The sequence below is a fragment of the Echeneis naucrates genome, chromosome 15 (genome assembly GCF_900963305.1).
Source record: "Echeneis naucrates chromosome 15, fEcheNa1.1, whole genome shotgun sequence".
Taxonomy (NCBI): domain Eukaryota; kingdom Metazoa; phylum Chordata; class Actinopteri; order Carangiformes; family Echeneidae; genus Echeneis; species Echeneis naucrates.
In genome coordinates this window covers 4,093,220-4,233,995 of record NC_042525.1, presented here as the reverse complement: position 1 = coordinate 4,233,995, position 140,776 = coordinate 4,093,220, and the positions used below count along the sequence as shown (strand labels likewise).

At 42.7% G+C, this 140,776-nt stretch overlaps 7 protein-coding genes and 1 long non-coding RNA gene across 18 annotated transcripts; 3 read left to right on the top strand and 5 right to left on the bottom strand.

Moving 5' to 3' along the window:
- The first annotated feature begins 12,617 nt into the window (after positions 1–12,617).
- LOC115055317 (uncharacterized) lies at positions 12,618–54,787 on the top strand. Its single transcript, XR_003841676.1, has 3 exons — positions 12,618–12,746; positions 26,171–26,221; positions 54,143–54,787. It is a non-coding gene; the product is annotated as an uncharacterized LOC115055317 (long non-coding RNA).
- Positions 54,788–57,932: 3,145 nt separating this feature from the next.
- On the bottom strand, positions 57,933–64,184 carry LOC115055313 (interferon-induced, double-stranded RNA-activated protein kinase-like). Its single transcript, XM_029521028.1, has 16 exons — positions 64,044–64,184; positions 63,033–63,165; positions 62,796–62,899; positions 62,631–62,685; positions 62,451–62,518; positions 62,301–62,367; positions 62,017–62,048; positions 61,878–61,920; positions 61,708–61,775; positions 61,457–61,582; positions 61,203–61,337; positions 60,555–60,765; positions 60,341–60,484; positions 59,969–60,067; positions 59,815–59,880; positions 57,933–58,883 (listed from the first exon to the last, which is right to left on the bottom strand). Exons 1-16 carry the CDS (start codon positions 64,139–64,141, stop codon positions 58,767–58,769), a joined length of 1,566 nt encoding a protein of 521 aa, XP_029376888.1. The 5' UTR covers positions 64,142–64,184; the 3' UTR covers positions 57,933–58,766.
- Positions 64,185–64,724: 540 nt separating this feature from the next.
- Positions 64,725–71,142, bottom strand: LOC115055312 (interferon-induced, double-stranded RNA-activated protein kinase-like). Its single transcript, XM_029521027.1, has 20 exons — positions 70,974–71,142; positions 70,483–70,614; positions 69,809–69,947; positions 69,569–69,723; positions 69,373–69,484; positions 69,209–69,273; positions 68,989–69,117; positions 68,772–68,904; positions 68,578–68,633; positions 68,397–68,469; positions 68,048–68,103; positions 67,877–67,928; positions 67,394–67,407; positions 67,146–67,265; positions 66,920–67,039; positions 66,628–66,832; positions 66,209–66,346; positions 65,670–65,771; positions 65,359–65,421; positions 64,725–65,183 (listed from the first exon to the last, which is right to left on the bottom strand). The coding sequence occupies exons 1-20, from the start codon at positions 71,012–71,014 to the stop codon at positions 65,061–65,063; spliced, it is 2,028 nt and encodes a 675-aa protein (XP_029376887.1). The 5' UTR covers positions 71,015–71,142; the 3' UTR covers positions 64,725–65,060.
- Positions 71,143–71,159: 17 nt separating this feature from the next.
- eif2ak2 (eukaryotic translation initiation factor 2-alpha kinase 2) lies at positions 71,160–77,491 on the bottom strand. Of its 2 annotated transcripts, none has more exons than XM_029521026.1 (19): positions 77,238–77,491; positions 76,632–76,758; positions 76,373–76,521; positions 76,165–76,288; positions 75,984–76,057; positions 75,755–75,904; positions 75,531–75,663; positions 74,800–74,870; positions 74,640–74,703; positions 74,306–74,337; positions 74,184–74,226; positions 74,019–74,095; positions 73,783–73,902; positions 73,544–73,672; positions 73,218–73,434; positions 72,985–73,128; positions 72,769–72,864; positions 72,128–72,190; positions 71,160–71,923 (listed from the first exon to the last, which is right to left on the bottom strand). In XM_029521026.1, the coding sequence occupies exons 1-19, from the start codon at positions 77,342–77,344 to the stop codon at positions 71,786–71,788; spliced, it is 2,058 nt and encodes a 685-aa protein (XP_029376886.1). In that variant the 5' UTR covers positions 77,345–77,491; the 3' UTR covers positions 71,160–71,785. The 2 variants fall into 2 exon arrangements, 1 of the variants encoding a protein (XP_029376886.1); XR_003841674.1 differs by having other exon boundaries at positions 71,838–71,923; positions 72,128–72,672.
- A 496-nt stretch (positions 77,492–77,987) lies between these two features.
- On the bottom strand, positions 77,988–80,177 carry gpatch11 (G patch domain containing 11). 4 transcript variants are annotated; one of them, XM_029521545.1, is made up of 8 exons: positions 80,042–80,177; positions 79,668–79,904; positions 79,551–79,582; positions 79,330–79,450; positions 79,158–79,248; positions 78,893–79,009; positions 78,550–78,631; positions 77,988–78,445 (listed from the first exon to the last, which is right to left on the bottom strand). In XM_029521545.1, exons 1-8 carry the CDS (start codon positions 80,089–80,091, stop codon positions 78,390–78,392), a joined length of 786 nt encoding a protein of 261 aa, XP_029377405.1. In that variant the 5' UTR covers positions 80,092–80,177; the 3' UTR covers positions 77,988–78,389. The 4 variants fall into 4 exon arrangements, with proteins under 4 accessions (XP_029377405.1, XP_029377407.1, XP_029377406.1 ...); XM_029521546.1 differs by having other exon boundaries at positions 77,989–78,445; positions 79,551–79,592; positions 79,678–79,899; positions 80,042–80,174; XM_029521544.1 differs by having other exon boundaries at positions 77,994–78,445; positions 79,551–79,592; positions 79,678–79,904.
- Positions 80,178–80,408: 231 nt separating this feature from the next.
- Positions 80,409–97,207, top strand: heatr5b (HEAT repeat containing 5B). Of its 2 annotated transcripts, none has more exons than XM_029521245.1 (36): positions 80,409–80,443; positions 80,910–81,081; positions 81,165–81,376; positions 81,769–81,877; positions 81,983–82,132; positions 82,631–82,802; positions 82,891–83,048; positions 83,147–83,396; positions 85,354–85,509; positions 85,928–86,178; positions 86,302–86,413; positions 86,498–86,650; positions 86,741–86,840; positions 86,982–87,091; positions 87,174–87,337; positions 87,485–87,660; positions 87,833–87,938; positions 88,023–88,213; positions 88,417–88,576; positions 88,815–89,004; positions 89,214–89,383; positions 89,475–89,616; positions 89,727–89,906; positions 90,044–90,298; positions 91,078–91,259; positions 91,342–91,410; positions 92,213–92,392; positions 92,481–92,721; positions 93,000–93,236; positions 93,410–93,537; positions 93,816–93,960; positions 94,165–94,437; positions 94,803–95,027; positions 95,138–95,289; positions 95,400–95,613; positions 96,076–97,207. In XM_029521245.1, exons 2-36 carry the CDS (start codon positions 80,956–80,958, stop codon positions 96,381–96,383), a joined length of 6,147 nt encoding a protein of 2,048 aa, XP_029377105.1. In that variant the 5' UTR covers positions 80,409–80,443; positions 80,910–80,955; the 3' UTR covers positions 96,384–97,207. The 2 variants fall into 2 exon arrangements, with proteins under 2 accessions (XP_029377105.1, XP_029377104.1); XM_029521244.1 differs by having other exon boundaries at positions 83,147–83,441.
- Positions 97,208–98,828: 1,621 nt separating this feature from the next.
- On the top strand, positions 98,829–122,037 carry LOC115055736 (striatin). Its single transcript, XM_029521744.1, has 17 exons — positions 98,829–99,104; positions 108,920–109,023; positions 111,288–111,361; positions 113,472–113,550; positions 114,260–114,424; positions 114,616–114,751; positions 114,849–115,014; positions 115,839–115,949; positions 117,214–117,351; positions 117,460–117,596; positions 118,231–118,406; positions 118,944–118,991; positions 119,090–119,211; positions 119,300–119,467; positions 119,560–119,700; positions 119,893–120,081; positions 120,458–122,037. The coding sequence occupies exons 1-17, from the start codon at positions 98,892–98,894 to the stop codon at positions 120,625–120,627; spliced, it is 2,337 nt and encodes a 778-aa protein (XP_029377604.1). The 5' UTR covers positions 98,829–98,891; the 3' UTR covers positions 120,628–122,037.
- A 1,133-nt stretch (positions 122,038–123,170) lies between these two features.
- vit (vitrin) lies at positions 123,171–139,991 on the bottom strand. 6 transcript variants are annotated; one of them, XM_029521738.1, is made up of 24 exons: positions 139,769–139,990; positions 137,627–137,701; positions 135,581–135,663; positions 135,284–135,349; positions 134,640–134,796; positions 134,422–134,555; positions 134,256–134,333; positions 133,688–133,897; positions 133,008–133,046; positions 132,544–132,582; positions 132,408–132,458; positions 131,965–132,027; positions 131,402–131,464; positions 129,405–129,479; positions 129,003–129,068; positions 128,595–128,657; positions 127,138–127,200; positions 126,798–126,845; positions 126,313–126,378; positions 125,861–126,008; positions 125,682–125,785; positions 124,728–124,954; positions 124,124–124,637; positions 123,171–123,992 (listed from the first exon to the last, which is right to left on the bottom strand). In XM_029521738.1, exons 3-24 carry the CDS (start codon positions 135,612–135,614, stop codon positions 123,814–123,816), a joined length of 2,487 nt encoding a protein of 828 aa, XP_029377598.1. In that variant the 5' UTR covers positions 135,615–135,663; positions 137,627–137,701; positions 139,769–139,990; the 3' UTR covers positions 123,171–123,813. The 6 variants fall into 6 exon arrangements, with proteins under 6 accessions (XP_029377598.1, XP_029377601.1, XP_029377600.1 ...); XM_029521741.1 differs by having other exon boundaries at positions 123,814–123,992; positions 137,642–137,701; positions 139,769–139,991; XM_029521740.1 differs by lacking the exon at positions 139,769–139,990 and adding an exon at positions 139,652–139,698 and having other exon boundaries at positions 123,814–123,992.
- Between the last annotated feature and the right edge of the window lie 785 nt (positions 139,992–140,776).

The window sequence follows — 140,776 nt, the reverse complement described above, 5'->3', positions numbered from 1 at the left end:
TCACCACTTGCAACATGAGTGATGTGAAGTCTGTGGAGCCACAGGCAACACGGCAAAGTCTGTCTAGATGTGACCTTGATTACAGCCGTTGTAGACTTAGCAACGTTTCTGTAGTTAAAGTTAAAAATATACAGCACGTGCTTTTGTTTGTGCTGTACTATAATCTGTCATTCCTGAAATGCTCCTGTATTCGACTAAAGCAAATACTTTGCAACGCAAGCTGAGCAAAGTGGCACAAGCAAGACATTTCCAGACTCTTATCGTCTCTATCTCTCCTATCTGCTGGCTCTCAGCTCTATCTGTATTTTTGCTCTTTGTCGGTAGGTCATGATTTACAGATGAATGAATGCAAAATTACGATTTAATAACGGTGTGGGCATGTACAAATGTAAACATGCTTATCTGTTAAACAGAGCTACACAATCCCAACAGCGCCACAATACTCTGTCTTTTTCATCATCACAGTGAGTGCCTCTGTGTAGCAGAAGGACAACTAAAGGACAACTGTCAGCCACACCTAGGCTGGCACTCTGATCCAAGTCTGGCTCCGCCTGTGCTCGTATCACTGGAGGGGAAAAGGGGGTGTGCCAACTATAGCACCTTAGTGCTTTTCAGAGCTCTATCTGTGGCTGTGAGTGGCCTAACAGCTGCTGCTGCAGTGTCTGAGCTTGCTTGGGGATGCAGATGAAAGTGCTGATGTGTCCTGTTATTTTGGGCTGCGTGGTGCCCCGGGGGCCAGGGAATGTTCGGAGGGGACTGGGCACGATATTTTTTTTTTTTTTTGGAGATGGGGGTGGGGCCATGCCCAGAGGGGATCTTAGCTGAGAGTTTCTCCCAGAATGCAATGTGACCCTCATTGCCACATGGCGCTGTGAGAATCCGGGGGGGGTGGAATTGCTGACAGTACCAGGCTGAGTGATGGGACAGACATGAGCACAAAGATTGGACGTGCTCGCTCTCTCTGATGATATTTCTGGCCATCTTTTGTACTTGATGGGATTGGCTGCTGACGGCTGTCCATGCTTGGAGAATATGTTTTACCCATAATTTGATCCCAGCTACATCTTCTCTTGAGTTTAAGAATGCATTCTTCACTTTGAAAACAAAAGTGGAGTACCTCAATGTGAATTTAGTGATCCATTTAGGACATTAACTTTAACAGAACACGGAGCAGCAATAGAATATTTTACAGCCTTCTAAAGGTTTAAAAGCAGTTTCAATATTACTGCAATATCAGTGCTGCACTTGAATAAATATGACTGTTATTATGATTACCAGATTCAAGCTTAAAAAGATTTAGAGTTACTCAGAAATGTGAAAATAACAACATATCAGGACCAAAATGTGCAAAACATCATACAAATATCTGATGTACAATCTACCTAATTGTAATATTACCAACATAAATTAAACCTAATTAGAAGTTGAGTAAGAAACTTAGAGGCCTTTTTGCGCCTCTCACTGGAATTACTTTAGACACAACTGATCTGACGCTTCAGTGACTCACCATCCGAAAGTGAAGCAGGTAAGGGCTGGGTGGTTAGCACACTAACTTCAGTAGAAATAATGAAGAAATGGAAACGAAAACAAACTCTGGTCAAGTAAAGGAACAAAGTTTGATAAAACTGAACTCAGTAGACTGGTAAATGAAATGCTAATGTTGGCTACATAGCAATTGCAGAGGCAATAAATAGCTCATTTAAAGTTGGTTTAGCAGTTTATACATTTATTTACTGAACTGAACAGAGTATTTCAGAGTATTTCTTCAGGTAAGTTTCGGTGGATAGTCTGGACCTGAGCCATTTTTAAACTAAAGTCTGTGCCCCTCAGTGCTCCACTGTCCCCTCAACCTGTTGCCATCAATAAAAGTCACACTTTTCAAAAAAATCACCTCTGGTGTGCTCATTACATTTGTCAGTGACTGATGATACGTAAATATCTTGGGAACAAAGAAATTCTTTCTTACACTGGAGCCAGCACTTTTACTGTCACAGTCTGATGTATTGACTTGTAATGTTGGCGATACACGAATTTTAACTCATTCTGCTCAATCTAATTTACTCTACTTCTGTTGGAAGCAGCTGCTGCATGCCTGAAATGGTAATGTCAAACATCATACCACCATTAACACTCTCTGCTGCCGGTAAATGTTATCATAGATCTTTGCACAGACATTTTACTCCCCATTTCCATTCACCTCACACGTGGGAGTAATCTTGCAGCCCGTTTGGCTTGGCATGTGAGAGAAAGATGCCATGTCATTTACTTAATTACACATTCCCTGTGGCTCGCACCTTGAAACTACTTGATTTATTTGGTTGCCAATTACTGGAAATTGTCCAGGATTCCCGATGTCTTTTCATTCTGTACTTAATCAGGAAAGCCTCATCCATGTACCACATGACACTATATTAATTAAGAGGGATACTCACAGATTGCTCCATAAATCATTTTCCCTCACATTTTCATGCTCGGTCTAACATTGCAATTTGCATCTTGTTCCCCTCATAATAGTGAAAACGAAGTGGACTTGTGAAGGCAACAGCTTCATTGTCACGTTAGTCTAAAAAAGGAGTTTTGCAATAACCTTCGAAGGATGGATAACAGTGCTGACTCACTGATGTTGCTCTCCTTGACATCTGGGATATTAAAGAGGCAGTTAGTCAAAACGAAAGTCATGATGCCGATGTGTACCTCCAGCTACATCCCAAAGGGTCAGTTAATGTTACAGCAGTCCTTATTTGGATTGAAAATTGTACAGAAAATTAAATGTTTGCTCCAATAAAATACATAAATCAGGAGTATATCATATGTTTGCTGGAAGGGCTCCTCTTATTCATATATATGGTGCAATATGTGCCTCCATTTGAGTGTGCATTAAGCTTGTTAGGCCCTGAGATTTCAGGACTGGCACATAAAGGTTCATTTTCTCCTTCAATCAGATGACAAAGCTTTAGTTATAATATTGCTTATTATTCTATGTGTCAACATTGATTCAGCTTGCTGGATGTCCGAATCACGTGGCTGTATGTACACAAAGGCCCGAATCAGAACACTTTGTTATTTTAGTCGCTCATGTGATAAGCTCTCCCAACACCAAAGGGCCACTCTCGATGTCGACCCCCCCTCCCCTCAACTCCTCTGCAGACCGGCACAGAGAGAGTCTGTTACCAGAGAAACAAAGGTCAGTGTAGTGTGTCGTCACATTTTTGACTCACAGGACAAGTCCTGAAAGAGTTGGTGGGGGCGGAGGGCTGCAAACAAACATCCCTTGTCTTCACCAAAATAAGACATTGTTTGTTGTTCCGCTCCGGGCTATGATGACATCATCATGGTTCATCCTCTCCGTGACCTCTGGGCCGATGAATCCCAAACAGCCTTATCACAACGCACAAACACAAACATGGATGTGTTCACCTAATATCAGAAAGTTCTCTCAATCTGGGCTTTAATTAATTTATTTATTTAGTTTTTGTACCCCAAATGGGAAGCTCTGCTACATCGACTCTCTGCTTGTTGGAGCTGCACACAACTCTATGATCTGTGCGGTATTGTCTGAGTACCCTCATTAACTGAAGCGGATGAGAAGCGGAGAGACATAAAACTGATAATATTGCAAGAAAGTACTTTGACATTTTGCAGTTAACTCTTTAAATTGCAGCGTGCCTGAGGGCTGCAACACCTCTTTCACACTCGAAACTTCTGATGCAGTCGACCTTTCATGATGTAAGAGATGTAATCCTCATGATAGATGCATTAGGCTCCGGCTTTGGGCTGCTCTGAATGTTCTACTCCCCGAAGGCGTAGCAGGCTAAACGGGCCAAAGCAGACCCCATCAATACACAACCGGTATGCTCTGGATCATAACAAACGCGGCAATTAATCTTGACCTTGTTAGAAGTTGAAAGGCCTTTATCTGAACAACAAACAAAACAAGCACTTTACCGGCTGATGACGATGACAGGCCAGATGTTAATTTGGCTAAAGAGCTGAAGTTGTTATCCTAATAAATGAGGTTGAACGCCGCCTTTACCTGAGATTAAAAAATTCAAATGCAGTGTGATCAAAGTGGGGATTACTCTGCTAAGCTCGGTGTAACAAAAGAGGAGGAGGAATATGATGTTAGAAAAATATTTATATTCATCCTCTTCTTCAAAGCATTAATGTAATTTATATAGAAAAAGATGTTTCCCCATCATTTTTTGGAGTAGACCATATTATCATGCTAATCGGTTTAATTTCACACTGAAACAGAGAAACACAATTCACTTTGTTTATTTTTTCTGACAGAAAATATGTGCCAGCAACAAAACCGACAAATAAATAAATAAAACAAATAATAAAGGTGAATTTTCCAAAATGTCAAACTATTGTGTTAAGTCTTTAAATTCATCATATCAATTTTCAAATTGCTCTTGAGTCAGACTGCAACAGCTTCAATTCATTATGTTAGAAAGAAATTTCAAGCGCTAAGTTTGCTAACAGTCACGTAGATATTAGTGAAAAATGTACTTTTGTTGCCAGAAAGGATTATCTCAATTTAGCCTAAAGACTGAAAGCTTTGTAAAACACACCAGAAAGTCGCTGCTGACATCAGACATATACATCCACAGTCCCCGTCACCTGAACTCACAGCCCCGCCCACCTCACCTGGACTGGTCACCTGCTGCACACAGCTGCTGCTGATCACCAAGCCTCTCCTGCTCCCTCGTTCACCTTTTGCCAGTTTGTTCTTAGCCCTCATGTGGGACTTTCCAACATTTTTCCCCGGACTGACTCACTGATTCTGATCTGTCTGTGCAGCCGTTTGATCCTGACCTCACCTATTCTCTGCTCCAGGTCAGTGGCATCCAGTTTTTGGGTCCAAACCCAGAACCTTCACATCCACAGTGAAAACACCAAATAAGTTAACATTTTGAGGTGTGTGTGTGTATTTTTAGCTTTAAAGGGAGCTAATTTTCATCAGTGTGCTAAGCTATGCAAACAATCTTCTATTTATTTCTTACCAACACAGACTTTTGTTTTTCTCTGCCCAAACCACGGCATTTTTACTTATTTCCTTGAAACGTAGCCATCAAACTTCGCTGCTACCAAACTTCCAGGTTTCAAGGAAATAAGGAAATAATATTATTTGGTAAAAATATACTCGGCACATTGTTTGTGGATGATGGCAGCAGCTTCCTCTGACATTTCCTGAAAAATATATATTTTACCAGCTTCATGGAAAAGTTGAGTCACGTCAGCTGAAGTATTGCATGACTTTGAAAAGTCACATTTATTGAAGTAGGCTATTCCATTTAAAGCAACCCTTCCAGTTTTATGTAAATCAGATTTCTAAATTAGCTCCCACAATGAGCTGCCATCAAAGTGGAGGACGGCCCATGACCCGTGCTGAATGTAGCACAATGCAATACATCGGGGCTTAATTGTGCATTGTTTCCTTGATTCATACTATGCTTTGAACTCATTAAAATGTGATTTGCTGTAATGGGTGCCACGTCTACAGTCTAATCAGCTGAGTACACCATGATTCAAGAGATTGCGTAACCTCTGCATTTCATGAGAAGTCTTTGGTGTTGCCTCATACTTGACAGGAGTGTATGAGGAATGCAGCTGTGAGTCAGCACAGAGGAACGGCAGACAAAGTCAGGATGAGACAGAGGCTGAATTACACAAGGTGAAAGAGTTAATGTCATCTTTTCAGTATGTTCTGATGAATTCCCAGCACATAAGTCAGTCTGTTGGTTCCTGTGAATGTTGCCCTGTTGGTTTTCTCAAATAGCATGTGTGCTTTTAATGAATTGAATACCGGTAAGAAATAAAAGCTCTCATATTAAAGGAAGCGCCTGATAAAATCTCCGCCAGCAGTCTGATGGCCTTCATTATGCACCCTTAAATGGGTTTTGTGCCTTGTAATGCTAATCTTGAGCTATGCAGCATTAATTTGATCTCTCTTGGATGGGGACAATCAAAATCAAAAGAGGACCAAATAAGAGCAGCAGTGGTCAGCAGAATAACAATCCAGTCATGGTTGTGTTATTGCGGGGGGCGGGGGGGGTAACATGAGCAACACATAAAGTTGACATGGACGTCTTATTTCATTATTCCCCTCAAACCTAATGCACTGTTGAGTCTCTCCAACTGGAAATTGAGACTTGTGTCATTCTGACATATGAATACAAACCAGCTCTGCTTTCCTGAATTTGCATCCCAAAACATTCATATCAGTGTATTTTTCCAGCTTTCTGATATTATGTAAGTTATAGTTATCTTTGCTTTTATTTTACTTTGCAGCATAACTCCTACTCTTAGGAATTTGCAGGCACTTGTCAGCCCACCTTCAACAGTATATGTTTGCTGTCATTAAAATTCATGATCAACATGGGGATTCAGCAGTTGCATAATCATCTTTAAATATACATGCAAACATATTTTTTCTTTCCTCTCTCATTGATTTAGTCTCTTTTGTTATACAGTTCTGTTGAAATGGGATAAACTATAAACAGTGAAAAGCCACGTATTATACGGTGTGTGTGTGCAAACGCCCGAGAAAGTGACAACGGACGCATAGATGAAATGAAAAGAATTTGTCCTTTTGAGATTGTGTCCACAAGGCTAGTACAGCCACATCAAGCACAAACACCAAAAAAAACTACCTTCACCTTGCTGCCCTGAACATGACAAAATAGTGTTATGTCAGCGCTCAGAGAAATAGCAGTAAATTGGGAGGCAGAGAGGTACAAAGAGGTGTGGAAGGAGGGTTGAAGCAAGGTGAGGGGGGGGGGCGCTCTGAGATTCAGGCTGTACCTGAGGCATGGAGGGGTACATCATTATTCAGAGCAGCGCTTTGATGTTGAGGCAGGGTGGATCTCAGGGAGCATGGCAAGAAGCAGTTCTAATTAAAACAGTAACAATGCAGCCCGAGTCGCCCTGAAGAAACGAGGTCTTTGAAGAGTCATTGAATGCCCCATTTAGTGCCGGCTGCCCATAGATAACAGCAGATATTATGCTGACGGACTCTTAGGCCTCTATTGCAAAATGTCTTCTTTTTTTTGCCACATTTCATAAAGAATTGTTGGTGTGTGTGTGTGCGCGCGCAATGAGCTCTTGGTGTCCTACTTTCCGGTTTCTTTGGTGGCGGTGTGGGCTTGACAGCAGTGACAGATTGAGATGGGCTGCATGTACTCAGAGGCCAGGCGAAGACAGGAAAGCCTGGGGGATCTTGGTATGACAGGTAGACAGAGGAGAGACAGAACTTCATTATAACTGCAGCAAAGGGAAGAGGTTGAATACCAAATTAGTGTCTCTAATCAACACGAGAAAAAGGTTTCTGCGTTCAAAGTTTTTAACTCTCATCAATTCCCCTCACAAGCAGCCCAAAACTCGGACTCCACAAAGCACGATAAGCCAAAATTTCCCTCGTCGTGTTGATACTGCTGTTCCCCGGCTTGTATAACTCAGATTTTCCCCTTGTCCGCCAAGCATGTTTATGCCTCTCCTCATATCTACCGAGGCATATTGCAGTGAAAGGCACAAGTGGGCTGTAGAGAGAGCTGAGATGCTCTGAGACAGCAGCAGTTCAAAGAGACTGTCTGCATAGAGAGAAGGGTCTAATTTTAACTTGGAGACAGAGGGGCTCATGAAACAGCTCTTCGTCTGACTACAGCTCAATTATTCATCAACACAAGAAGTCTCTCACCTAAAAAGCCTGACACGTTATTCACCCCCCCCGCCCCTTCCATGCTGCTTCATTCAGTCCCAGTACCAGCCACCCACACACAGACAAAAGCTACCCACCCTACCCTTGTCTTGAACCACACAGTGCCCTCGAGGATGAGTCAAAAACGCACATGAGTTGTGTGCGGTGCAATTGTGCAAATCCACTTTTCCAAAATCCAAAGGTGGTGGTGAATAAAGGGGAGCTTTTATTTTGAAAGGCAGCACGCCATAAACCTCAACTGCAACAGTATTTATAATTTTTCCGTATTCACCCAACCTTATTTACTGTGGTTCATTGTGAGCTATTCTGTTGACTAAATAATGTGTTGATGGTGGCTATAACCTTGAAAGTATCGGGGTCATCCAGCATCAACACGACCGGTCCTTTTTTTTTTTTTTTTTTTTTTTTTTATATATATTCATAATTCCAAATTCAGCATTATTGTTCTCATGAGTGTAACCAAAGTTAGAGTTTTGAAAGTGTTGTAGGTGTGGGTGCTCAGACTGATGACTCACTTTCTGTTTTGAACATTCAGCAGCAGACGTCATCTGTGACAGATAAACCAGTAATGTGACACTGAGTTGACTCCGCCATATCTAGTCATATAACACATTACATAATGAAGAAAAGTTCCCAATCACTCAGTTGTTTTTTGTTTTGTTTGTTTTTTTTTGTTTTTTTTTCCCCCCTCAGACTGCCGAGTATGAAAGCTTGTGCTGCCATAAATTGTCTGTTGCTGCTGGAGTAGTGACGCTCTGGAGGATACAGCTGAGCTCTATTTTCTTATCTCTGTAACAGCAAATCAAAGAGGCAATAAATCATTTCACTATTATAAATTTTGTCTTCTGTGCTAAGCTGCAACTTTAAAAATCCCACCAGGCTTTAGAGCAGATTCCCTCCAGTTATATTTGCTGAGTTCTCAAAAGTTAGAGGAAACATCAGAGACCTAATTCAGATTTTTTTTTTCAGCATGGAGGTTAAAAGCATCAACTGTGGCAGATTCTACAACTGCAGCAGCACATAAGTGCTGTGAGTGGGCCGTGACCAATTGGGGGAAATAACTTGTTGACCTTCGCTCTTAAAAAAAAAAAAAAAAAAAAAAAAAACAACCCTTCAGATTCCCGGTCAGCACAAGGAACAGTTCATCCCTAAGCCCTCTCACTGATGTGCGGATGCAGCAGTCTGAACCTGTTGAATGTTTGTTATAAGTTTCTGGCTTTGGAAGTCTCTGGGTGGCCTTAGGTAAGGCAATCTGGGGGGGGGGGGGGGGATTTGTGCCTGCTGTGATAATGACACCATTTTAAGACCCATCCAGACAAGCTGACAAATTAATGCTGCAACTGCACGTTCACGTGGATGAACGACTCCAAAGCAAACAAGAACAAACACATGACGATGTCGCTGTAATGGACAGTGACAGAAAGCTGATGTGTCATTTCAAAAGCTAATATCAAACTAAGGGACTAAAGAGGCTTTGTGCAAATATCTCACTAACTATGCAAGACATATTTTATTTGTTTTCAGCAACAGACAACAAATCCCAGTGCAGATGCATAAATCTGCAGGATCAATAGAAAAAAATACAATAACCCATCCTCACCATCATTGCTCGGCATTAAGTACTTCCCTGAACATTTTTCATCATGAAAACAGGTTTAGCATCAATTTTCCTGCCTCTGTAATAAATACTGCTGCTGAACCTTGTGGCGTGGAAGTGTTTAATGTGGACAGGCCGGCTGGATTTAGGATGACCTAAGTCTATCTGTGACAGGCAGCAGGTGCTGTATATCATGTAGTCGGGGAGATAGCGTCCGCTGAAGACATTCAGGTGTGGTGCTGTTTGTAGATAAGGCCACAGAGACTAACATTAGCATCTGACATAAGTAAATAAAAGCTGTGATCTCTGTTGGTCTGGAACATTAACGGCAGAGATTTAGGCCATTTCCAAAACCTACCTGCTATGAACATATACATCAACTTTAATAGAGATGGTCAAAAAGTAATAAAATTAAATCAGACTATTTGATAAAGTCCTCCCTTTAGGAAAACGTGAAGGCTACAATGCTTTTCCAAAATACAATCATGGGCTGGAGAGTTTAGCATATTCAGCCAATGAGCCTTCCATGTCCCCTGAATGTTGTTTTTCCACCTTCTAAATGGTGATACATGAAACAAAAAAAACAAACCAACCCAACATTATACTGAATAAATGGATACCAAATAACTTAAGTAAATATTGAAGATTAAAATCTTGTGTTGTTTCTAGTGATGTCTGAGCTAAGTGGTGGTATATTAAAATGACTCCCACATAACACTCAGTCTAATTAGCTCTACGTGGCGACACAGGAGCTGTATCTTTGTCCTTTAAAGTGACATTTTATGTTTTCTCTCTTCTTCTTTTTTTTTTTGACATTTTTTTTTTTTTAGCTGGAAATGGTTAAAAAGTCATCTGCAAGCATAATTTCTAAACCAATTAGTTGAGGTAATGTTAATATTGACAATTTATCAATGGCATCAGTTGTTGAGTAGAAATTAGTAGTTGGTTTTTAAATTGAGGCCCTGTTGAAACACGGTTGATTGATTTCATGTTTTTGAATGACTCCATAGCTGCACAAAAGGCTTGTCAACCAGGGGTGAGAGGGTTTAGCTAAATGGTCAAATGTGAGATCTCAATCATCCGGGAAGCTGAGGTCATGAATAACGTTCTTATCTTGCCACTCTGAGATGGTGTGGGTGAATAAGTGTTATTTTTTTTCCCAAAGAGGAAGCGGATAGACTGTGGGACATTGTGACAGGGACGGACCGCAGAACCCTCCGAAGTTTCCTGGTAGCGTGGAAAAAGCACGGCAACCCCCGCGCTTCTCATCTCCGAGTCGCTATCTGCTGTTCGTCTCTCTGGCGGCCTGGATAAACATGTCGTGGCACTGAAGACTCTGCCAACACCCTGCAACCTCACAGGCCACCTCCACCTACTAAATTATGTGTTCTCCTGACAGCAATATGTCATCTCACATGCTGATGACACGATTTAGCCTTTCAAATTTTAAGGCTTGTGATAAAGTGACTTTGTCCCCCCCAGCCCTCCTCCACTTGCAGCATGACAGCAGTTCTTCCCAAGTTGTTTTTTTATCTGTTTTTTGTGTGCACAAGTTTGTCTTTCCTGTGTCAAATCCTATATGATGGTTCTGAAAAAAGAAAAAAAAAACAAACAAACTTGAAGCTATGCATCATCCCTTTTAGAAACTGAATGCAGTGCCAGGCAAGCTAAGTATTTGGCTGTAGGCAAGAAACTTTTTTCTTTTTTTTTTTTTTTTTTTGCTTGGCGAAATAAGCAAACTCAAAAGGCATTGCATTAATTATTCACCCTCCCTACCAGTCTGGCATTCTGATTATGACTGGAGGTGGTTACAGGGTATCAGTAAGGTTGCAGAATAGTATTTTTATATAGCTGTTGCTATAATATCTTTCCTGCCAAGAAATATGGGCCTGTATGATGTGTAAACCGCCTGCAGGGCATCAAAATGAATGGTAATAATTCTTGTGAAGAGAATGCCGCCTGTTTCATGAGCCACTCCCCTGGAAGAAAAGACAAGGAAATTACCAGTCTCATTATTTTATGAATGACATTGATGGTCATTTTGTTTCTCTGCTTGAATTAGACAGTGCAGGACTGATTACTGGGTAAAGCTAGAGATGGTTTGCACTTTCCTGTCACTTATTTAACTGACAGACGGGGATACAGAGACTGATACTCCGATGCTTGAGAGAAGGGTGTTGGCCTCCTGTTTTGATTACAGGTGAGCAGGTGTGTTAGCGTTTGCCTCTCTGCCAAAACAAGCAGCTTTGAAATACCGGGGGCTGAGCTTGGAAAGCTACCAGCGACTGATCACACTTTGTGTGGTTTGTTGGGTGTTTCTGAGCCAGCCCGATACAGTCATCATTGTTGTGTTGGTGCACAACACAAAGGAACCATTGTATGCTAGTCATATTATTGCTACTGCTGTGGTGTTTGCAAAACATACAAATGCAATCTGGTGCACCTTGACAGAGTTTGTAGAGGGCTGATGCCCACATCCGCCAAGGTGGACTTGGTTGAATTATAAAAGCCTAACCCACTTCCAGTCTTCAACAGCAGCAACAACCTAAGGCAAACAATGAGCTTATCTGCCATACCACCACTCATGCAAAGAGAGTTTCATTTTTTTATTTAATTTTTAATTTTTTTTTTTTTTTTAAGAAAGTGCAAAATGTTGCAGGAGCACTTCCAGCATAATCAGTTCAAGACTTTCCTTGCAGTGTGGAGGTGTCGGTAGTCTTGGCAGGCCTGCACAGAGAAGGGGGCGCGCTGTGAAAACTGGCATGTTGACGCTTTCATGCCACTGTCACGCTGTTCACAAGGTGCCCAGGAGGAGTGTCACAACGCATTCTTCTCACTTAGCAGAGCATGTCCCGTCACACTCCGGGTTGCCGTACTCAGACGGCATTCCCCTCCTGCCATCTGTCGCTGGTATTGTAGTCGCAAGCAATAGTTATTCGAGTCACCTAGGTTAAAGCTTTTCCCAGAGGTGGCTACGTGCTTTGCTAGGTTATGCTGATGCCTCAAAAACAACAGTAATCTTCTCTCAGATATTAAATGGGTATGACCAGATTATTATGTGGGGCGGAGGTCGTGGACACGTGTACAAAATATCTTTGGTTTTAACTCGAGCCACTGAAGATCCTGGATGTGGTTATGATGGAAAAATGTCAGCTGGAAGTCATAACAAAGAAACAGAGACAAGCTCCAGCACTTCATAATAATTTCCATGAGACCAGTCCATATCTGCCAGTCTTTAAAAAATACTGTTGTGTTTTATTAACAGGTTACTCATCATACAGTCCGATTGAAGCATTGCCAGGAACAAAGAGGACATCCTGGTGTGGTAGTTAATGTGTCAGCCCACAGTGACTGAGTGCTGCCTCACACAACAACCTTTGACGTGTTGTGGCGACCACGACTATGGGAGTCAGAGGAAGTCGGTAAAAGGTGAGATTTAACATGAGAATAGTGACAGAATTGTTTTTTGAGTGCAAGATATCTGGGTGATACCTGCAAGCTGAAACTGAATATTAAATTCATCACACACAAGCTACTTTAAGTCGACATAATTACATTTCAAATATACGCTATAAACAACGGTGCACACGGGACCAATTAGCATAAGGCTTAATTTTATTCTTCTTGCAAGGAAACAAGCTATTTTCTTTTTGAGTTGCCATCCCTCGGCGTCGAAATGAAGCAACCGGTTTGTGGCTCCGTCACATCAGTCGCAGCAGAACATCAGTTAGCTACACACACCAGACATGAAAGCCAAGCATATACAGAGCCTAATTGCAGAGAGGACTTAAAAGGCTGCTGCTCTGTAGAGATGGCAGAATATATGATGTGATGGGTGCATAAATCAGAGATGGAGAAAATGCATTATGCCCAGTCCAGATAGGATGGACATCATTTGTCTCCTTTCATTTGGAGTCCAGACACTCAAGGCAATTTGACTGTAGTGTTTCTCTTCAGAGAGAATCCATTAGTTATTGGCAGAATAGCTCAGGGCTAATAAAACACATCGACTTCCGCCTTTGCATCCTATTTCCTTTCCTGTCCAAACCTTTTTGATGGTTCGTGCTCTCCGATAACATTTCATTTCATTTAGCATGAAGCCGTAAAGGAGTAGCGGGGGTTCTTCTGTACAGTATTTATTTATTTTGGTTTAAAAGCAAACACATCTGAGATTGCTGGTTAAGTGTTCATGAGTGACTTTTTGATGCCACCAAAAGGAAAAAAAAAAAAAACAAAAAGAATAATTTGATGTCACCTTGAAGATGGCAGTTGACAGCTGTTCCACACACGAGCAGGGCTTAATTGGTGGGGAAATTAGCCTGACCTTGACTGCGGCGGTGCGGCCAACGAGTCCGCCTGCCACTTGAAATGACATTGTTGTAATTTTCGACAGCAGCGAGCAAACACTCTGAGCATTAATTATATGGTGGAATGCGCGGTGGTGCAACGGATGCACACCGTGAATACTTATGTAAGCTGTCGCTCCAGTCTCCATAGTAACCCGCAGCATTCTTGCACATGCCTCCTCCGATCAACCTCCCCTGTAGTGGGCTGTTTCCATAGAAACCAGGCAGCTGCCTTTGATGATGGCTCTCTTGAAATGACACTGGCTGATAGCGCCGGCTCCTCCGAGTCTCTGAGAGGGAGACTGAGACGGATGGATGGTTGGATGGATGGCGGTGATGTTGGGGTTGCAGAGAGACATTATAGCCAAAAAGAAAGTGAAAGACGATTATTTCTGGGGGAGGAAAAACTGAGTCACATAACCAGAGTTCCACAGCGCCCAGCTGGAGCAATTCACCTGGCAGCAGAGCAGACAGCGGACCAGTTGAGGCATGGCTGAGATGGCCCTCAGCCACATCAGGGCTTGACATGAAGCTCTGCATGCCCCATGTTGATTCATGTGCCATTAAAAAGAAAGGTGTCATCAAATTTCTTTGCTTTGGCTGCGAGGGAAAAGGAAATAATTCAAAAGCAGTTCATGCGCTGCCGTCTTTTTTTTTTTTTTTTATCTACTTCTTCAAACAGATAAGTGTCTAAGTGTCAGCAGACTTTCCTCTTTTTTCTTGGCACATGCTCTGCAGGCACAGTTGCATTATCCACACCGACTCTCTGTATCAGCTCCTTGACCCTCCTCTCGTACATGCGTGTACAGATCATGTGAGGGATCCTGTTGCATCAGGCGCAAACAGTTTGTGGTTAGAAGTGACTGTTATTCATTGCTGTTTTGCAACATCCTTGAAAAACCAGATGCCGTTCGTAGCAATCCTAACTGAAATTGGCCCTGAATCAACTCCTCCTCCTCCTGTTGTTTGCTGTAAACCTTGCAGTGTGAGTTTAGTCGGTACAGTCTGGGTGTCAGTGGGCAGATGCAATTCTAACCTGAATGTGTGTCTCCTTGCCTGTGAGCTAATGCAGCCTGCACGCTGCTCGCTGGGTGGAGAAAATAGCTTTGGCACCAACGAGCAGATCAAAGTAATCAGACAAGTAATCCCCCATGAGTCAGATGGGAACCAGCTTGGGGGAGGGGGTGTGTATATATATATATATGTGTGTGTGTGTGTGTGTGTGTGTGTGTGTGTGTGTGTGTGTGTGTGTGTGTGTGTGTGTGCCAGTGCAGCGTTGTTTCTTATTTCATCACTCTTCCTTATTCAGATAGACAGATAAATGCCTGTGTGTATTTTTGTTTGTAAGTGCTGAGACTGATTGAGTCCTCCTCCAGTATTTCCTGTAAGGTAGCTTTGAAGTTAAAGGGTAAATTTCACTTTGACTGGGTCAAAAAATCACCCACCGAACACTGTAATTTCCCCTTTTCTGGGGAGAGCCAGCTGTGTCACTACATGTCTTGCTCTGAGGCCAGGGCATATTCATCAAACGCAAGTCTAAAGGGGTGATTATTGTATGATTCTGAAACCGAGATGTATCACTCTCACAAGACGTATGATCTAACCGCAGTGACACAGACGTTACTAGTTTGTGGTAATGCATCATGATGGAGTTCAAATGTACAGCCCAGCATGAAAACATATCTGAGCATGTATGTCTCACTTAGACAAAAATGTGATTTAGATTTAAACCTCACCGCACACTACGTTCGATCCGCTCTCATTAATCCGTCTAAAAGAAGGCAGCACTCAATGCTGCCCTGTGGGTTGATGTCTAGCTTCTCTCTTCTTCTGCTCTGAGACGATTGTGCACTTCTGAAGTTTTAATAGTAAAACTGAGACACTTTCTTAAAAAAAGTAAATAAAAATAAAGGGGACTTCTGGCAATCTTCCATTGTGCCTTTTGTGCCTGGATTTAGCTGATAATGAAGAAATGTCACCAGCCCAGTCGTCTTCGTTGGGAATTTCACAGTGTGTGTGTGACAGATAGAGTGAGAGTGAGTGAGTTTGTATGACTTCAGGTCTCAGGGTTGAAGGAAGTGTTTTGATGCTTGCTATGACTCACATTTCCCTCAATATATCGCATTCAGTGGGTGTAGTTGCTTTCCCTCAACAATAACTAAGTCAGACATTGAGGGCGGTTTGAAGCACAGGTGCAAGTGAAAGTATCATCCACACAGCAGCAGAGCCAGTCAGGGTAGGATGATGTTTGTTGGGGCTTTGTGCCAAAGAGGAAGTTATTCTGCTCTCGAAGGCATGGTTGTGAAAAATACAGTACACTTTACACAGATGGCCGTGATGAGTCATGTCACGAGGCTTCCTCCTTTTCTGCTAGATAATCCTCATCAATTAGCTCTATTGTCAACCAGCTTTCCATGCTGCTGAAATTGATGCCTGAGCAGCGGCGAATCTGGGCCTCTCTCTCTTTTCTCTCTCTCTCTCTCTCTCCTCCCCCCCTTTGAACGGTGAGTCGCCCGTCGGGGAAGAAAAATCTTTGATTGTTGGAGCTTTTCTCTTCAGCGAGTTTAGATGATTTATTTACGAGGCCGCAGGCGTTCGCAGCTAAACCCTCCCACCGTGTGCTGTCATGAATAGAGACGTGGTTGCATCACAGTGGTTTTCATCAGTTAAAAGGCACGCCCAAAGGGGCATAAAAACTGTGGGGAAAGCCGGCGAACGGGCTCCTACCTGCCCTTGTCCTGTTTTTAGTGTTGGAATCAGCTTTTTGCTTTAATGGTATCAGTGACAGGAAGTGGATCCAGCCAAAGACTGTCTGAGGCAGATGGGCTACTGGAGACACTCTCCCTGTCTCTCTCTCTCTCTCTCTCTCTCTCTCTCTCTCTCTCTCTCTCTCTCTCTCTCTCTCTCTCTCTCTCTCTCTCTCTCTCTCTCTCTCTCTCTCTCTCTCTCTCTCTCTCTCTCTCTCTCACACACACACACACATAAAAGGGAGCTGAATGAAAAGAGACTCAACAGTCAGATGGTATGTCACTTACTGTGCTCTGCTTGACATTTTAACCACAACACGTAGCGATATGTCCGACTGGTGCGGTAGCAAAAGGCAGCATGAAAACACTTGTGACACCATTTCACACTGCGACAGGTTTTAACAACATTTCTGCCACATGACCTCGTTGTCGCACTCTGTTAAAGCGTTACTAAATGTTTGACGTCACAAGTCTTTCTGTTCTATTTCATGATTGTGTTTATCGCACATTTTACTTCAAGCACAACAGTTTTTAAAAGCAGCACTAATGGACATTTTTATGAAAACCCATGAATTCCAAGTGCTTGATGCAGAAAGTGTTGTTTGGAGGGATGAATTGTTGTGTGTTTAACGTGTTTTGGGGTTTTGTTTATGCTCATTGTGTTGCTTTTCTTTTCCTAAAGCCTGCAACTTTTAAGATAAACAACAAACTAACTATTAGTTAGAAGCCAAGATCAACAAGTGGTCTTCCTCATGTTGCTGTCTGCTGAATGATAAAGTGCTGCAATTGTTGCCATAACAATGAGATATACCATTTTTAAATTAAAAACAAAAATGGCAAAAGTTCAAATAAATGAGGCTTTAGATTTGGCTGTTAGTAGAAGTTGGAAAAATGTTGAATAAAATAACTAAAATACAAATTCTTCCCCTTTTCATGAAAATGGGGAGGTATTGGACGGCAAGGCCAAATCTCAAAAGGAGCAGACTTCGGCAGTCTTCTTGGTTGTTAGTCATAATTACAGCATACAGTATTTGTAAATTTTCATGCAGGAGTAGGTGTGTAATTCAGTGTGACTTATAGTCTTCTCGGTGAGGTGCTGTAATAGAATCTGTGAATGGTACAAATGGATGTGTTGTTGTGGTGCAAACAACACTTACATCATGATGTAGGTGTGTGACAGAGAAGAGCTTCACTGCACAAGAAATGAGGACACTGCATCAGCTCCCCGCCAGAAGTGGGACAACTTCAATAACTTTGTGATATCAGGCTGAGCCTTTCTCCTCGGGCGGTACAATTTTTTTCTTTTTCTTTTTTTTAAATTTTGTTTCTGAGCATGTGTTAACTTCTTCAAATGTACAGAAGCCTTGAAAATAATCAGCTGGCCGAGGGCTCGAATTTCCATGAATTTCTGAGGGTTATTTCTGTTGATTCAGGGGAAAATCCATTTTACAGCATGTGCAGCCAGCCAAGTGTCCAATTAGTGCTATAAGATTTCTTTTTTTTTTTTTTTTTCCTATTTCATCGAAGCAGACTTGCAATTGCATTCGGTGAATTCTGAGTCGTCCTTGCCAAGTTCTGACAGGAGGGCATCAATGACTTCCCTGAAATATCAAACTGTGTCATAAATTATTGTGTTTTATTGCCTACAACCTTGATCGGGCAGAGTGAGGCAATTTCACCATCTTTGCTGTTGAAGATGAGCGGCGGCACTCAGCTGCACTCCCGCGGATATTCAAATAATTGCCCTCAGCTCGGTGTGAGAGAGAGGGAACGAATTTGAATAATGTGTTGCAATGGGGCTGAGGCCACAAGGCCTCTGAGGTCGTAAATTCTGCTGCTACATCAGCTCAGCCCACGGGAATGGGAGGCACACAGGGTTGTTTATAAAATGCCCTTGGAAAAATGAGTCTAATCCCCAGCCAAACCGTAAGCCATGGGGAGAGCATTAGATAACCCACAAGCTGCAGAGTAATGAGAGTAATGAGGGAGATGGAGAAGCAGAGCCAGGACAGAGAGAATGCATCCATTTATTGGCTGTATGCTCTGATTGCCCAGACCATTTGAGACAAACTGGAGCCTGACACAGTGCTGGAGTCCATTTCGTCTGATCAGCAGCAATAAGCGCTTTCCTCAGCCAGTGAGTGCTCCAGGCCCGCCACAGCCATACATCATCCACATTGTCTAACCACTCAAATTATGTCTGTTTATGTGGTATCAACATCACTGATCCATTGTGACTGCAAGCATACACATGTTGAGTTTCAGACATGACAGTCTTGACCCACAAATATCAATTTCTACCAGGAAATGTAACACAATCTTTTTGGAAACGTGCTTTCCCAACCAAAGAAATTGGAAAAAAACATTTTTTTTTTCCCCCCGGTTGCCCAGAGTATGCCGCCTCTCCACCCCACTCTGTTTGGTAGTTGTTTTTTTTTTCTTTGTTTGTTTGTTTGCTTGTTTGTTGGTTGGCTCTTCATAGTTTTTTGTCTAACAGTTCTCGTCCCGTGCCAGGCGAGCGTTAGCTGCAATGCAAATGATGTAGCCGTGATCCTTACACATCTCACAGTGTGAGAGCGTGATCGGGTGCCGAGGCCGATGACGCACGGAAGCCCGACTGCATCCAACATTTCTGTTCTACCACTTTTCTTTTTTTTTTTTTTTTTGAAAAGATAAATGTATTTTCAGTATATTATTTCATAGCTTGCGGCGTAAACGATAGTACTACTCTGTCAGAAAAGCAAACAGAACCCTCTTACACTCACTCGATCACACACACGTCAGACTAGTCTACCAGACTGAGAGCCTGAATTCCCCAGCTCCCCTTGAAGTCTCATTAGAAGGAAAAGCAAGCTTCCTTCGATGTAGCCAAAAATGAGAGGAGCTGGTTTTGTGTGTGTGTGTGTGTGTTGGATAGGCTGTTCCTAAAGGGTACTTTTGCAGAGTGCAACTGAGCTGTGGGGTTGGCTGGCTGGCTGCAGTGTTATTGTCTCCAGAAGGGTTCCTGTAAATGAGGGCTGCCTGCCGCTGTACAGCCGCCCCCCCCCCACCCCCCCCCCACCCTCACCCTCACCCAACCCTCCTTCTGGCAGCCCTCCCTATAAAGCTGGGGTGACGGAGCAGGTAATAAAGGGCTTGAACGCAATGAGTCAGCACTTTAGCCTCCATTTAATTTCATCTGAATGCAGTGGTGACCCCCCCTCCCCTTCCACCCACCAAAACCCCCATGCACTCCTCTCCCCTCTCTCTCTCTCTCTCTCTCTCTCTCTCTCTGCAGTAGACTTAACCCATTCCTGCCTCCCGTGTCGGACCTCATTTATATAGCACCCCGCAGAGCAAACACTGCCTCATGGCCATGTGTGTTTTGTTATGTTTTGTTTTGTTGTTTGTTTTTTGTTTTTGTTCTTTAGAAACTGCATCCCCCGTCACCTCGAAAGAAAATGCCAGTAAACGCAGACTGTGTGCTGTGAGTGCTTCCATACTTTGTTGTTCTTGGTATGTAGCCTCTTAAGCCTCACCGTGCTGACAGTGAGTGTCGGTGTTGAGGAAGCAGAGGCGGGGTCTAGCAAGGGAATGTAGGCTACACATTCCTTTCCTAGGAGCTGTCTGAGCACAAGCAAAACACTGCTGCACAATCAGACCAGGATTTCCGCCATTCCACAGTGTGCTCCAGACTCTGAGTTTTCCTCTCACTTCGCACGAACCTCCGGCTCTGATCCCCCGTTGACGCTCGCAGCTCCCAGTCTTGCATGACGTGTGACTTTCCATCCCTAAAAGTGATCCATCTCCTTCCATTAAAGAGATTGCCTGGCTGTTGCTCTTTGTTCTGCATCTGCATGATAAATCTTTCCAGGCCGGATGCTCTTCAGAATGTGAGTCACGGCTGAATATGCACACTCAGTCAAACTCGAGGCGTTTGTTTTTGCCTCCAACATCCTGCACCTACAGTCTGCAGATACTTTCACAACGTGGGTGTGTTCTAGTTCCAGATTCTACTCTGTGCAACAATTACATAGATCCATCGTCATTAAATGTCTAATTATGGTTTGTCCCTGTGCTGTTCCCTCCTATGCTCCACTGGGTTATCTCATTTCTACTTATTGTTTGTACTGTTTCCTGGGAAGGAGGGATGACATTTTCCAGACCTCCTCTCTCTCTCATTCCTCTCTTCCTGCTTCTCTGCCTTCCACCACAACTCTCCTCTCCTCATCCTCCTCCCTATTTCCAGCTTTCTCCCTTTGTGTCTCATGCAGCTGCAGTACAATAACAGTGTTTGAGTGCAACAGTCCAGACAGGACTTTAGTTTAAATAAGCACCCCTGGGGCAAAGTAATAACCCAACAACCCCTTGTCCCGATCTCCCAGTCAGTCCCTCAGCACTGAAGCCTGTTTTACAATACATTCCTCCTCGTGCACCCTGCCAGCCACTCAGCCAGCCAGCCAGCCGGCCAACCAGGCAGCCAAACCACCAAAGGAAAAATACAGTGCATGGAACTGTGATTCACAGCCCTGATATAGAATATCACCTCCTCCCTTCTCCTCAGTCCAACAGCTGGTTTCCTGGAAGCAGACTCGTGTGGTGGGAGTTCGGGTCAGGGAGGGAAGATGGAGGGATCGAGGAGGCCCAGATTGAGCTCCATCAAAGGCTTCTCTTTCTCACATCTGCAGCTCCCTGCCCAAGCGTTGCAACATCCACACATGTTTACACGAAGGGCGGAAAATTGCATTGCGTTGCATTGTCCAAAAACATGGTTTGACGTAATGCAGGTTTAACTCATCACAACTTCAGTTATGGTCTTGGTTTTCACGTCCCCGCGTGTTTGGAGGTAAAAAGGTGAAATGGAAGTGGGAGAGTTTTGGTCTCCAGCTGTCAGCAATAGACGACTTATGCGCACAAGGTTGCTCATATTGTTGGTGATCTGGGAATTAATAGCTTACTGTTCAATAAAACCATCAGCTAAATGTCTAAATTGTCAATGTAATTGCTAGCATTTGACCATAACAATATATCCCACTGACAATAAACACTAATTCATCCAAACCCCCAAGGGACCTGTGCCATCCATAACAATAAAAGAATAATTTCCCTTAAGCAGGCCACCAAATCATTTTCCCTTTTATACACAGTTTAAATAGCGTTCCTATGCATTTAAAAAAGAAAAATAATAATTCAAGTAGAGCGCCCTTAACCTACTTTAGAGAGCATGTCAAGTCATAGGTCTCTGTGGCCTTTCCTGTCTGAACAATGACCCTGGAGTAGAGGAGAAGAATAGGAGCAAGGCTCACTTCCCTCCTGTGCATGAACAGCCTAATTTAGGAAAGCGTGTCAGTGTGAACCTTTGTCACATTGCCGGGCTCAGAATACCCATTGTTCCCTTGATAGAGTCATTCCACTTCCAAAAGGCTTTTAAGAGAGCAAAGAATATCTCGCATCCTGTGCCCGCACAGACACATCTGCATTTGTATTCATGCACAGAGCGAATTAGTGCACACAGACTGGCGGGACCACTCGCTTCCACCCGCGCACACATGCATGATATAGGGAGATTAAGAATGGAAGTAGGCTAGCATGAGATCATGCATGCTCTGGCTCATTAGGTACATTTAATATAGTCTGCCTGGAAAGCCATCTGTTCCAGGAGGATGGTGCCAGATATGATGTGATGCTGGCAGCCATAATTGTTCCTGTTTACCATTTTAAAAGATGGTGAAAACTCCTCAAAAGGTTCACTCGCGGATCCTATCCCCTGAATGAAGGAATGCTCTCCCACATGAAGGTTCAACGTCAGATTAGTGCAGAAGATAAAGACCACGTAGAAACTTTGCGAGCCTTGCTTTAACTTTCAAGTGTTTTCATTGGTAAAATAGTTGGAAGACAGATTCTTTCCTATTGCTTCTCTAGTTGCATCCTGTGGAAAGACGTATGTGGTCTGCCTTATGAAGGCCTCTGAAACAACCTCTTATGGAGGACTTTTGCGTTGCGTCAACAGCTATTCCTGTCGTTACTACTGCGTCCCAAAGCTCAGCTTGTATTGCTTAGAGAATATGATGTCATAACTTTTTTTTTTTTTTTTTTTTTTTTTTTTCACAAAAAGGTGAAGTTTAAAGGCCCTTGGCTATAACAGTTGTATCATTGCCAGTGAAATTAGCTAAAGCCTCTAAATAACCGATGCTGAAAGTTAACTGGATAATTCACCAACCAGCATGTGGTCATTTTTGTACAGTTGAACTGACTCCATAAAGGTGATTTTTTGTCTCAGTAATGCTGGCTGGCAAACACCAATGGTAGCTAAATAAAGCCATACTAGCCAGTCACCCAAGGCGGGCTTCCAAATGTTTTACTAATGTTAGATTTTTAATATCATAAAAAGTAATTCAAGTGAGATGTATTTGGTCAAATTGCTTTAAATAATGACTTGTGGACTATAAATACTGTGTAAACAAAGGCCTGGCTAAACATGCCCGCACAGTCCAGACACAAATGATGTGAGTTTGGTCAGTGCATCAGGAGGTGTTTCATATCTCTGCAAGTCTGAGTTTTGTCTGTATTTTTGCAGCTGTATTTGTGTGTGTGACTGCAGCAGAATACGTGTGTGTGCATGCGAATCCGCAGAGACAGAACCCCCCCCCCCACCCCCACCCTTGCCGTTTTGCAGTTGCCAGCAGCCCCCCGCCCCCCTTCTCATCTCTGGCTTGGAGGGTCTTGGGGATTAAGTTTCCACTTCTCTGATCCACTTTTCCACAGAGCCAATAGCTGTGCAGGTCTGGAAATGTGTTATGTGGCTGGGTGAGACAAAAATCAAGGCCAATTCCAAAATTATTTATGACCTCTGTCTCAAGGTTATATCTGTTCTTTTACCTTTGCTGCCTACTCTCTTTGATGACCTCATCTCCATTATGGAGTCTTGTTGTAAACAAGGACATAGTTTAAATTCAGAGGAGGTTTGTTATTATTATACAGATTACGTGACTTTGCTTCGCAAACACACTTGTCGGACATATTTCCGAGTTTCTCACTGTCTCTGGCATTAAAATTCATCTCATATTTATTACATAAGCATGTTTTGCATATTTCCATTAGGTTTTTGTTTTTCAAGATCCAATCCAAATCACAGTAATTGCTTCCTCCATTTGGCTTTTTGAGTCTGAAGAGATTATGCTCTGCAGCTGCAAATGATTTTGTTCTACAATTGGAAGGGGAATCCAAAATTAGGATGGATGAATGCATAGTGACAAAGCTGAAGTTTCATACTACAATTTCACCTCCAGCTACCACAGCACTTAATGCGCTGCAGTTTATTAGCACAGTATATCTCGGATTTCAGGGAGCACTGTAAGATTTCAGGAGAGCGTCATTCAGACCGCAGGGCAGGAATATAAAATGGTGAGTCCTGTAGGAAACAGGATTGAAAGCCTCCATCAAGGCAGCCAGAGAAGAGGGAGCTGAGGTATTCCTTTGAAGTGGGTGGCTCAGATATTAAATAATTGAGTTGTAGGAGATTAAAGTTTCAGAAGCTAATTTGGCCCCCTCCGCTGCCTGTCACTCAGGGGCTCGAAAAGTCTGCAGCCTGCAGACAACTGGTGAATAAGTGTGACTCACTTCCTGTGTGGGGCTGTGCTGGAGAAACCCTATATCTGTGGCAGACTGAAACAGGAAGTTCATCCAGGGCACACACAGTGTCTCTGACTCACAGCGAGGGTGACGCCATTTTTGCTGTCCGAGTTTTCAGGAATCCAATCCTCCATGTGCTCTAGCATCAAAAAGGCACAGAGAGGTTTCACTTCCTCTCGTGTTTTTTTTTTTTTTTTTTCTCCTCTCACAAACACTCACTGTAGTTGCTGACAGCTGAACAGTTATGTGGAAAGAAGTTCATTTGCTGATGCAAGAGGAACACGTTGCTTGTGTAAGCCTGGATTTCAGGGCTATTTAGATGCGAGGGTTTCGGTTTCAGTCATTGCATGCTGACGGGGAGGCTGAACAGCCCCGAGGTGAAAGCTCTGTTATTTTTGTCTGGAATGTGCCTCTCAGCTGACATTGAAACCTAATTTTCAAGCACCTTGAGGATGACACTGCCCAAGTGGTAAAGTAATTGATATGTATGAGGGCATATAAACACAAGCACATTGTCTTTGAGGACAAACAACTGACTGCTGAAGGAGGTGTGAGGACATGGTGGTGAATTACCTTTCCTGCTTTCTTTTATTTCAGACTCCATATGACTTAATGTCAGTGTAGTGGCGCCAGAGCGGGCCAGAAGCCCTCTACAGTGACTCAAACCCCTGCAGGGGTAATGAAAGAGAACAACTCCATCTTCTCGCACCTATAGATTGGCTGGATAATGCTCGGGTGTGAGGGGCTGTAGATTTGTTTTCCTGAGTCTTTAACCTTGCAAAGCTGTCAAAAGGAATCAGACTTACAGTGGATGTGGCCCAACTGAGGCCTGATGGGATTCTGTGGCTCTGAAATATGAGATTCTGGTTCTGGAGCTCCATCCGTGGCCCCGAGCTCACACTCCCAGCACTTTTGTTTATGTGCCCTCTTCAGAAAATTGTTTAACAAACCAAATATGCGGTATCTTACTCACCTTGTATATTCAAATCTCCGGTGACATCATGTTAGTTCAGCAACTGGTGTGAACACTCACAGCGTCCTACCCTTGGAGTATTTGGATTGCTCATGGTAGAGCTCCCGTCACCTGGGCCAATAATATGTTTTGACTGTCAAGGGTCAGAGTTAGCTCAGGGCGGTGTTGCTATGTTGCGGGGAAAAACAGGCCTCCCGTTGTCATGTGGGCCAGAGGGCTGCTGGGATGGAGCGCCAAAGCCCTGCGGTGAGATCAGTTTATGTAGGAGGACTATGTTTAAGAATGAGCCCCTGTGGGCTGTTTACGCCGTGCTGAACCAGCATTACTCTCATCTAGCTGCAGGAAAAACAAATAAAGCTTATAAACTGAAACAAAAAACACATTATTATGGCCGTCTCTCCATATTATTACTAGTTGCTGTCAGTTGCATCATAATCCAGACAAACTGCGTGTCATTTTCTATTTTGTAAGTGTGTTTACAATCTGACTGAACGAATATGCTGCAAAATAGAGATATTTTATTGTGTGTGCACATTTATTGGGATTTAAAGCCTTTGTTGAAATTGTGGAAATGTCTTGGCTTGTGTGTATATATAGATAAATCTATTGAAACAAAAAAAAAAAATCTACCTCAACAGCTCATGATCTCATATTCAGCCTTAAAAACTTTTTTCTTATATACTACTGCTATTATTACTAAAATACCAACTATTATATTTTTCTAACCACCTTCTTATTATTAATATTAAAGGTCCATGAGAAAATATATATATTTAAATGTTTTTATGAGAAATGTTATGGTCAATAAATACACAGAAACATAAAAGAAATGTGCAAAGATCTCCAGACATTTATTAATTTTCTGCAAAAAAAAAAAAAAAAAAAAAAGCTTCAGCAGAGGAAACAGTAAATGCAAACATGATTTCCAGATAAACACCAACAATTGTGACTAAAACAACAACAGTGACAATAAGCACAGTGGTAGCCTTCAGTAAGGAGCTGCGGCCCCTCGCCTGTACCCTCCGTCGGTTCATCTTGAAAACTTCAGTCTCACACACACAAAAAAAAAACAGCCAAGGGGCTCCTGTGTTGTTTTCAGTAAGACACTTAAATCTACCTCTGTCACTTTACCTCTCCCGTTTACTCCACTGAGATAATGTTTTTCTTTGCCTCCAGGGATGATCTCCAGGATGAACCCTACAGATGAAACAGAGCAGGTGACAACAGGTGAGAAAAGGGAGGGAAAAAAAAAACACACACACACACACACAAAAAGGAGATTGAACAGAACTTGTCGGCTGGGAGTTTTTAAGTGGTGGCAGCTAAACAAAAGGCCCAGAGCGACGTAGATCCCCTCCCTCCTCTGGTATAGTGATGAGGCATGCTGCAGCTCTGTCTGCGTCTGTGCTCCTGTGCAGGCAGAGCTCGGCTTTAGCTGCAGGCGAGGAGGGAAGCGATGGTGGACAGGGTGTGTCTGTTTACCACGGAGGAAGGTGGGCAGACTGCACTCAGAGGTGAAGGAGGGAGGGAGGGAGGTAGAGCAGGTGCTGCTGGTTTTCTCAAAGCAGCCGCAGAGCGCCGGGCCAAGGTGTTAGCTTAGCTTCCCACCTTTTCAGCTTGGGGGTCAAAGACATGACACATGACCAAATATGACCTTTCGGTAAGCATAAATCTGGACTGAGAGTACAGGTGGATGCACCTTAGCTTGAAAATTCAGTCCCATCAACGGTGGGAGAAGTATTGAGATCCAATGCTACGCTGTGAAATTGTTGAACTGTAGCTGCTTTTACTTCATAGACAGTCCAGCAGTTCCCATCCTAAACCTCAGGCCCTTTCTAATGAAAAGATAAAATCTGCTGGATCGAGAGCTAATTCGTGAGAAAGGAACTGAGAAAAACCACAGTTCTTTGTTTTAGTGAAGTTTTGCTGATCTGGTTATTGGTTAAAGCATTATCTTTTTCCCTCTGACACAAGAAGCAGAAAATGAAAATACTTATGCAGACTTCCAAGGACTTTATGATTGTATTTCATAGTGAAAGTATTTGGGGGCTTTTCACTACAAGTCTTTCAGATTTAAGGACACATTCTGTGTATCTTTTAAGGTGATGCTTCCCCTTTGGTCACTTTATGAGATATTTGGGGGTTTTCAGAGGTTGTCCCAGATATCTGGCAATGTTTGATCTAGGCCAGCTCCACAGCAGGGTAGCCGAGGGGAAACCGGGGAGCCAAGTTAACTAGTTCATGTCAGTCATCAACTAATTTTAACAGATATAGGTTGCATTTACTATGTGGAGGGGGAAAAAATAGGTAGCTACTTCCATGAAGACTTTCAAGTTCAAAAAAAAAACAAACAAAAAAAACACCACATGACCTGTTTCCAACGAGAGACTCTCAGATGGCAGAACGATTTTTCTGACATTAAGCAGCTTACTTTGCATACATTCATTTTTCCATGGCGTTTGCCAGGTCAAGAAGAAAAAAAGAAAAAGATAGCGAGGTTCAGGCTGGGGCTAAACAAAGCAGCCGCTGTCATAAGCCATCAAATTCTAATAAGGCATAACCTAGTCCTGGGTGGGCGAGGGAAGCCGCTGTTTTTCTGCTATTTCCATTTATAGACTGCACCAACAAGCCCCCTGGGAGATTGCTCGCCATGACTCATGTCTCCAGTGCTTCTGGGCCAGACTGTGTCCCCCCCCCACCACCACCACCATCATCATCATCATCATCATCATCATCCCTGAGCAGCACTGCACTCCTTTTCCTTTTTTTTTTTAACCCCTTCACTTGCTTCATTGCTTCTTCTTTTTTTTTTTATTCTTTGCTCCGTATTTTGCTGCCTTCACTTCCATTCATGTGAGATAAAGCCTGCACAGACAACCGGGGGGGGGGGGGGGTCAATGTAAGGAGCGTAGCATGAGGGTCAGACCAGCCTTGGTAGCTGATGATGAAAGCGATAAGTGGGTTACATCAGACCCATGTAAATAGTAGCTATACAGTGCAGACGGCGGCCATTTCCCAGAGCTGTTGTTGTGGTGAAACGGCAGCGTCAATATGGGGGGATGTCTCTGTCTGCCTTTCCCAGCACAGCAGAGCCTGCAGGCTTTTCACCATCACGTGGTGTGCTTGTTCTCCCTCCTCTCTTTGGTTATATTCCAGTCACGGCAACACCCCCACCCCCACCCCCACCATCATCCCTCTCTCCCTCCAGCCGCCCCGCCCCTTGTGTGCTCTGTCAGGTCACCCGCCTTGTTTGTTCAGATGGAACAGAAGAGGAAATGAAAGCTCTGAGTCCACTGTTAACCCTTTCCTGGGACTCTCTGCTCCACTGTTGTGTGCATTCCTTTTGCCCCCCCCCCCACCTTATTGTGTCTCTTCGCCGTGATGATAATTTTATGTTTATGTCAAGAGACAGTACTCGCATTTATTTGTCTTTAATATGGTATGGGAACTGTGGTGGTGCTGGTGGTGGTGGGGGGGGGACCTGCACAGCAGTTGCAGCTAAAAATACAAGCAAATCTCAGCTGCTCCAAATAGCACGGCACAGGGTAAGGGGAAAAAAAGCTGCACTACATTTGAAGATGATAACTACGTTCATCTTAATATGCAGCTTGAGATATTCGTGCATGTATGACTTCACTGGAAAAATGCTGCATCAGTGTCTAGCTGCAGACAGTCATATCCCTCCTTTGTTCTGGTTCGGTTAAGGCTCCCACTTCCTCAAATATGACCTGCCCTGTTTGCACAATGTAATAACACGTGTGCCAGGGATGCATATAGCGAGCCTCATGTTTATCCTCCAGGCTGCCACGTTCCTGCTTGGTTACTATGCAACCAGGTCAGAACAACATGGACACCACAGTAGCTGAATGGCCATTTTGGGTAAAAGCTCTCTGCAATAACTAACAGCTTCTGGCACTGGGAAGTTGTTTTCCAGCTGCTGATCGGTGCCAAAATACAGAATTAACTGCAATACCATTTACTGCTGTGGAAAAACATCAGCCGTCCAAACCCACATACCTTCAGAGGCTTTGAACAGCTTGTAATCCCTCAGCAGCTAGATGGCTCTCAGAAACAAGCCTGCTCACACTGCTGCCAAAGAAATTACTGCACAGTTATAGTGTTACCTTCCTATAAACTAAAATGTTCTCTTCTCACTCTGCTGGAGAGTTTTTTCTTCTTCTTTTTTTTTTTTTTTTTTTTTTGTGGACAGAAAAGTAATTGCGTGAGCTTAAATTTCTGCTTTTTATCTTAACTTGGCCACAGCTGGCTATTGTGTTCGCTCGGAGCCCGGAGATGTCTTTACATGGGGAAGATAAGCCTTTAGAAGCATAAAACAGCTGCCTTGGATTTTTACAATGCTGGGGCAGGAATGCTTCATGCTTATTTTGAAGTGGGTCCAAAGATATTTGGAGCGATTTGAGGCTAGATCAACTGAACTTTACCCTCTCTCAGAGGATGGGAAGAGAAACACAGACCGTGTTGGTGCCAGAATCTGTGAGGCTCAGATGAATTTAAAATTAGATGAAGTGAGGCTGTGTGGTCAAAAGTAAACGTCTTTGTGGGTCCCTTGTTTATTCACGTATTTCAACTTAATCCACCATGTTCTGCTGATCATCTCTTATGGGCTTGAGTCAGTGAAAGTATACATGAGCACGGCTTGTGCAAACTGTCATGGCTGTAGTTTGTGCTGAGCTGTGACTATAAGGGCCCTGCTGTGTTAGCCTTGCGCTGACATGTCATCATCATGGCCTCCGTGACCACTGTACCAGGTTTCTTGGAATCACTGGGAACACGGCTATTTTCCCTGGCTGCCAGCCACCATAAACAGATCAGTCACAGAGTGTGTGTTGTAATTGAATCAAATGAGCAGGATAAGTTCAGTCAGTGAATTGTGGAAGGAGGGCAGGGCGTTGCAGGAGATCTCACGCGTCTCGGGTGCCTGTTGCTGTCGAAGCAGAAAGTTTGCGCAGGTCAGCCATGCTGCTGTCCGTGGGCCCCGCACCCTGCCCCCCCGGCACACGTGTACTGCAGTGTACACAAGCTGAACAAGCAGCCTGGTGTTACACTTTCATGAAAGGCAAATACAAAAAATATGGTTGTATTTCATTTTAGATTCCGCAGTGTCATCACAGCTGTGATGATGAGGTTGCTTTTGAACAGTGTATGAGGTGTTACGAAGCACACACAACATGCTCATGTCAATCTTTAATGCAAAACAATTCCTGTGATAAAACAACCTTTAGTCGTTTAAACTTTACTCTACAGCTAGTTCGGCACTGACGCCATGTTAGCTGCTCGTTCCCAGATTCATGTGTACAGTTTGGAGGCAAAACTACTGAGGGTGTTCCTCTGCAGTTGTGCTAATTACAGTATATTTTGCTAAAAGGTCGTCAGGTCTGTGAAATGAATAGTGAGTATTTTGAACACAACCACTGCTTGTTACGGTCAAGTGTAGTCCCTCGAGAGGTCTAATTTAATAGCCTTTTATTGTTGTTTTCAACGGCCAATGTCTTATTTTGAAGTTACGTGAGAGATGTTGGGCAAGTGAAGTAAAACTCCTTGATCTTATTGGACTGAATGGACGGGGTCAGAGGTCACGATCCTGCCTGAGGGCACAGAGAAGGTCATCTTTGTGATTTGTGGATAAATGCATGATGCCATTGTGCCCTGGGCTGTATCCAGGCAGGACTTCAATCTGTAGCTGCTCAACCTTCACTCCCCTCAGCCCGCCCTCCCTTATCCAGCCTCTGGGATCAGTGGACCTGGGCTGTTGTGACTGGGCCAGTCTGACAGATAGATCATGATGAGAGTCAAGGCTGAAAGCCTGGCTCTGTGACTACGGGGCCAGGCCAGGCCAGGGATGATGCAGGCTTCGGGAAACAGAGAGCACTGTGGACAGCCTTGGCTCCGACCCTGGGCCCCCCCCCCCCCCTCCCATGAGCCCCTCCTGTCCCTTGAAGCACTTCCTGCCTCTGTCATTCTACCAGCAAATCCAATCCCTGATCAAAGGCCAAGGAGAAAAAAGGGGAAGAGAAGAGAGAGGAGACAGAAGTGAAAAGGGCGAGGGAGATTGACGTTCATGTTGAGGGGGGAAAAGGGAGAAAACAACAAGCCACTCTTTATCTGACAGGGGAGGCAGCTGCTCGGGCCGGGGCACCTGTGTGCCTGCTGCCTCCCGGGCTGACGCCAAGCTCCGCCCAAACGCCCACCGCTGCCAGATCCATGAAAAGTTGCCATAGCAACACCCCCAGCCCACAGTCTGAAATAAACAACCTTTCAACCTCATCTGAGGAGGGTAACCTTTAGATGATCTATGGGCAGGTTGAGGTTACATTGGCATCGCCAACATGACTAATTACGCCTCTGCCGTGTCCACATTGTACCTAGTTTATGTGTAAATATCTGTGTGGGGAAAATTAAAATGACAAGTGCTTAGTGTCTGAAGGCAAACAAGGGAACCCACCTGTTCCCGCGCCGTGCCTGCCCGAGGCAACACTGAAATCCTTCAGGACTCAGGCAGCACCTTTTGTTTCAAGGCAATTACCCAGACCAGATTAAAAATCAGCTATCATTGAGCAGATGTCTTGGCTCGCTCTTCCAGTCCTGGGTGGGCGGAGGGCGGGAGAGGGGGCATCTTATTACATCTCACCAGCCAGAGTATGGACAGTGGAACTCCTTCCTTAGGATTGGATATGTCCTCTCTGTTTAGGGTCTACACACGCGCGCACACACACACACACACACACATGCACATGCTCACCGATGTAGGGGGACAAGGCTTGTGGTTCTAAGCAGAAGTGACATCCCATTCATTTGAGCTGGTCAGTCTTATGTCCCCCATCTTATCTTACAAGGCTTAGCGCTGTGAAATGACATTGGCGCGGCTCCAGCAAAGACCAATGCTGAGGCTACACACACACACACACACGCACACACGCACGTGCACCTACAGTGCCACTTGCTTGTCTGTCTGCATGCTTGATACTGTGTTATAGTTAAATGCCGCCATTCAGTATCATTTCACAGCTGTTAATGTTCCGAAGCGGTCACTGTCTGTCACAGCCAAAAATAGCCCTGACAAGGGCTCACTTACCACAGAACTGAACTTGTTGAGGGATATGAGCTGATGGCTTCATTGATTGGTGAACAAGCACACTATCAATCTTAAACTTGAATATAAAACAGGTAGAAAAATATGTAAAATATGCCCTCTGGTTTGTTTCCTCCGCTTGAGTTGTTAGTGGTCAAACGCTGGCAATGATGCAGCAGGATGAGGGGCCAAAATCGTAAAAGCACCGACGGATCAGTTTGTGACGCAATTAAGGGTTGGCAGGATGTGCAAATGTGGACAAAAGAAGTAAAAGGATGCAGGCACAGTTACATTCACATTGTGTGTACAGTATATGAGCATCGACTGCCTGTAGGGAGGTCATGTATCCGCCTCCTGTGCGTGAATAGACTGGGTGTGCACACGAACAGTTGGCGAGGCAGGACACAAAACAAAGCAAGCAGCCACGGATCACATTTTAACAGTATGCTGTGTGTCTGGTCATCACCGGCATCGCACCATATTGAAATTTTGCCACCCTCCACAAAGGCGGCGGTGTCATTTGTCCGGTTTGTCCCTGTCTGTTCCTTTTAAGCTTTTGCTCTTTCATCCCCCCTCATTTAATCTCACCTGTCATGTGGGTTCACAGGGACGAAAGCGGTGGCGGAGAGGCGATGATTGATACCGCCGGGCTGGCAGCTCTTATACAACGTGGACGGGTGAGGGTGCGGCACCAGAAGATGATAGAGGTGGCATATGATAAACGAAAAGGTGATGAAATGAAGCCTTTGAAGGGAAACAGTTTCTCTTCCTTTTATTTTTTTGTGTTCCTGTGGAGGATTTTCTAACGGTATAGAGCGGTTTTTCTCGTTGTGTCCTTTAATTCTAACAAGAGAAAATGCAAAAAGCTGCTCATGGTATAAACACCAAACCCAGCATTACCAGTGTGGGCATCGCCAATAACACTCTTTAACTTTATTCACTCTCACTCTTTGCTTCATCACATCCTCTTGATTGCTGAATAAATCTGTCTGGGCATTGCTTGTGCTCTGCTCTGCGTAGTCCATTAATATTCCAATCATCTTCTATATCAGATAAAGGGGAGAGACAGACTCCTCTTCATCTCTCAAAACACCAGCTGTGCGAAAGCCGTGAGACGCCCACGCATGCACACAGAGCCGTAAACAGAGCGCTGCAGACACATTAATAGATTCATACATGCAGGCAAACTTATATAATTGAGGAGTTTGCAGGCAGCGGCATCAATTTTGCATGGCATTCATCCTGCATGATTTACAACGTGCACAGGCTCTTGTTTCTTTCCTTGGATGAATTCACAAATTTCAACTCGAGGCACCTGCGCATGATTGGAGAGGGGATGGGTGATAAAAACAAAAAAAAAAAAACAACCTAAAATTAGGAGGAAGTGAGGGCAGATATCAACTCCTCAACTCAGATGGGTGTTGATACGCTGCTGGCAACCCCAACAGTCCCCCCTTTCATTTCCCACTCACCAACCCCCCTCACATCTGCCAGCCAAGCCCTCATTTCTCAGAGCGTCTCTGTCACTCATGCTCTCCGCACTTTCCTTCAGCCCCCTCCCCTCAAATTCAAGTAACTGCAGTAAAGCAGTGGTTTTGCCCCGTGCCCCTGGGCTTTTCTGGTCCCCACTCCTCTAAAGCGATTAGTCACTCAGGCATCAAGTGGACGAAGAGTCTGGAAGCTTCTGATAGAGGACCGCTCGCAGCCCGAGCGACAATCTCAAGGACATTATGGCATTGTTGTTTCTGTGTGTTGCAGTTGTTTATGTGGAGGGCTGTGTGAAAGCGTCCAGCTCCTGGGGGTCGCCTCGAGGCGGCCAGCCACGGTAATTACATGCCACTCGTCACGGCGCTTCCTCCCTCTGCCTTGACCATCGCCAGCAAAAAGCTAACAGCTTGCCTGTTATCTTCGTAATGATTCACCCATCAGTTCAAACAGACACTGCGCTCCCCTGTCTCCCCGCACACCAAACGCTCACCCCATGCTCTCGCACGAGTTCACCCGCTGCACAAATCCACGGATGCATCCTCGTACGTGCAGCTCAGTGGCACAAATACTTGCTCCGTTTCCCTCCTAACTTTGGATTTTCTGCACTCCAGTGCCTCATTTAGTCGAATTCAAGATCAGCTCGACGGATCTGAAATGCACACCCATCAGACTGCACCTTAGCACACACAGGGATAAATTGGTAAGGTTGCTGAGCAATACAGTGGGTTACCTCGTTTCCCAGGAAACAACGAAATCCAATTAAAGGAGTCCATGAACCATAGCAACATGTGGTAAACACAGCATGGCACCGCCGCAAGGTTGTTATTCAATCATCATAAGTAAAACAAACAATTACTGCAGAGTGACCCAAATGCAAGAACAAATGAGAATTTATGCATGAGGAAGCGTGGGTTGGGATTGGAAGTGATTCATCCCTCATGCATATCGGCAAGAGACTGCTCGAGCTCCTGATTCAGAAGAATAATGATAATACTGATGAGACAAGCATTGTTGGGAATTTATTATTTTGCTGTCTAAATGTCTTTCATGTTCGGGACAAAGCGTTTCCAGTGGTTTTACATATCAAAGAGGATCCACTGTATTGTTGTTATTAGGATTGATAGAGGTATGTTACCCATGGTTAATTAACTGATGCTAATTGTGTGGATGAATAAATTATAATCAAAAGGGTGACATCTTAGGGATGATAAATTTTTCATGATACCTCATCTATTTCCTTTCTATGATATTATTTCTTTGAATGCTAAGGAGGCCGTAACATTCGGAGGGGGGTGGGGGGGGGTGTTGGTCGTACATAGATGGCAGATGCGGAGTGAAATATAAACACCTTGGGAATTAGCTGATAGGACGTGATACCTCCCTGCCTCATCCTCAGTGTATGACGACTTATACAGGCAGAGGTGTATTCTCATTGCAAGTCATGAGGAGTCCATAGGAATAGTAGGAATCACTGTATTTTTATGGAGGAATCACATTTCCAAACCAGCTCGCTCTCCCAGTTGCCGTGGCAACAGTCTAACAGTGTTAGGGTTAGATGCTTGGAAAAAGTAATCCAGGAAACTGCTTTATTTTCCAATTTGTTTACACTTTATAGAAGTTTAACGACCCTCTGTAATGCAGCTGTAAACCAATATAAGGACATATGATACTGTTGTCTTGACAATAAATTACATGAACATAAGTGCTCTATATTTTTGGGTTTTCTCACAAGGAATCCACATCTGGTTAATAATAATTATATATTTTATTGTTATTTTGAAAGCGCTGAACAACAAATGCGTCGCAGCTTTGCTTGTTTTATTAACTGTTAATATTTTGTTACTATAGAGGTTTATTGTATTGTTCTCATGGTTTAGTTTGATTATATAGACATAGCATGTCTGCACATTGTAGACCAAACACAACAAAAGCTGGGTAAAAAGTGCTGCTGAGCCAATATCCTGAGAAACTGCTGCACACTCGTCGTGTCGTGATGCCCTTTACATATTTTCTCTCTTCGGCTGAAAGCATTGCTCGTGAGTTTGCAGCCAGATGGCCTGTGCACCAGTAGAGCTGACTCACAGTAACTGGTAAAGGAGGCTTTGCTCTTCGCTCCAGGCTGTTAATTGTGCTATTCAGAGCCGTGGTCAGGTGGTTCTCCCCTTTCCCCTGATATTCGCCGTTTAGCCGGATGGCAGTGAGATGATTAAATCTTGTGCTCCAGAAATGTTGCACAGGGTAAAAGATTGGCCCGTTCACAGACGAGCTGATCCTGGGCGTGATTGAGCTGTCCTTGAGATTGGAGCCCAGCCTCTCCCCCTCTTCCTCTCCCCTATCTTGAGACTGGTTGTGGCTGGTAACCATGGCGATAGCTGGTCTCGTTACCTGCTTAGTGGGGGCAGAAGGGGAGCTTGTGACTTCGAAGATTGGGTTACCAGCTGCGGCGGATGGAGGGCGGTCAAGCTTGGGGGGTGGGGACTGCACATAAAGACCATACTGTTCTCTGCACATCCATTCACCACTCGTGCAGCCAGTGAGAGAAACAAGATCAATAGCACGAAGCAGTTGATTAAAGTAACTCAATATTACGCCTTAAGTTTCCAGAGGTGCTTTTAGAGCTGAGAGCAGCCAGATCAGCTCCCCGTCTAGCCCTCCTGTGAGCAGACAGTCATCGCTAAGCTCCACGCACCGTGAATAAACTGCTAAACGCAGGATTGACTTCAGCACTCCCAACGGGAAACCCAGTGACACACATTTACTTTCGCCTCAGTCATAGCTCACATGGAAGAGGAATAACACAGCAGCATTAATTCTCCGCATAAATATGACTAGGTGTCTTTGAATTGGTTCTGTTTCTCTCATCAGACCTTCAAATTTTTCACTCATCTGTTTTTGCAGAGCTGCGGTATGTGCTCGCCCTGACTAGTCTGACTTCAAGGCCCCCTTTGGTCTTTATTTACCCACTGACTTATTATTGAGAGGCTGCTTTACACAGAGAAGTAATTAATTTTTGACTAATGATGTGCCAGTTGCTTGACAACAGCAATTACATCTTAATGAGTGAAAAGCTTAGTGTCAAATGATCGAGATGCAGCTGGATTGGTGCTAAATAGCTTTTAAGCCCTCAGAAAAGCCAATAGTGACAACATGCGCACGCTTAAATACACATTTCATCTTCAAACAGTATCTTGTAGGGTATGATTTATTTGGGGGCACTAAAGTCTACGCTCAGTGATTTCTGCGTTTTTTTTTTTTTTTTGTTTTGTTTTGTTTTGTTTTTTTTAATGATTGAGAGTAACATTGGAAAGCTGCAGACTGAAGGGCAGCAGAAAGAGTAAACTCTTCAAAGACGCAGACATGTCGCTCCAGAACAACCAAGACTCACCTTTTGAATTTTTTTTTTTCTGCGTGGTTTCCTTTCAGCAGAGTGAGTCGATGCTGTACATTCACTCAGTGCCGAGCAGCTGCATAAATGGCCTCAGGTTTCCCCGAGAAACAGGCCAACGCATTCCAGAGACACATTGGTGGGATTTGTTGTTATGATGGAGCGAGGCTGGCAGTGGCCAGATTTGGAAGGGCTGTTGCCATGGAGACCACTCGAAGGGCCAAAAGCAGCTGTAGACAGTCAGCTGATGCCCTTTGGGTAAATCCTTTAAAACACGATTTGCTTACTACTTCCTTTATTTATTTATTTACCTTTCAGCTCAGAGAAAGTTCCTTCACAATACACAGATTGCCTCCACCATTTTGTATCCAGTTAGAGGAAGTAGGTGGAGATCGGCATTGTGACATTATCTGACTTGAACTATCAAGTACCTACAAATGGATGAAAATTAAAAAAAAAATAAAAAATCATCAGATTAACCAGTAAGTGACTCAATGGAGTGAAACAGCAGTTACTTTAGTAAGAAATTAATAGTTTGAGCCACTTCTCAGGCGAAAATTCTTGTTGCTGGTTCCAGCTTGTTGAGTCTTTAGTGCTTTTCTCTGTTTTAAATCATTGTACATTCAATGTACGAACTGTTGGTCAGTCAAAACAACAAATCTGAAATTGTCACTTCTGGCTCTTCACAGACAAAACAATGACTCAATTCTGAAAATAATTAGTTGCAGCCCGACATCACTGTTACTCCCCTCGCCTCTGGAAAAAAGAGGCCTTCTGTTTCCGAGCCCACTTCCTCGCGTTACAAGCCTCGCTAATGTATTCAGCATGTCACCATGTGAGTCACATGTTGCATGTGTTGTACGTGCTGTCCCTGTCAAACAGGCTAATCTCAGTGTGTGTGTGTGTGTCTGATAAATTGGACCCTCGTTTGAAGAGATAAAGCAGCCCAGTACGTCAAAGAGGACAACGTGATCTTTTCTGGTCCGGAAGAGAGTGTGTAACACTATCTGCAGCTTAAATGGAGCGAGACAAAGAGTCAGGGGATCGTCATGTATCAACACTAACTCCCTATACTGCAGGAGACAACAGTGGGTGTGTGACATGGCTCGGTTTCCATTTGCTTTTTTTTTTTTTTTTTTTTTTTTTTTTTTGTGCAAGTCATGAATGATATTCTTACACCATGTCATCTGACCTCCCCCTATTATCAGTGAAGCTCGGGCTACAACCGAGATAGGAGCTATGTTATGCAGCCTCACAACTATTGGGCATGTTATTTCAGGAGCAGTCGACCTCAGCCAGAATATTTCCCAGCATTCACGTCATAGCTGCAGGTGATTATTTTAAACAAAGCAGGGAGACCTTGCTGAGCGTGTTTGAACGTTGGGGAGTTTACTGAGGTAATCCTCATTTGTTTATAGCCGGTGAAGCTCATCACAGGTGAGACATGCGTTGTCTGCCAGTATGACTGTTTACTCTTGAAACACTGTGACAGGCGTGTTTTTGTGTGCAATTTCACCCTTTGTATGTTGTTTTGGTTTGAAATGAAAGTCAGCGTGGTTTGCATGCAACAAATGACTTCACCTCATCAACCAATCCCATAGATGTCCTCATCATATGGTCAAGAAAAGGCACGACATTCGACCCAGGCCGGCAGTGAAAGGTTGAAGCGTTTGTTTGTCCGCGTTTGTGTGCCCGCGATTGCATTTGCACGCTGCAACTGATCCGGCTCACCTTACCTCGCTCCACCAGTAGTCGTGGGAAAGAATGCAGCTCCTCTACTGTACTTGTTTTCCTTTGTGTCAGGTGTGGCCGGGTCATTATCTGGAGTGCTGGCACTGGATCTTCTTGACAGTCAGGGCCTCCCAGGTGTTGCCTCTCCAGATCGTCATGTTGATTCCGTAACAGGGGAAAAGACGCCAAAACAACTTGAAGCTGGAGTGACCTCACTTTGCCTCGGGAGGGAGGGAGGGAGGGGGTTAACAGCGTACAGCTGTGGTTTCGCGTTACATTCATCAGTGCGCTCTTAAGTGATAATTAACGGGAGAGACGATTGAGATGGAGCTGGTCTAGCACGACTGTCAGCAACGCAATATACTAGCATCCTTTTGCTCAAACCTCATTACAAGAAATTACTTTAATGATGTCAATACAGTGCAGCCTACACAAAACAGACTTGTTGCATGAAACTGCTGACATTGAAACTGTCACATCCATCTATTTTCCAGCTGCTTTTCTAAACATGACACACACAATAAACTAACCCCAGTTTGAGGAACTTGACCTGAAAATTCAAACGCGTTACCTGTTTGCACAAACGCTTGTGGAACTTGCTCTTCAGCTCTGTTGTGTACACATCAGCAAAAAGCCCCAGAAGGAAAGATGCTGACCACTTGGCTGAGGCTTGGTAGTTGCCCTGCCACATCTGGGCCCATTTAAAGCAATGTTTCCCAGTCCTTAGCAGCTGCTTTCCATCTCGTGGCATTTTCCTTGTCTACCCCTCAACGCCATCCACCCCCCTCCCCTCTGCCACCGCTATCCCCCTCTTTCTTCACGTCAAACTTGGCAGGCAAGTTTACACTCTGATTTTCAAAGCCGCCCTGTTCTCTGTCAAATGTTGCGTGGCAACATCAAACGCTCTGCCGGACAGAGCCTTCCTGGGATTCCAGCGTGGTGGGCGGATAATTGGAGGCAGGCCTCAGCGGATCTGGCAGATGTGTGATGAGTTTTTACTGGAGCGTTGTTTTTTTTTTTGTGTGTGTATGTGTATGTGTGTGCTTGTGAGTGTGTGGGGGGTGGAGGGGTTGAAAGACGGGTTTTAGAGAGAAAACATAAGGGCTTTCTTTGTTGTTGTTCCCTGCTCCCCCTGTAATGTTGGCCACCAGGCCGTCTTATTGGCCCGATGGCCAAGTGAAGGCTGAGTGTGGCAGTAAACATTGCATACAGACACGATATCTGAAGCCAGCATGTGGAATTTGATGTCTTAGGTCTGACTCACAAAGCCCTTAAGCCTCCAAACATTTCCACATGTCCTGTCCTTTTTCTCTGTTTCACTCTTTTTTGGAAGCTGCCCCCCCCCTTTTTTTTTTCTGTTGGTTTTGCAAGAAACACCCAGATAATTTTCGGGCACTCTTGTCTGCGGGGTTGACCACAAGTTTGGATGAAGGTCACTGCAGTCGCTGTCAAACATATAGTGATTACAAAGACGCTCAGGAATTCACCCCCCTGCCCGCTCTCCCCACTGTAAAAGCAGGAATGCTGGACCTGGATTCTTAGATTTTCCCTTCCATCCATCATTGAGCAAGCACAACAGGGACCCAGACCAGCTCCTCCCAAACCAAGGGTGGGCTTCCACTGAAAGTGCAAGAGGCCAGGGCTCGGTGGAGGGCTGCAGAGAGGGAAGAGAGGATGCGGGGGGGGGGGGGCTTGTTGAGCTCGGGAAATTGTTAGACAGAGAGGGAAATGGACAAAGGGGGGAAAAAAAGACATGCAGACAGAGTTCCAAGAAAAAAAAGAATGAATTGCAGCCCTCCCATGTTTTTGTTCAGTCCCGTGGGCTCATGCAGACAGTATTAAGTTTAATTTTTTTCCTTTTAACACAGGAAGGCAGTGCAGATGTTCCTGAGAGCAGGCCTGCGGTTTCCCTGTTTTCCTTTTGCTAGTCTGTTCCTGGCTCTCCACTGTTGCCAAGGCGCTCCCTTACTCGGTGCTGGCGTTTTTGTTTTTCCTAAGAGTGGGGCTCCAACAGGAGGGTCATCTCCAGGCCAGCTCCAAATGAGAAATAGTTGGCCAGCTGCCCTGGCGGCCGCTCAAATCCGCCCTTTTGAAAAGATTACTGTGTTGCTGCTGCCGCCGCCTCCTGTGGGGCATGCCAGATCTGCTGAGGGGAGAGGAATGTGCAGGAGGGCTGGACGAGTGAAGGAGGGAGAGATGCGGAGAGCGGGGTGGCGAGGGGGGGAGGTGGTGGTACTGGGGGGGCCACATTTCATTCGACCTCTCTCAGAAAGTTTTTCTCATTACTTTTCTTCTCCCTCTCCTCCTCAAATGTTTCAATTTCTGCTGCGCAGAACAGGCTGTGGACTGTTCCCAAATAAAACTTGACAGGGTTTTTCCACCCAGCCAAGAGCTGCGTGACAGAGTCCAGTTCAGCTGCCTCCCTCCCCTGTTTGTCTTTTTGCTGCTTGTTTTTGTTTCTTAGGGACTAGTGATGAATGATCGATTGATAGCGTTAAGGCCCACTGTGGGACAGCCGCAGGCTATCTCCACTAAGCTGCTTTGCCTGATAGGCTGCTGACTGTGGAGACTCCAAAGCCAGAGCAATAAAAGTTGATTTGTGGGGGCATTGTGAGAAGCCCCAGACACTTAAGAGAGGTGTGCATGTCTCCTCTGGCCTGTCACAATCAATACTACCCCACCACCGCTGGGCCTCTCTGTCTCCACCGTGTTTACTCTTAAATAATGCATCACACTCTCACACAAATACCTTCCATTCACACTAGGGATGGAGGCCATTAGCCGTAGCCATGTGGAACAATGAAATACAGCCTCTGCGTCCTCTTTCTCTTTATACCATCAGCCGATAGAGCATTGAGTGCTTCTGCGAGGCATCATTTCAGTGCTGCCTGACCTAATTGAGCAGCCTCAACATCAAATCTTTTCAGTCTCAGATTACACACCCGCCTAGTTTCAACTCGGATTAACCTCTGAAAGGAACTCTATAACAATTAGTAGAACAATGAAGATAAAAGGCCTTGCCTGAGCTAGGTTTGTTTGAACCTGACATATTTTGCCCCTTTTAACAGCATGGCCCAAGGGGACACATGCTTCCATGTTGCATTTATGAAAACAGCCATAAAATGGTATGTTAACAAGCTGCTGAGCGAAAGCAAATGCTTCTCTCACATTATATGTTACTGTTTATGATTTTCGTAGCGATCATGTTCCCTCAGACTTTGATAAATGCTGAGTAATTACATCAGTGCTGCACTATAAGAATGCCGGAGCCTCCCCAGGGATCATTAACTGCTGACGGATTTGGAGTGATGAGGCCTTGGTGGGTGGTCCTTATCTAAGAGTCAGGAAGCAGGACCAGACTCATAAACAACCCACTCAGCTCAGAGGAAGCCCCCGTGTACGGAGACCACACCCTAAGTTGCTGTAAACCTTAGCTTTGCCCAAAATATAAGTGGGGAGGAGGAGGAGCTTAGAGCTTCGTCCAAATCTCCGACCCTCACGGCGCTGCTGGGAGCAGCCGAGGCAGAGAAAACAACAACCCAGCTTGGTTTAATTTGCAAACCTGGACTGTTCCAGTAAACATCATCTCGCATGCAGGCAGAGTGGAAGCTTTGCTATCAGCACGTCTGCTCCACGCTGACACTATAAGAAGAGCAGTGTGTGCTCCTGAGTCACATCATCTGCTTAGCAACACGCACACTGGGGAGAGCAGGACAGAGCAATATGATTGGGAGAGACCAGGACCCTCAGGACACGGAGCGCTAATTGCAAAGCTGTTTTTCTCCTCCTTTTTTTTTTATTTTTTAACAGATGCAATACGCCAGCCACAGAAAGGGGGTTGCATAACAGGATTTTACAGTAGATACCCCTCCTCCTCCTCCATCCATTTTGCCTCCCCACACCCTCCCACTTCCTAGCAACTCCATCTCTTCCTCTCCAACCTCTCATAACAGCTAGAGCTAAGCCAGATGGTTCTGATGCCATTTTGAAGACTACAGACAAAAGAGGGAAATGTTCTGGTATTTTGTTTATATTGCAGCTGGTGTAGGAAGTACATTCTTTTATGTGTATTTGGGACACGGACACACACACACACACACACACACACAAAAACCCAACCTTTGTTGATTGGTTTGGAGGCAGTATTGTTGACCTGACTGGGCTCTTTGGCAGCTATGACAAAGAGCTCAGTGTGGCCAGCCTTTGTGCAGCGGAGCTGGAAGAGCCGTTTCCATATTGGGACAATATGCGCTGTGACCTCTGACCTCTGCTCAGAGCCAGTGGCTAGAGAGCACTCAGAGTCAGTATCCAGAAACACAAAGCATACCAGACTCACAACATCCACAAATAAGAGAAACAGAAAACATGTTGGCACAAGCAGACAAACGCACACATGCACACCAACTGTTACTTTTCATTCGTCAACCCTCCGGGCCAAAAATGACACATGCAAGCGTTTTGCTGTCTGACGGGGGCAGGGCAGACTTGGCTGGGCGAGATGAGAATATTTGCAACACATACACAGACAGACTGGTGATCTCACTCTGTAAGGGAAGGAGAACATGAAATATTTGTTGCCATGGGGGCTAAGAGAGGAAGAAAGTGAGGGGTTGTCGGGGGGTGTCGGGGCTTCGTGGGAGATGGGAGCGGGACATGGACATAGCTGTTGTATGACTTTTTGTTCGGTACAGTTCCTGCATCAGTTCCAGAAAAAACAAAGAGGAATTACGCAACGCTGTTACTCAACCCTAATTTCATGTGAGCACCAAGAAAAAGGACTTTACTGTGTTCCAGGGCGTGTGCACATGTACAATGATTACACAAAATAAAAGGACCTCGGCATTGGCACAAAGCATTTCCTTTGCTCTGTTTGATTCATGTAGACTGCGCCTCTACTGCGCTGTACTTTCACTTTGTGCATGCATGCATGTTCATGTGAGAGAGTAAGTGCATGTACCCTTATCAGAGGAACACTCTCTTATGCATGTCTGAATGACTACATCTGCCACCCACAATAACCTGTAGTGTGATGTCCAGCACGCTGAGCATGTTCTGATGTGTGTGTGTGTGTGTGTGTGTGTGTGTGTGGTTACCGAGCAAGGGCGAGGAGAGGCTGGTCCAGAAATAGAAATGTTTCATCAGAATGGAGAGCCACTTCACAGTAAAGGCTGGATTCATGAACGGCCCAGAGGAACTGTGGCTTGTCTGTTCCATTTGAGCTCCCTTCTTTTGCCCTAATTCATATCTTCATCTCTGCATCTGTATTTAACCCAATGCCATTTTTGACTGCCCTCGCTCTTTTATGCCAGCCTTTTCTCCTGTCAGGTCATGTTTGTTATGAAAGAACTGAACGTTGGGTTCTTTTTTTTTTTTTTTTTTTTAGCCAGGCAAGTGCTGTTACCATCAGAGCTGTGATGATGACGGAGTTACAGTAAGTGAGGCAGCAATCTTCTTGCCACTGAGTGATAGTCAGGAAAGGGGAGCGCAGCCGTGAGTAAACAAGGTGTGGCTCTGGTGAGATGGTTTTCACAGGGAATTCATTTCCTTGGCCAATCACTGTGTGACTCACTGTGTTTTTGAATGCTCGTGTGCGACGCTGACAGCAGCCTCCTCTCGGAGCCTTTCTCTGGCAGGATGCTTCGAAGGAGACTTGTCAGGGCTCAGGGCACAACAGTTGCTGTTTATGTAAGTGGTCAAAAATAGGCAGCACGTTTTGTCGTGTTTAACGTTAGTCATGAGTGCACCAACTCACTCAGTGCAGCACCAAGCCACTTTTAGTTTTGTTTCCTGAATGACAAAGACGCTAGCATCTCTCTGAGGCTAAATGGTTTAGCATGCTTATATTTGATAATCAGCACTACACACGAGGCATCGCTGAGGCCGGCGTGATCACAATCATGAAATATACATACAAGTGAAAGGAAATATAAAACACATCAAGAAACATCCTCTTGATAGCTAATTATCGAAAAGATGCAGAGATATTTCACACAAAACTACGAATACCAGCTTTATAATGCCACATCTGTTAGAAATCCAAGCAAAGACTCAAAACAAATCAGGCCACAGTGTACTGGGGTGAGCCAAGTGCAAACCTGAATACAATTTTTCACAACATGAATGAACAGCAGCTTCTAACTAACCTCTCTGCCTTATTATTGCAGAGCCAACCAGTAAGCGAAGGGGGGGGGGGGGGTGTCTCTGTGGATCTGACATAATGCCCTTTTCAATATATACATGTTTTGAATATGTAAACTGTACTTCGCCTGCAACACTCAACATCTTCCATAATGTGAAAGCCATAAACTGCGAGCACTTGATCACTGGGATGCCCTCGGGCCGACAGGTAAAACGAGCATATGAACATTATAAAAGCAGCGTCTGTGACGCTGTGCATTTGCTGTATACCTCGTTCAGCCCATTTAAGCTGAGATAATAATCTACGTGGGGGGCGCTGCGCTTGTAAATCCACCACTGTCTCCCCTCACAATTTACCAACACAACCTGCTAACCCAGCACGGCTGCTGCCTGAACACTGGATCGATGTATATACAGATCAATAGGCTTATTAGAGCTGCAGTTGAGTGGTGAACAAAGCCGATTAGCTGAGGCTCCACACCGCGTCCCCTCAGGTTGAAGAGGAACACCGAAAAGGTCAGCAGTCACAAGGTCATCACGCCCTATTGGCATTGGTCCTCCATACTGAGGAGTCCGTTTCTCTCTCAACACATATGATTTATAGAATAAGAGGATGGGAAATATTGATCAGTTCTCTCTGTATTTGCCCTGATCCATTCAAGACGCCATTGATTTTTAATCAGTTTTAGCTCCCTTTTGGTACAGCGCTCGTGCAGCTGCTGATGTTTGATGAAACCACTTGTACCCAAAGATTTGCAGTTATATTAAAAGTAGGTGAAAAATAAGTTGTGATCTTGCTTTGTTTCCTAAGTCTCTTGTTTTTGTTTTAGAGCTCAATGAGTGCAATCAGCCTTCATTCGTGACTATTTCTGGAGAGACCTGAGGCGAAGCAGTGAGGTGCTATTGGATGGCGTGTCCATGAAGAAAGTAATGTTCCTCAGTCAAAAGAGAAGACATGAGTGGAGTCACAGCTCGGCTCATTTTTGTTACCTTTGTACGAAAGAACATGTCTGAGAATCTGACTGCCCAAGAGACACGCGGGACTTTGTGAGTTCTGCCTCTATAGGTGGTAGAAGACTGCATACATGGAGGGAGTGAAAGAGATGTATTCATGCCTTCGGGGTAATTTCATGATGATGGGAACCAGGAGCCTTACAAATCTTTTCAATCAGCAAACGGGCTTTCTGTGACTAACGTGGTCACTTACTGGTGTGTGCGTTGGATCGCTTAACAGCTTATTTGTTTATATTCAAGTGTACTTATGATAAGACTGAGTTGGGTAGAAGAAATAAATGCTAAATAAACTGTTAGCGATGTGGTTAATGTTTGAAAAAAGACAAGCTAAACAATGTGGGTTCCGTGTGAAAACAGAGATGACTGTTTGATGACTGTTAATTGGAAAAGTAAATTTCCAGAGACCTTTGCATCTGTGACTACTGCCCTCAGACTGAAAATGAATGAGCTGCTCTTTCCTCTTTTCCACAGAGATAGGACTTGTGTTTTGATCCCCACCGCCTTGTGAATGGATGCATCTCTGCACAATATTCCCTATCCTGAAACCCAGCACTAATGGGGGAGGGTTAGAACTGTCCTGCTCAACTCTGACCCCGCACACAAAGGCCAGCTTTGACTGGGCGGCTTGTAATGTGTTGGAGGAGGGAGTGGAGCGGAGGCCAGGGGAATATCTGATGACTAAGAGGCTGTGAACGCCACTGTACATGACTGCGTGATTAATGAATGCAGCATCATCACAGAATGGCCTTCACCCAACTCTCTGAGATCACCACCTCCACTCCCCACTCTGTGCTCCAGCGTGGAGCAGACCAGATTAAGCTGAATAAGGAAATGTATGCTTTAACATGTGGATTATTCCCTTTCAGTGAAGCACACTTGCATGTTATCTGTGTAGTTTTTAAATCAGCGTGAGCTGCTTTAGTCAGTGGATATCGATCTGGGGCCTTATATCTTGTGTGCTGGCTCAGGGTTTATTTGCAGCTGCTGTTACTGGAAATGGATCCCTGGAGCGAACTGGATTCAGCTGATCCAATTAAACACTGTGAATAATTGATCTGACAGTGAAACTGAGCCCTGTCACATGGGAGCTGTGACATCATCGTTTAAGGGTTGAGGCCCTTACTCCTGTGCAGCTGGACTGCCCCGGGTTGTTTGCTCCACAATCATACCACTGTATCTGATTACCGCCTGTGAAGGACACAAGGCAGACCATGAGGACAGACGGGGAGGTTACACTGGCATTATCACGCTCAGCAAGACTGTACAAAGACAACAGAGTCACTGATAGTCAGGGCCCGGAAACTCACAAGATTGTCACATGTTGTCGTCTGCAAATGTGAACCTGCTAAACTGAGAGTAATTCCGTTTCAAGCTGGAGTTACTTTAGTTTGTTTTGGTTTTTTTCTTCTTCTTCTTCTTTTTTTTTTTTTTGAGTTACTCCTTGTTTAAGCAATCCTTGTTTATCTCTGATTTAGGGGCCGTGCAGGCTGGGCTGCATTGCGTGCTACAAGAGCCATTCCCAAACAAGACCTCCATGTGAACCAGATGGACTCTGCGTGGGTCGATTATCTTCCTGGCCATGAAATAAGGTGCAAATAGGAGCCATCTTTGACCCTGGCCTTGGAGGAAGCTTAGATTGTAATATCTAATGAAACCCCTCCAGAGAGGTCTGCTCCTGCCTCTCGCCACCTTTTCATGTAGATCTGCAGCACAAATGAAAAAAGGAGGTTGTTGAACATCCAACATCTTGTCTGAATTAGATTCGAACCCTTTGGGCTGGGATGGGGGGAGGTTCACACTCCACAGCTCCCCTCAGTTTCTCACGGAGGGAGGAAAAGGGTGTGGGGTCCCGTTTGTAGCTGACTCTCAAACATTTTGCTTGTTTGGCACTTCTGATTTGGTCATAATGAACACATGTCTGATGAAATCACCCTGAGTTTTTCTCTGAATGTGGCCAAACAGTCACTGTGCATCACTGTGTAATGTCCAGGTTTGTTAAGCCTTAATGTTGTTTTGGGAAGTCTGCAGACTCATGAGTTGAGCCTGGTGTAAGACAAAGACATGACTAATTTGTCCACAGCAGGTGTTTGGTGTTATTGTTCGCCTTATTCCTTTGGCCGAAAAAGAAGGAAAGTACAAACAATATTTTACGACTTGGATCATGCAAAGAGACTGACTATCGTCTGGGCCCCCAGCACAGATTCCCAGAGTACAGAGAGCATGTCTGCATGAATACTCATATATCTTGGGTGAAGTATTTTTTCATAATATGCTTGTTCACTCCACTGTTTTGGATGAAATAGATGAAAGTATTGCTACAGTGCTCGTGTCTGTGGTGAACATGTGAAACAAAGATTGCTAACATGATAGCCACAGCGAACTGCCATTTTTGTTTCACTTTCATCATGCCGTTGAACTTAATTTTCTTCTTATACTAACCGTTTCCGCCTGATCTACTTATGTAACAAGCGTTTATATTTATATGTCCACTTAAACAGAGTTGTGGTTGAGTTTTTTTTTTTTGTGTGACTATTTCCTGTTGCCATTTTGTATGTAGCATGGACATAGCGAGGTAGCTTACAGGATCAGCAAGAAGATGGTAGCAAGAGTTCTCCGTAGCTCTGACGGGTCGGGATACAACAATGGGTTTCCTCCCACCTTCCAAAGACATCATGTTTAAATTGCCCGTAGGTCTGAGTGTGAGTGTGAGTGGTTGTTGGTCTCTGTCTGTCTCTGTGTGTTGGCCCTGTGATGGACTGGCGGCCTGTCCAGAGTGACCCCGCCCTCACCCAGAGTGAGCTGGGATTGGCTCCAGCACCCCTCGCGACCTAGAAACAGACAAGCAGTAGAAGATGAATGGATAAATGAATTCACAATAACAACCTTGAATAGAAGCTAATCGACAGCAGTGGTTTGCTGTCAAACTCTTCCTGTGCTGTCACCTCTCCTGTTTAACTAATTTACCACAAGAGCAGATAAACTTGACTCAAGTATCTTTCATTTTTCCTCTGTGGGGAAGGTTGGAAAAAGCAAATATGCACATGCCAACGAATGTCTCCACAAACTGAGTCAGAGGAACTTCACGCGGCCAACGAGGGGACCCTGTCAGTTAATTAGACGAGGGTGGTGACGGCTCCATCCATCACCTTACATTTTCTTTCACCCTCAGACCAAGTCCAGTTGGAGCGTTTCCCTCATCTGTCAAACCAGGAGAACAGGTCCAACTGCAAAGCCCACCGTTGAGTGGAGACCTGGAATGAAATCTTTTGAGCAACACACTGACATGAGATCGACCTCCCAGGAAAAGGTCATGAGGAGTTTCCATGGCAACAGGGAACACCACCGGTATGTTAAAAAGCTTGTCAGGAGGGGATGTCAGGGAGGGGGGTGCGTCTAAACCGAATCAATGGCTGCGGAATTTCAGTGGGTGGGTGCGGACGCGTGTTGAATATTAAAATATTCTTCCTAAATGAAGTCGGAGTTGCTGTGCCTTTTATTCATTACACCACTCTGATGTTCCATAACCATTAACATCTGTTAAAGCTCAATACGCACCACGACACATCCAGCTCTCTGGACAAGGAGGGTATTTTTAGACATGTACTCATTAGTGCTGAGAGATCATTTGTAATGAAGGACGGGAGGGGAGAAGGAGGCCAATAACATAGTGAAAGATGGTATCCACATTCAAATACCTGAGGAGCGAGCGGGTTTAACTGGTGGTAAAAAGAGCGAAGGTGAGATGTGAGGGGCAGGCCAATCAAGGATTTTGAGGAGAGCGATGCAGTAAAATAGTCAGGGCAAGGTCAAGGAAATTATACAGCACATTAAGCACTATCTCAATGCTTCTCACTCGACTTCCAGAACATAGACAACATATGTAACCTCTAACTAATTACACATGCTAATAAAACTGCTATGTACCCTGGACCTGGATCAGACCTATTGTTCTCGCAGGGATCAACATTTCTCCAGTAATTCAGCCATAATTCAAATGAGCTCGTCATTTCTATTACTTAGAGCGACTATCATTCAGAATCACGCGTTGTATCGATTAATGGACTCTGCTCGCTGAAAGCCATTCAGTTATTTCTCTTTGAAATGACATATATCCTGCAGTCAACATGTACCATATTTCCTGTTTTGGTCATACAATGGAGGTATTGAATTGTGCGAGTATTATCTGTTTTTCTATAATGGGATTCTGACTTAATTCACTGCAGCAGGGAAAGTGCCATGCAATCCGTCTCCCTCTCTAGGTAGAGGTTAGATTGGATAAGAATATAGTGCCATTGTTTTACAAAGTGAGGACATAAACACAGATTGGTGTGGTAGACATGGGATTTAGCCTGATACAACAGTGCCCCCTAGAGGAGACATTTTACACATCCATCATGTCTACACTTGAAGCAAACGTGGGCAAGTCCAGGTGTTTTTCACAGACTGAATATTATTCAGAGTACAATGTTTGTGTAATTAATATTAACAGGATGCATTTAATTGAAAATTCGTCTAATTACCAGAAGCTGTGTTAAATGATAGAAGTGAAATATAGCCGAGCCAATGAAAAAAAGCCCCCCCAAAAAAAGAAAAAAGAAGCCATTCAATCCAAATATGCTTCTGCGTGCCCTGGTCTTGTCCCACCAGGCAGGAGCTGTCACTGGCAAAACAGAAAAGCACAATGGAGTGATGGAGGGACTCATTTGCCAGAGCGGCCTTTGCTGCCACACAATTAGCAGCAGAACACCGGGCCCACCAAATATCCAAGTGCCACTCCACAGGGACGCCAACTTGGTCTGTGGCTCCAAACGGGGGTGGCCAATTTGGCCGGTAACTTCACCCGAGTGTGAGCCCAGTCATTGTCCTCACAGGCAGCCAGCAGATGGGAGAGAAACATGGCCAGATGCTATGAAGGACAGTCGCTGATGGAGTAATAACAACATAATATCAGTGTTAATATTCATTCATGACTGAAGATGATAACATCTGATGACATGCAGCTCCATTACTGGTAGCATGTGGTGCTCCCTGTCAGCTGCGTTTTTCCTTTGACCTGTACACATGATACATCCGTATACATTTTATATTGCTCAATTCATATTATATGATAATGTAACATTTTATTACAAAATCAAAAGGATGAACCTTTTTAGCCTTATTAAGACCAACAAACAAGTATCGCTCTCTTAGTCTATTGACTTGAATTTAATAATTTCATAATTTGGAAAGAAATTGTATTCGTCTCCACGCTGAGTTAGCTGAAGTAGGTTCATTTAGATTGATTTTCGGATGGAGCTAAATGATAAGCCAGGCTTTTTTCCCTGTCTCGGGTCTTTAGGCTAACTAGATGCTGGCTCTAGATACATATTTGTTGTTCATTTTTGAGAGCAGTAAACATCTTCCAAAAAATGTCCATTAAAAAAAATCCCCCCAAAACATTGCTCGGACTCTTTGGTGCATTTGTTGCATCAGTACAAAAGATGCATTTGTTTGAATTGAATAAATCAATTAGAGATTGTGTTATGTACAGTGATGTCATGGTGAGTTTAAAAGCAGTACAGACACACTGCTCCTTGGAATGCTATAAATAAATGGATGTGATGTCAGTGATCAATACGCCAACATCTCCCAGCCTGGAGGTAATGTGCGGCTCAGGAAAGCCTCTTAGTAACGGCATCATCTGTAATGTTTTCTGGAGAGTGACACGTCTGTAATGACAGAGTGGAGACTGCACTCACTGGGAAAAAGATTTGATATTGCTTACAGACCGACTGTGACTCAGACCTCAGGGTGTTGATTTCTGGGAAAGCGACTCAGGAGGCTGGAAGTATGAAGACAGATGGCCACATGATGCGCCGATTCCCCTATGATGCTTCACACACAACATGAAATCCATTTATGAGATGGCTCTGTGAGCCTAATGCTGCTAATTTGGGTCTGAAGAAGAACACAAGAGCTGAGTGCCAGCAACTGGGACTTTAAACCATCCCTAAAAGGATTTTTGAGAGCCCAGATGTGCTGTTTGTTGAATTTTATTCAGCTGTGGTTATTCCTGCCGGCCTTTTAAAAGGACATCTCATCAGGTTATTTACAGTATACAGGGTTTGGTTTTTTTGTTTTTTTTTTATAAAACAGAAACTTTTGGCGTGATTGCACAATGTCAGTCATTTTGCATGATGCTTTAAAATGGAAATACTCCAATCAACCATAAAATTTTACTTCAGTAGCAGTACCTTTACTTATACTTTCTCCTCCACTGTATTTCACTTTCAATTTACTTGCAGGTATGGATTAAAAAAAAAAAGGAATAAATGATGATACATAAGATTTATCCAACATAAATTAGGAGGTCACAAGCTACCCTGCAAACCTCTCTTTACTAGCTTCCACCTTTGAGTAATGCACCCAGTAATTCGTCAGTAATCGCAGTTTTAGTAAGTAACCCGTTATATTTAACTGGAAAACAAAATGTGTCGTGCACAACTGCCTGCCTGGTAATTGTTGACACAATGAACTCTGGCTCACAAAGGATTCACTGACTTTGACTGATATTGATTTTGTAACCAGACAGAATAGGCTTCTTTCCAATAAGAATCAATGCTGGACTCCTGTTGATGGTTCTGTGTTTTTCCAACCTCTCTCCCTGTCCTGAATTCATTAGATTGTGCTTTTAATCCTGTTTGCAACTCCTATTAGATAAATTACTAAAGTTAGCATGCTAATATGCTCAATTAAGATAAATCTTCGTGAAAGATCAAGAAAGAAACTCTTGTGCTCCAGTTTATAGTAACAGTACGACATAAAAATTTTACAAGTGTTCCCAAAAATGCCTAAATGAAAGTATAAACATAAATTAGTATACTTTGCACATGATGCTAATTGCACATGAAGATATTAAATTGAATGTTTTAGGTAAATACAGGAATACATGCCAGCAGCAACTATCCCAAAAATGGCTAAGGTTAGCATGCTAATGTACGGAATTAAAGATGACTGCATTGCAGACATTGCTCTTTGGTGTAATCATGCTAACATTGTTCTTGTAAGCATTTCGGCATACTCATGGTAACATTTGGCTTTAGTGTAGTCAATCAGGGTGGCTAGCACCTGCCAAAAACAATCGGCCATAATATCTGAGAAATGTCCACAAGGTTCAAAGGTTCAGCTGAACACGTAAAAGGGCAATTTTCATGGCAAAAAAAAAAAAAAGTAGTGAATAGCTGACTGATTGAAGTCAACGATGAAATGCTTAGAACGTCCATTTTAGAAAGGTGTTCTTAGTAATTTTGTGTTTTCACAAGATTTCAAAAGACAGAAAAATGAGAATTAGACAGTCTGAATTCATCTTTGGAACATACAGCCTGAGGTGACCTTTCACTTAGATGCAACCAAGCTCGCTTGGGCAGAAAAGAGGTTTAACGGCTCTCAAACGCAAGACAGGTGGGCTGATTGCAGAGAAGGAGGCAGAGTGTGTCTGCTTTTAGAGGCTGTGTTGGCTCGAGTGAAGCCAAACTGGACACAAATCATCTGGAGCACCATCCAGAGGGGTGGGCGTGAGGGTGGGTGGGAAGGCAGAGCAGATAAAACGAATCCTAAAAAGCTCCTGGCAGCTGAATAAAACAGCCCCAAAGGCTGTCTGTCACGCCATGGTGTTCAAGCACTGGCCTCCTCTCTCTGTTTTTGGCTTTGTTCGTGTCCTGGTTTCACGGCGCTTTCATCTCCCACCCTATCCTCTCCCGTAGGTGCCTGTGTAATTGCTACAGACACAGAGAGGAAGTGGCAAACATTGCAAAAGTAATTAATTCCTGTCAATACACTCTTTCTTTCATTTGGTGGTTTGATGTGCTTCCCTTTTTCTCTCATTTCTCTGCAGCCATGCTGGAAAAAAAAAAAAAAAAAAAAAGAGAGGCTGCTTTTGGCTCAGTTAATCACTGCCATCGTACTGCATGAATTTATCACTTAAATTATGCAATGAAGTCACCTTGCTTGATCCTGCTGAATATTCTAATTTCAGGATTATGAACTTTTCACCTCTCTCATGGCTGCAGTCTGCAGGCAGATGCCTCCTGCTGAATCCAAAATAGGAAAAGTGAAAAAGAGGAGTTTTTCTTTCAGAGAATCACTTGTTGCCGAGTAGATACTGCACTTATGATGTATTTGTGGCTTGTGAGGAGATTTGATGACTCGGTGGTTGCAGTAAGTACACAAAGTAACCATCATCGCAGAACTCTGAAGTGTGCAGGTTTTTAGATCTGTTTAGGGAAATCCTTTTTTCTCTCTTTCTTCTTTGTGTTGCCTCCAGAGAGATCCATGCCGGCACCATGATTGCATCACACCACGTCTTTCCTGTGGGCATGAAATCAGCACAGCAGCTGGGCTGTCAGAAGGTGTCATTTTTGCAAAGGAAATCAGGGGAACAACTGGCTGCAGAAGCTTTCAGAGGATCCTCCTGAAAGACCGCCCCCCCCCCCCTCCTCTTGTGCCACAATGAACTGCTGAACTCCAGATGGGGCTGACTCTTTGACTTATTAAAGATTTAGCAGGTGGGTCTGCTGCCATGTCCTTGACCTTCAAAGCTGCGAGGTGTGGCTGCGACCACACGAGGACGGTGAACATTTGGGGATTCGAAGGGACAGGGAGCTGACAAACAACTTTGCTGGCTGTCAGCTGAGAGAGAATCCAATATCATTTGTAGTAAATTACCAGCCCACACAAAGTGACACAAGGCAGCGTAAGTCAAGTTGTTCTGACAGCTACTTCAGCCGCCACAAAGACCACACATCTGCCAGGAACAGTACACACACACAAATGTGCTCACATGTACGAGTAAATAGAAACCAAAACACAAACCAAAACAGAACGATCAATTCTATATCAACACCAGCAGGAATCTCTTGATGTAAGAAAATAACAAGGTTACGTTGGAGAAAATGAACAAATGTCTTGAGACACTGTGGATTTCTTTACAGAATAAACATCATTTAAGTTATTGATGTGATGTTATCATATTTTGGCCTGAGCATGGTGAAGATTTGTGTATTTTTATTTTTGTGATGCAAAAGTTTCATTTTATATTTTTGATCAAAGATTCTCTTGGTCTGACCGGCTTCAATGCAAAATACAAGATAAATTGAAAATGTATTCGAGTAAACATGCGGCTTTACCATAGAGGGAAATTTGTTTACATCAGTTCGACTTGACGAGACAAACCAGGAGTGTCGGGAGAAAAGTCTACGCAGCAGAGATAAACAACAGCAGCTAAATAAAAGATCTAGTGATGTGAAAATATTATCTCTTCAGCCTGACAAGTCTACTCTCCGGAGGCTGACTAAATGTAAGTAAAAAAGAATAATGTAATATTTAAACAAACATTCAGCTGATGTAGAGCAAAGTTTACAGTGTGTGCTGTTGTCTCTGATGTGCAGCGGACACAATCTGGAGGAATCCGAGGTGAAATGAGTCTCTGCATCGAGGGAACAAGCGCCCCGGGGGAGGACCTGATCTTCTCTGCAGACTGCAGCTGAATCAGGTAGATCACGTTGGACACATCTCAGACAGCTGCACAGTTAAAGTGACGTTCCTCCCGTAATGATTTTGTCACTGCTCATTTATTTACAAGACGTAACATTAAAATGGTCACTCCCCTTTATTTAGCTATTTCCAAAGCCCCATGTTTGTTGCTTCATGACCTTTCACTGCAGTGTTATCAGAATACACTGAAACCTGTAAATGCCTGTGATTGATATTTATAAGAAAATACTTTTTGTTTGATTTATTAACTCGGTTATTTAATGCTAATAATTTTTGCTCATCCGTTTATCCGCATGATAGCCTGGCCTGATCTGAAGGATGTCGTACATGTCAAATACCGTCACTCAGCCTTCTCCTCAAAATATAGATTCAAAAAATCAACATGGAAGCAGTCAAATTAAACGCTGGAAGCTTCAAAGCAGCACTTAACGACCATTGTGTGAGGTCACAGTGGGATAACTTCTCAGGAAATTTTGACAAGATACCAGATAAAAAAAAATTTCCGTATTTGAATTTGTGTTACACGATTAGGCGGCCTGGAAATGAGAAATGTCTGGTAATGGTCAGTAAAAACAGCGCTGTCTGTGTTGCTCAGGCAGAGAGGACAGTGGCAGGATGTGGTTCTGGAGACAGTGGAAAGTCCAGACTAAAAGCCGAGCGGGGCCTGAAGCGAGGCAAAGCATGCAGTCATGCCCCAGTTAACTGAAGTTCACAGGAGGTTAAATGGACCACAGCTTTACAACAGAAACTTCTGGAATCTATGCAGAGCCGGGGAAAACGCTCTCTGACAATTCATGTGTATCACTGTTAAGGTGATTTTGATGCCTGCGGGTGGGAGATGGGAGTCAAGAGCCAAGAACTTTACTTTACACCGCACAGCTGCAGTGACATGTTATTCACCCTGCAGGACCGTGCAAACTACATGGGAAAATCAAAACCCAAATAAAAGTGAAATGGAAACATGTAATAGGAAAAATAAGTACAATCAATAAGTGATAGAAAAGTGGGAAATGTGTGAAAGCAACACACATTGATGCAGACATTGAGATGAACGTGCGCCGTACTTGTGGCTGACTTTTAGCAGCAGCTTGAACAGTTTGTTCCTGAGGTGACTGGAGTCCCCGGTCCAGACACCGCCTGGTGTAGATGTCCTGAAGGGCACAGAGTGCAGTTTTGTCTCTGCAGTGTGGCTGATTCCTAAAAGCACACACAGCAGAACAAACTCGCCGCTTCTGCGCACACACAGTGCAATCGTTCGCTCCCACCCGTGGGACATTTGGGAGACACTCCACCGCTGTGCCCCTGACTGGCGAGTCCATTTTACCCTCGGCTACACGGTGCAGGCCACCGACTAAAGCACTGCCTCAGTGCCCAAACTGCTCTCAGAGGAAGTGACCTCAATACATCCAATAACCCTGCTCGCACAAGCACGACAGCTGTGGAAGATTGGAAACACTCCCAGGTTTCTTATCTTAGTTGCTGCTAAAATGAGAGAGTACATTGTTTTGGTGGTGTAAATGTCAAGGGAAGAATGATTCAGAGTTTCCTCATGCAGTTCCTATCTGGGTGCCATCCGCAAATAAGAAAAAAAAAAAAAAGAAGAAAAAAGGTTTGTAATTATTGAGGAAGTGAAAAACACTTAATCACAAAGACTGAATGACACAAATATGACAAAACTTGGCACACTTTGTCTGAAATAGCACAAAGATGAATCCCATGAATGCCATCGAAGTTAGTCGTCTCGCTACTTGTAATGAGATAAAGATCAACCAGTTTATTCAATCTACATGAAGTCGAGTCACGGCCTGAGTTCATCTTAAGTAAGCAGCAGGTCAGGGCTTTTTGCAGTTATAGTTAAGTTACCACCTTGAGCCACAGAAACTGATTTGTGCTGATTAGCGCGGTGCGTATGTGACTGCGTGTGCGCCGCTGCCAGGTGATTGTGTGGGATCCAGCATTTGGCACTTGTTACTGCTGTTTTCCACAGAGATGCTAATCGTTCAGCATGCGCCCGAGGCGTGATTAAATGTCACATGGCTCCCTCGGTTTTGGCCCTCTCACTGAGAATAAACCCTCCTCACCCACTGGCTGAGGAGGCCTCAAGTCTGCAGCCACAGCAGAGCCACAGCTCCCCCTCCAGGCCACGGTGGGAAGGACCACGACAGCCAGGCCGGTGAGCAGACTGCTGTTTTTAAACCATTATGTGTGATCACTATATTTTTGTGCATTTTGTTTCATTTGATTTCAGTGTTTAGCCATAGTTCTTGGGTTAAGTTTAATCTTCACTTTGAAATGTACTAATTCATTATTTTAAGCACTTTGAGTTAGAATTAGAAAATTGGTCTATACAAAAAGATTATTATCCTAAAACACAATACTGTGTGTTTTTCGTAAATATTGTGTGTTCCGTTCTCTCATAATGCCGCATTCACCAAAACACAAGTAATTTTGGAAAACAGGAAGTTGTGTCATGCCTGTAAAGGAAAATAAAATCAAAAGTGCCCTTGTGGTGTACTCAACTGTAAAATACGTAGGAAACTTGATCAGTTGAATATAATTTGTAATGCATCAAATCAAAATATTATCTCAAGGCACTTTACAGGTAAAGGTCATGCTCTGACAATGATAGAGAGATAATGTTAAAAAGATCTACCGCATGCCTAATGCTGTACTGAAATAAGGCTCAGATTTACAATAAAATGGATTTTGACACAAAAGAATAAGAAAGTTATTGACAGCACAAACATTCTCCCAATTAAATCAAACAAACAAACAAACAAAAACTTAATACAGAAAAAACAGGGCAGTGCACATGTACAGTGTTAACAGATATACGTGATATAAACAGATATAAAAGCAGACAAATAGTGCAAATAAATTGGATTGCATAATCTTCCACTTAAATCACACCATTGAATATTCAAGTGATCTTTATAAAAACAGATACTGAATTTAAAATATTTTCTCAACTTCCCTTTGTAATTGATATGCATGATCAACCATAATACCAGTCCACACAGCACAACCCTATTCAACTCAGAGCCCTTCATCAGGTGTAATGCGGAATCCCCCATCAAATCTAATCTGTCATCATCCACATTTTAAAAAATTGGAAATGTATTAATTTCTACCCAACTCAATTGTTTTAGGTAGTTAAGTTGGGTAGAAATGAGTTAATTTAATGTAAAAGAAGCAGAGACTACATCTGTTTTAAAAGTTAAGTTACTAAATATTACACCATGAAACTAATCTAACACTATCAGTGTTAATGTCACATTACTGTGCCAATGCTTCAGACATTCAAAAAGACCATCATCCAAGTGCTTGTGTGGAAACAACAGACATGATATTGCTCTTTGGTTTTTCTGATCAGACTGTCCTGCTGCTACGGCGCACTACTGTGGGGCTTGAGAGTTGATCCTCTGAATGCACTGTTCCAGGTCGGACTTGATTTTACTCGCTTCAGGTCGGTGTTCTGGCTTCATACTCAGCATTGCCTTAATGATGACGTACTGCAACATAATGACACAGCCGCTGAGATATGCTAAAAAAAAAACTGTGCAAGTTTAACTACACATGTGCAACCTTGGAAGGTACATATAAAAAAAATAAATAAATAAAAATCATTGCTTTATTTCCTCCACGTTATCATTTAATAGAGATATTGTTGCTTTAACAGCCTGTAAAGAAAAGCCTGGTGTGCAGGACTAGAGAAAGAGGAAGATTTCCCCTCAAGGAAACTGATTTCTCTACCAGGTGTGTGTGTGAGATTGGCTTTTACAGACAGTGAAGGTATCACTGGATTGGCTGGAAGATTAAAGAGCAACCATAATAAGCTCTGCTGGTCTAAGCAATTACTTTACCGCAGTTCAATATCGGTTATATTCATCAAGATTTGAGCTATGAGGAAGAACTTTCCTTCCTTCCTTCCTTCCTCTAAGGAACAAATGTGTTCATTTCCTGAGTACCACAGATCATACATTAATCATTTAATTTTCTGAGCATGAATGTGAATCAGTAAATTCAGATCAAGCCGGAGACAGATCAGTGTTTGCGTCAGCCATTGTTATCATCTTTACAGTTGTGGTGTGGTGAGTCGGAGTGATTCCTAAAATAATGTATCTACAGTCATTGTCCTTTAGAGGGCCCTTCATGCTAACCTTAACCACATAACCTCAAAATATGTATTCATCTATAAAATGTTATTATTTATGCTATGGGGAGCAGCTTTTTGTCAACATAAAGGGAAATGATGATGTGTAATAACATTTGATCGTCAGGGCTTGAATAACACCTTGACCACACATCTGTTTTAAAAAATTTGTGTGGACCTTTATTAGAATAATGTATTCCCGAGGCCCTAACCATTACAAATGAGCTTTAACCCTTAACCCCATTAACTGATTCACATCACAAAAGCATAGAAAAGAAATGTTGATATACCTCTTCAGGAAAGGTGCTTATAAAGTCAGTTTTCTGAAATTCCGATTTCCTGATGTCATCCCAGATCTGGAAGTCAGAAAAAAATACATTGCGGATGAACGTGTACTGCTGAAGAATTAACAACATTAGGAGGAATTAATGAGTCACAACTCACTTTGTCTTTTTCATGAACAGTCTTGATTTCCCAAAAAAGCTCAAAGAAAATCAGCCCCGAAGAAAAGACATCAACCTTCCGGTCGTAAGTCATCTCACTCTGAAATATGAAAACATCCTCTTAACATGGCAGTAAAATGTTTCTCCTCATTTACAGCTGATCCTTAATCCAACATTTTTATGACAAAGTGTCAGACATAGTATTTTATATTATGTCCTTGCTCGCAGTTCTTTCTTCATTAAAGTTTCAATGAACATGATTGTGTGTTTAGTATTCCGGAGCAGAAATGACATTTCATTATCTTTTTTATTACTTGCCAGCTTTTCATAAAACTGCAGAATCTAAAGTTAATGTCCATACAGACCATCTCACCTGCTCAGGAGCCATGTAAGATAGAGTTCCCCTTCCTTTACTTCTCTGAATCTGGTCCTCAGCATCATCATCATTGTCTTCTGTCACCAGACCAAAGTCTCCAATCTTCACAACTCCATCCGGCCCAAACATGATGTTGGCAGGCTAACCAGGGGGAAAAAAATTAAGTCATGTACTTGCTCTATTGTTTGTGATTTTATGGACATCCTCTCACCTTCAGGTCTCTGTGGATTAGCATCTTGGAGTGAATGTACTTGACTGCACTGATTATTTGCAGAGCAATGTCCAGAGCCTCTTTTCTTCTCTTGGAGTTTTGTGGAGAAACTTCGTTCCAATCATATATCAAGTTTTCGAGTGTCTTGGCTTCACACAACTCCATCTGAATATAGAGGTACTTTCCAGGAGAATTACTGGAAGACCCAGAGCTGTAAGAATGGAGTTTATTTTATGAATAAAGAAATAAAGCAAAAAAAAATGTTTGATCTTTGTCTATACAAACATTGTAAACAGAGAAACAGCTGTGCATGCAGGACGACTGGTGTACTCACCCATCATGGGGTACATGCTCAGAGCACGTCAGCATATTGTAATTCAAATGACAGCAATTGGGGATTAGTCTTTTCAAAGAGAAACTCTTCTGATTGGCCGTACTACAAATACACATCCCTTTGTGCCAATATCAGGGAAGCATTTCAGAAAGATCTTAAAAAGGGTCTTAGATTTATCAAGAAGGCAGGCAATGACCGCAATGTCGGATGTTGCTAAAAATCACCAGACAAACACTCATGGCTTAAAAAAGGCAGCTGTAATTTTCCTGCTACGCCTGCCTTAAATTAGTCTTGAATAATCAAATTAATCTTACTGTGATGTGCTGCAACTGTCATCTGAATTATCTAGGTGGCCCCCTTTATCCGCCACCCAGCAATTGTGGAATCGAACAATGTTGTTGTGATTCAAGGTAGACAAAGCCTCGGCCTCCCGTGAAGCTTTGCTGATGCTTAAAACACGAAGAACAGAAGTTAAATCCTTTCAAGATCGGTTTACTTTGTATGTGAAATTGTTATCTTACACAATGAACAAAAGAAAAACAAACAAAAAAAGTATATTTTAACTTACTCTTTACAGAAGATAATCTTTAGAGCATAAATCGTATCCAAAGGCTCAAATTTTGCCTTGTAGACACGGCCAAATCCTCCTTCACTGATGAGCTCAATTAAGCGACATTTACATGTCAATTCTATCCTGTTGAAGCAAAATATATGATAAAGCTGCTTGCCCCATGATTATTTTTGAAATACACAACCAACTAAACGCCATATGAAATGGAGTGGCATGTCGTTTAAAAATCAAAACTTCCAAACCCATACATTTTAGGTAATATTGGCTCCACACCCAGATCACTTCCTGAGTTACTTTCTTCAGGAGTGGGCACTTCCTTAAATCAAGTAAACAGTTCAATTTAGATTTAGCAGATTAGCAGACACTTGAAAAATCTATGATGAATGCAATGATTGCAGAATCTCTGTAGTCAGTTTACCTCTTTGCTGCTTTGACTGGTGTTTTCAACATTTTCTGGAGTTCTAAGACAAAAGAAAAAATAAATATCAGCAATAATGTTGAGATTTGTGCTATAATATTATGTTTTTTACCTAAGAGTGAGTGTAATGATGACTTACCCTCTTCTGGGCTTCACATCAGGATTTTGTGCCTTTACAATTGGTGTAAAAAATAAAATGAAAAAGAATCTATCAAAATATTATCAAGAATTTATTGCCATATTGGCATCCTTTTATAAAAAGGGAGGATAATCCAAAAATATTACACCATCAGCTGCAGGTCAAGGACTTTTCTCCTCTGCATCAATGAGACACACTTAACACACACACACAAACACACTTAACCATCACCTTCATATTTCATCCAGGCCTTTTTGTGTTTTCTTGAAAATTTAATAACAGACCTGAACCATGGGATGGTTTGAGGAACCACTTTTTGCCACACATTTTGATCCGGCATCACAGGACTCCCTACGGCAAAGCAAAGAGAGTCATTAGTAAAAGCTGTGATATGTTTGTTGAACACACTCACGACATGTCAAACGCTGTCTTACGGTTTGGTTTTGGGTGTGAGCTGTTTGTCAGGTGCACACCCATCGGACACAGCTGTACAGAGGGAGACCTTGAAGACATAAATGATCACATAAATGAATTTTCAGGATATTACCTTGATTTGCATGTTTTACAAAAGCTGCTTCAGACATTACAGAGGAGGTTTATGTACTTTAACTCACCTCTGCTGGCTTCTTTTCCCGGGCTTTCCCAGTGGCAGTGGGGGGGTGCTTCTCACTAACCACAAAGTTACAGCATTGTGCATGACAAGAAAAAACTTCCATCAATACATTTTTAAAGTAGACTACAGAACCACAAAGGACTAGTAATGCAGAAAGGAGACTTACTTAGCAACAGCTTGTCCCACATCAGCGAGAGGTCTTCCACACTTTGGTTTCGTTTTCTGATTAAGTGGTGCAGAATTATTTTTTGCCACACTTTCTCTCTGAAGCTAAAAATAATAAAATAAAGTCAGTGTAGCAAAAACACTCACAGGATAGACAAACTAGTCAATGAAATGCGCTTCAGTTTGTGGCTTTTCATAAGTGAACACACAATCGAACAAGCATGATTAATATCCATACCATTGTCCCCAAATTTTCTTTCTCATCCCATTCTCTTGGTGCGCTTTTCGCTGCATTCTGCTTGGCTTTCTTTTCAGTCCTCCCTACACCAACGGGAAAGACGTCGTCATTTGGGCCGTGGCCACTGACGAACCTGGTGAAGAATTGGTAAAATTTATGATTATTGCAGGCAAAAAAAAAAAAAAAAAACAACTTACTAAAATGCTGCTTTGTTAGTTTGAAATGAATTTCCCAACCAAGGAAGGGTTTTAGTTTAATAAAATGATGGATACATTTCAAAGCAGCAGCCACTTTAAGAGCTGATGAAATTCTGGAAATAGACAAGGAGAGCTGATCAAATGCTTCCCCTCTTCTTAGCATAGGAAACAATCTAATCCACACTCTAAAATTTCAAAATAAAATATTATACATGAATAAACAAACATTTCTTCATTCCCCACTATCTCCAAGGGGAATTTAAGTTTGGGCTTAGCCACAGTAACATAAGTCTAATAACAATGAGTTTGTTGAAGCAAATATCAAGTGCTCTGCAAGTCAGAAAATAAAATACAAGAAAAAAAAAAGATAAATTATAATACTATTATATTATATTTTTCCATTTTCTAAACAAAATGGCCAAACTCTATATTAGGGTGACCATATTTCGATTTCCAAAAAAAGAAGACACTCGGCCCAGCCACAAGATAGCCTGCTTAAATGATACTCACAGTTTACTCAAAGATTTGACTTTTCTGATCGTTTTGGAAAAGATAAGGACTAAAAATCCAGCGTAAATATCTGCAGTCTCCCGATCGATGACGTAACCGAAAGTCTCAAACAAACAAACAAACAAGCTGCAGGAAAACCTAACTTAAATACGTTTAAACCGATAAACACACTAGTTTTTATGCTTTTTTTTTAGCAGTATGTTTGGGGTAAATAAACAAAACAAAGATATAATTAAGTGGTACACGTCTGATTACAGCTGCGTCATTCGCTAGCTTACTAAGTGAAAATAAGTCCTTTACTAACTTTTCAGTCCGTCTTTGTTCGTCCATCGGACCTTTCAGATCCGACCCGGGTCTCGGTTCACAGTCCCGCAGCTCAACCACATCGTATTTTTCCCCCATGTCGACCTTTAAGAGCCCTGAAGTGTGCACACTGCTGCGGACTCTCGTGTTGCAGGAAACCTTTTTGAATTTAAAGTTCGTGCCACCAACTGTCGTCACTTCCGCTTTGTTTTGGCGCCACTCTTTGGGGCCACGTGACTTCTCTGCGTTTTCCTCGCCAAGTTCTTTACCTCACCTGACCTTTCCCTGCAATCCGCTTCTTCTTTGACTTATCTGATATTTAATTTTCTTTGATTTCAAAATGCAACAAAAAACAATTTCTCCATAATGTTCTCCTTTATTTATCCTTTTGTTACATGTAACTTTGAGTCAATAACTTTTATTCTTACTTATTGATGCTATGCTACATATTAATGATAATAAATATAGACTATAAATAGACTATGTTCTCTGCTGGTTTATATAGAATTATATCTACAGATATATAAACTGTAGTTCAAATTTTTAGAAGGACAAAATGAATGAATGAAATACAATTTTGTTCAGGGTAACCCTTTTTTTATTATCAAAAGTGAAAGCCCCCCCCCACAAAAAAAAAAAAACAACAAAAACAAACAGCCCATTGAATAAAAACTGTTGGATCTGAGTTTATCTTTAACATGATTATTCAGAATAAGAATTCATGATAGCTGAAAGAGTTTTTTTTTTTAAATCACAATACATTTGATGTTAAGTTTCTTTCAATCTGTTGTGTACATGTTGAAGCAAAGTAGAGTGCCCAAACTCTAGACCACTGTTGTATGTATGAGAGCATGTGTTAGGATTTTAACAAGAGGCCTTGTGAGACTCTTCGAAAAATATCTGAAGTTAAATGGCTAAATAAGTGCAGTTATTATTAGCCTCTAGCCACCAAGTCACACAGTAACAGCAAATGAAATAAGTTCACCAATTCATTTTCAGGATTTATCTCTTGTGATCATTAAACTGTTACATTTCTGTCATGCACGTGAATTTCCGCCAACTTTTGAAGCTTAATTTTCACATCACTGGCTTCAGGTCGGTCTTCGGGGTGTGTACTAAGCATCCGTTGAATGAGTCGTTTCTGTCAAAAAAAAAAAAAGAATGAAAACAAATATCATAAGAGCTCAACACTTTTACCAACAACAGTCTAATCAGGTGGACTGCAACATTATTCAAAATCCCACCCTCATTCCCACAGTCTTGTTTAAACTATAATTCTTGGAAGCTTTCCAGATTAAACAAGGAAATGGTTCTACCTCGTGAGGAAAAGCTGATGCAAACTCTTTGGGGAACTTCTGTTGTCTGGCATCTGTGAAAGTCTGATGTTCAAACAGTCAGAGGACATGTGTTAGTTAGTCACAATATTAGTTTAATCTGCAGAACATTGAAACTAAATAGAAGAAAGACCAGATGCATTTTGTTGTATCATATCTCTTGTTTTACACAGATTTTTACATCATACAGCACTGGTGTGAAGATTTTACATGTGACAGCCTTTCTAATGTTGAAACTTTGTCAAGGACAATTTTTGGTGACACTATTTTAATGTATGTTGTGCTGGTCTCACCAATGCTCGTTCTGTGCAAGTGGAGACTTTCCAAACGAGTTCCAAGTAAATCAGCCCCAAAGCAAAAATGTCCACTTTTCGGTCGTACTTTTTCTCCTTCACCTGTAACATAATAAAAATGCAGTGAAACATCATGTTTATACTGTAACCAAAACTCAAAGCTCCATATCATGGAGATGAGCAACCCACTCAGATAAAAACTAGTCATGACATCTGTTTTGAAAGCATTCTCGTGTTACCTTTACATCCTAATTGCATTTACTCATTTGAAACTGAAATGAGAGGCATCAGTCCGACTAGGGGCAAAGTTATGTACTGTATTTTTCAAATGTGGATGAATCTCTAAACAGGAGATTTGATGCATGAAAGGACAGCAAGAGACAACACTGGCTGCTCTGACTGTAAAACTGGGAGAGCTGGTAAATATGGCAGGCATAGACACTCACGTGACTACAAGTCATGGATTATAGAACCAACATACATCTAAGAAAAATAAGGGTATATTAATAAAACTCTATTGTCAACATAGATCATCTCACTTGTTCAGGAGCCATATAAGATAAGGTTCCTGTGTTTGTTCTCTTTAAGTCTTCGCCATCATCATTAGTGTCTGCAGTGACAAGACCGAAGTCCCCAATCTTCACAGTTTCATCCGATGTAAACATTATGTTGTCAGGCTAACCAATGGAAAGAAAGAGCAACAATTAAAACAACTTATTCTAAGTGTAACAGGACTTAAACTTTAACATGGGTCGCTTTGAGAGGTAATTAAAGCGACTTCAGGTGGGTTTTATAGCTATATCCATCTTGTTAAAGCAGAGAATTTATACATTTCTTATTGATAAATTGATATTTATCCATTATAAATGTTAATGATGAGCAACCAAAAGTCATTGTTAAATGGCAGAACGTTTATGGTCAGTAGAGAAGCAGAATTTTTGCGATTTTTTTGTTTCACCTTCAGGTCCCTGTGGATGAGATTTTTGGAATGGATGTACTCGACTCCTGTGAGTATCTGCTGGGCAATCTTTAGACTTTCTTCATTTCTCTTTGGGTTTGGAAGTTTCTCCTGATTCTTTTCTCTTATCCACCTTGTAAGTGTTCTGTTCTCACATAATTCCATCTTAATGTAGAGGTACTGTGTTGATGAATTAAGGGCACACCTAAAAAAATTAAAAATAAAACATGCACTATTGCAGCTTTGATTTAGTAAATAGTACAGAAACATATTGTGCGTTGATGAGACTTACTGGGAATTGTCTGCCTGAATGTTGTGTTGGTAGCTTGTTGTCTCCATCCAACAAGTGAAATAACGAACAATGTTCTGGTGTTGAAGTTCTGATAATACTTTCACCTCTCGTAGAGCTTTTCTGATTGAACAATTGCCATTTAATAATGAATACAATGAAATAATAATGAAATGTTCTTCTGTTTGTACCGATAATAGCTAAAGTGTACATTGAAATTTTAACTTACTGTTTGGCTTGAACAATCTTGACAGCATAATACTTATTCAGCAGTTTTTCTCTGGCTTTGTAAACAGCACCAAAGCCTCCTTTGCCAAGAGGTGTTATGGAGTCAAAGTCAGCTGTAAATCTGTAGAAGTTAGCAAAACATTTGATGAAAATATCCTGGTAATGTTTTTTTTTTTTTTTTTTTTTACATGACTGCAATTCAATAACATAAAAAACAAAAACTAAAGTAGTCTTTTAGTTTTTTCATACCTTGATGGGGTCGACTTGATATTTCCAACAGCAGAAGAATAAAAAAAAAAAGAGATAAATATATTATATAGACTCATAATGTAAAAACAAAAAAACAACAACAACAACAACACCTGAATTAGAAGGAATAAATGGCCTGAAGTTTTATACTCTGCTTAAATTATGAGTTTCATCTGTCACATTAAGTTGCTACAGCAAAAACAAATCTCTATAGATGAAGTGACATCACAACTAGTTAATGGTTTTGCAATTAGAAAAGTTTAAAGAAAAGTGTGCAGACTCTTTTCCTGAGATATTTTGAGGTACATATCTGTGTAAGTAAGTGTGTTACTTGGTTTGCACGTCTCCTATTTACTTAATTTTGGACAGTTTTGTTTTTTTGACTGAACAAACAAAGACCCTTATGCCATGACTTTTCCTATGCATAATACGCTGTACTTTTTTCTGTCACACAGCTTATAGAAAAAAAAACAAAAAACAGACCTGATCATTGGATGAGTTTGAGTCAGAGCCAGTTGCCTCGCTTGGTGACTCCCTTGAGCAAAACAATGATAGATTATGCAACGATTTATCCATTACTTATCATTCATTTATTTACTTTAGCTTTATCTACTGCTCTGAGCTTTAATACTTGTGTGTGTTGAGGAAACCTACCTGGAAGGCGTTGTTGACATGCTGCTTGGTGGATCACTTTGAGACACAGCCGCCCCCTACAGCACACAGAATTTGTTACTCAAATATGCAGAAGTAGCTGGGTTTATAATCCATTAATCTATTAGGATGAGCACAGCCACTTCCTGGCTCAAAGGGTTTATGATGATAGCTTTCAAAATATGAGCATGCATACTGTGGTGTCCGTGCTGAGAAATGCGACCAACTGTTGCAGAAAGAAATCCAGTCTGGGCAAACAGAGCCAAATAAAAACTTTCACATGCATTAATAGTATGTAGAATAGACTGGTGATTTATCTGCTTCAGATTTCTCTTTTTATATCAGTACTCACATTACTGACCTGAGACCTGGACGGGCTGGATGAATCTCTGAAGATTACTGATTCACTGAAATTGGTTGGCGTGCTAAAAGAATACAATAATGGACTTTTCTTATTATTTAGTATTCTGGTAGTGCAGTTACACAGTTATAATGTTTGTCAAAAATATGCTCTCCTGTCAGCAAATACTTGCCGTCTACTTGGTAGCGCTGAGGTCCCTGTTGTACTCTCCTCAGACTTCATAGACTCCTGAAATGTGCAGAAAAAGAGTTTGATGCAATGTAATGACGTAACCATCTCGTGCCATCTCAGTTGTGGCCACTGAAAAGATGTTACCATAAAAATTACTCCTATTTGGATAAGGAGGCAGTAGAAGAAATTAAATACCTCCCAGCTTGATTCAGACAGATCTTGAAGAAATTTCCAGGCCTCCTCAGCTGCATTCTTTTTAGCTTTTGTGATGCTCTTACCCTCTGCAACAGGATATTCCCTGTTGCCAATCACTACTCTGTAGAAAAACCTGTTTGGTGTTAAAGAAAAATTAATCAATAGTCAGCACAGTGTGTTTTGAGTGAATGTGAATGTTTATTCCGGCTAAACTCACAGAAGATTATGAGGTGGCCCGCGCCTCTCCACTTCTTGGAATGTATAGGAGCGGCTTGTTTTCTGACAGTAGTTGTTGAGCTCAGCTACGTAATTTCTCTCTGTGAAGCTGGTGTCTCTCATATCAAAGCTGCCATAAATAAATTAAATTTATGGAATTGATTTCAATTTGATGGAGAATTCCCAATAAAACCATTTATTGCTAATTGTGACAAACTCACCTAATATCCAAAGCTTGAAAACGTTGACCCAATGATGATGTACTGTTGTCATTTCCATTTGCACCCTGGGGAAAAACAAGAGACACACTAGAACACAATACACTTTAACTTCTATTGCTGACGCTTTCTACTAAAGACACTAGTGTCTGTCAATACAAACTCACCTCTACATTTATGGCATCATGCACATGCTTTGCTGCTTCCTCCTTGGCTTCCTTTTTTGTTCTTCCATAGCCTTCTTGGTACTCCGTCTCACCAACCACAAAACTGCAACAACTAATATAACACAACTGTTTTATTTGATGCATTTTAAGCACTTTGCAAACCCCCTTAGAATTAGGACCTAGTTTGGAAACTTACTGAACAATATTATTTTCTATAGGTTTAGTTGACTCCAGAGGCTTGAGGGTCAGCTTTTTCTTCTGGCAATATTCATTAAGCCAACATATGTAGTTGATGTAAGTGCTCCTGGTTTGATGGCTGGATGAAGTGGAAGCTTCTGTTTCTGTATTACTCTGTCAAAATAATAGTTATACATCAAAGAAAAGGCCTGCTACGTTGTAATACTACAAGGTGCTCTAAAAGAAACAATAATCTTACCGAATCAATCAGGTCATGAGATACATTCTCCTTCAAGCATTTCAGGACATTTTTAGCAGCATTTTGCTTGGCTTCCTTCTTGTAGGTGCCTCGGCCTTCTGGATAGGGCTTACCATCAAAAATCACCCTCTGCCGGAATCTGTTGCATCAGATCAGTTCAGTCGGTGATTTAAAGCACACACAATTCTGACTTTGCAGGAATTGAACATTCGAACACATCATCTAGGTGTATAGAGAACTGTTGGACTCCTCCCTGCTCATCGCAGAATAAAGCCTTGTTCAGCTGTTACACAATTTTCCTACTCTGTATTCTTTTCCATATATATATATATATATATATATATATATATATACACACACACACACACACACAAATATAGAATATGGCATTTATATAAACATATACATATACACACACACACACACACACATACAGAACAGTAGTGAGCAATAAAAGGAAACTTCAATGTAAGGTATCTCCTATTTGTGATGTTTTCTATCATTCCTACATTATTAACTTTCAGTACATTCAGTTTGATGATATATTGAGATACCACGTCCTGGTTTATGGAGGACTAGCTGTCCTTTCAGATCTCCCTGCTAAGACTCACCTATTTCCCGGAGACATCTACATAATAATGCGCATCTGAGACACAGACATGAATTCAACTTACATTTTAGCGTGATCAGGGCCTTCAGAGCCGCAGTCTTCGTATTTCGGCACACAATTAGCTTTCTGTGAAATCCTGTTCAGTTCAGCCACGTAGTCTGCGATCGCCATTGTCGATGACGCAGCAGAATTTAATCTTAAATGAAATTAAAACAGACGATCTAAGTGCACCAGGTTATCAGCTGTTCCCTCAGTCCCCCATCAAGATGCGTCTCCGACAGCTCAGCTTTGAGCTTTAACACATAAGTTTCGATTTCTTCGTTTCAGTGTACTGTATCTGAGTTATTGAAACTGAAACTGGAAAAAAAAATGAGCCAAATACGTCAATAAATTTTTATTATGATCCTTTTACTCATCATCCAACTTAATGGACAATTGAGACACAGAGGATATTTGGAAACTTAAATAACTTAAATATAAATTTAAAGTGAAACTTAACTATAATATGCCTCTCATCCAGGCAGATTAATACCTTCCTTGAATTGTTCCACTCACCTCTCTGTCTTTCTGCTGATCCCTTTTTGATTTACTTCCATAAGATGTGAATTTGTGAGGGACCTTCAGCTCCTTTCGCTCCATGCTGAGTCTCGACTGATTCAAATACCTTGACTGTGTTATTCTTGAATGAACCTTGAATGAACTATTACAATCATAACAGCATAACAGAGCATAACAAAAAAACACCCAAACATATTTCTTTTATTTTATTTAAAACCCCTTTTGTGACCCGATGCCAAGAGCTGCAAATGCAGCCATTTGTAGTTTTATCCACTGGATGCCAGATCCAATGGCAGTGCAAGTGACAAGTTACAAAACAAAGGGTGTAAAATAATATAAAGTGTAAACACATTTTAAAATGCCAGTTTTAAAAGTAATTCAATGCTTACTTGTTAAAAGTGGGTAATGGAATCGTACTACTTCATTTTATCAAATGCATGAGTTTACAGGCTTTTTTCAATCGAGCATTATAGATTTAATGACCCAGCACAGCTCATATTAGTTCATAGAATATACATCACTCTCCAAGTCTCAGACTTACATGAGGTACTTACAAATATCCAACTCAATGAATGGGGTATCTTTCCATACTTTGAATGCTCTTGGGTCATTCAAGAGACATTTAGGAGGTAGTAGTGAACAAACTTCACCACTACACTAAATATAATGAATTAACATTAATATTGTCAATCAAATGTCAGTCATGCAAGTTTTCTGATTTTGGCAGTTTCCAGTGTGGCCTATCACGTCGTGGTTTAGAAAAGATAAGCATTCAAAAACGTTCCAGCTTGAGCATTTCCTCGTGTTAATTAAACTGTCCTTCTGTCGCAACACATAGTTTTGAGTTGCTCATTTTTGTGGATGTACTCCTCCAAGTCCGTCTTAACCTTAGTAGCCTCCGGTCGATCCTCTGGCTTCTCACACAACATTGACTTTATAATTTCACTCTGCAACAAAACAAAAACACAGAAAAGTAATGATCTCAGAGTTATCAAAACGTGTTGCTAATGTATTTGAGGTCTGTTCCCTTCTAGCGTACTTTACCAGCTATCAGCTGTCTGTTGTGCTTCATGTTTTTTTAATGTTTATAATATTACGTATAGACTTCTGAAAAATTCTGTCGAGTGAAAGACAAAACAAAAGTATTGTACCTCTTGTGGGAAATTTTTATAAAATCCTTGAGGAAGTCTCTGGTTTCTCGCGTTGTCCCAAATCTGGAATTGTCATGGATTAAGGAGAAGAAACACACAAATATCTTAAGTTATGGCTTTCTTTTTTCTTTCTTTTTTCTTTGACTTTCAGGACACTTTAGCAACACTCTGTAAAGTCTCAAGGGCAGCTGTAGTATTTATATCAATCGGCTAATGTGCCATTTCAAAGGTAATCAGGCACCCAAATCAACATCATCTCGTCCATGCACTTGCCAGGCTGCTCGTGCTTACAGAGTTGCAGGGTGCTCACATTGTGGTCTCACACACACTCAGCAATGTTACATTTTTCACATCACAAATTAACTGTAAGTCCAGGTCTTACTGGGAGGAAGCCAAAGGGAACCACACAAGCACACGGATAACTTATATACATCACAGCCATCGCTAATGTTCTCTTGAACTTGCTTTTTCTAGCATGTGGCAAAATATCTGATGTAAAAAGGGCCAAAGATATTCCGTCGACAATTACAGATCCATCATTTGACCTGTCAAGTCAAAGCAGGTTGTTCTTAAAAAAGGTTATTACAGACATGGTGTTCAGTATAAATCATAATTATTTAATGTATTTCTGAAAAGCTCACCTCTTTCTTGTCGCCAGAGAGATTCCACAAGAGCTCAAAATATATCAAACCTAAAGCAAATATGTCCACTTTTCGATCGTAAGTCTTTCTGTTTTTCTGTTACAAAACAAGAACACAGTGTTGACAAAAGACTTTGGATGTACAGCAGAACTAGTCGTTACCATCAATGCATCTGTTTGACAACGAGTGTGTTATAACACAGAGGAATCGTCTCACCTGCTCAGGAGCCATGTAAGATGGCGTTCCTTTGTACACGGTTCTCTCAATCAGGCTTTTAGTATCATTGTAGTTCTCTGCTGTGACCAGACCAAAGTCTCCAATCTTCACCACTTCTTGTTGGTAAAACATGATGTTGGCAGGCTAAGCAGAGGAAAGAAATGAACAAACCACGATGCAGATTCATGGCGTGTGGTGCTGTGATGCAATAACTTATGATTTCATCTTCTCACTTTCAGGTCACGGTGGATGAGCATCTTGGAGTGAATGTGCTCGACCCCACAGATTATTTGCTGAGCAATGCCCAGACTCTCTTCTCTTCGCTTGGAGTTTTGCAACGATTTTTTCATGTTTTGGGTATTTTTCTCATCAAGCCACAGTCTCAGTGTTTTGTTGTCACACAACTCCATCTTAATATAGAGGAACTTTGTCGAAGAATTACTGGTTGGCCTAGAAAGGTAAGACTTGCTTTCAATTAATTGTTTTTCAATCACATAGTTCCATGCTTAGTTACTAAACAGAGTGCCATTAAGGATTTTAATAAGTAAACGAAACTTACTGTGAATTACTGCTACTATCAGCTGTACTATCCCATTGGTACGCCGAGTCTTCTTGCCAACAAGTGTAATATCGAACAATATTGGGATGAAGGAGTGTGGATAATGCTTCCACTTCTCTTAGAGCTTTTCTGATCCAATGCAAAAGAAAACCATCTGTAAGATTTTTTGACATAAAACATGACATAATGCTCATATAAAAAAAAAAAAAAAAAAAAAAACTAAAAACAAAACAACTTACTCTGTCTTGCGGACAATCTTTATAGCATAATACTGATGGACCAGTTTCTGTTTCGCCTTGAAAACGCAACCAAAAGTTCCTTTGCCAAGGCACTCGATGGAGTCATATTCTGACGTAAATCTGCCATAAACAAAAGCATTCTCAAACCAAAGCTGAAAATATTAAATGACTTTCTGACTTTCTTTATGTAGTTATAATATGCAAATATTACAATGTAAGGTTTTCATTTTCCCCACCTTGACTGTACAGACTGTGTTGTTTTTTTCTCATCCAGATTATTTCCTGCATTCTTGCTCTGAAAGTTGACCACATCCTGTATGGATAACATTAAGTCATAACGTAGGTTAGAAATTAAAATTACAAATAAAATTTACAGTCATAATTATAAACTTGTGCTTTACCTCTTTGCTCTGACTAAGAGAATTTTGGAAATTTGCTGCAAGTCTAAGAGGACAAAAAAATCAAAAAATCAGCGTCGACAACAGGTAAAATGAGATTTGTCGTTTTGAAGTGAAAAGCTTACTTTATCTTGGACTTCACATCTGGACTCTGAGCCTTTGTAATAGGAAATAAGAAAATATTATACATTTTGCAACCTTTAAGATTTGAGAATTTTCCAATATTTAGGCACAAATTCCTCTTTTTAATAAACTGTTGAACTCCCGAGTGGAATGCAAAAATGTGATCGGACTTTTTCACATCTGCTTCCTTGTTTGCTTCCATCTGAGGATTAGTATTCCGCTAATCTATCAATCCGTTAATGGCATTGGGATAATCAACACCGGATAACTTATTTGATTTAAGAAGTCAATTAAGCAATTTGGGAAATAACCTGAAGATTTAAACAAAAAACTAACCTTGTTGCTGAAAAGTTTTGACGGACTGGTGAAAATAGCTGAGTCACTTGTATTTGGCGTCATACTTGATGCAGATTGGAGAACAGAGTGAGACTCATTAGTAAAATATTATGTATGAATGATGAATGTTGCCATTTGTTGCTCTCAGTTTGTGCCTTACAGTGTGTGTGGTAGTTTGGTTGGCCGGGCTGGGCTTCCATCATCAACGTCAGACACTGACTGATAATTTACCTGAAAGCACAAATGATGCGTTCATTTGTTACACAGCATCAGAGTCTCGTAGTTATCAGCCTTTGGTGCAGCATTACTGTGATATATATATATATATTATTTTTTTTTTTTTGATTAAAGCACATACATTCAGAAGAACCACACCTGTAAATGGGCAGCTGTGTCACTGAATTGTTTATGTTAATAATATATTCTACCATACAAAGAAGTATAAAAACCCTGGAGCTGCTCTGAGCCTCTTTTGAGGACTGATGTGACGTTTTTCCTTCCCTCCATAAACTTGTTCTGTTTATGTCAGTCACCTGGACTGTCATGTCACCAACGGTACATCTCATTAAAAATACACAATAAGGGCAACCTGATAGCCGAGTCATACAGCCGCATACCGTGTTGGTGCAAATGCTCTGTCCTTACCTGTCTGTCTACCACCCCACAAAAAAAATAAAAACTTTAATGAATGAGTGAAAATATACGGCTCATTCTTACATTATCATGCCAGGGTGATTATAATCCACACCAGCATTATGAAAATATGGTACATGCAGTTTTCTAAAGCACATTAAAAATCAACAGTGTCGGGAAGAAGCTTAAATGGTCGTAGAGAGTGAAGGCTGTGAAAGTCGGCCACAGTAACGATACCAAATTGCAGGAATGAAATACCTTGCTATCCCAGTCGGACTGTTCTTGAAGGGCAGTCCAGGCCAGCTCAGCTGCTTTCTGTTTGGCTTCCTTGACATTCTTACCCTCAGCCACAGGGTATTCCTTGCTGTCAATCACCAATTTGTAGAAAAATCTGAGCAGAGAGGAGGAAATATTTTGATCATTTTGTCAAGACTCCTCTCTCATTATGTCTCTTCTGGTGACAGAGGGCCAGTCGTACTCACTGTGGGTTATGTGGTGGGCCGCATTTTCTCTCTAAAATGTAATCATGAGAGCACTTTGTTCTCTGGCAATAATGGTTGACCATGCTGATAATATTTGGCCCTGTATACTCTCCACCCTCTGTCTTGACATTTATGAATTTCATTTTATCGCTGCAGAGAAAAAAAAGGAAACCAAATAAAAAAAAAACTTGAAGAACCAAACAGTATGACACTATAAATTGCCACTCACCAGATTTCTGACACACTGTCGTTCAGTTCTTGCTTTTGATTACTTAATGTGCCACCTACAATGTCATCTCCAGTCTCCAACACACAACAAAACAATTTGATTATCATTCACCGAGTTGTGTGTGGCCAACACTGGATAAATGAACTTGGCCATTGGAATTTAAATGTATGTAACAACTCACCTCTGTACTTTTACTGCCACATATTTCATTATATACAAGCCTTGCTGCTTCCTCTTTGGCTTCCTTCTTTGTTTTCCCATAGCCAGCTGGGTACTCCTTATCGCCAATCACAAAGCTACAACACCTAATATTACACATACATTTTATTTTATGCCTTAAAAAATGCATAGGCAATAGGAATGTTTTAGAGTGCATTGTGGAGACTTACTGAGGAGCGTTATTTGGTCCTAGTTGGGTTAACTCAACTGGCCTTATGCTCAGCCTGTGCTTCTGACAGTATTCATTGAGCCAACACATATATTTGAGGATACCTGCCAGAGGAGGAGTTGCGGTGGAGGCTTCTGGTTCATTTTCTGTCTGTCGAGAAAACAGCATACATCATGTAAGCAGGTCGATTTGGATTTGCCTTAGGAATACTTAAAACCTGAGTCATGCAATAGGTGAATAAAACAGCATAGTATTCTCACACAGTTGGCTGCTGCGTCCAACAGGCTTCTCAGGGCATTTTTAGCTGCGTTCTGTTTGGCCTCCTTCTTGTTCTTCCCTGTGCCATCAGGATACACTTTGTCATTCAAGACCACTCTCACACTGAACCTGAGGAGAATTTAGAAGATGTGTTATGATGCTTGAATGTGGGATATTAAGTAGTCAGGTGGCTCCAGACTTAAAATGCCCTGAATATGATGAAATTACAGATTCAACATAGTTACTGGACAATAGTTAGGCCCTTATTTGCAAACTAAAGATGGCAATTTGATTTTTTTAAATTACATCTGAACTTTTATTTATTAAAATGTAGTAATTCACATGTGGAAACAAATCACTTAGATGTTATAATGCACTGACTGCATATTAAAAGATTTAATGCCGGGGAAAAGTGACACATAAACGTGCTGCATTATGAGAGATCATCCCAAATGAAAACAAGCATGACAATTCGCATCGAAATGAAAAGATACTATGCTTTAACTTAACAGGGCTCTGCCCCATTCAAGCTGGCCATCTCTTCCCATAATACTTGCATTTGTGGATTTGCAGGCCGTGAATCCCAGCTGTCATTTTAATAAACTCACGTTTTAATATGATCGGGGCCAACTGAGCCAACATCCTCATATCTGAGCTGCGAGCGCGTCCGCTGCGCGTACTCGTTTAGTTTGACTACGCTGTTTTCTGCCTCCATTATAAAAAAAACAACAACAACAAACGAACTAACAGCAGCTAAGAAACTCAGATGACACGAAAACTAAAATGTCTGAAAGGTCCATTTTCTTCGTCTCGGTGCAGCCAGTCAATGTCTGCAGTTTCGTTTTCTCCGTCAACGTCTCGCACAACATGGTGCCTTCAAATGACGTCCGCATTATCAAAACCGGCTCAATAAATTCACCGCGGATCCAATCTGACACAAATATGTCTGTAAGTGATAGAAAGGTGTTCATGAATGTTGTAAGAAGGGTACTCATTCCTTAAATTATTGTTCTTGATAGCTATTTATATTTTAATCAAAATACTGTGGCTGAGTTCCCCACCCTGTTTGTTGGTTGGCATCGAGTAACTACAGTTCCCAGAAACCCACAAAGTTAGCATCAGCAGTGAAGGCTCATGGGATGTGTAGTTTTATACTTTGAAATTATTTCAAAATTTTCAGTGTTATCTAACGTTAGAGCAGAAAAAAATAGCCATTGACAGTAACAGTGAACTATCAAATACAGAATATTCGTAATTCTTGTCTTCTGCCAAGAAGAGATAATGACTGACATCAAGTAAAAACTGGAATAATCACAAAAGATCCATAACTACATCGGAGTTGAGAGCTACGTTTTCTTGTTTTTGGTAAGAAATTCAACTGATTTACCGGATCACAAGTTGCTGAATTAAAATATTACATAAGATAACGAGGTGGAAGTCTTAAAACATTTATTGAAAACAAACTTTTTCAACATACAAATAAGAAAAATGTATGATTAATTTCCCACAGGATCTCTCAGTGTAAAAATATAAAATAAAATAATAACAATGATTTCTATAGACATCCACCAAATATTATAAACAGTGATGGTCTTCCAGAGACAGATTATTCAGATAGGATGAATATATCTTCCTGCAGTTGTGGTCAGTGTATTGCTTCTACTGCTTATTATAGTTTAATGAGCCTCTTTCATATTGTAAAATTCTGTCTGTATATATTTTTTTTTAGCTGTTTACTGTTTACACTAATAAGGTCAAGGTCAGTCATGATCTGCCGCTGTATCCCCAGGACAGTTAGAGCTTAAGTCCTCTTCATCTGTAAAAAAAAAAAAAAAAGAAAAAAAAAAAGAAAAATTATTATCCATCAGTAGAGATAATAAAGCAGTGTTAAAGCAAAAGCCATACTGTTGCCCATTTTACCATTATAGGTCGTCCCACACCATATGCAGTAAAAATGGACTCCTCTCACATAGGATGTCAAAATTTGCAGTTTGTCACTGGACTGTAACAGAGAGAAAGACAACAAATGTATTGTATATTTCAGACACCACATGCCAGTATGTCGTATATTTTGTACTGGTGGAATCTGCTGTTACTAGATAAAAAAAAAAACTGACACCAAATTTATGCCCCAAAAATAATTACAAATTAATAAATAAGAAAAAATAAATCAAATGAGATATTTCAAAATGACATGTTTACTGTCATTGGCTCCATAATCATTTGAAAAGAAATAATTAAAAAAACTAAAGTTAATACTCACAGATAATTCCACAATCTCCTCGTCCTCTTCCTCCTCCTCCTCCTCCTCCTGAACAGCTTCCTCATCATCGACATCAGCTGTTGGCCAGTACCATTGTTCTCTGGGGACAGTGATGCCCTGAAATAAAAGGAATTATAATTATATATATCTTATAATCCATCTCGTCGCATTAATCTCTAGTACTTTTACGGGCATTTTTTGTTATTTCTTATTGTTGAACACTGACATCCTGATATGCCAGTGCCATTTAGAAAATTCTTGCAACCTTCTGACTGTCGAGCTGTTCACAGGCTCGCTGACTCCTTCTGAGATCGCCTTCAATCTTTCGCTCATCTCGCTCTGTCCTTACTCTTGATCTGGAACAAACATGCAGAGGATTAGACACAGACTATAAAACATTTGGTGCCATGCATTTTAATTACAGCTGCAGGCTTCACCTGAAGTCTTCCAGAGATTTGCTCTCGTTCTGTTGTTTGGCTCGTACTTTCTGACGGTAATGTTCAAGTTCCTCTTCAGCTTTTCTTTTCTTCATCTCTTCCATTCCAATGCCACCTCTGTCTGATTCAGCATACACAGAAAAATACAAGGTATGCCATTAGCTGGATTGCATCTCCTTTTTCACCGTATTCTCTTACAAAAAAAAGAAAAAATTGCCCACCGGTTTTGATGTTCAGAGGAATCGGATCGACCCTCCCTGCTCCTAAAGAGTGAGCACAGTGTCATATTAATACACTCATGTGTAGAGAAACAAAAGAACAAGAAACAAAACAATAACAAAGACTTGCCCTCCTTTCCGAGGCCTTGACCAGCTTTGTAACCCATTTTCTGCAGAAGTGCAAATCCCTTATTCTCATTGCTGATGGAGCTCTGCAGAGCTGCTTCCCGACTCTCCTTCTCCTGCTCCTTGTAGGTTTTCTGCCGGTTCTTTATGTTCTTCTCCTTCTGCTGCACCTCCTTCTTCATTGCTTCTTTTACCCGCCTCACCATGTTGACTCCTGGTTTCACATCTTGTCTGACGGACAGGGGAACATCTGAGTTAGTTATTATAGTCGATAGGAGCAAACCGCTAACTTTTACGCCACTGCACAACCAACTACACGACAATTTCGGCGTTTTAATTCAGACAAACAGACACACAAGAGAACTCACATTTGGCTGAGAAAAGCATCAGACATGTAGTCCTCTTCCTCGTCTGACATTCTGGAGAGAAACGGCAACACAAACACACAAAATAACAGATAGCACCTAGCTACACAGTTGGGCGACTGTATTAGCTTCCCACGGTGTTTGGTTCGTTCACATATGCATTCCGTGTAGCTACAAAGAAAGCAATGACTCTGTTGTTCCGGATTACAAATTGAAAGAAAATATGTGATTTGATAAAAAAAAATACGAACAGGAAAAAAAGTTTACAGCCTAAAATTTCAACATTTTTATTTTTAGAAAGAGGATATTCTGATGACTTTTCAATCGTTTTCAGACATACCGGAACAACTTCAACGCGACACCACCGATACTCGTCGTCATTCATCCTGGGATACCGAGACACAGGTAGCAGTTTGGCGACTTATATCCCATAATCAGCGAGGGTGTTTTTGTTTTGAACATGTAAATGTTTTTAAACTATGACCACACAAAGCTGACGCTCAGTCTTGGTCTGAGTTTGTAGCCGGAGTTCAGCTTGTTTCTCGTAGGAAGCAGCTAGCTTGGGTTGCTAACTAGCTTGCCTATCAACAGCTGGAAAGGGGAAGCTGTCAACAACACAACAGCAAAGACTTAACGCCACTGAGCTTTAACACTGTCGTCTGTTAGACCTTAAACGGCAAATAAGATCGGGGATGATAATATATAAAACAGTGACAGCTTTGTAATGACCAATTCATTTGCTCTGAACTCAAAATAACCATCGTGAGGGCGGCTAGTGTTTATAGAGCTTCATAAAGTCTGGTGGTGTTGTGATGCTAGCCGAAGGGGTAAATATTAGACATGACTACTGACTGTGAACTCCTAATATAAGACTGCAGAGGGGAGGCTGTGGAGCATTGTGTCAAAAGGTCCTCGCCATGGAGCTGGCTCACAGTCTGCTGCTCAACGAAGATGCTTTGGCCCAGATCACTGAAGCAAAGCGGCCTGTCTTCATCTTTGAGTGGCTACGCTTCTTGGATAAAGTGCTTGTGGCTGCAAATAAGGTGACTGAGCTCTTTTTTTTTTTTTTTTTTGCCTTCGATTTTTGAGTATTTTTCATGAATAATGTCTTGTGTTTGGCCGGCAGGTCGATGTGAAGGAGAAGCAGAAGAAGCTGGTGGAGCAGCTGACTGGGCTGATCAGCAGTGCTCCTGGACCACCGACAAGAAAACTACTGGCTAAAAACCTCGCCACCCTCTACAGCATCGGTGATACCTTCACAGTTTTCCAGACTTTGGATAAATGCAATGATATCATCAAAAGCAAAGATGACACGCCTGCATACTTGCCAACGAAACTGTAAGATCCCATGTGATCCCGACTATGTTTTTTAATACACTGCCTTTGTGTTAATTTGTAGATAGTATGTGTGTATTTGTGTTTAGACATAGGATGGTAATTTTTTCAGAGTGCCAACCATACACTGTACACATGGTATCAGGGTTAATTCAAATGTTAATCTGCAGATGGACATTTCATGCTTAAAAGGGAGATTAAGGTTCCATGAACAGATGTTATGCTGTTTTTGAGTTGTTGAAGCAGCATGACTGTCAGCCCCAGATACCCCTGTAGTGTTGAAATAAAGAGGATAATGTGTTTAGAGCTTTGAGGTTTCAGCTTTGAACATTTTTCATATAATAATTTGAAGTGATCAGCAATTGTTTTAACGAATGCTGTGACTTTTCTTCCAGAGCTGCAGTGGCATGTGTTGGAGCTTTTTATGACAAGATGGGGAGGATGCTGGGAAGCTCCTTTCCAGACACAATTAATAACCTTTTGAAGGCATTAAAGAGTGCAGAGGTAGTAATGCGCGACATTTTTAGGTTTTCCACTGTCCTGTCTGGGATGTATGATGTTGAATTTTATTTTGATCCTCTTATTTTCACCTTTACTTTTTTAATCTAGTCCCAAGGCAGAGGAGAGATTCTCCTCAGTTTGCAGAAGGTGCTCAGTGGACTTGGTGGGGCTGCAGCTTCATGTCACAGAGACATCTACAAGAATGCCCGCTCTCTTCTCACAGACAGGTCCATGGCTGTACGCTGTATGGTAGCAAAGGTCGGTCCCAGAAAATGTTGATTTAATAAGTTCAATTTAGTAGGAGTGAAGTTTTGTGAAAGTTCTTGCAGAACCAACAGTGGGTTTCTCTGAAGTTTTCTTTTAAACACAAACATTGCACGGAAGAATTTTATTTAAGTAGTTTGTTGACACCAAAGGAGCACAAAAATATCTTTGACTTGAATTGTATGTTTGTGCTGTCTCATTTAAATTGACCAAACCCGGAAGTGTTGTGCTAAGACAATTTCCTGTTGAAACCAACATGACACCAATTTTACATATATGAAATAAGTTGTGTATCCTGTATATTGTAATGATATGAAGTGTAAGAACTCACCATCAATCCGAATGTGTATCTTTTGTGAATTTAAGCATATTATTTGTGGTCAAATGGCAGCTTTTTGTACCACATTGAAACACAAAACACAAGAGGTGTTTTCGCTATATACATAACGTAACTCACAGATGTACCCTAATTGATTCTCTTCCCCCAATCAGTGCCTGTTAGAGCTGCAGAATGAGGCAGTGTTCATGTGGACCACAGAACTGGAGAACATAGCGACGTTGTGTTTTAAGGCTCTGGAAGGCTCCAACTACGGCGTTCGAGTAGCAGTGGCCAAACTGCTGGGAACAGTCATGGCTACTGCTTTGATGCCCAAACAAGCAGCTGGTAGGTTAAAGAGTTGATTTGTGTCTTTCATTCATTAGGTAGACTATATCAATGCCATGCATCATGATCTCAATTCCGTTTTCCTCAGTGATGCGACAGAATGTGAAGCGGGCCACTCTGGAAGAGGTGCTGGAGCTAATGGCCACTGGATTCCTGCGTGGTGGATCTGGCTTCCTGAAGAGCGGAGGGGAGATGTTAAAGGGAGGAGGCTCTGTCAGCAGGGAGGTGCGGGTGGGCGTCACACAGGTGAGCTGGCTTCTCAGAAATGGAAAAAAGAAATAAAATCTAGATCTGCATCATGCAATTCAATCACTTCACTTTTAATCTTTCTTCATCCTCCTCAGGCTTATGTTGTGTTTGTGACTACACTTGGAGGTCAGTGGCTGGAGCGCAACTTCGCCACATTCTTGTCCCACGTTTTGGACCTGGTGTCTCACCCGCGGGCTACGCAGACTCATGTTGAGGCTGTGTACTCACGCCGCTGCGTCTCCTTCATGCTTCGTGCAACCCTGGGGGGCTTACTTGGAGAGAAAGCACAAATTGCAGCCGGCAAAGAAATCTGCCAAGCCATCAGCAAACAAATGAGGGCTGTGGGTAAGGAGGATGGGGGGGAAATATCACGGTTCAGAGCACTGCAGAGTAAGTACTCATCCATTATTATCACTTTAACTCACCCTTTATTTAGTCCCTCCAACTCTTGCATGGTTTGCGCTTGTGCTTTATATGGATATGGGTTTTGTTTGTTTTGTTTTTTTGCCTTTTTTCAGAGAGGGCTTTCCCTGTTTCTGCTTTCTTCTTTGCTTCCTGCTCTTGCTTGTTTTGGATCAATCTTTTCTTCCATCACATTTTTAACCACAGCCAGCATCATCATGTCAGGAACATTACACCTTTGACAGCTCAGCATTTGAGTTACTCATCCTTCCATTATTGCGTAGCCATCATGGCAGTTTGCTTGTGAATTCACATTTTGTTATTGCATTACAATCCCTAAGGAGCCTGACAACATAGCTCTTTCTGACTGTTGACATGTGGCTGACGCCAGCAGAAAAACTGCATGTGCCTCTTTATTTACAGACACATAATAGGAAGAAGCCACCGCCCCATCTCACCGCCCACAGCAAGGAATGACACTTACTCTTTATGTTTGCCCACCTTTATTTTTAAGTTTTCTGCTCCACAACAACACATCAATCATACTATAATCACCTTTTTCTCATTCAAAAGGGATGATTCTTACTCTGATTTGCTTTGCAACCTTTAAGTAATCATAAATCATGTTAAACCCACATTCTTTTGCTCTCGTGGATATTAAGCGAGACTTTGAAGTAGATGTTGAATGTTGCTGTCTCTAAAGCCGTGGTCCTGGGTACTTCATTGTTCACGGTGCACTCGCTGCACCTCGTAGCTTTTCCATCCAGCAGGATCTGTGAGGCTTTTTGAAATGAAAACCTCTGTGACGTGTTTTAATGGAGCCATGATGGAAGAGGGATGTCGTACAGTATGCTCCCCTCAGTCAGTTGCCTTTATACCAAAACACACGACTGCCACAGTTGTAGAAGCAGCTTCTCTTCCTAAAGCCATTTTAGTCCTCCTTTTCCCTATGTGTGATCTGTCTTGGCTTGGCTTGAGCTCTGAGGATTTCCCTTGGTAAAGGCTACCATGCGGCCTTATCAGCAGTTTTATTAACCTGTGCACATTTTTGTGTTTACAAATCCTCAGAGTTCTGGGTTTTTGATGCATAAACTACCAGTCGAGAGTTTTTCCACCTACATTTTTCAGTTTGGGTCATTCAAAAAAAGAAAAAAAAAAGTAAATTTAATAGAAAATAAGCGTTTTCATGGGTTAAGAAAGTAGCTTAACTGAAAAAAATTCCTTCAGGCATAAAATGGGAAGTAACAAAGGAAGACAAAGCTTAGTTGATGGGTTAGGGTTCATCCTACAGGTAGGTAGTGAAGAAAGTTCTACTGTTCTACTGCGAGATAATTAAAAAGTGTACATAATTTTTAGTTCAGTGAGAAGATTCCCTCTTTTTAAAATTCACAGCTATGTATTTGCTCCCACATTAATTTCAAAAACAATAGTACAGCATATTATGTAAATTTAAAGAACAGATGGAAAAATGAAGATGGTCTAAAACCTTTGGCTGGCAATGTCCTCTTCTGTATTTTAAAATAGATGTAGTTGTTTGTAGATTGAGCATATGTGACAGCAGTGTATGATCTAATGTGGTCGTCCAGTGATGTAATTAAAATTCAAAGTTTACTAATTTTATCGTTCTGGGAAATTATAATTTCATTCCCATGTTTTTTTCTTTTCGATGTATTATTCATCAAATATATGTTACTATTAATTTCTGGCCACCTTATACATCAGTGCTGCACAAATTCCAAATAATCAATGAAATAATACATTAATATTTTAAACGTATGAAACTTAGCAATGACATATGATCTCATTAATAGTTTGTCACCAAATTGGATTGGACCATGCTATTTACTCCTGTTCAACTGAATTTTACTCTTGTTTGTTTCTCTCTTTCCTGTTCTTCCAGAGGCAGTTGTGAATGATATCAGTGGAGAGAACAAGGCAGGGGCAGCTGACGTCTCTGCCAGTCAACATGTTATGGTGTGTGCACTGAAAGAGCTGGGCAGTTTAGTTCAGAGCCTGAGTGCCACAGCTTCACCGCTCATCCAGGAGCCTTCTATAGGTGAGACACTTAAAATATGAAATAGCTGCATCTGAAGTCTCTGGTGGCTTAAACCTGCATTCTGACAGTAACATTTTTATGGTCTCTAGTGTCAGGTGTTCATAAATAAACTATGATGTTTATTTTTCAAGTATTTTTTTTTAATGGTGGGTCCCATAAAGCAGGGTATGCACTGGGGTGTTGCTACTGTGTGATTGACAGACTTACAGGATTTAGTACAGAGCAGAACCAACTCTAACTCCTCCTTAACTCCATCTTCTCTTCCAAATATGTCCCCCCCCCCCCCGGTTTGGAAGAAAAAAAACAAAACAAAACAAGATGGTGTGGCCCAATTACAAACAAATCAATGGGTGAAACTTTTATTAACTGAGATCAAACCTCAGTTGGACAGGTTAAATTCCGAAACTTAATCACGCAGGTCTTCTCGAGACTGTGACTTCAGTCCTGCTGCACCCAAGCATGGCTGCTCGCCTGGCCGCAGCGTGGTGCCTGCGCTGTGTTGCCGTGGCCCTGCCGTATCAGCTAACCCCGCTCCTGGACCGCTGCGCAGAGAGAATAAACAACCTGAAGAGTTCACCTGAAGCTGTGAGCGGCTACAGCTTTGCGATGGCTGCTCTTCTGGGAGGTGTACACCAGTGCCCGTTGGGTATTCCTCATTCCAAGGGCAAGGTGAGCAATATTTAATGCCACGCAGACAAATAACTGATTCATTCTTATGGGTGTTCTGGAGTGTGTTTCTTTCAGTTAGGCCACCAACTCCCACACTGACTGGTTTATGTTGTTTTCTCGTAGTTGGTAGTGAGTATAGCTGAAGATCTCCTGCGGACAGCAGCGCAGAATAGTCGACTGTCTCTACAGCGCACACAGGCTGGATGGCTTCTGTTGGGGGCTCTCATGACTCTGGGTGCGGCTCCCAAATATTGCTTGGTTTTGATCTGTCAACAATAACTTCTTGCACTGATGGTCACTGAATTGTTTCTTTGACCAGGTCCCTCCCTTGTGCGCTATCACTTACCCAAAATGTTGTTGCTGTGGAGGAACGTGTTTCCTCGTTCCCAAAAGGAGTTGGAGGCGGAAAAGGCCAGAGGAGACTCCTTCACCTGGCAGGTCACCTTGGAGGGCCGAGCTGGAGCGCTGTGTGGTAAAAAAACATCTTTCCATTTAACTTCACATGCTCTGTAATGTCCGCAGACGCAATTCAGACAAACTCTGCTGCTCTTTTGTCCCCTAGCCATGCGTAGCTTTGTGGCCCACTGTCCTGAGCTGCTCACAGAAGATGTGATCCGTAGACTGATGACTCCCATTGAATGTGCCATGACCATGATGTCTCAGTGAGTAATGGTTTTGAGACATGATTGTGTGCGGAAGATAAAAAACTTGAAGCTGTTGTGGGATTTTCAATTTTGCCTTTTGAAAAAGTGTTTTCTGCCGTTCTTTGTCTGCTTTCTAAAGATTGCCATGTTTCTCCTCAGTGTCCCTGCCATCACTAAGGTCCATGGCGCTCACCTGAAAGCAAGTGCGGCGATGGTGAGGCTGAGGCTGTATGACATTTTGGCTCTCCTTCCTCCCAAAACCTATGAAGGTAACAGAGGAACTTCATTGTTTATTTCAAAGAACACATATAAACTGTTAGGTGTTTGAAACCCTTCAATCTTCTTGTGTAGGCAGCTTCAATGCCCTTCTGAGGGAGCTGGTGGCAGAGTTCACTTTGACAGACAACTCGGCAAACACCACCACCTCTTTGCTGCGCTCTCTCTGTCACTATGACGATAGTGTGCTCATGGGTTCTTGGCTACAAGAGACTGACCACAAATCCATCGAGGATCAGGTTAGTAAAAACCTCTGAATGAATGTAGATTCTTTTGGCTGTAATAATCATGACAGAAATCCTGATTATTTTCTGATTTCTGATTCTTCGCCATTGTTGGCAGATTTTCTTGGATGTTAATATTACTGCATTACTCTTCCCAAAAAGTTGCAGCCCAACAGTGCGTCTGGCAGCGGAGCGCTGGAGCACGATCCCTCTTCCATCTACCTGCGTGTCCCCGTAGGCGAGGCAATCCCCGGCCCTCTGCCTTTGGGCGTGTCTGTCATTGATGCCTCTGTGGCTCTGTTTGGTGTGGTGTTCCCCCATGTCTCTTTCAAACACAGGTGAGAAGTTTATTTGAGATTTTTCAAAGTTGTTTTTGTGTGTGTTGTTATTTGCAACGTGCTAACATTTTGTATTATTTATTTTTCAAAATTTCTTTTCTTCCTGATGCACTACCAATCTCTGTGGCATGCTTGTTTATAATAAATTTTACCCGATTTGTACATAATGCAGGCTACAGATGCTCGACCACTTTGCAGAGTGTATTAAGCAGGCTAAAGGGGTTCGACAGCAGGCAGTCCAACTGAACATTTTTACTGCAGTGCTTAGTGCCCTCAAGGTGAGAAACATGTTTCATACCCTCTCATGACAGTAGCCAGATGATATATACAAGGAGACTTAATTTCTTCCTGTCTGACTGAAGGGCTTAGCCGAGAACAAAAGCACTCTGGGTCCAGAGGAGGTCCGTAAGTCAGCATTGGCTCTGGTGATGGGAGCGTTGGACAATCCTAATCCAATCCTGCGTTGTGCTGCTGGGGAGGCCCTGGGCAGGATGGCTCAGGTGGTGGGAGAGGCTACTTTCATCGCTAGAATGGCACAGACCAGCTTTGACAAGTAAGCCTTTAATATTTTTATCAGTACTTCTTCTGTTACAGACTCAACCTGCTCTCCCTTATTATAATCAGATACAGACAAAAGAAGCAATTTTTACAATATGTTATTGGGGGTCAAAATGTTTTTACAAATATAATAGTTTCAGTCATCAATCATTGTTCTTTGGCTTTATCCACATGATCTATATCCTTCTTTATTTCCAGACTGAAATCAGCCCGTGATGTTGTTTCAAGGACAGGCCATTCACTGGCTCTTGGCTGTCTGCATCGATATGTTGGAGGCATTGGCTCAGGCCAGCACTTAAAGACTAGTGTCAGCATCCTATTGGCTCTGGCCCAGGATGGATCCTCTCATGAGGTTCAGGTACAGTGCATTACTCAGGAGAAATATGCTGTATATTAGAATTCACCTCCTGTTGAGTAATAATAGCAGGGCTTGAATAATCTTTTTGTCATTTAGTCACGTCTGTCTGAACTGAATTGTAATTTGATTTACCACAATGTTTTATTTTATTTTGCACTTCATTTCTATACTTTGTAAAAAAAATAAAAACACACTAGGTTCATGCTTAACATGTTACTAATTCAGATATTTCTTGTAGACATGGGCGCTACACTCTCTGGCTCTGATTGTGGATTCCAGTGGTCCCATGTACAGAGGCTATGTGGAGCCTACACTGTCCTTGGTGCTCACTCTCCTCCTCACTGTGCCTCCATCTCACACGGAGGTGCACCAGTGTTTGGGCCGTTGCCTGGGAGCTCTTATCACCACAGTGGGACCAGAGTTACAGGGTAACACAAATTTCCTTTGTTGCTTTGATTTTTCTCATTTGATTACTGTTTGTTTTAAAACTATTTTAACCTGAAAACATCTTTTCCCGGCCAGCAGATGGCAATGCAACCCGCTAAAGACAACTGAAGCAGAAATGACATACTGTGCATCCTCTAACTGCTGACATTGCTGTCTCTTTTTTGTCTGTCCTCCTTATCTGTGTTGCTAGGAAATGGAGCCACTATCTCCACTATCCGGTCATCATGTCTGGTTGGTTGTGCCATAATGCAGGACCACTCTGACTCCCTTGTGCAGGCAGCTGCCATTTCATGCCTGCAGCAGCTACACATGTTCGCTCCACGCCATGTCAACCTTTCCAGCCTGGTGCCTTGTCTCTGTGTAAGAAATGAGCTTCAAGCTACAAATTTGCGACTTATAGTTTGTCTTAACTTTCATCACAATTTTGTGACATACTGTGGATTCCCTGCAGGTGCATCTGTGCAGCTCGCACTTGTTGCTGCGCCGTGCTGCCGTAGCCTGCCTGAGGCAACTCGCCCAGAGAGAGGCTGCAGAAGTCTGTGAGTATGCCATGAGCCTGGCGAAGAGAGCAGGAGACAGCAACACTACAATCAGTGAGTCCAAATCATGAGATAGACAAAAGGATTCTGTACAGTTGTTTTCTGTTGTTTTTTGTGAGACATTGTAATTTATTTTGTTGCTGTTTTCTTTGACCTTGGCTCAGATCTGAACATCACAGAGACCGGTCTAGAGGGTGTTCTGTTTGGCATGCTGGACCGTGAGACTGACAGGAAGTTATGTTCTGATATCCATGATACTCTGGGCCACATGCTGTCATCTCTAGCTGTGGAAAAACTTTCTCATTGGCTGAAACTCTGCAAAGATGTGCTGGCAGCAACTACAGGTAAATCTACAAAACAGCAAAATATGGCACATGAGGAAATTACAGCTAAAACAGAAAACAAAGGAAGACGCACACGCCGGAGGAGATAAGTCGAGGCCATGAGAGCCCATCCAACTGTAGTGCATCTTCTCTTACAGATGTAGGAGGAGCTGTTACATTTGAGGTGGAAAAGGATGAGGAGGACTCAGAGAAAAAAGACGAGATGGACGACGACACCATGTTCACAGGCCTGGGCGAGGATGACAAGTCTAAGCCTTCTGTGGCTCCCCGCTGGGTGACGCGGGTCTTCGCTGCTGACTGCTTGTGCCGCATCATCCTCCTGTGTGAGAATGCAGACAAAACGCACTTTGACCTGGCAGCAGCCCGCTCTGCACAAGTCAAAAACCCTAAAGGTACCATGCTGCAAGAGTAGAGTATCTCACAGTTCTGTGATCTTTGTCAAGTTAATGTAAATTTTTTGGTTTCATTCATACAATATATCTTTTTGTAAACCCAAGTCAGGTCTACTATCAGCTACAGGAGAAGCTCATTCATGTGGTTTTATGTAAAGTTACACCCGAGCTAGATATGAATCAGCAATAGAGGAAGAGATTTTTCATGGTGAAGATAAAAAAGCTAGTATTTATATAAGCTCAATGGAAATAAGGAAGCATTTTACTGTCTAGACAGTGAGAGCACAGGTACTGATTTTGCAGTTTTGCAAGCAGCTCAGCCAAATTTAGTGACTGAGATAGAGGGGATGGTTGGTCTGCAGGTTGGTGTGTCCAACTAATCCTCTGAAAGGTGCTCTTCAGCTAAAACTCAATTAAATCTCAGCCTCAAGGTCGATATCCAGTTTCTTTCAATTCAGTGCAAGCACTCTCTGAAAAGTGAGTTGATGCGCCCAATTTAATCTTCAGTTCATCATTCTTACCAGAGGAACCAAACACAGACACCTTGGGGGAGGCAATAATTGTACCTTTTTTGAGGATTTTTTTCATGACAGTTACAGTTTGTGCAGATACAACATCTGTTGTGAGATATGATGAGGGTAGAACATCTGTTGTATCTGTCATGAATTCTGTTTTCTGATGTCCTAATGTGTCTCCTCACTCATGTTGCGATCCTTATAATGACTTATGATTTGCTATTCCTCACACAATTTACTTATTTGTGTCCTTTTGCTATCCAGGGGATCTGTTGGTTCTTCATTTGTCTGATCTCATCCGGATGGCCTTCATGGCGGCAACAGATCATAGTAACCAGCTGAGGATGGCTGGCCTGCAGGCCCTGGAGGACATCATTAAAAAGTTTGCATCTGTACCAGAGCCCGAGTTCCCAGGGCACGTTATCCTCGAACAATACCAGGCCAATGTGAGTCAAGAGCACATCAAATTATATCATGCCACAAAACAGATAATGGCACAGCCAGTGACGTTTTCATGTATGCTTTTAGGTCGGAGCTGCCCTCAGACCAGCATTTTCACCTGATACACCGTCTGACATAACAGCTAAAGCCTGTCAGGTAAGACACAAACATGTCGAGGAAGATTTTCTGAAATGTGCACTGTAGAAACACAGAGATGCTTATAGCTTTGTTTGTGCTACAACATGCAGAGGAACAAGCTCCCTTTGCATATATCCAAATACATTGATGGTGTGAGGCACCTTTGTGGCAATGTGACTGCAGTAACAGTTAATTAGCCCCGTACAGTGAATCATTTACCCCTTATATCCCTGCTGTATTAAATTTTTGCCTTGTCTGACTGAGTATAAGGGGAGAGCAACAAATATCCCTGTCAGCAGTATTATTAAAAACATTTGACATTTCCCTTCATGCCTCTGACTGGGAGTTTGTGCCCTATGATACTATGCCTGATCCATGTAATGGCCAAAAGTGTGATCTCAGGGTTTCTCTTTTCTCAAGAGAATGCTAGAATGCTTTCTATCCTCAAGGTGTTAAAAGACAACACATCCAATAAAAAGAATATTTTCATCACATAGAGTCACAAGACATCCACTATAGACTGTGTCCAGCTCATGCCCATCTGACACTTGAGTAGCTGTACCTCTCAAAAGCCGGTAATCTTATATATGCGTGGTTCAATTCTTCCTTTTTTCTTTTTTTTTTTTTTATTAATTATTGCTCCTTGACACCTCCACCCCCTCTCTTAATGGCATATAAGATGGCTCATCAACCTTGAGTGATCTGTTATGTAATGTAGGGTTTTAATTTTTCTCAAGAAATGGAAGAGAGGCAGTTGAAGGTCTTCAAGTCAATAAGTTATATAATAATGTAATAGCTTGGCACGTTCATGTGACTACAGGTGTGTAGTACGTGGATTGGTAGTGGTGTAGTGAGTGACCTCAATGACCTGCGACGAGTCCACAACCTGCTTGTGTCATCGCTGGACAAGGTTCAGGCTGGGAAGGGTTCATCCAGCCAGCTGTACAGTGAGAGTGCCACAACGATGGAGAAACTGGCTGTGCTGAAGGCATGGGCTGAGGTGAGACTGAAGACGCTGACCAGGGCACCGTCATGTGTTTGTTACAATGCAGTGAATTGTGACTACACCCACCGGCTTTCTTTCTCAGGTGTACGTGGTAGCGATGAAGATCAAGAAAGAGGCAGAGTCCAAGCCTGCTAAGCCGCTCCGAAGTGGAGAGGAGGATGAGGATGAAGATGATCTGGGTGCTGATGTGCTTCCACCAGACAGTCTCATTACATTGGTTCAGCCAGAGCTGCCCTCGCTGAGCCGCTTGTGGCTGGCCATGCTCCGAGATTACGCTCTGCTAACTCTGCCTGCAGAGTTCTCCAGTCAGCTGCCCTCTGAAGGTACAAGACACACTTTTGCAGACTCCATACTTAAATATATTTAATTAACAATTCTTTTCCTTGTTGTATTTAATGTCTGGGTTTTCAAATCTTGTTGGGCCATTTGACACCTATCCCACACCGAGCACTGGTCCTCTGTTCTATTTGAGGTCCTATTAAATTCTAGAGTATACTCTCCTGATAACTACTTAAAATATGTCCTGGATTATTTTCAAGCACACATTAACATTAGATTTGTAAAAGTATTTTCTTGCTATTGTGTCTTTTTGTGCATTCAGGTGGAGCTTTTTATACTCCTGAAACTATAGACACAGCAAGGCTCCACTACCGAAGCTCTTGGGCTCCTGTCCTACATGCTGTGGCCCTTTGGCTGAGCAGCACCGGGTTTGGAGCTGATGAAGAAAAAGAAGAAGCTTCATCAGCTCCCTCCAAAGTCCCTTCTCTCCCGCAAGGATCCCCCTCCACCATAAAAACCTTTGAGGAGTCAGTAAAAGACAGGATGCATCTAATGCTGGGTAAAGAGACACACAGCCGTCAGTTGTGGTGCAGAGCAATAACAGTATTTTGCTACTGTATGCTCAGAAAGAACAACTACTATGCTCAGACTTTGAGTAACTGAGGCTGTTAGCAGAAGAGAACATTTAAAGAAAGAAGCCTGCTAAGTGCTTTTTTATGTTCACTCTCTCAGGTGTCAGCATAGAGTTTCTTTGCTTCCCTCGGCCCGAGGAGCCCATTGAACATGTGATGTCCTGCTTGCGGGCACTCTGCACTTTGCTAGAATGTCCTTGTGCTAAGACTCACATCGCAGAGGACCAGGTACGGTCAAGTCAGAGTACAAAAATCACACAAGACATTCGATTAGATTTTTTTTTTTTTTTAACTGTGTTTGACATCACACACTGCATTCCTACTTTTAAAAATCTAAAATCTTCATATATACTTAAATAAAACTTACTGATTTGGATTTTGGAAGCTGTTTAAGTTTGCACTTGAAAACAATGTCCTACAAATTGTAAACCTTATCCTGGAAATGAAGGTTATAATGTGTTTACATTCTCACAGTGTCATTGCTGTAATTGTTATTTTGTTTGTAGCTGTTGGCAGTGGAGCTCCTTAACGTACTCCACAGGCTGCTGTTGACCCGGGACCCTCCGGCTGTCCAGCTCCAGGTCACTGCTGTTGTGCAGGAGACAATCAGGGCTGCACAGGACCATCTACAAAGACGGAGGACCAGCAAGGGTCAGCAATTTTACATTCTACATGATATACTGTTACATTCTGAATTTCACTGTGCTGTTTTGTTTCGTTCATAAGACTCAATGACTTGACTAAACAAAGGGGTGTTAGTATAAAGTGAGGTTGGGGTTTGTGTGGTTTTGTTTTTTGTTTTTTTTTGTTCATATTAGAGTAAATAGTAAAACGTTATATTCTTATTTCACTCAGGTAAAGAGGAAGAAGGTGAAAAAGACTCTCAGTCCATCCAAGGGGAAGGAGGAGACACGGGGGAGCTCGTCCCTGGAAAATCTCTAGTGTTTGCAGCAATGGAGCTGCTTGTGTTTATCCTGGTCCGCCACTTACCGCAGCTTAATACACGTGTGAAGGAGTCACCCAGCCATGTGCCACTCAGGCCTCAGCGACTGCCCGAAGAAAGCGCTCGCCTGGTGGCAAACACAGTTTCCATCTTGGCAGAGCTGCCCTCGCTCTGCTCTCCTGCTGGTGAGGCCCTGGGCAAACTGCAACAACATGCTCACACTATGGGAAATATGCAACAAACACACATAAAAGAGATTAATTCCCTTGTCATTTTTTCTGCACGATCACAATACCCTAAATATTAGTACAAAGTCTGCTTTGATCATTTTTTGAGAAATTTGACTTCCTGCTCTGCACTGTTCAGATTTGTGTGTCTAACTAAAAAGCCTGGTCTCTGATGGTATTATGAACTGCTATATGCATTTGTATGAGATTAAGCGTGAGAGTATGAATATTATTTGCATAGAAATGTGGTTTTCAGTGTGAAATGATAGCCCAAGTCTCACAGGTTTTCTTTCTTTTTTTTTTTTTTGATTCCTCATTTACAGGAAGCATGACTATCTTACCTACGGTGCTCTTCCTAATCACTGGGGTGTTGAGGGAAACTGCTCTTAAGACTTCTGACAACTCAGTGCCTCTGCCTGTGTCAGCTGCCCTGCAGGGCATCAAGACCATCATCACCTCCCCTCTGGCGCGGGCAGAGAGCAATCAGACACAGTGGACAGGGCTCGTGAGAAGCAGCCTGGCATCTGTGCTTGAGTACTCACAGCCAGGTGAGCAAATGCAACTGGATATTTCACTGGAGAGCTGACAAGAAGAAGAAGAAAAGTTTTGTTTCATTGAACACTGACACTATGCTTGTTTTGTTTGTGCATTTCTGTAGATGAGTCCAGGCCAGACACGGATGAGGTCAGTATGCTGACAGCAATTACGCTCTTCCTGCTGTCTGCCAGCAGTGAACTTGTAGGCGTAACAGTCCTGCAGAAGGGCTGTATGGAGCGCTTCAAAAACGGCCTGAACTCTAGTGATCCAGGGGTAAGCACCAATGTATATGAATCAGAGTTACGCTATCATTCTCGGTGTAACTGGGTTAGGGTACTCAGATGTATGTTCTGAAGTGTGTGATTTCGTTCTTTTTACCACAGGTTCAGGCCCGGTGTTATCAGCTGCTGCTGTCGGTGTTTCAGCACTCCAGCCGTGCCCTGTCTACCCCGTACATCCACGCTCTGGCTCCCCTCATGGTGGAGAAGCTGAAGGCAGTGGAGCGCAAGCGGCCAGGAACTGCTGCAGAGTTGCAGGCTGTTCAGGAAGGCATCAGGGTCCTGGAAAATCTGGTTAGCATGGGTGAAGAGCAGAACCGTAAGTGTGCCTCTGCCTGTGGACCTCTAAAGCACTGTATGTGTTTGCCTCCGTTAAAGTAGGTCTCTTAAAGTGTAGCTCATTAGCTTTGATTGTGTGCTGTCAAAGATCAGAACAATAATGCGTTAAATACTACATTTACAATCCCTGCACTGGTTCATTGTCTATATTGATCACACTATGTTGCCTTACATGTAAGATATTATGCATTATCATTTCAAAAAGTTTGATATCTTTTTTTCTGCCATTTCAACTTACTTTTATTACCCTCATAAAGACAGTAGCACTGCATACTTACTCAAATTGTCCTATACAAGTTTATGGTTTGACAATTCAGTAACCACTGTGTCTCTTAGATGGGTCCCTCATGTATCTGGTTTAGGAACATTGGGTTAGATTTGTGCCCTCAGTTCTGTTCACCTCACTCTTTTCTAATGTCAGTTGTCTTTGTGTGTTTTCCAGGGGTGCAGTTGCTGGCTCTCCTTGTACCAACTCTCATCTCCTACCTTTTGGGTGAAAATGCCATCTCCTCTGCGCCCCAAGTCTCCAAAGGCCTGCATGATTTTGCCCTGCAGAACTTAATGCGGATTGGTCCCCTCTATCCAGCCGCCTTCAAGATAGTAATTGGTGCAGCACCTGAGCTTAAAACCCGTCTGGAATCTGCTATACGGGCCAACCAGGCCAGCAGCAAAGCTAAAGCTGCAGCCAGACAAGCTCAGCCAACTGTGCAAGCTGCACCAACCATAAAACTCAAGACAAACTTCTTCTGAACACTCTGAAAAGGCACTGTACACTCTGACAGCCCAATTTAAAGTGGTCTCTTTTTGCAGGGTTTGTTGTGTTTTCTGTCAGCAAATTACGCATACCATGTGAAAATTGCATCTTCTTAAATGTATTTATTTATTCTACATCTCATCTTTATTTTATATGAATGTAAACTCGTTTTGAAGTCATGAAGGCAATTATGTAATTATTGAAAAACCTTTGAATGTTCACTTAAAAATACTCACTTTAAAATCTGTAGGAATGTTATTTTAAGACGATGCACATGTACAAAGGGACACAATTCACATTCTTATTTTTCTTTCCTGACTTTAATCTTATCTTCTTTTTGTCTGGTCATCATCCCCCTGCTAACCAAAATCTGGTGTTAATTGTGCCATTTTTCCTCTGTAAATTTGGATCACTATGGATGCAGAATTTTTTTTTATTCCAATCATGCATTTGTTCAATGGATCTGGTTTAGTACATGACCTTAGTGTCTGCTAAGTCTTACTGCTGGCTGCCTGCTTTCCTCCTTTCTTTCTTCTTGATTGTTTTCAATGTGTCTTTTACCCTGAAATTGTATTGTAAACATTCCCACCACATGTTCTAAAATGAACCTGTGAAATTAGTTTTGACCAAAATGAGATTTTATGAAAAACCTGAATGTGTGTATTACATATCATACAAATAGATGTCTTGCTTATTGGATCTGACCCATTGATATGTATATTAGCTCAAGTGTCACAAATTGGCATGAGTTTTTGAAATAGCCCAATGTCATATTCTGATCTCATTTCATTGAAAAGTGAATAAAGTTACTTTGACCACACTTTTAAGTGGTTTCACATTTGTTCAGAGGTGGACAGAGCACACAACTTCACTACTTGAGTAAAAGTACAGATACTCCTTGTAAAATATTACTCCAGTGCAATACAAGTAGCTTTGTCAAAATATTGCTTAAGTAAAAGTACAAAAAAAAACCTCAGGAAATACAGGAAAGGAAAGTAGCTTTATTGTCATTATACAACACACTGATGTGATTCTGCTACAGACATGTTTATAGCTCAAAAATACCTTCAGTGAAAGAAGCCCTACAAGAACCAGTCTGTGGAGGGGTCCGGTCTGGTCTCTAGTCTGTGGAGGGGTCCGGTCTGGTCTCTAGTCTGTGGAGGGGTCCGGTCTGGTCTCTAGTCTGTGGAGGGGTCCGGTCTGGTCTCTAGTCTGTGGAGGGGTCCGGTCCGGTCTGGTCTCTAGTCTGTGGAGGGGTCCGGTCTGGTCTCTAGTCTGAGGGGGGGTCCGGTCTGGTCTCTAGTCTGTGGAGGGGTCCGGTCTGGTCTCTAGTCTGAGGGGGGGTCCGGTCTGGTCTCTAGTGTGTGGAGGGGTCCGGTCTGGTCTCTAGTCTGAGGGGGGGTCCGGTCTGGTCTCTAGTCTGTGGGGGCGTCCGGTCTGGTCTCTAGTCTGTGGAGGGGTCCGGTCTGGTCTCTACTCTGAGGGGGGGTCCGGTCTGGTCTCTAGTCTGTGGAGGGGTCCGGTCTGGTCTCTAGTCTGAGGGGGGGTCCGGTCTGGTCTCTAGTCTGAGGGGGGGTCCGGTCTGGTCTCTAGTCTGTGGGGGCGTCCGGTCTGGTCTCTAGTCTGTGGAGGGGTCCGGTCTGGTCTCTAGTCTGTGGGGGGGTCCGGTCTGGTCTCTAGTCTGTGGGGGCGTCCGGTCTGGTGAGGAGGGGTCTGGTCTGGTCTCTAGTCTGTGGGGGTGTCCAGTCTGGTGAGGAGGGGTCCGGTCTGGTCTCTAGTCTGTGGGGGTGTCCGGTCTGGTGAGGAGGGGTCTGGTCTGGTCTCTAGTCTGAGGAGGGGTCCGATCTGGTCTCTAGTCTGTGGGGGTGTCCGGTCTGGTGAGGAGGGGTCCGGTCTGGTCTCTAGTCTGTGTGGGGGGGTCCGGTCTGGTGAGGAGGGGTCCGGTCTGGTCTCTAGTCTGTGGAGGGGTCCGGTCTGGTGAGGAGGGGTCCGATCTGGTCTCTAGTCTGTGGGGGGGTCCGGTCTGGTGAGGAGGGGTCCGGTCTGGTCTCTAGTCTGTGGGGGGGTCTGGTCTGGTCTCTCGTCTCTTTCAGTACAGTACTCAATTAAATTTACTAATTTACTTCGTTACTGTCCACCCCTGCATTTGTTTTACTTTTTTTATCCAGCAGTTGAACTGGGAATAAATACCCTTCCGAAGTTTTTTTTTTTCTGTTAAAAAAGAATAAATAATAATAAATAAAGGAGTTGCGTTGTGCCTCCGGGCGGTCTGGGTGAGCCAACCGAGCGCCTGCAGCCAACACGCTGTGGGCGTGGCCTCCGCTGCTGACGTCACTCGGTGACAGCTAGCTGTCAGAAAGTGAGTTCGTTTCTTCGAGCTGAGCAGACGGAGCGACTGGGGTTTCTTTTTTTTTTTTTTTTTTTTTTTTTTGCCCCTTCCGTTGGTATATCTGTTGCCCCGACTCAACGAGACAACGGACGGACCTCTTCCACCGAGCCCGGCCATGGACGAACAGGCGGGGCCCGGCGTGTTCTTCAACAACAATAACAACTCCGTTTTGCCCGGCGCTGGGAAGGGACCGCTGCCCGACGGCGACGCTGGGGAGGCGGCCAGGGCGCAGTACAGTATCCCGGGGATCTTGCACTTCCTGCAGCACGAATGGGCCCGTTTCGAAGTCGAGAGAGCACAATGGGAGGTGGAGCGGGCTGAATTACAGGTAAAATAAAAACAAAAACAAAAAAACATTCCCACTCGGTGTAAACACCGCGGACGTGTCCGCGGCTCGAGCCGGAGCCGTTTGAGTTCCTCGCGCTGACTCTGTGTTTGATATTTCGGGCTTTGGGGCTAGCTGGTTAGCATTAGCTCGGAAGCTAAAGGAGCTGCAGCGCCCCCCCTGACCCGAGAGCACGACGGCTGGTCGAGACCTCCTCCCTATCATCGAGACCACCAAACTTATCTGTTTCATTTGGGGGAATTGGAAGAAACACAGCCGGAGGATTTATTTTATTTTTCTATTACAACACCGGGTGTAATTGAACGACCGAACCGGTAGCTACAAATGCTAGCAGGGTAGTTTAAGCGTTGTGTACAAACGGCTAACGTTAACATGCCTCCTTAGAGTTCAATGTACTGCCACCGATTTGATTTTTTTTAATGCACTTCATCTATAAATCTGGATTTTTTTTATAAATAAAATTTATTGGAGGAAAAGTTGTTTTGTTTTAGTTTAAAACAAACAAACAAACAAAAAAACAAAACACTGACCACATTAGAGCTGTCTGGGCTGAAAAACTTAATACACCACAGAGGAGACTGGGCTCTTAATGTTTTGTTTATTAATTTTATCATAAGATACTGAAGAGAAAATCAGAAAAATGTTTCTGTCTGATCTGTAATTTGTCTCAACAAATGGCCCATTCTGTCTCTGTTCCTGGTAGCCAAACGACTAACAAATGTTCAGGTATTTATTCGGTTCAAAAGGGCAACTGCTGCCAACTATATTTATCTGAAAGGAAATCTGTCAAGAACTGGAGCCAAACACATTGTATAAGATTGTTCAAACTAGAGGTTTGTAATCTCTCTTTTTGTGGTGACTTGTCCTACTCGAATTGCAGCCTCATCCAGTTCATCTTTTTTTTTTTTATATTTGTTTTTACCAGATTGATAGTAATGTACTTGTAAGAGAATATGTTTACCCTTTTTGGCTTTTTTTTTTTATTTACTTAATTAGGTTAATGTTAACAATATTCAAAGCTCTTAATCTTACTGAGAGAAAGAAACATTCACTACCAGCCCACATAACTGACTCTTTATGCTTTTAGTATCTGTGGTAGGAGAAATAACTTTGGGCACCATGTGCCATCCAGCTTTGTTATCCACAATTTGAATAGTTTTGTTTAACTTATGTCTCTTTGTCCAGTCTTTGAAAGTAAATGTTTTTTTTTTTTTTATCTTTTTCCGTCATTTTGACCCAGTTGTGGGGCTGCTGTTGTCAGCTCACAGCCAGCATTGACAGACTGATCTCAGCTAACAAAGAGATGGAAAGGAAACACTACATTGTTTTCGAATCGTTCATGTATAACCTGATCACTGTAGTAGGGTTTTGACTCATCACCCCCATGCAGCTCTTTAAGCCAAGCCTGTGTATTAAGCTTCCTGTCTGCCGTCATGAAGCAAGCTTATCAGTGAAGCAGCAGCAACTGCGGCAAAATACAGCTAGGTTGCCAAATGGCTTATTGGGTGGTTTGTTTGTGGCGGCAAAATGGTGCGCGCTCAATTTGAGGTCTTTTTTTTTTTTTTTTTTTTTTCAGTGTGTAAACCTAATTCTAGACATGGGGCAGGTTGATGATAACCACCCTTTTTAACCCCAGTGAACTCATAATTGCAGTATCATCACTGTAGCACATCACCTTTATGAGTAGGTTATCTTTATGTGCTGCACTGTACCAGCACAATAATGATGAATCACGCAATGAAAAGCTTTAAAAATCCAGACAGGGTTTCACCTTGTTGTGTCCTTGGGGGAGGTATATATAATGCATATTGCAAACATATATAGTGCTTGTACCTGAAGAGGGTATTTGTGGATTAATGTTGAGTAAAAACACCACAGGGGCAAAGAAAGTCCCTGTTAAGAACATAAATAAACATGCATAAATAATGAAAAGCTTTTGTGATTATAAAGCTTGAAAGTCCAAATACACATTTTAATTACAGAATCAAAATGTTAATATTCATGAAGGTGAAATATGGTTCCAGATAAAAGCTTTTTACGAATGTACACAAAATGATTTCACTACTAGTAAACAAGCTCCAGTCTCCTTCCAAGACTTTTTTTTTTTTCCTTGTTAGTTGTGTGGACATTGAATGGAAAACAGTTGAGGCTGTGTTTTATGTTACTCTCTGGGAGGAAGTAGAACTCCAGGGCTTGGAGGAATGCTGTCCAGCCAGCCTGTTAGGTCATGCTCACAGCCACTCCTCTACTGGAGCAGTACAGGAAATGTACTGTACATTCCCGACTTGTCCTGCTGATGTGCCCTTTCTCTGTAATGCATAGGCTGCTGTCATTCACATTTAGACTCCAGTTCAGTGGTCATTTACAATCAACTGATTGACTTCATCAAGTTGATTTGCTTAGCAGGTTACAGCTGTAGTTAGAATGTCGCATGTTAGCCTGGTAATTAAATTAACAACACCAGCAACTAGTGATTAGTTCATCAGTTCATTCTCAAATCTTGAATTTGCAATCGCAAAATAGTTGAAATGTCCTCTTACATTCCAGTTTTGTCTGACAAGCCCAAAGGTATTTGACGGATTATGTAAGGCCGCAATATTTATCTGATTCACAGTAAATATATGCACATATGTGTCTATTGTTGTTTTACAGTATCATTCATATGATTTCAACAAATACAAATTTTAGTTTTTGCTTCTCACGTCTGTGGACATTTTTGACCTAAACAGTGGAAGCCAGTTCAGTTTATTGAAGGGGAATTGTAATGTGTGTCAGAAACTGGCATATGAATATTGTGATACTGATCTATTGATATCACTGTGCTGCACTGGCTAACACAGATCTTTTCTGTGCTCGACCGAGGCTGAGTCGAGTTACGCCATGTAGAGGCCAAGCAGTGCTCCAGTGAGCTTCATCTGCCCTCCAGTTATGGGGAAATCCCTGATCCATAGGGTATCTCCTTGCCGGAGGTATCTGTCAGCAGCCCTAATTTGACACCGGGAGAAGGTTGAAGGTGACTGGAGGTGTAAGGTGGCTTCACATGGATGCAGACTGAAACGTGGACCGTGGATCTTCATGTGCTAGAAATGTGGCACTATTTCTAAAGAAAAACATTCTAACATGAACAGGATTATGTGGCTTGTTATTGAATTATTTCTCTCCACGTCCAACTGTGGAGCAGCCTAGAATTATTCTGCCTCAGTTAGATGACTTATTACAGTGAGATCATGTTTACTTTCACTAATGGTGAAGCCGAAGGCACATTAGGCTCAATGATTCAGCAAAAGGAAGATCCAAACCATGCACAAAGCATACACGTATCGTGGCATTCAGCAGTCACTGTCATTCCTTGGTCGATACTATATCAACCCCCGAGCTGCAGTTATTTTTGCCCTCTCAGTGTGTGCCTCAGAGTGGGAAAGTACAAAAAACACAGAACATACACTTCCTCACCAAAAATATGAGTGCTGGTTGCTCACTTGGTGTCCTCAGTCAGGACAGGGCCAACCCTCAGACTGGTAACAGTCAACAGTAAAACCACAAAAATAATAACTGCAGCTCATTAATCTAAACCATCCATCAAATACTAGCCATGTCTAGATTATTGTAAGGATTGAATTGGGTTTGTGTTTCTCCTCTTAAAGAGCCTGGAGGGAACCATGTTTATTAACTAAAATCTTGTCCTCTGCGTTTTGCTCCAATGTCCCCATTGGACTCGCACCAGAGTCTCTTTCAGCGCTCTCCGGCAGCCTTGTCAGCCTGCTAATTCCCTTCTCCTTCCTCCATTCGGTGTACATGGGTGTGCAGGACAGCTGCCTTGTCCTGCACACAGTTGCCTTCCTGCCGCCACCAGTTTTACAGTAAATCAGAGGTTACTGGTCTGTCAGGCTTGTAAATTGGAGTCCTCACCAGGTCAGACTGCAGTTGCCTCAGTGTGATGTAATCTGGTTTGTGCTGTTGTTCATAGTTACTCATGGCACAGCAATGATTTCCCTCCTTTAAAGTAGATGGTTAGAGAGCAGTAATTTTACTTCTACTTGTACATTTGTCTGCATGTTTTGTTTGATTACAATGTGCACTTTTTTTTTAAATTTTGGGATGTTGCTTAACCAGACTCTTTCCATTCAGCATCATATTAATTCTGTTCATTTATAGTGATGCACATTTCACACAGCTATTATTTACTAAATTAATAGAGAAATGAAAAGTACAAAAGAAATCATATTTCTTGCCCCTTTTTCATTATTATTATTGTATTCAGTAAAACCAAAGCAGAAATAAATTTGATAGTCAAATTAATATATATGAATTAATGTACTAACAAGATAACAAGAGTTATCAGAATTAACATCACAACATCAGCTTTCCCAATTTTGTGTTCTCTCGACACATTTATAAAGTAAAAATATTGTGAACAAAGCCAGTCCTGTTCGACCAACTGCCTGCTTGCTGCCTCTCTTATATTGGAAGAAAGTGTCTCTGCACCTAAATTCATGTTTGACATGTCTGAGAGGTTTGCCCAGATCAATATAAAATTACTCTTTATAAACGACACCAATGCACATAGTTGTGGATTCTGGTTAGAGAGCAAATCATTTTTTTACAACAATTTCATATTATTCTCTCTAGCGTGTTTAACTGTTGTTTCATTGTGCCAGGACCACACCTTCCAGTCACACCACACAATTGTCAGAGAAAATGCTGATGTTGAAGAATGTACCGCCCTCCCTGCATGTGAGTGTGGGCTTGTGCGCCACGAGCTTTAAGTAATATTAATGCAGCAATATGGGATGCAGCACCCGTGTCCTTAAGAAGCCAAACATAGCACCTTTTTGTTGGCGCCCCCTGTGAGGTAGCACCGCAGTGTCAACTTAATGTGAGTTGTGTGACGGCTGAGTGTAAAATGAAGCTTAAGTGGAAACTCGTGATGAGATGAAAACAACAAATCGGTGTCTTTTTGAAATTCAGGAAAAGAGAGATTATGTGTTTTTGATGGGGAGGAATTTATGGGAGCATTAGTGGTTTCATTTGTTTATTGGGTATTGTACACAAGGAGGAAAGAGCAGCTGAGCTCATTCTAGATAAGTGAGCAGGGATTCCGATTTGAACAGCCCACTGTGTCACTCTGGCCCTCAGTAGTCCTGAATCTGTGCATGAACTGTGTGGCGTGCAGCATCTGCATTTAAGGAGTGAGCTCCAGCAATAACCAATAGGTCCTCAATATCACAGAGTGCAGCTCACTGCCTGTGTTGCACCGCTGGAGGACAAAGGTACAATGGATTAATTTTAGGTGTTTGCTTGACACCTGCACACGACAGATGATTGAGTTGTATGGAGGCTTTTTACAGATGCTCTCTAGGACAACAATGTGGTTGTGGAAATACAACCAGTTCTAGTGTAAACACTTAAATTAGCCTCACCATCTTGAGCGGAGAGGGAGGTGATGAGACAGCTGGGTGTGAAACTGGAGAAGCTACCGAAGTACCTCACAGAGGGGAAAAGGTTAATGCACCTGAACTAAACCTTTATTTTACAAATTAGGCAAAGTCATGTGTAATGAGGCTGGAACTATGTTACAAGTTACCGTGAGCCAGAAATATTTCTACCTCTGTTGCTCCTATATCTTAATGTATTTAATCATTGTAGGCAATGCTGCAGATACTTTATAGCAGTATTGTATTTTTGGATTGTTGCATTAGTTTGATGATACACTGTGGTCTGTCTGATTTGCTGGATCTGTTATATAAATGTATCAGATGAACCTCACCAAAGGTATAAGAAAGTTTTAAAATGTATGCATATCTGTAAATTCAGAGTGGGATTATTGTGTCAGTGGTTGTTCTGTTCAGTTTCAGTCATAACCATCAGACCTACAAGCGTTGACACAACTAGCCACAAATATCGATGTTAACTTGACCTGAAGTGAGGTCTTTTAGTCATGCAGAGGTGACGTGGTTCTTTTTTTATCAACTAGCAGAAAATCCTCTGCTGTAGCTGTGTTGCAGCTCCACCTCAGTCTTCTTTCTGTTATTTTGCTGCATTTTCTTTTGCTTCTAGTGTAATGGCATGTGCGGAATGTACTTGGGTAGTTATCAAGATGGCTGTTGTGGTCCTCATTGGTTTGTGGTAACTGTGAGAATAAACCCCTGTGTTTGTTGGAGGAAAGGTTGTTTGCATTGTAAATGTGGGGTTTACACCAGTTCCTCTTCTGTCTTCATTACTGGTCCGCCAGAGACAGCGACCAGCCTGTGTGACCATTTTGGTTGTGTCGCAGGCCCCGAGGTTGTACGAGTGTCTGCTGGGTTTCTTTTTTAAATGGAGTGAGCTCAGTCTTGTCGCTGAGATGTATTGGATTTTTCACAGTGTTCACTGTGTCCAGATTAAATGCTCTCATTGTGTTGTAGATGTCTTTGGCGATGATGCAGAGCAAGTCTGGAAGAAAACATGTCTGGAATTCACAAATCTCAGACTGTGAGGTCTTTTCTATGTTTAAATACAGCAGGGATAATGTCAATCACGTCACTTACTCAACAATGTGTGGTTGAGTTGTGTAAAGATGAAGCAATACAGTTTTTCAAAAAACTAAACTGACAACTAAATGGTGCAGAAAAGGGTTGTAAAATTATCTCTTTTTAAAACTTGAAAATAGTTAAGCTATTTCACGTTTGGGCAGGTTTGTGTGTTTCAGAGTCTGATTTAATAGCGCTGGAACCTGCTATCTTTTTTTTGGTTAAACTATTTTAAAAAAGGTTAGAAAATCAGCTCTTGAACTAGGATTAACTATATGCAAAAGCATGAGGTACTGTGACCAACTTTCATACCTTATCTGACAAGAATTTAGCCAGTGGCTGGAGTTTGTTTTCCTCCATAGCCTGTCTATTCGGCCCCCTTTTCCTGTCTCTGAAAGGTCCAGCACGCTCACATGGATGCCCCATTCTACATGTCTCTTACTCAGGCAGACTAAGGAGCCCTTATCCAGCAGCCCAATAATGCAGTCAGTGTGAGTCCCGGGAATTAAATGCTTCCTGTGTCTCTTTATGGCCTAAGTTGACTCATTGCATTCCTCCCAAGGTTAATGTTTGATGGAGGAGAGATGGTGAGCCAGAGATTCACAGAGCAGCACTCTTCTCTATCTCTGGCACCGCAGGACGCCGGGGGTCCCGGGGCCAGAGTGTCATGCGGATGAGGATGTGAATGGTCACTCGCCATCTCAATTAACGCAGATGTACAGTTTTCCTTTTTACAGTGAACGATGAGCCATTGTTTATCTTCTGTTTTTGAAATCTAAGGCACTTTACCCATTAAGCTGCAATTTAAAGTGCAACCATGCTTTAGCTCTCAATGTGGAGAAAAGTAAAATGTTTCCCTGTTAAGGAAATCATGGAATTTCTGCTAAGTGATACAACTCCAAAATAGATCAGCTGTACTGGAAATCGATAGACATTTAATGGAAAGCAGTTCCTCAATTAGCCTAATGAGTTATCTGTAGTTTTTGTGGTCCAGTGGCATGTGATACCACAGCTGTAGTCCTCTCTGACATTTGGATCAGAGCCACTTTATCCAGACTAAGTTATTTTGGGAGCCACTCAGTCTGACCCAAGCCAAACAGTGATCATTTTCCATATGCAATATTTTCCCCAATGCCTTATTTGTGCCCCTCTGTTTGACTCCTCTCAGATCCACCAAAGACAGCACTTAAGTTAGTTTTTCCTTAGTTGTCATTTACACCACTTTAAATCCAGGACACCTCATTATTTTCAGCAGATTAACAAATCAATGGCATTGTTGCTCATACTGTCATATCACAGCCGAGGCTTTGTTGGTATTTTCTCTATTCATAGTCTTTCCTGCTCTGTAACTTGCACTTGAGTCCTTTTCCTGAAATTCAAGTTGTTTTGGTTTTCAGTGCCATTGGCTCGAAGATGTGGGAAGTCAGATTGTTAACAATGTTGTCAATGCTGAATGCATTAGTATAGATCCAGAAATGGGTATATGCACATTAAGCTGGATGAATAAGGAATTGAAGAAAGAGTAGATATAATAGGTAGAGTGATGTGTGTACGGTACGGTACGGTGCTGTGCTTTGCTAACGCACTGTTCAAGAACGTCAATGGCTGGCATCTTTGTGGACTGTTAGTATATGACTGGTGCCAGCTAAACTGGACCAGTCCTCTAAACTCTGAGGACACTGGATCTATGGCAGACAGTTTTTTACGAGTTTCTCTGCAGAGAACTGTAAGATATGCTGTTAGTAGTATGAGGCATATTGAAGTACTGTTGTGACTCATAGTTGCAGACAGCCGCAGCACTACTTGCCATCAGTGTGAAACTGTGATGCAGCCCACTCAAACTCACACCATGCTATGCATTTAGAGTGAAAGGCAGCAAATAAAGTCAATATTCATTCCCTTTTAGGATTTTAACTTTAGCTTTTTAAACTTTGAGTCATTCTCCAGGAAAATTTTTATTTTTTGAAGTAAGACAGAAGCAGTTTGGGGTTTTTTTGTGTGTGTTTTTCTTTATCCGTATTTGAAATGAGTCTGACATCTTCCCACAGTTTTTCTGTGGTTCATTGTGGTTCAGATTTGCTTTCCGCTGTAAGCCAAAATGTCCAGTCACTCTGTCATCTTCTGCATTCTAGCCAAATACAGAGTGGCACTTCAGTCCAGCTCTTGTACTTATTGTCTTGCTAAAAAAATAACTGAGATGGTCTCTTAGAAAGCCTAATTCCAATAAAGGAAACAACAGCTTACTTTTTCTCCTTTCTGTAAACACAGCCTTTAGAGTCTTGAACGGCTGCTGCAGCCGTTTGGCAGTCTTCACCTCTCTGTAACCCTTTGGACACTGGAGGAGCAGGAGACAGATGTTATTGTATTTGGTTTTAGTTTTCCTCTTTGGCTCTTTCAGACTGTAATACATGCTTATGAAGTTGTCATCAATCACATGTAATCTAAGAAAAATTGTAAAGCCTCAAGCAAAAACCAATGTTACCAAATTTTTGACGTAAAACCCTTCACCACAAAGCCAAGAGGCCGTAAATAAATAAAAATAATTGACTGTATTCTGGTTTGCTATTCCACAATTTTTATTCTATAGAAATGTATAATTTTTGAAAAAAAGGAGAAGAAAAAAAAGTTGCATGTCAAATTTGCGGGAATTGCCAGAGGCAACAGAGGCAACAATTACAATGCACTAACTTCATTCAAACACAGCTTATTGCTTCAGTGTAGTTACAGCTAGCCTTTCCTAAAGCTAATGAATTCACGCTGTAGCATCATAGTAAATACATTTATCACAATCACAAGGAATACCTTTAATATGCAATACATTTTTGCTCTGTGTGTGATCCCCTCTGCATTGTGCCATCGTTTTCCTTACAAGCGAGCATATGCGTGCACACAGGCATGTATATATGTGTGGTACTTAGCAATGTAACGTAGTGCTGACTCAGACTGAATGCGTCAACAGCTGCTGCCTGTTACTGAGGAGAGGGAAGGGATTTTGTAGGAGGGTGGGGGGTGGTGGTTGGTGTGTGGGAGAGTGAGTAGGTTAGATTTAAATAGAATAGTACAGATTGGCTTTTTATTCCCCATCATTCCACGCATATTGATTTGACATCATCCTATTTTCAGTCTAAACAGAGGCATCTTTTCTTAGATGTTGCCTCATTGAGGTTGTCTTTTAAGTCGAGCCTTTGTTGCTCGCTAGGAAAGGCTGACTCTATTTATAAAATCAACTACTGTAAATTTCTTACCATTTTAAAATGTGACCTGACAATCCTATTTTTGTGCTTTCAGGCCCAAATTGCCTTCCTGCAGGGGGAGAGGAAAGGCCAAGAGAATTTGAAGAAGGACCTTGTGAGGAGGATCAAAATGCTGGAGTATGCGCTGAAGCAAGAGCGGTGAGTGCCATTACTGCCCTCTGCTGCTTCAGTTCACCCAAAACGCACACAAATACCTCACTGAGACCGCAACATCTGTAGTGATCCCATGGTCTACATGCTCCTAAAATAAATTCCTGCCTTTGAGAGAAAAAGAAAAGGAGAGGGTAGGAGTGTGAGATTCTGACAGGTCAACAAATCCTCCACTGCACGAACACAGAGCCAGAAGTTCCCTACTAACAGATTTATTTAATAGTGTAAAGGGGCTGCTCACATTGTAAACGAATTTTCAGCCTCCTCTTGTTTATGCCGTATGCGTAGTAGTCTCAGCTGGTGTCAGCAGAGACGGTAATGGAGTGAGAGTGCCAGAGAGATTCCCCCGAGTCCAGCTGGTATGATGTCTGCGGACAAGAGCGTGTGTTGGCAGGAATGCTTTGTCTGCTCTGGGGTGCAAATGACTCCACATGGAGGGAAAGGAGGAGAAAGGATTCCTCCCTCCACCCAAGACAAGGTCACCGTCACAGTTTTTGTTCTCCAGCAAACCAGAAGAATCACATTGCTCTCATTCTCGTGCTCACCGGCCTGTCACCGTCACACAAAATGTCCCAGCGGTGGTGGTGGCGATACATTTTGCCTCCCTCCGTGATGCATGGCCGCACTCTGGAACAAAGAGATATAGCTGATTTCAACATGTCCCTGTTAATGTGACTCTAAGCCATGGAGCGTATCGTTCAGACTCTGACACAGCTGAACCTCTGCAAAGCTGAAAAGTCTTTGTTTGAAAGAAACGTGCAATATTTATGACCAGATTAATTATTAAAGTTTCATTACAGGCAACGACAGTGCAGGCTTATTTTGCATGTACATGGTTTTTCCTTGTATGACAAATTTATAATTGTCATTTTAGTTGTGTCTTCCGTCAGGCTTGCCTCTAAATTACTCCTCCCTCTGTTCGTTTACCTTTCTCATCATCAGGTAGTTTTGCTGTACTAGAATTAGTCACTTTAATGTTAGTCAACTGCAGACATCAGATGTCACTTACATTTTGACTATGCCCTCACTTTTTTTTTTTTTTTTTTTAAATATCTCTTTGTTGTCAGGGAATCCAGTCACCCAACACCAACCACAAAGGATGTACTTAACTGGTCTGTGGCTGAGAGGAGCAAACTCTGGCTGTGTTTGACAAGTACAGGCCATGAATGTGTGGCATTCTGTGAATTCAAAACAAAGCGTCGCTGAAATTGTCACAAGCTTTCATCTTCTCTTCTCTGAATGAGCGAAGGTTAAAAACAAGAACGAGAGTTGGGATGAGTCACAAATTAAAACGGGTGATTGTCTAGCCTAATGAGACCTTTAACACAACAGAGATAGACAGGTGTCGGAGTGAGTTAGTGCTCCAGTCAGCTCAGAGGGTGGTTAAATTTTTCCCAACTGCTTTCTGCGTCCTCATTAGGCTTCTCAAGTATGGAATTGTCCTCTGGCTGTTTGTGGTGAATATTTTTCTACTTTTCTCCACTGAGGTCATCGCAGCCTCTGGCTCAGGACCAACACTTAACCCAGAATTACTACCACTCTCCCCGGTTGCTAAGCAACAGGTCATGTCTCTGAGGGTATCTGAAAGCTATATCAGAAATGGCTTTCTGTATGTAGGATGTACTCAATTTAAAAGAACGAATTTGATTTTGATGGGGGCTGCTTCCTCTGCATCACGAGGGAAGTAGTGTGATTGTGAAAATGTGTGTGTGGGGGGGGGTGGCTGCAGTGTGAGGAAGGTGTGTAAGCTTTCTTGACTTAATCACTGGCAGGGATCTGTGTGCTGCCATGGGAAGAAACAGCAAACCTAAAAAAGCAACCCATTCCTGTTTTCTTGTTTTTGTGTGTGTGTAATTTTATGTTTTGTTTTGTTTTGTTTTGTGTTAATAATTATTTGTTTTAATAATTTAGGAGAAATAAATTTTCTTGAAATAATCACCTTTTTTAAACTGAATTATATAGTGATTATATACTTAATTGAATTTGTAACAGGAAATATCATTGGTAATTTGTAAAGGACAGTGCCTTATATCTCATCTGACAGTAAATATTACATTTCTTCAAGTGTCGTGATATTGATTCCAACCTCAGCTCTACATAGATGTGAATCTTAGCCAGCTTTTGTGTTTGAAGTAGAGCAAGTAGGACTTGAGATGATGCCACAAATAATTTGTCTTAAATATGTTCTTGGATCTTTTGTATCAGCCCTATTTGCATATTTGTCAATATCCATCTCTCTGTTTTTCTTCTAGAGCAAAGTACCACAAGTTAAAATATGGGACAGAGCTAAATCAAGGCGACATGAAGCCTCCCAGCTATGACTCTGGTAAGTCCATGGAGAATTGCACAGCCAACTCCACCTCTTCACAATAAATCACTGTGATTGTTGAGTTCACATACCTCGAATGACAGGACTGTTGCACATGTGGAGGCTGTATTCATGTTGAATCTTGTTTGCTGTGATAGAGCTCCTTGCGGTGGTCTTTGCCAAATGTTAAAAGAATACTTTGATACTGCTCTTTACAAATATTGAGCTATTTGAAGAGTCTGAATGACAATTGCGATTACATTGCTTTAAGATATTCAAACATTCATGACAGTAGCCATAAGACAGAACATACATTTCTTAAGAAGATATCCACAGTAAAAATTCTGTCCACAGAGCTGTAAAAAGTCTAACATTGTTGATCCAGAGAAACATGGACATGGAGAGAAATGGTATTTATCGCCTAATTTTTTGATGTAGCGAAAGCTGAAATAATCACTCAACAGAAAATGAATTGTTTAACAAAGCCAAGCTAAACATTACCTTGTCTCAGTCATGACAGTTGGCTGCCTTGATCTTACATTTATAAAAGTAAGCTGAAATGAACTGACTTTTTAGGCATCATCTTGCACCGTACGAAAGCAATTTCACGATTTTCAGACAATTTACAGACTCCCAACATTTAAATCAGGGCCAGGCTTGAATGCTGTGAGCTCTGGAAACAAAATGCCATCACGAACAATCAGAATCTGAGAAAATTCACATTACCATAAACATCTATGTCATTTTTCATGGACAAAAGTTCCGGAGGAGTTTAGAAATATGGAAACTGAACATCTGTTATTGAGTGACAATATTACCTGCTGATGTAACTCATGTGATGTGACTGCAAAGCTCCAGAAGAATAAATTAATGTTTAATCTGCAGCTATCACTAAAGGTGTAAAGAAATGAAAGCTGCTTAAATGTTATTTGAACTACTGTTTCTAGTCAAAAGAGAAGCATGAATTGCTGCTCTCATTTTTTAGTTTTCACCACTCCATTGGTAGTAACTTGTTTTCCCCAAGTCAGCACACTACGTTTCTGGCTAGATTTTAGTTTAATTGGTCTCTCATGCTCAAGTCCTCGGCCATCATTAAGTCAGATTGCGATATTTCCTCTCCTCTCCCCTCATCTCTATTCATGAAGGCTGTTCAAAGCACCCGAGCCCTTGAAGTGTTGATGAATGAGGGGAGGTGAGAGGGAAAGGTGTGAGCTGGAGGTGTTGGAAAAAGGGGAGACAAGGAGTGGGAAGTGTTGCTCCTATGGTGGCGCACCTGCCCACTCCTCACCCTTCTGAAATAGGCATGACCCACATTTCGAGGCACCCTCGTCTCCCTGCCCCGCTAAATCAGCCCATCGACACACACACACACACATACAGTCATTCTCACCCCATCTAAAACTTATTAACACGTCTCTCTGCCTGATGCAAAATTCCCAGCTGAACTGCGAGCCGGGTGCTGACGCTGTTGGATATCAAAGTGAGCTTTGAATCCCATCATTGTTTGTTTTGTCAGCACCATAGACAGATAAAGGCTGTGTGTTGTTCCTGATGCAGGCGCAGACACACGTCCTCTCTAATATGTCATGGGACACGGTCGACACAGGATCCAGCCATTTTGAAGGGGATTCGAAAGGCATCATTAAACATCAGATGGCTAGTTTTGAGTCAGGAACAAGTTGTCGCTAATGAGTTTTGAATCTCTTCTCTGTTTCTACTGCTAGTGCTGTTGTTTTCATGGCTTTAGTGGAGCAATAATTTCCCACTGAGATGTACGTACTTTCATTGAAGCTCTCTATTAAAGTTGCACAAGTTGGGGGGGAAAAAAAAAACAAAAACTGCTCCAAATTCAGCCATGAAAGGGAGAACATGGTGACTGGGGTAAATATGTCAGTACTACTGTGCCCAGCTGTTTCAAAAATGTCAGTGTGGTAATTTAAAGAGAAGCACTCTCCTCTGTTTTGCTCTAATCAACTGTTGACGTACTGGTAGCAACTAAGCGCTGGTGTGTGGAGTTGCCAGGATGCTGTAATGCAGGAATGTTCTGGTTGTGTTTACAGAGTGGAAATAATGTCAGAGGCTGTGCTGTCTGTGGAGCCCTGTTTTATGTCCTTCTTTTCTCCTCCAGATGAGGCAAATGAGAATGAGACTTCTGGGTCACTCAACAATCAGCTATCCTGGAAACAAGGCCGTCAGCTCCTCAGACAGTAAGTAGACATGCTTTCATTCTCATGTGACATCCTTCAACCTAGAAAACAAAACAGAAGTACTTAAAAAAAAAAAAAAAAAAACTATATGGAATTACCGAGGTGTTGACTGCCCGGTTATGTTGCTCTGCAGTAGTATTGTTTCTTGTGTCAGGTTAACAGGCTTGTGATCTGCACACAAAAACCATGGCAAAGAGCTCCCTCCCTTGGGTAATAGTAGTCATTACCTGCTCTCTGTTTGTTTTTTTTTTTTTGGTTTGTTTGTTTTTTCTGCCGTATCCAGTCTGCACAGGCTACTCTCAAGCTAGTTTACATAAATAAACTGAGCTCCAGCCTTTATCTTGGACACCATCAGGCAGCCCCACACATCATTTACCACAGCATGCTGACTGACAAAGCAGCCAGCTTATTCTTAATTCCATGTCAAGGCGACTGATCAATAATATGCTAAGGCACCCCTCCCTTTCAATCAGTTGCCCGCTCAGTTTGTTAGCGCATCTCTACCGGGTAGATGTAATATGTGAAAAGAAGCTTGTCTTACTTCAGCGGAGCTGATGCTGTTAACCAGACCGCAGCCAAAGGAAATTACATCTTTCACAGTAACCAGTAATTGCCTTTTCTTCTTCTTAGATCTTGACAATAATTCTAACGGAGTGATTAAATCCTTTTGGCTTTAAGGAAAGCTTTCATTTGATTCACTTTCTTCCAGGTATCTGCAGGAAGTGGGCTACACAGACACCATCTTAGACGTGAAGTCGCAGCGGGTCCGAGCACTGCTAGGACTGGCCGGGGATGGAGGTGGGCGGACAGGTGAAAGGACCAGTGCTGAACCTTTGGTCAATGGAACAGACACAAAGGGCATGGGCACCAGAGGGTAAGTGCACTATTCCAGAGATGCCTGTTGTCAAAGCGCAAAATGTCAAGGTTTGAGACATAAAAGATTATGTGAAGAAGGCTTGGTGAATCATTGTACTGTCTGACATCTTATCGACGCTTATATGGCATTTGTACAGCCTTCATCTTTTTCCCCTCTGTATAACAAAATGACGCGCTGTTCCTCAACAGAAAAGCTGAGCTCTCGGACACAAGTGCCGTCCTGGAGGCCTTCAAGTTCATCGAGAATGCGGCTGCTGAGTTCAGCGATGAAGACGAGGAAGAGGATAGTGAGGGGAAGGACAGGACTCATGTGGAATCTAGGACAGTAAGGAAACCGTCTCCTCAGTTGCCTTCTGCACTCACTAAGTTAGTCAGAAGTTGTCTCTGTATTATTAAAAATGGCTTTTGGTGTTTTTTCACAGATCTTGAGAAAGAAAACGCCAACATCATCATTGTTGCCCGCAAGTATGGACACCACAGAGGACCCTGACACAGAGGAGGCACTGAAGGGTTTCGACTTCTTGTCCAGCCCCGACGATATGGACACTTCGCCTGAGTCCAGAGGAACTGGGGATGGCACAGACTGGGGTGAGTCAGGCACCAGCAAAGAGCAGCATGAAATTGGTGGTGATGAAAATTTCTATCTAAACATTGCATCTACAATCATAGCACCTTCAGTGTTAATATTTTCTAGAGTTTCAATAAGTCCTAATAATGTTTCTGCCTCTCTTAAATTGAACTTCTCATAGTTTGTTGACTGTTCATGGAGTATTTGTCATTCATATATCATGCTGTGGTCATAAATCATGATGTTTGGACTTTGTCTGTTTAACCCATAGTTTGTGATCTCTTCCACTGTGTGTTCCCATAGCCAGCCTGTGGCCACAATGTCTCTTCCACTCCTGTGTGTCGCCAAATCAACCTGATTCCCTTTGAGTCTCTTTAAACTAAAAGCCAGAGGGGTTTAATATCATGCTGGGGTTTGTCTTTTTATTCGAACGTGGGTTTGAGGGTTTGAGTCATGTGTACACAACAATTTGACAATTGCAAAGATTTCACGGTGAGGATTTCACGATAGGATTTTTCACGCCTCAGAATCCAAATGTTCAAATGAAAGAACTCCCAACATGGTATTAACCACCCTCCCACGACTCTTACTTCTTCCAGTAGAAAAGAGATTTAATGAGATGGCTGTGAATTGCTGCTCCCAATAATAATGAGTCAAAAATCACTGTCGTGGTGATTTGAAGACGCTCATCTCAGGTCCTAAAGCCTGCAGCTCTCCTTGAGGCTTGAGAAACCTCCAAGAGAGCAGCAGTCTGAGAGAGCTGTCCACGCCGCCGGGCCACTCAGGCCTCGACCAGGGCAGTTCCTCAATAGCCTCTCGGTCTGGTTTTGTTCCCCCTGTGTAGAGAAGGACGAGCAGGGTCCCATTTCTGAGGCCTGGGACGTGGACCCGGGCCTGATAACCAAACTCAAGGAGCAGTACAGAAAGGAGCGCAAGGGGAAAAAGGGGGTGAAGAGTAAGTCCTGCCAGGCGCTGCTGCCTCCCCTTCTCCTACTCCTCCTCCTCTCTCTGTAGAGCCTGACTTCGGCCAAAAGGCCTCAAATCAAAAACAAAACATCTTCACTGTTTTTCTCATCTCCTTCTCCAGCTGCTCTCCATCACGCCTCTGTCCTCTTGTCTGTCATTTCACACTCAGTGTTTCCTGTTTTCTGCTGCAGCGTACTGCACAGACAGAATCTGTCATCATTATCCTCCTTCCCCGAACAAACTGTAACGCCTGATGCATGTTTTTCTGTCACATTTAAATGTTTTGATTTATTTTCACCTCATCTTGTCCACGCGATCTGAAGATTAATGAGAAAGTTTGACGTGATGACTGGGCCATCTGTGTCACATCTGGGCTGGCTCAGGTCAACACAATCATCTGTTTCTAATATCGATATTTTCCTCATCAGTTCTCCATTCTCATCTGTCAGCCATGCTGATGTAGAGTAATGAGCACTTATCTGCTGTTGTAAATTCAAAGTAATTAAAAGCTTTTATAGAGACTCAGCTGATTATTACTGTTCTGAGATTATCAGCCTACTTCAGACTCATTCAGTGGCTGAGAGCTCTTGGATGTTACATTTATAAGGTCCAACTGCTGCGTTTTTTTGTTTTTTGTTTTTTGTTTTTTTTCCTCCTGTGATTGGGTCAGTTCATGTCACTTTCTTCTTTCTACTCATCTTCTTCCTCCTCCTCTGGGTTGATCTATTTTTATTTTCCACACTGTCTTGGTTGTTTATCCCTTTTGTGGGCATGTGACTAAGCTCATCAGGAGCTGTGTTCGGGATTTAACTCTTTTTCAGGGAGTTCTGCCTCCCCTGTAGTTTTTCTTTGCATCAGTGTTAAGGTTTTATACTAATGACCCCGTATAAGTGATTGGAATAAAAACATAAACTTCCTTTGTTTATAAGGCAAACGATTCACCCAGAAAATTCAGCTCCAGATGTTGAATCACTCCACACAGCCCACACAAAGAAATAAATACCTTTTCTAACAAGGACTCTGCTGTTGAACTTCCTTCCTTTTTTTTCTCACGCTATACTTTATTAATTTACTGACTTTTCTTTTCAGTGCTGCTTTTTGTCCATATGCATTCTGTTTTTTCTTTTGCAGCTCGTCCTCTTTATTTATTAACCAATCAAAGATCTTATTCTTTTCATACTTGCCTTTTTTGCCCCCTTCCTTCCCTCTCCATCACTGTATGTTTGGTAACACTTTTGACCTGACTTAAATAGGGCCAAACCGGTCTAAGCTGCAGGACATGCTGGCTAACCTGAGAGATGCTGAGGACTTGTCCCACATGCAGCCTCCATCCACCCCCCAATCCCGGCCCAACGTGGTCCGCGAGCACGATGCAAATCGACCGGATGAAGGTATGTGAGCCAAAACACTAGCAGATTGAAGCAATCATACCAACTCCTTGTTTGGCTTTCGATTGTGGTTGTGTATTTAGTTATTTACTTAACTTGTTCTGTCCCCAGTTGAGGCGCTGACCTTCCCACCCACCTCAGGGAAGTCTTTCATTATGGGCACAGATGAGGCCATGGAAAGCGAGCTTGGCCTGGGGGAGCTGGCTGGTCTTACCGTGGCCAACGAGGCTGACAGCCTGGCATACGATGTGAGTGGGAAGAGACAAAGTGTATTTTTAAAATTCTTTTTCTGGAGAAATCAGTTTGTGTTCACATCATCATGTGAGCTGTATGAGCAACAACCATCCCACTGTCCTCCTCGAATCCCCAACTTTCACATCGGATTCTGGAAACATGCTTTTTTGTGTCTCAAACAGCTATTTTGACTGGCATGTCAACGGAAGTTGCTTCAAAGTGGAGCAGTGAAAGATAGAAAAATTTTTGGCATCATGCTAACAGTAATATCAAAGTCACATGGTTATAAAAATACAACTGTGTAAGTTGTAACATGCTTTTTTTTTTTTTTTTTTAAACCAGGCTTACTTTAAAAAGGATTAAAGCAAACAAAAACATTAACACTGAAGGAATGGCGTTAAATAGAAACCTCCAAAAATGGAGGAAAACACACCTCAATACGTAGGTTTAGGTGTTTTTTTTTTATTTATTTAAGTTTATTTATTTATTTATTTATTTAAGTTATACTTTACTCCATTGTTACTAGTAAAAATGAACGTCATGTCATCTAAGTCAGAATTCAGCAGAAATGTGTATGTATCTCAGTTCATTGACTGATTGCAAGCATTAAAGCAGATGTTTAACTGTAATGAGATGCCCTCTCTGCAGATTGGCAACAATAAAGATGCCATGAGAAAAACATGGAACCCCAAATTCACTCTGCGGAGCCACTTTGATGGGATTCGTGCCCTGGTCTTCCACCCTGTGGAGCCTGTCCTTGTCACAGCTTCAGAAGACCACACACTTAAGATGTGGAACCTGCAGAAAACAGCTCCTGCCAAAAAGTAAGAATATCCCACACTCACAGTCTCCATTTTACATCTATTTCTGCTGTCAGTTTTAATTAGTTTTTTTAAAAGAAGCAAAAGAACAATATTAGATTAACTATTGTATCGACTTGCTATTCTTTTCTTTTCCACCAGCGCTCAGACAGCATGCTTGTGTGTGTTTAGAGTGACTGTGTAAAACAAAGCTCTGTTGTTTGATTAGCCCCATAAGTATTACAACTCTTTTTGTTGCTGCTCAGTCACATGATTCAGCTTCAGGAAACTGTCCCCATGTGACAAAGAACTGAGCTCACTGCTCCACGAGACTCATTGTCACATCCCAACTCTGCAGCCCACACACAGTCTGTAGTGATGGATCTATTTTTAGAGGCCTGAAGTCATCAAGCCAATGGTGCTGTGAATATAATAATAAAACTGCAACTAATAGATCAGTGGCTCAGTAAAAATATGTCCATCCATTTACAGCTTTCTACAGTTTCACGTATTGCCTTTCTTGCACAAGGATTAAGTTCTGCCTTTTGGTTTTACCCCCAGGAGTACATCATTAGATGTGGAACCAATCTACACTTTCAGGGCCCACAGGTAAAAACTTTTCACACATGTAGAAAAAGAAATTCTCAGTTTTTACAGTTAGTTTAATAGAAATAAGTTTAGATAATGAATCATTATCTAAATGTCAGGGGGGCTGTGCTGAGCGTCGTGATGAGCAGTACAGGGGAGCAGTGCTTCAGTGGCGGGATTGACGGGACGATTCAGTGCTGGAACACCCCCAATCCCAACATCGACCCCTACGACTCCTACGGTAACGATTTCACATCGTCTTTGTTGTTCGGATGTTCAAATCAAACCGCGTGATCTGACTCAGGCTGTTTTTGTGTTTTTTGTGACAGACCCGTCAGTGCTGCGTGGCGCCCTGAGTGGACACACTGACTCGGTTTGGGGTTTGGTGTACAGCAGCGCACATCAGCGCCTCCTCTCCTGCTCTGCAGATGGGACTGTGAGGCTGTGGGACGCCAACACCACCTCCCCCGCCCTCGCAGTGTTCAACGAAAACAAAAGTACTGACTCAGTTCATGCATGTGGATTTTTCATTCTCTGGAATGTTAAATGATTTGTGGACTTACATTTCTCCTGCTTTTCTCTGGATAAGAACTGGGAGTCCCCTCCTCTGTGGACCTGGTGTGCAGTGAACCAGCACACCTTGTCACATCCTTCACTAACGGACAGATCGGCCTCTTCAACATGGAGACCCGCCAGCTGGTCCTCAGTCTGGAGTCCAATCTAGAGCCAGGTTAGACCCACTGCTGCATATCATAACAATGTTATTTTTATTGGTCTGATGTTGCTAAGTTGCGTACAGTAGCTGATCGGAGATGTTGCCATAAAGTGAAGATGCATGGCATCCAAATGTAGAATACAATTCAATCTATTTGCTGACTTTATGTGGCCTCATTTCCCCTTCCTGCTGTCTGTTTTTAACCAGGAACTCCCTGCCAGATCAATAAGGTCCTCAGTCACCCGACTCTTCCCATCACCATCACAGCGCAGGAGGACAGACACATCAAGTTCTTTGACAACAACAGCGGAAAGCTGATTCACTCCATGGTGGCTCACCTGGATGCCGTCACCAGCTTAGCTGTAGATCCTAATGGTCTTTATCTCATGTCAGGCAGTAAGTACCTCTTTTAACCAGCTGAACTGTGTTCTCTTATTGTCTGCTTAATAATTAGGCATAATTGGAGGGCCAAGTACAATTATTGTTGATGCTACAGAGATGCACTGGTTTACAAATCATGCTCTTATTTGTTTGGTACAAGACCCAACTAAGTCTGTACTGTACATTTTGCAGTATGTGCCAAAATAATTGCAACAGAATTTAGCCTTTTGGAAATCCAAATTCTTCTGATACAGGTATAAGGTTTTATAAAGCAGGTTTTTAAACTTCTGATTGAAAAGTATCCCCGTATTTCCACCATATATTGAAAAGTGCAAAGTAAAATGTTTCAGTTGCAGTTTCCCTTGTACCACCGTGATTGTCTCCTCCGCAGGCCATGACTGCTCCATCCGTCTGTGGAACCTGGAGAGTAAAACCTGCATCCAGGAGTTCACGGCTCACAGAAAGAAGTTTGAGGAGTCAATCCACGACGTGGCGTTTCATCCATCTAAATGCTACATTGCCAGCGCCGGTGCAGACGCTCTTGCCAAGGTGTTTGTATGACGCGGAGCTGCGTGTATCCCTGCAGCCCCGCTCTCTGGCCCAGCCTCCCATGATCAGGGACCAATAGAGACACAGCAGGGGAAGGGCCTTCAGGCACAGGTCCAGTCCCACCTCACACAGCCCACTGGTTTCCTGTCAGACTGGCAGACCATGTAGCCGCTAGCCTCAAACAGGACATGACTCTCCATAGAAAGGGTCAGCAGGGAGGCCAGCCAGGAGGAGAACTGCTCTCTAGTCCCCCATCTACCATCCAGGCAGGCCTGGGTGTGACTGGCCACAGCGCCCCCTGCAGACAGACTAAAACTCAACCTCCAGAGCTAGGAGGCTCAGGACAAGTGTTAGAGAGTGGCGTGGAGAAATGAGGTTTCAAGCCGGTGTTCTGCCCCTCTGTGACTTCATGCTCATCCCAAGTCCCCCAGGCCCTCGACCTTCCCTCTCGGACAAACTGAGGTGCGGGCCCTTTACTCCAAGTCAGGTTTTGTGTTGTGTTGTTCCAGAAACACGGGGTACTGTTGGCTTCCTGGAGCTGTCATGGAAGCCTCTCACGCTCTTCTTCTCTGCTTCCCAGCTTCCCAGACTGATTCTGCTAGCTGGCCTGCCTTTATTTTCCTTTTTAAAACACGTATTGAGAAATGTGCCTTTGCTTTAAAAGGTCTTGAAATTGTTATTTTAACAAGCTTGTTTTGGGGAACAGGGAGGGAGGGGACAGCGGAGAAATGGAGCCGGTTGTCACAATGTTGTCAATTTTAACATTGGATGTAAAATTACAAATGCTTATAATAAACAAAATATATATTCAGTCTTAAAAATTACTGTGCAGCGTGAGTTTGAGTGCTCCTTTTTCATAAGTGTGGTTGGGGAATCAATTTTGTGCATATCAAGGCAAAGCTGGTAGATACAGACCATTAACTATAATGCCTGTTTGTTAGATTCAAGTAATTGTACACTTCAGAGTAAAATTACAAACATATGTGTCCAAAGTAAACCATCTTGGTTATATAATGAAAATCAGACTTGGTTCTAGATGTCCATTTTAGGAATAACTAATTGATTTTGGCCAGTTTGCGCTTGTTTGAATTGAATGGCTTGTACTGTATGTAGTTTTCCCCAATTGTGTGGACATGCTTGACTACAGTGTGATGTATCATGTCCAGATATTTACAGTAGTCCAGTGTTCAGCAGGAAATTAGTGCAGTACTGTAGGATTGTTTGAAACGAGTTAAACATGCAACGGAGGGTCCTGCAGATTCCACTTTATTGTAAACTGTGTGAGGAGGAAACGATCCTGGGTGGAAAAACAAATCAATCAAGTTGTTGTACATGTACAGTACAGCTTCAAATGAGCCATTTTCTCAGTCACTGGTTTGTATATGAAAGTATGTTCAAATAAAAACCTGCTGTAAAATATTACCTGGGCTCTGAGGTTGGTCATTGAATGCTCGGGGAAGCTGTCTGACTTCCGATCGTCATGGATTTGGTGAGTTACTTTATTAATGATTATTACTGATTAGAATTTATTGGTCAATGTGACCTCACAAATGTTCAATCGATGTTATGAAGTTATTTTCACTGTTTAAAAAAACAAAAACAAAAAAAAAAACCAACTGGCTGCCTTACTCGGCACTGAATCTAAAGAAGTGAACACTGACCTTGTTTCGTCTGCTGGCTGACAGATTTGTGTAACTCTGGTTTAATTAATCTTTGTTTTCATTTTATCAGACTGGTAATAAATTGGCATCAAAGCTGTAGTGAGCCCAAAACCATGCCAGAATTATATTGCATTCCTTTGATATTCACATCTGTATTTAATGTTTTTACTGAGATTGAACTGATTTTAACACTTAAGTGCTTGAACTAAATATGCAGGAAAAAAAATAGACATTTCAAGTTCTCTTCCTTTTCTTTATTTTATTAAAAATTGCAAAAAAAAAAAAAATTGATCAATTATCTGAATATTATTAGCGAAAGGCTTTTAATATGCATATGTACAAACAGGACATAACAGAAAATCATAAATACTCTGAGGAGAACAGAAATGGCTGCAATGTTAGAAGCAACCACTCAACGAGAAAACGAGCGACGAGATGAGTCGATTTTAACATCTGCCATCACTGCACAAAGATGTACGAGCTCTTTCCTCACGTCTCACAAGTCCACTTCCTTGTTGCTGACTTGCTCGTGAGCCTCGTTTTCACAAACCAGCGACGCCAGCTCCGTTGTCAAAGAGAGGAACTTTAACAACGTCCCTACTAACAAATCTCTCCTATTAGGAAGATCAAAAATGCACCATTTCTAAGAAAGTATATCCTCTTCACAGAGAACTGTAAATAAAGCACCACGTTATTAAGTTTATGAAGTATGTTAAGCCAGAAGACGAAGTGCTAGACATGCTTTAAATCTATATTTCTCTGTAAGCACCATATCCCAGTAAGGCAGCTTTATGTTTGTTAATCAGTCTGGTTCCACTTCCTGGTCAGACACCTTTTATAAGGCTTCAATAAGTTGCACATGAGAAGTTAATCATAAATGAGTGGTGATGTTTCAATTTTGAATTGCTGAGCTGTGAAAAAAAAAAAAAAAAAATCCCTTTGAGCTTTTGGTTTTTCCAGCTTCTGGTAACAAATCCAATGAACCGAAACTTCTGTTTAGAAACACAAGATTCGCTTTGGTCCAGATGTTCTGCAGCGCCTTTGTAGAAGGTCAGAGGTCAAACAGTCCATCGGCGGTTTGTATGAGAAAAATGCCATATGGAGGTTAAAACAGCATATAAATGACAGTTCAAATCGAATCATTGGTATGTGTTTGTTAAGAAAAGAAAGCCCGCTTTAAAAGTTGACTTGGCTGAAAGTGGTACCGAATCTTTTTAAATGACCAGGAATACTCTTTATGTTCTCTTTATGGCACCAACAGAAAACAACTGGCACCAACGAGATGCCAGTATTTCACTGTGTATGCAAACCCTTAACTATTAGCACCATTTTTATGTTTGGGCGGGCCAAATGCTGATTCGCTTTAAGATTTGATTTGTCTGAACCCAAAATCTTCCCCTAAATTCAAACCGCCCCTCCCTGCTCAAACGTGGCGCTGCAGCTAATCCAGCTCCACCATCTGGGCAGCAGAGGGAGTAAATTTACAATCAGCGTTCTGTCGAGACGTCCCTCTGTACAGCTCCCCTCCAGTCAGTCCTCAGTTTCTGGGCTGGGAGTTGAACTCCTGGCAGATGTTGTGGATGATCTTGGGAACGAACTTGTAGAGGTTGTCGAACTCGTCCACGAAGAAGGAGTGCTCCTTGTCGGGGTCCGTGGCGATGTATTCCAGCTCGTCCTGGGCCGCCCAGGCGATGCCGATGGAGTAGGCGATCACGCCTGGATCACAGGAGCAGGCACACATCACAGACATTACAGACTGACACACAAAATACCTTTGAGGTGTGAAATCTTTTGGAGTTTCATTTTAGATACGCTTGACTCCCCAGATGGAGTGTTTGACCTCTCACCTTGGCGATGGACGGCCAGCGCAGGCGCCCTGACGTCATCATAGGAGCGACCGTCTGTAATCACAATCATGATCTTGCGTTTGTTGGGCTTGGATTTGCTGAAGAGCTGCTCTGCGGCGTAGGTGATGGCGGCACCGGTGCTGGTACCGCCGCTCCAGTAGTTGATGCGTTTGATGGCGTTCAGCAGCTCTGCTTTGTTGTTGTACTGGCCGAAGGCAAACTCCAGCCTCTGCTCGTAGGTATACTGCACGGCCCCCACCCGAGTGTCCGTGTCAGAGATCTCGAACTCTCGCGTGACGTTGGCCACGAACTGCAGCACTGTGCGGAAGTTGCCGGTCCCCACGCTGCTGGAGCCGTCGATGACGAAGGCGATGTCGTTGGCGTTGAGGCAGGTTTTGCTGCACACCAGGCGTTCTGTGTCACACACCCTTTTCACCAGCGGCTGCACGGTCTTCCTCAGGGCGAACCAGCTGGTCACAGGCAGGGAGTAGAAGCCGTTTGTCCGGCACACAGCCTGCGGGGTGAGACACACACACACACACACGTGTTTCAAACTGGACACGTCTTAGCACAGCACTGACACACCTCAGAGACAAAGCTCCACCTTGTCCACAAAGTTGGACTCGACCAGGTTCTGCTTCTCGTTGTCGTCAGGGCCCTCGATGGTGACAAAGAATATGTTGATGCCGGACTCCCGAGCCAGTCTGGACGCCTCCTCCACCTTGTCCGTGGGCCAGCCGTCCACCAGCACCACCAGCACGTTAGGAGCTCCTCCTCGGTTTCCATTGGCATCACTGAAGTATTGCTTATTGATGTAAGAGATGGCCTTTCCTGTCAGGACAGCAGAGGGCAGCAGGGACACAGTTAAACACTATAAACAAGCCAGTGGGGGAAGTGCATGAACCAGAGGAAGCCTGAATCAATAAAAATCCAAATGGACAGCAGAATATATTCTAAAACAAAACACACACTAAAAGTACTGATTATATACATTCAGTGCATTGGGATGTTTTTCCTGACCAACATATACAAAAGCCAGGATTGTCCACCGACAACAGCCTGTGCATTTTATTCACAAATAAAACTGGTGTCTGTGTGTAAAGTGCTTTGTTTGTATACTATTTTAGCCCATCGTAGTTCTGTTGGTGGTCTTTTGTATGATTAGACAGCAGGACTGGCCAAACGCAAGAAAAAAACAAAACAAAACACATATTTGTATCAGCAAGCAAAATTTAGCAAGCCATAAAGACACATGTGGCAGTGGGTTCATGCTGACGCACCAAGCAAAGCAGAAAAACAGCACTTGGACACTGAAGGCTGGCCCCCTCGGGCTGGTGAAACCAAGAGCTTTTTGGTTGTAGCTGTGGAAAAACACGACTTATAGGAGCAGGACTGTAATTTAGCCAGCAATGTCTCTCTGCAAATTTAGATTTAATTCTATCCCAGCATGTGAAAATGTGCCTGGGCAGTAAACCATGCGATAATTGCAGCTCTTTCCCATTCACACTTGTGTTTGTAGGCATTTACAGTAGCTGGCTGCTCACAGTGGGTCACTCACCCACATTGGAAAGGCCTCCCTTCTGCACGATCTTATCTACGGCTGACTTCAGCTCCCTGGAGGTGGAGTGAGTCCTCAGGCTGATCTCTGTCACAGGGTCATCCCTTCAGTCCAAACAGAAGGCAATCAGATTACATTTTCCAAATGTAAAAAGATGGCAGAAGAAAAAGCGAGGTTACCCGTATTGGATGATGCCCATCATCGGTCCAGCCACGCCCACATTGATGGTCTGAGCCACCTCAGCCAGGAAGTCCTTCTGGATCTTAAAACGCCGCTTCCCGATGCTCCAGCTCCCGTCCATCAGGAAGGCTAGGTCCACTTTACAATCTGCAGAAACGGGAAACATCACAAGGGGACTGCAGTTTTCATATATTTCATATCACTGTGTAAAATAACAACATGCAAATCTACAGGTACAGATTAAAAGGTCTCCTGTAGAGTTTTGACCCTTTTTTTTTTTTTTACCAGTTACTCTCCATTTTGTCTACGATGTGTGTACAAATGAAACAATGCAATTTAATTCAATAAATTTTTTCTTATGTAACTTATCATTTCATTCATAATAAAAAAAACACTCATCATGAAATCTAAATTCAACATCTAGTAGCTTTAGTATTTCTGCGGGACATACTTGTGTTTCCTTGTGAAATCGGCTCAGGTGCTCTGGGTAAAGCTTCCTGCTCCTTCACACTGAAGCCTGAAAGTTAACACACAGGATTCTTTAAAGCAAAAAAAAAAAAAAAAAATCACTCAGCACTTTTTAAATCCAACGGTGAAAGTTTTCAACCCTTTCACTCCAGGAAAAAAGGGTGACGTTGACAGAGGCAACATGAAAGGAATCTGCGGCTGCCCACTTTGCAAGGACACCAAACGTCAGCCGGCATTTGTTGTGGCAAAAAAACTGTGGCAAACAGGAACTGATTTCACCCTCAAGGAACCACGCCACTTGACTTTAACTCCAAATCTGTTCAATTACAGGCTGAGCAGAAACCCAGATGCTTTTCTTTGGATAGCCTCGGTTAGCTTTGTACTTAGAGCCAGAAATGAAGAGTTACTGGAAAACTGCCTCTTTTGGGGACCAGAAAAAGAAGCACATTGCGGTGCAGGCTTTCTTACCTGATTCATAAATGTTTGCTTCTGGCTTCCAAACATCCACAGGCTCCACTGCACAGATAATATCAGAGCTCATCTTTAGTACTTTTCTACCACAAAGCAGCAACACTCACCACGGTGACTTTATAAAAAAATATATAAAAATAAATTATGATTTCTTTGTTAGAAATTGAAAAGATTCAAACTTTTTTGCAAGCTCTACACATGATTAGAAAGCTAAGGCAGCATGCATTCAAGATCTCAAAAGAATTTCAAAGAATAAAAAGAAATAATTGGCATGTAGATGCGGCTCGACCGTCTTGGATACAAAGAGATGTTTGTAGTCACGGTAACCGCTGCTCACCTCTAGTATGGGTTGCATCCAGGGGTGTCTTACGGTTGACATCTGAGTCACTGGGCCGTGGCACTAAAAAGCAAAGACACTCACTGCAGTTACAGACTGTGACACGCAACACATGTGAGACAAAAGTTCCCATTGACTCCAAGTTCCATTTGCCTGGATGTGGGTGGTCATTTTGACGTTTGTGATGCAGTGTTGATATCAACCACTCTGTTTTTTCCTTAGATTGGGATTCTCTGCAGTGCCTTCAGACACATGGCACCGTGACCTATAATCTGCCGTTTGCATGCCGTCTTCTGTCTTGTCAGCAGGCCATATTGTTGTGGTTGTGTTTTTTTTTTTTTTTTTCCAGTGTGGAAACTGCGACTATACAGAAATCAAAAATCGTTTCCCCCAAAGCACTTAGCTTTGGAAATTTGCCAAGAAGATTGATGCGACTCCTGTAATAACTAAGGAGCCAAAGCCAGGAAGTGATTAGCCTATCTTAGCATAAAGACCTGAAGCAGGAAGAACAGCTCATGTGGCTTTGGCCAGCACAGCTACTCAATTTAAACCAGGCCAAGCGTAATTGCTTGTTTCACTTGATTTTGACAAATATCTCTCTGACCTAAAACACATTTTTGGACTCAATGCCGTGATAAAAACGTCCTCCACATCAGCACTGTGTCCGAAAACATCCTGTGTAGACACAAACAGAAGTATGAGCTATAGCTGTTTTCCCACGGTGCCAAGTGTGTGTGCAGACTCTGTGTCCTTTGGACGGAACCAGGTTTCCCAAAAAGCATCAACTTCCAGGGATAAAACTCCAGTTCTTCAAATATCCACTTGAGATTGGCCCAAAAACTGAATCAGTCCTCATAGACTTCAATTCAAAATTAACATTTTCTCAATGAAGAAAACATGTTGACAGTCTATTGCAAAAAAAAGGTCAGAAAAACTAATTCCCTTTATACTTTTTATTCTTATATAACTTATCTGTTAAAGTCAGCCCACTCTGAGCTGCAAAGCTGCTGTTGAGACACCTGACGGTGACATCAGAGGCTACAGCCGTCCTTATTTACAGCGTATAGTGAGGTTTTTGTGCTGAGCTAAGTTTAACAGCTGCTGGCTGTAAATTTGTGTTCTTGTCATTCCACTCTGTCGACTCTTCAAGTAATCTTCCATGTTGCTATGCCTTTAAGTTCAATGGTGGTGTTTCGAAATAGCTTGTTCGAATAAATGTCTTTATTTCTTCTTATTATGTGTCAGGACAAAGAACGCTGAATACAACAGGGAAAGGCATAAAAACAGTTACGCACTAGGAATTAAAATGTGAATACAAGACTGTGGAAATGTCTAAAAAGTGTTTTTAAAAAACACTTTTAAATGTAAATATACGTACATATATATATATATGACAACATAAACCCTGGACCCAACAACCTGTTAGTTCCCAGTAAAGAAAAGAAGAAAACACTTACGGTACGGTCCAAAGTTATAAAACCAGCGCTCAAAGTCTGAGATATCAGGCCTGTGATCGGGAGCTAGAGGAGGATGTTTTAAAACCTGTTAGTATTCCCACAATGACCTTCAGCGAGAAAAGCACACATTTCCATGGTTGTGATTGGTCACACACGTTTCTCAACCAATCACACACCAGAGAAAACACTCTCATGCCATCCTTGTTCCACACCGTCTCACGTCAGGCAGATGGCATGTAAAGAGCGTCCTAGTAGACTGTGCATGTACTTACACATGGTGCCAATTCAACACTTACAGTACATGATCTGCAGATACCAAAACCAAACTGTATCAATCATGCACATGCAGCTTGAATGGACACAAGGCGCAGTGTCCTCCCGCCATGCTGTCCTGGAGGGTTGACTTACCTGCGATCTCAGGGGTGTCTGTCTCGCTCCACGTGTATCCTGAGTCAGGAACGGCATAACTTAAATCTGGATGTACAGCAGAGAAGGTGGAGGCATCAGCGACTACACGGGTTGAATTTGGGGCTTCTGGCAAACAATGCTGTCGTTAGAGGTTCACGTTTACTGAGACACTGCAGGCAAAACCAACTCTTCCAAAGAGTTTCTGGCTGTAAATGAGATTTCAAAGTGTCTTCATAAAGCCTCATTTTTGGCATCGGATTAAAAATGCTAAAGTCTGGATTGAGTGAAGCTTGGAAAGCTTTTACAGAACCATATCAGATTTTCCTTAGTACATTTGAACATGAATCAAAACCCTCCGAGTTTGTTATTTGCTAAAAGAAAGATGAGCCATTCTTCTGATACCTGCTGGCCGCCGAGCTCCAGGGAACCAATCAGGACGAGGAAAGGAGGGGGGCGGCCAATCCCTTCTGGGATAAACTGTGCAGAGAAAGATTAGAAAGCTGCGCTCAGGATAGTGATCAGGGAGAATCATACTTGTGACCTCCAGTTAACCTGCCACGGTGGGCGGGGGATTTTCACAGGATGTTCAGCCTTGAGTCAGACACTTCACATACAAGCGATTAAATGTTTTGTCTTTCTACCTGTGTGGTAGAGAAACAGAGGAATTTTCAGATCTCTGCAGCAGTCGGATCCCATCAGGCAGTTTAGCTGACCAGACTCTTCCACGATTAGAGGTTAATCGAAATATGCTTGAACTTTTGGGGCCCAAACTGAGCAAAACCACAACAGTGCATCACAAGGGTCCGAACTGACTGAGCCGCGACAACACACTTCAGCTAACCCCTCCCAACAGTGGACGGGTAGCTTCCACAAACACACAGCCTGTACTCTGAGGTTCCCATCGAGCGAGCACGGTGTTTGTTGACTGGGACGGGCTGGAAGAGTCCAGCCAGCCGCCCACTGAAGCGTGGGAGTATTATTCTAAAGTTGGTGTCAAACCAGGGACAGTGTAGATAGGACACAGAGATTAGTTTAATCTGCTGCTGGTCAAAGGCCCAGTTCCATAGAGCTGACGGCACAGTAGTTGTTTTTTTTTCCTGATGAAACAGGTGCTTTAAAAGGATTGAGTTTAACTCTCCCCATCATAGCCACTTCAGTGATCACTGCGGCCACGAGGTCAGACTGGGAGATGGGACACCGATCCTCACCTTGGGTTGTCTCTCAGTGTGTCCACCAAACGTCAGAAACTCGACACATTTAACAAGTTTTTCTCATGAACGTTTGTGCTCGTCTTGTAACATTTCCAGAAAGCTGTGAAATCTTTGAACATCTGTTTGGGGCAGCCGGGTGGCAAAGAAACTGGGGACATATATATAAATATATAAACCCCTCGACTCATAAATCAGAGTTAAGAACACCAACGTCTCCAAGCATCCGCAACGCTGGAGGGACCTCGAGAAAGACACTGAATTGCTGTCAGCTCCAGGGGCGTTGCTCTGTAGCTGATCCTGACCTGTGACCTCTGACCTTAAGCAGAAAGAATTCCCCCGAGGGGCATCAATAAAGCATCACGTTATGATCCCAAAGCTGGCTGCCCTGTAACGTTTCTTTGACACATCTCTACAGTAACCTGTCAGTGGAGATAAATGATGCACTGGTCTGGAACAGCTCACGCTGCGTTTCAGAAATCATATCATACAACCGTCAACCGTGATTAAAATGGATATGTTTCTGTCTTATTTTAGGGATCCATTGGTTTGCATTCCACAGAAGCAAAAACAGAAGCGCATTCCTCAGTGAGCCAAACCTCGGCTGGTTTGAATGGCTGCAGCTTTCTATTCCTGACAGGATCCAGATCCTGCAGTGCCGCGGACCGGACTCATGAGTCTCTCTGGGAGCAACACGGGGGCCGCTTGGTGCTGCTGCTTTCATCTCACTCTCCCTCTTTAAAAGCATTTACAAGCGAGGGTAAGAGGCCGGACCAGATGGGATCTGTCATAAGATGTTATTACAGTACTGACAGAGTGCCGTTCTCATCGTGACCTTATCTAAAGGGAAAAGTTGAAAACGCTTTCCCACTGTAGACATTGTAGAGTGATGGCACAAGATGAACTCTGGATAATGACATCACTCATCCTCCATCTTTCAGGCATATCTACAGGCCTACAGCTCGTTACTCACGCTGTCAAAGTTGAAAATGAAAGTGTCTTGTATTTCCGTCTCTCCTTCACAGAGGACTGACTACGCGCTGAACCAAAGCATCCCACACAAGGTAAACATTAGTGCGGCTTTTTAAAACATTTCAACCGCAGTTTTATTGCCCGAGTTGTTCCCCCTTCTGACCAGAACCATCTACTTCTTTAAACCATCAATGCACTTGGAGGACTGGAGGTACTCACCAGGGTTGGACTGGCTCATGGTCGGAGTCCGCTCGGGTGCAGCTGGCTGAACCCTGTTAAAAGCTGCATGTAGCAGAGAAACACGCACATAGGAAGAGAGAGGAAAAGGAAGAAGAAAGGGGGGCAAAGGAGAGCTTCAGGTTTGGGGCCTCCATCCATAAATGAAGCCCAGCTGTTTTGCTCGAGAGGAGCTGAAGACATTTTTTCCATAGCATGATATCAAAAACAAAACGATCTATTCTGGAAGTGTTACCCTTATTTATTATTCCAGGCCTGAACTTGGCTTCATTTCGTTTTCGAAAATGAAAACATGAATGAGAGGTTGGGCCCGATGGCCGAGAGCAGAGAACAGCGAGGTGAGAGGAATGTGAGATGGATTAGTGGTGACCCCGAGGTGAAGATCAGGGGCTTATGGGTGTGGACACAACGGTCAGACTTACAGCGGCTGCGTCTCCTGGACTCTTGTCCCCACAAAGACATCTGCCCCCCCCCACCCCCATCCCCCATTCTGCCCTTGACCTGCATTCCCCACCTCATCCATCTGTGTTATTGGTGAAGCTGACCTGGGCCCACTGGAGAGGATAGCTGTCTCCTCATTGCTGAACCTGCCTCTGGCCTGCGCAGACCTGGATCACAATTTGGGAAACAGTGAGAAAACATAAAACAATACTATTATAATGCCAACATATTATCTGTTGTATGACGGCCTTAACACAATACAACGAAATCAGGATCACAGTTATTGTACACATATTTCACTCCTTTGTGGCTGTACCAACGGAGAGGCCACCTGTTTGTTCCAGAGAGGTAATAAATAGATCGAAACAGTCAAATCCTGTTTCAGACATCAGCTCTTGTGTTAGCAGACTGGTGCATGTGCACGTAGAGAGAAGAGATGCCATGCAGAGTTTGTGTATGTCAGCAGAGAAAATCAAAACAAAACAAAAAGCAAAGGAAGCTGAGGCAAATGTCAAAAGTTAGAATGAAACATGAAATCTTGGTTTACCTGCACTGGTTCGATGTGGGAATCTATTCGGGTAGGGACTTCCTCTGAATACTTTGAAGAAACGCCACGGTTTAGTTCAACTTGAATTACTGTATTTGGTGTCGAGCTACAGAAATCAGGTAGAGCATCCACGTACCTTGGCTGGGACTCTTTCCTTGACCATTTTGAGACTGTCCTATACCAATAACACAATTTGGGCAAATTTAGACAAAATAATTTGTTTCCAAGTAAATTAGCTACCAAAAAAAAGCAACTTCAACGTAGTTTTGGTTTAAACTTAAACCAGCAGCCCAGGAGCTTACATTTAATTCTGTCTTTATTTATTTTTTGCTTCAAATAAGTGAAATACACAAGTTGTGCAGCTGATAATGACAAACTTGAAAACAGGACCAGCGCTACTTCCCATATAGAATACAGGTTGAATCTTGATGCACACCATTCCCAAGGAGGCAGATGGTAAAAGCTACACACATCCCTGCATTCAGTCCCCATGTTAATCAGCACCACAGCACACCTTCATGCCCCCTCTCACCAAAAAACAACAACAAAGAACCCCCAAACCAAAAAAAAAAAAAAACCTGTTTGCTTTGCTTCACTTACTTGCAGCTGCCACAGAGGAAAGGTACGGGTGACTGCTGCCTAGATAGAAGAAAGACAAATGTGGTACCAGCGTGGAGGAGAGAGAGAGATAATGTTACAGATAATGAAGGAGACAGAAATGTTTGGTAGGTTGTCCGGCACACGGCCCATCTCAGATACACACATACCTTCAGATACTGCAGCATTGTCTGCTTCCTTTAGCTGCGTTTTCACCCCAAAACCCACCGACGATGAGAGTCTGATACTGTTCTCGTTTAATGAGAGTGCTGAAAGCTCTGATGATCACTGTTACAGTTAAATCAGGCAGTCAAGCGACTCGATGGCAATGCGCCAGCTTTATCACAGGGCTACTGTAATTTGTTTTAATTACGGCCGTGACTTGTAATTACCCGCCACAATCATTCGTCTTCATCACTCTTCATCACGTTTTCAAACACACGAGTGCTTGTTCGGGCGAAAACAGTGATTTCAGTTACAAGCAGCGAATGTTGTTAGTTTGACATCGGCTGCAGTGGATCCTCTGTGTGGATTGGTTTTAATGGAACAGCGTCCTGTATCCAGCTAAATACACAATCCTCCACATAACGCACACAGATCCACTGCCTGAAGAGAAGAAAGACTTGGCTGTTTGTGACTGTGCGTCAGGAAAAATGGCGTTTTTTTTTTTTTTTTTTAATCACCTGCTTCCCGGACTTTGTGCAGAGCAGCTCGGGCTTTGGCGGTGGTGGGCGGCGGCGGAGGTGTGGTGGTGGGGATTGTCGTGGTGGGAGCAGGCGTGGTGGTGGTGGTGGTGGTGGTGGTGGGTTCAGGTGTTGTAGTTGTGGTGGGTTCAGGTGCGGCTGTCGTCGGCAGAACCGTGGTAGCCACGGGGGATTTAGCCTCCTTTTGACCTGCGAGGAGACGACAGGTGAAGCCAGTCATGTAGAAGATGAATGGTCAGAGTGGAACGGCGTTTTCAGTAATAAACTGTGTCGTAATGCATTCTTGGCATTCTTCAATAAACTACAGTGAGACTCCTCATTCAACCTGAGCACAGCACACACAGAAAAGAGAGATCTGATGGTGTCTAGTTGTCCTTTCAGTCCCAATTAGATCCTAAAATAAAGTGAATGATGATAATTTTTATAAAACCATGACATCCAATTTCACCAATTGAACCAAGATATCCAGAAAATCGGTGCAACTGGAGCCTAAACAGAGTTGTCCTATCACACCTGTCCAGAGTTAAAATGAAAATCCTCCACTCACTGGTTTTCACATAGGTTGGTCTTGAAGGGACGTAGTCCAGGGTGGATGGGTAGATCACGCCCTTCTTGGGCTTCCCCACTGAAATAACAGTAACACAGCTTCTGTTGGTCAGAGGGCGACTCCAGAAGAACCATGCTTCAGTGTTGTTGACTTGGTCGTTTAGTACCTGAGACGACAAACGACTCCCTCCACTTCGGCAGAGACAGAGAGCGGATGCCGTGTGAGTTGCTGCCTTTGTAGATGTTCTGCCCGGCCATCTTCCTCACGATCACCTTTCCTCCCGTGTTGGTGATGACGCCGCTGCGGACACAGAGCCGTCAGGTACGTCCCTTAAAAGACTTCCTTTTTGCTTCGATGCGTCAGAGGTTTCACTCCGGCGTTTACCTGTGGATGGCTGCGTTGCAGATGCTGGAGATGGAGGCGAACACTCCTGTCCCATAGACCTGCTGTTTGGTTTCCTTACAGTGCGCAGGACATCTGACTATGAACTCTGGGAGGTTGATCTTTCCCGCTCGGACATCGCACTCTATGTCTGGAACAGCTATGAACAGACCAGGGGTCGCGGGGGTAGAACAATGTTCATGATAAGTCAAGTTTTTTTTACATGCAGAAATCCTAAACGTGCGTTTCAAGGTCACAGACTCTGAATGTGAATATTCTCTTTTTCAGGAACTTTTCATGACAGCTGTCTGAATATATGAAGACCTACTTGGATAAAACAAGCAATTCACTGAGTCGTTGTGATGGCGATGTATTGTTTTTACTATTTACTGGCATGGGGTCGATTCCTGTAGTCAATGTCCTCACAGTAAACCAGACTAAAATCTTTTCAAACAATAGTTTCAAGTGCAGTCTTCAGCCTGGAAATCAGTGCTAACACGTGTTCATGCAGAAAGTGAATTTTCCTCAATAGTCAAAATATCAAATGTTGTTTGTGCTTTAAATGTTGTTTTGAAGAGAAGGGGAGAGGTGAAGATAATAATCCTGGGACCGACAGAGATTACAGGTTGCTTGTTGACGATGTCTACCTTGCTTTGGTTTCTTGTTCTTTGATCCGTTAGGCTTGGCCCAGCAAGCACAGGACAGGAGGAGTGCTGTGGGTGAGGCAGAGGGAGTTTCACATAATAGCAGACACAGTAACATAATCATCAGCTAGTTTACGGTACACACAAGACTGCTATGCTGCTGTTTGATGGTGTGAAAGTGGAGAAAATTGATTCTGAAGGAGGCAGCCGCCGGAATGTTTTGGAAATAAAAACACATTGTAGTCGAGGGTGATGTACTTAAAGGCAGCGCAATCCTGCAGAGAATGACAGGCTGCTCACCGAGGCAGACGACAGCGAGCGATGCTCTGATCATGATGGGTGGTGCGCCGGTTCAGCGGGTCAGCCAGATGTCCTTGCGCAACCTACGAGAGAGAGAGAGAGAGAGAGCAGAATTTTATTGTGAGCTCATGAAAAACAACTTCCTGCTTGCTGTTTACTCGCTGAAAGTTACGCCGGGCATTTTATCCCAACAACTCTGAGTGTGTCTGCGAGTACAAACAAACATGTGCCACGAGAGACACTTTCCAGAGAGCTTTTGGATAAACAGCAGGAGCTACACAAAAAGCTGCATCAGTCAAACAGTGAGTTCTATTTTCAGGAACTCGTGTTTTCACAGTTGTCGGGTCACCGTCTCTTGTTCAAGTTGGGCTACAAAAGGTTGAGAAGTTGAGAAGCTTGACGAGGAACATCTGCGCTCTGAGACAAAACTGTACGTCAAACTCAGTCGCTAGTTTCTGTGGAGTCAGACTCAATTAGAGAGCTCACACAGACATAATTTAACGTGTAGGGAATGGAAAACGGGGTCACATGGTTCCTTTGTTTGACACCAGCAGCCACATCAGTCTGGGCCTGGATTGAAATATGGGCTGTTTACAGTCCACAGAACATTTCTTTGTCTGTCATTCATAATCAAAGGGTCTCCCAATGTAAAGACGTAAATCAGTGTGTTAACAAGAACACCAGTAAGTCACTGAGACGTCAGGCGCTGCAGGCCCATTGCGGTTTTAATAGTAACACCCTTATTAGACAGGCTGGAGGATGAACCGCGGGGTCGGTGTCCCTGCTGGGGAGGTGATGACCGAACCTCCGTCTTAACAGAGCAACACCACGCTCTTCAAGTTGGCAGCGTCAGGTCACCGTCACCGCCGCCACACACCAATCCGATCAACTGCCATCATGTGATCATACACAGAAGTCAGACGGAGGAGGAAACTCTCACCAGATGGTTTTGCTTAGATGATTTTTCTAAAGCAGTCGTGAGACGTTATGATGCAGCTGAATTGCCTCAGAAAAGATTCAGTTAAGGAAACGGGAAATGGAAGTTCACCCAACAAAGTAGTCAAACAAACAGAAAATAGCAGCAAAACCAGCCAGCTCCTCTAAGGCTCAATATTTAACCTGGTTATTTCATGTAAAGTGTCTCCACAGTCTCCCTTCCTACCAGCTTCACAGGGGAGAGCGGACGGATTTCACCTTGAGGGCCAACAAATCATTTTCAAAATAACTTTTGTTGGAGATGTAATTAAAAATCATGATTTTTAATGGATCCATGATTTTTAATCTGTCCATTATCTATAATCTTTCAGGGTTGTGGCAGCAAATTATAGAACCTAAAGATGAATGTCTTTGGACTGTAGGAGGAACAACCAAGTCATGATGTTTAAAAATGTGAATGTTTTAAACATTAATAGCATTAATAAGGCTGTGATGGGAACCTTTATGTTGTTTTGTCGTACTTTGTCGAAACCAGAGTTTTAGATGAAGCCAAGTTGGCTGTTTCTACCAGTTTCTCATCTTCACTCAGTTTCAAAAATGAGAGAGAGAGATTTCAGTCTGTCTTCTGAGAAAGAAATCTATTTTGTAAAAATCGCCAACGGCCTCCTAAATGACATCATCCTGTGCAGCATCCTCTTCATGGCTGCTAAATGTGACAGACCTGGGTGTTAACTCCATCTCTTATTTCTGTGCACAGTTCCCTGATGTAACTTCAGACCTCGGGGATTAAATGACGAGCTGCTGATTCCTCGTGCCAAGGTAAAAATTAATATCGCTGCGGTTGGCGGCGATAGGACTTTCCCCAAAGTGGCTCTCTACATTTTTATTTGACATTCATGAGCCATGACGTGATTTTTCCACAGGCAGGTAGATCACTGCTGTGCAGTCAGGACTACAATTTGTCCTCGCTGGGGGAAGGATGCCGGGGTTGGGAACAAGCCGGGACAGATATGAACATCTACAGTAGAGGAGACAGATCTGGAGCAGAAGAGAGGTGAGTCACCACAAACTACAAAACTTAACTGCCTTTGACTTGACAGAAAAACTTAACTGTGGAAGCCGTACAGCGCTTATTTCAGCTGGGAGGAGTGTTTGTCTGCAGCGGCGCTGTCCCTCTGAAGACACCTTTAAAAAGAAGAATTACATCACTGAAGCAAAATGAAGTGTGCAAAAAAAAAAAGACAATAATTTAAGGCCTCTAAATCTGTGTTCTCAGCTTGAGCCTCCTCCTAGAAACGAAACGCAGTGCAAATGATATCCTTTGATAAACACTGTGGGGAGTTTCCTGTACAGGAGATAATGGATGTTGAAGGGACTTGCAAACACAGACACACACACACACACACACACACACACACAGACCAAACAGCAAACTGAAGTAACAAAAACATAAACACAGATTTGGGATAACTTATCACATAAGGCAGATAGTTTTGGAGAATGCCAGTGTGCATGAGGGCTCTCAAACTCACCGCAGACCACCCCCATAAAACACACACAGGGTTGAATATTTTGCATACACCTGTGTCAAACTGCAACTTCAGCTCGCCTCTGTGGTGATATCAGCTAGCTTCATTTCCAACCACACTCAAACTCTCTCATTCCAACAGGGTGGGGACACAAATCAAACAAACTGCATAAAAATGAGTAAAGCGGAATCACAGTCACTGCAGGAAATGAAAGTCTCATTCTCTTTCAGGGTCCTCGGTCACTTTGTTGAGAACCCAGCAGCTCAGACAGGTCACATAGTTTTGGGAATTAAAATGCAACACTCCCACTACAATGTGGACTACACGCACACAGCAATGTGCCCAAAACCAAAATTACACAACCAGTGAGCGGTTGTACACAATGAGGGCGGCAGGGAAGTTAACATTTTTAGCTCCTGTGGGCAAGTTCGTTCTGAACACAGCAGAAATCTGATTATGCGGGATGGAGCTCACACCTGGAAGTGCATTGTTGCAGGTATACTATGGCTGTAATGCAAACAGGATGTACAGTCGCTGCCTGTGCTAATTTCAAAAGCATTGTGCACACACACTGACTCAGAGCTGTGGCTTCGGAGCACCTCACATTAGAACTGATAATACACCTAAACTGGCTTCATTTCACATACTCTGCTTCCATCACTGAAGCTCCAACTCTCTGCAGCACACACATTCCTCTTCCAGGGAGGCCACTGTGAGAGAAATGAGGCAGAGAACTAAAGGAGACTGAGTATCTGAACCAGCTGTGAGCTTTGTTTCGCCGTGGTCCTGAGAGATGGCACGCCTGAAGTGAGGCTGTGTTAACACGCACACTGTGCCAGCGAGTGTTAAATCCCAGCATTCACAGGTGTCAGAGTCGTACTGTAAGCACGGTGGACGTGCCAAGTGTTGGAACAAGCCTGCTGAAGAACCACTGGAGTGAGCAGACACGGGAAAGCCAACATGTCTGTACAAGGTCATCTCTATAGCCTTTTGCAGCTTGCCGGGACACTATTTGTTTATGAAGCACAGAAGAGAACAGGCTGGATTGCTTTAATTCTTGGCACTGGCTTTAGTGCAAGACAGAGCCTGCAGTCTGCTGCTGGACATATTGTATAGAGGCCACCTGTGCTTAATCAGGCTCTTTGAAACTGTACAGTAACGTCAGGGAGAATCCACAGAGAAATGTCAAACATAACGTATAAATTAGCAAAAAGCTAATGTTGAAGAATTCAGTCCCTGGGGGCTTTACAAATGAGTCATTTGAAAATAAAAGCTTATGCAAGCTGATGGAAAAGCTTTTCTTTTTAATCAGAAGTTGTCTACAGAATGAAGAACGAAAGAGCAACAACAACAACAACAACAAAACAAAAACCCAGATCAGCAAAGAGGAAGCAAACAGAAAGATTCGTTTGGGGAGACTGTCACATCTCACCAGCTCGGTTGGTTGCAAAGGAGGGATCCAGCTCATTAAAAATTAAATGGAATTCAATAAAATAAACTCCTCACTTGCTCACTGGAGTTGATAAAAAATCCTCCACAAAGCTGACGAGTAAACACGAAACCTGCCTGACTACCGTTTGGACACCAATTAAGCGCAATTACGCACCAATTTAATATCCACGTCACACGGCAGCAAAAATAAAATCCCCGTTGTGCTTGCAGAGCAGCGTGGTTGTTCTGCTGAAAAACCATCATCTCCGACAGGCAGTGAAGGTGAACTTACCTGAGAGGTGGGAAATAATCCTCCGGGCGAAAGAAAAAGTAAAACCCTGCGCAGTTTATCGCTCGCTCTTTGCTGTAAACCGACGCGGAGCTGATCCACCTGGACTTTTATTCCTGCATGATCGGAGCTGCTCATTAAAAGTGGAGAACAGGACGGGGCCAGAGTTTCCCCTCTTTGCCCGTCCCACTTCAGCCTCTCAGCTCTTCACCCAGACAGAAGAAGATCAGGGGAGGATGAAGAGATGGCACCCTCCTTTTTAAAAAAAAAAAAAAAAAAAAGCAAACAACCAAAAAAAAAAAAAGACAGAACAAAAAAACAACCACAACAACACAACACCCTCTCTTGTGGTTTGAATTCGCCCAAAGAGGAATATTTACTTCTCTTTCTGTTATGTAAAAGAGGAAAACCAAGCTCTGATCTGACTCATCTTATCCTCAGACTGAGAAATTAAACAACCGGGAGCTTGTGAACTCTCACCGCAGCAATCACTCCTCCTCCGCCAAACAAACCAACAAACACCTGTTTGGGAAGCAACATCCACCGTCACTTTAGGGCTTGTGGCTTTTGTGTAGCGCTGCTGTAGGACTTACAGGACGTTGTGCACCCCCACTGCTTCTACTAATGCACCAACAAACGCACTCCTGCTTTACGCTCTGCTACTCCAACAAGGAGAGCCTGTTGGTTTTGTGCAGGTTGGCACCCAAGCCGCTGTTCTGGTGGATGGTTATGCTGAAGCCGCCTGCCATTTTGATTTAAAGGTCTTCAGGGCGGCTGTTAAAGAGGCTCATTGTGTGTGCGATCATGGCCTTTGTAGAAACTCAAAAATGCAGGAACGTTTTAAAGATTAAACCTTCATGGCTGAAGGAGATAATTGCCTATTGGTGTTGGTGGGAAAGAAAAGATCAGGTGCTATTTCAGGCTGCCGTGAGGCTGAAAGCTTGTTGAGAGAGAACTCTTGTTCGAATTTACCACACAGAGTTTTCACAGTTTTCAGCAAAAACGGAGCAG

Excerpts from the sequence above, each read along its gene's own strand:
- LOC115055313 (XM_029521028.1), bottom strand. The coding sequence starts at position 64,141 with ATGGGGGAAAAATACGATGTGGTTGAGCTGCGGGACTGTGAACCGAGA. Across the intron at positions 62,686-62,795 it reads GTGGGACAAGCTGTTGCTAA|TGAGAAGCACCCCCCCACTG; the intron begins GTAAGTCTCCTT and ends CTTTGTGGTTAG. Across the intron at positions 61,338-61,456 it reads AAGATTATCTTCTGTAAAGA|CATCAGCAAAGCTTCACGGG; the intron begins GTAAGTTAAAAT and ends TCGTGTTTTAAG.
- LOC115055312 (XM_029521027.1), bottom strand. The coding sequence starts at position 71,014 with ATGGAAGTAAATCAAAAAGGGATCAGCAGAAAGACAGAGAG. Across the intron at positions 68,470-68,577 it reads TCAGCGCTACCAAGTAGACG|CACGCCAACCAATTTCAGTG; the intron begins GCAAGTATTTGC and ends GTATTCTTTTAG. Across the intron at positions 65,184-65,358 it reads CATCAGCTTTTCCTCACGAG|AAACGACTCATTCAACGGAT; the intron begins GTAGAACCATTT and ends TTTTTTTGACAG.
- eif2ak2 (XM_029521026.1), bottom strand. The coding sequence starts at position 77,344 with ATGGAGGCAGAAAACAGCGTAGTCAAACTAAACGAGTACGCGCAGCGG. Across the intron at positions 76,759-77,237 it reads GGCCCCGATCATATTAAAAC|GTTCAGTGTGAGAGTGGTCT; the intron begins GTGAGTTTATTA and ends AATTCTCCTCAG. Across the intron at positions 73,903-74,018 it reads ACACAGTCTGTACAGTCAAG|ATTTACGTCAGAATATGACT; the intron begins GTGGGGAAAATG and ends TGTTTATGGCAG.
- gpatch11 (XM_029521545.1), bottom strand. The coding sequence starts at position 80,091 with ATGTCAGACGAGGAAGAGGACTACATGTCTGATGCTTTTCTCAGCCAA. Across the intron at positions 79,249-79,329 it reads AAATCTCTGGAAGACTTCAG|ATCAAGAGTAAGGACAGAGC; the intron begins GTGAAGCCTGCA and ends TGTTTGTTCCAG. Across the intron at positions 78,632-78,892 it reads AGGAGATTGTGGAATTATCT|TCCAGTGACAAACTGCAAAT; the intron begins GTGAGTATTAAC and ends TCTCTGTTACAG.
- heatr5b (XM_029521244.1), top strand. The coding sequence starts at position 80,956 with ATGGAGCTGGCTCACAGTCTGCTGCTCAACGAAGATGCTTTGGCCCAG. Across the intron at positions 83,049-83,146 it reads TGCGGGTGGGCGTCACACAG|GCTTATGTTGTGTTTGTGAC; the intron begins GTGAGCTGGCTT and ends CATCCTCCTCAG. Across the intron at positions 91,411-92,212 it reads TAACAGCTAAAGCCTGTCAG|GTGTGTAGTACGTGGATTGG; the intron begins GTAAGACACAAA and ends ATGTGACTACAG.
- LOC115055736 (XM_029521744.1), top strand. The coding sequence starts at position 98,892 with ATGGACGAACAGGCGGGGCCCGGCGTGTTCTTCAACAACAATAACAAC. Across the intron at positions 115,015-115,838 it reads TGGGGATGGCACAGACTGGG|AGAAGGACGAGCAGGGTCCC; the intron begins GTGAGTCAGGCA and ends CCCCCTGTGTAG. Across the intron at positions 117,352-117,459 it reads TGCAAATCGACCGGATGAAG|TTGAGGCGCTGACCTTCCCA; the intron begins GTATGTGAGCCA and ends TTCTGTCCCCAG.
- vit (XM_029521741.1), bottom strand. The coding sequence starts at position 135,614 with ATGATCAGAGCATCGCTCGCTGTCGTCTGCCTCG. Across the intron at positions 134,797-135,283 it reads GAACAAGAAACCAAAGCAAG|CTGTTCCAGACATAGAGTGC; the intron begins GTAGACATCGTC and ends GTCTGTTCATAG. Across the intron at positions 124,955-125,681 it reads GGGAGGCCTTTCCAATGTGG|GAAAGGCCATCTCTTACATC; the intron begins GTGAGTGACCCA and ends CTGTCCTGACAG.